The sequence below is a fragment of the Acomys russatus genome, chromosome 8, assembly GCF_903995435.1.
Source record: "Acomys russatus chromosome 8, mAcoRus1.1, whole genome shotgun sequence".
Taxonomy (NCBI): domain Eukaryota; kingdom Metazoa; phylum Chordata; class Mammalia; order Rodentia; family Muridae; genus Acomys; species Acomys russatus.
This window is the reverse complement of record NC_067144.1, coordinates 20,669,097-20,790,992: the sequence shown is the minus strand read 5'-3', so window position 1 is coordinate 20,790,992 and position 121,896 is coordinate 20,669,097. Positions and strand designations below refer to the sequence as shown.

At 39.5% G+C, this 121,896-nt stretch overlaps 3 protein-coding genes across 3 annotated transcripts; 2 read left to right on the top strand and 1 right to left on the bottom strand.

The window, feature by feature from the left end:
* Positions 1-812: 812 nt before the first annotated feature.
* Positions 813-28,541, bottom strand: Iqcb1 (IQ motif containing B1). The gene is made up of 13 exons (XM_051149883.1): positions 28,434-28,541; positions 28,056-28,218; positions 25,354-25,483; positions 22,829-22,922; positions 21,878-21,977; positions 18,674-18,852; positions 17,471-17,580; positions 15,851-15,960; positions 11,116-11,258; positions 8,480-8,628; positions 5,182-5,313; positions 2,150-2,306; positions 813-1,387 (listed from the first exon to the last, which is right to left on the bottom strand). The coding sequence occupies exons 1-13, from the start codon at positions 28,531-28,533 to the stop codon at positions 1,158-1,160; spliced, it is 1,797 nt and encodes a 598-aa protein (XP_051005840.1). The 5' UTR covers positions 28,534-28,541; the 3' UTR covers positions 813-1,157.
* Positions 28,542-32,112: 3,571 nt separating this feature from the next.
* Positions 32,113-67,218, top strand: Eaf2 (ELL associated factor 2). Its single transcript, XM_051150547.1, has 6 exons — positions 32,113-32,287; positions 35,189-35,283; positions 52,928-53,064; positions 55,625-55,770; positions 63,954-64,211; positions 67,172-67,218. Exons 1-6 carry the CDS (start codon positions 32,182-32,184, stop codon positions 67,216-67,218), a joined length of 789 nt encoding a protein of 262 aa, XP_051006504.1. The 5' UTR covers positions 32,113-32,181.
* Positions 67,219-77,339: 10,121 nt separating this feature from the next.
* On the top strand, positions 77,340-110,048 carry Slc15a2 (solute carrier family 15 member 2). Its single transcript, XM_051149880.1, has 22 exons — positions 77,340-77,532; positions 79,713-79,800; positions 80,458-80,599; positions 87,244-87,336; positions 88,375-88,474; positions 90,772-90,862; positions 91,103-91,180; positions 96,216-96,298; positions 96,754-96,840; positions 97,011-97,100; positions 97,192-97,236; positions 98,557-98,589; positions 99,360-99,448; positions 100,974-101,055; positions 101,570-101,704; positions 102,433-102,597; positions 102,745-102,791; positions 104,573-104,683; positions 105,374-105,470; positions 108,692-108,838; positions 109,433-109,537; positions 109,840-110,048. The coding sequence occupies exons 1-22, from the start codon at positions 77,395-77,397 to the stop codon at positions 110,017-110,019; spliced, it is 2,226 nt and encodes a 741-aa protein (XP_051005837.1). The 5' UTR covers positions 77,340-77,394; the 3' UTR covers positions 110,020-110,048.
* Positions 110,049-121,896: the final 11,848 nt, after the last annotated feature.

Sequence of the window (121,896 nt, the reverse complement as noted above, 5' to 3'; positions counted from 1 at the left end):
TCACTCAGTTAGAAAAAGAAGTAGCCAATTGAGGCTATTTCGTTGAAAAGTAGTATTTGGGGGCTGGAGAGATGACTCGGCACTTAAGAATGCTGGCTCTTGCAGAGGACCTGTTGGGCTCCCAGTACCAATGTCTGGTGACTCACAGCTGCCTGTAACTCAAGCTCTGAAGCCTCGCTTCCTCAGAAAAATACAAAGCAAACAGTATTTGAGTACATTTTCCATTTCATTATTTCTAAAAGGCAATACACAGATTCAATGGCCAGGCATGGTGACACTGGAATCTCAGTACTGGAAAGAAAAAGCTGGTAGACCTCTGAGTTGTAGTGAATTCCAGGCCAGCTAGAGCTACACAGTAAGAACTTTTCTTTTAAAAATGCATTTTTTTTTTTTTTTAACTACAGTATAAGAACTATAACCGGCGTTTCCCTCTTTGTATCTTCTCCCATTTTTCAGATAATGAAATGTCCATTAACTGACCAGTTCTTTTTCTAGACTTTGTCATGGTCAAAAACATAAAGGTAGCTTCTGTGGTGGTTGTGGCAGTGCATGTCTTTAATCCCAGTGCTCTGGAGGCAGAGGCAGGCAGATCTCTTGAGTTCGAGGCCAGCCTGGTCTATAGAGGGAGTTCCAGGGCAGCCAGAGCTACACACAGAAACCCTGTCTCAAAAAACCTCAATATTATTACATATATATTATATACAAGTGCATATATTATTACATATGTACATATGTAATAAATACATATATGTCAATAGTAATAATAATGGAAATTCTGAAAAACAAATATAAAAATTGAAATAATCCTGACAAGTTTTTCGGAAACACAATATTTATTAAACTGACAACAGTAACAACAAAAAACAACCTTTAGTTAGAAAACAAATGAAAGAAGTTTCTTATTTCATGTCAACAACAGATTTTCACACTGAGTTCTGTCTCACAATAAAGGCCTATAGACCTGTTTGTGGCTAAAGACAGGGTATAGAGTAAGGGAGAAAAATGAGAGTGAGGTAGGCAATGTTCTGCTTTTTGCTTTCAAGTGTTGCATGAAGATCCTCTGGAAAGCCACTGGCATAGCCCTAGTCTTCCAGCATGCCAGGGACAAAACTAACAATTTCCTAAAATGTAAGATTGTCAGTTTTCATGGGAACTCTCTAGGGAGGTTTGATTCCACCAATAAATAAAGTTCCTAATTCTATACTAAGCTCATCCTTTGGAACATCAATCTCATCGCCTGGTTCTTCTCCAAGCTTCTTCCACCAGGGTGCTTGTATGTGCTTCAGAGTGGTGAGATGGGCCTGTTTGGCCTTGGCTGCCACAGGCTTAGATCTACTTAGAAAGTGCTCAGGTTCCTTTCCCTCTGCCTCCTTCAGACTTGGAGCCTCTGCAGAAAACAGAGAACAAATGGGTTAGGGATGGTACATGAGCAAGCAGCAACTTGGAAACAGTAGACCTGGAGTCAGGCTACAGGCAGGACAGGACAGGGTTCCGACTCTAAATGTGCTATCACTGCTTAACCACAAAGGTAGATGTCTAGTCAAAAGTTACCATTACTGTTGTAAGTCGTGTGTCTTGGCGCACACCTTTTATCCCAGCATTTGGGAGACAGAGGCAGGTGGATCTCCAAGTTTGAGGCTAGTCTGGTCTACAAATTAAGTTCAAGGACTGCCAGCCTGTCTCAAAAAACCAGTCCTCTCCTCACCCCAAAAATTGCAGTTGTGGCTGTCAGCAATAACCTCAACTCCTTGGCAACATCCAGGCTTAAAAGAAAACAATAAAAGACAATGAACTATGTTTGATAGCTTATAGACAGAAACTTTGGTGAAACCATGTCATTGAAAGTTATGTTTTGCAAGCGCATTTCACTCTAACTACTGTCATCATCTACTTCTAAAATATGAAAAAATTTAAAAAGGCTTTGGGCAGAATGTGGCTAGAAGGGTACAACATCTTTGAAGAGTTGAACTATTTGAACTGATAACAAACACAAACAGAAGCTACATAGTCTGTATCTTTGAAAACTGGGATGACTTAAAATATCCTGAGGAGTGGGATATTTGTGGCATTTCCTTCTAAAGATTTTGGATGCCATATGTCTTGCGTGGGGTTACTCCTTTTATGAAACAAAGATGAAAGCAGAGCATACTCATCAACTGTTCAATATTGGTGCTGATCTGAGCCATCAAAGCCTCTCTGTGCTGCTCGGCTCTGTCCTCTATGGCCCTTCCCATGAAATAGTGTTGAAGCCGTTCTTGTGCTTGTGCATGGAGCTCTCTGCTGGCCACATCTGACATCTGAGAGCCCTGAAAGCACAGGACAGGAAACTTGTCACTAGGACATATGTATCAAATATGCTTTACCTAACCACCGTAGTAGAGCAGTAGAACTCTTAGCAATCTCTCATTTTATCAATAGAATAGTAAAACTCTTATCTACCAGCATTCTAGTGCAAGTATTAAATTAAATATAGGTATAGTCATTCCTATAATCTCAACACAGGAGCAGAGGCAGGACAATTAGGAATTTAGAGCCAGTCTGGATTATATAGTGACACTTTGTCTCATAAAACCTAAAAGACAAATAAGCAAGCAAGCAAACAAACCCATTAACAGAAACAAAAAAGTAACCATCAAACCAACCAATCAGAATTTAAACAGTAATAGTGTCCTGTACCCTAACTTTATATAACTATGTAAGTTGGTAAGTTTCTTTTTAAAATTACTTTTTAGATTTTATTTTGTATGTGTGAGTTTTGCTTGCATGTATGAATATGCACCTTATGTGTATCTTGTGCTCTCAGAGGCTAGAAGAGGGTATCAGATCCTTTGGAACTGGAGTTACGGATAGTTATGAATCACCACGTTGGTGCTGGGAACTGAACGAGGAACCTCTGCAAGAGCAACAGGTGATCTAAAGCACGGAGCTCTCTCTCGAGGCCCCAGGTCTCTTTTTGGTATGCTTCCGCACATCATTCCACACATGATAAGTAATGAGACCCTGAGATTAGGAGACTACAATGAAAATTAAAAATGGTTTAGTAAAGTCACTAAAAGAGGAGAAAAGTCAACTGAAATTTTTGTTTGTGGCCTCATTTAAAATACCATTTTATTCCTTATCCCATCCCTACTCCAAATGCATCTATACCACAATGTCATAACTGGCTCTGGTTTCACAGAATGCAGGACAAAATTCAGCTAAAAGATCCTATCCTATAAAATACTCAGGGAATTTAAGGAAGTAAGATAGTGACTAATTAGGGTAAAAATGAAGTTATCTTATATCTGATAAAATTTCTGGCACCACAGCTTTCTCAAATATTGATATAGTCCTGTTCCTGCTGGTAAGTTACATTTCAGCCATAGATCTTATCAAAGTGTACTAGAATCTGGCCAAAGCAACACTTAAAAAAAAAAATAACAAACTAGGGTATTCATCACAATTACATTCATCCTTCCATATCTATATTTAGCTGAAAAATAAAAGTATTAGAAAATATTATATACATGCTAAATACACATAAACTTTTCCTAAACACAAACAAAAGTTAAACAGTCTTTCCCTTTAGGGAGTGTAAGTAACCTAAGAGGTAGTTTAGAGTATAGTCAAGGATGTGCAAAGATCATATGGAACAACTGCCATTTGGTAAATGGAACTTGGGCACCTGTGAATTTTGGTATACAGAGGTCCAACAACAGTTCCTAGAGCATCCTATAGGACTACTACAGCTCACAGGTTAGTTTTTTAAAGGAGAGGTCAAAACACTAAAAATAAAGAGATAAAACTGTATAATAAAAGGCAAAGTGAAATTCATAAAAATAAAGGGTTTTTGTTTTTTTGAGACAGGGTTTCTCTGTGTAACAAAGCTCTGGCTATCCTGGACTCAGTTGGTAACACCAGGCTGACCTTGAACTCACAGAGATTTGCTTTCCTCTGCCTCTTAAGTGCTGGGATGAAAGGCTTATGCCATCAAGCCTGGCTAAAAATAAAGATTTTTTGGTATGTATTGAAGGATATTGTGGAAGGGCAGTCCACAGAACAGAAAACAAACAAACAAACAAAAAACAGTTCCAAATAATTTATCAGATAAGGAATAGTATACAGAGAATTCATTCAGCTCATCAAGAAAAAAGCAACCTGATTTGAAAATGGGCAAACGTGTTGACTATGTTTCTGCAAATGGTAAATACATGGGAATGTACTGAAAATAATTGATCATAATACAATGTAAATCTAAAACACAATGAGATACAAGTCATATTTTAAGCTACATTTAAAACAAACAAACATAAGCTGAAGACAAAGCTCAGCCAGTAGAGTGCTTGCCTCACATGCAGAAATTCCCTGGCTTAATTTCCAACATGACATAAAACTTTAGAGTATAACAATGCATGCCTGTAATCTCAGCACTTGGGAGTTGAAGGCAGGAGGACTAGAAATTTAAGGTCATCCTCAATGCTGAGGAATGGTCTCTAGCCCAGCTTGGGCTTCACGAGCCCCTGTCTCATGTCAAAAAGGCAAACTAAGAAACACAGCCCCCTCCAAAACAAAACAAACAAAACAAAGACCAAGCAGAAAATAAAACCTTTGAATACTATTGTTGAAGTAATAAATATGCAGCACAGCTACAATGGAATGTTATCTAAAAATCATTATTTTTGTGGGACAGTGTCTCCAGAATATACACTGTACTCATACAAAGTCAGAAATATGGATGTTTTTGTTGGGGAAATGATGTTAGCAGCTTTACAATAATAAAATCAAAGGGGCAGGTCATCAAGTTTTACATTTTACTGTCTTGGAAGTTAATTAACAGACTAGTATTTATAAATTCTTATGCATGTGTTGAGCGTATGGAAGTAAGAATGAATGTTCATTGATTGACAGTTAATGCATATTATTAGAAGAGTCAAGACAACAAGATTTTATTGTACTATTATTTTAAAAAATATATACAAGTTTTGTTGACATAGCACAAGAAATAACAGATGTTTAAGTCAAGTTACCATTTACCACAAACTATACCTTTGGATCCTATAACGGTAAGAAGAGTTCAAGTCTACTAATTCTATGGAACTTGTATCCAAAGCAAATGTGAATATACATATGGGGCAGTCTTTGGTGGCAAACACCATGCAAGGGATTAATATACTGTGTATTTCAGCACAGAAACCCACGTACCGGATGTCTTTTGACATAGTCATCAACCTGTTGTTTCAGTTCAGCTCTGCGTGCATCAGTGAGTTCTTGGAGTCCGTGCCAAGAGGCAAATTGTTTCTTCTTCTTACGGCACTTTGCTAGGAATTTAAGGACCTGAGTGAGGAAAAGAGAAAACAGAGAGCTTTTGATTCTGGTCCCTTAATAGAACTATCTTTTTCTTGCAATCTCAGTCAGTAATCTCATTGTTGCATTAGGTAACTGAGTATGTATGAGGAAGGGAATGAGACTGTGACAAAGTAAAGAAATATAATGACTTTTAACTATACAGACCCACCCCTACTTCTAATAGAGCTATGTCCCAATAAATCCAATTTTTAAAAAATAATTTTTTTTTTAGTTTTTTTTTTTATGTGCATTGGTATATAGGTGTCAGATGCCTTGGAACTAGTTATAGACAGTTGTTAGCTGTCATATGGGTGCTAGGAATTTAACCCAGGTCCTTTGGAGGAGCAGACAGTGCTCTTAACCACTGAGCCATCTCTCTAGCCCCCCAATAAATCCATTTTAAGTTGAAAAACTAGTAAGTTACAAATATGCTTAATACCTCTACTATCATAATCTGGTTTCTACTAAGCATATATCACTTTCCTAGTGTGCTAGGGTAGGGGTAGCTATATATTCTTCTACTTTAATTATTTTTTTTTAAAGAATATACCCAAAGAAGTGGGCATGGTGGTGCATGCCTTTAATCCCAGTGCTCAGGAGGCAGAGGCAGGTGGATCACTGTGAGTTCGAGGCCAACCTAATCTACAAAGGGAGTCCAGGATAGCCAAGACTACAGAGAGAAACCCTGTCTCAAAAAACCAAACCAAAACACACACACACACACACACAAACCAAACAAAAAACAGAACAGAAAAAGAGAATATACCCAAATGTTATTATTACTGTTGTTTTTTGTTTGCAAGGCCTCACATAGGTTAGCCAAGCCAAGCCTTGAAGTGAGCACATAATTTTCATTAGAAATCATTTCTCTCAAAGATGTCCCTGTTTTAATTCAAGATTTTGTTTTTTGGGTTTTTTTTTTTGTTTTGTTTTTATTTAGTTCAAGATTTCTTAAGTTCCAATGCTGCTGCTGAGTTCTATGAATTCAATGTATTTCATAGAATTGTGAAATAAGTGTGTTTCTGTTACTGAATTGGATACTTATCAATGCTATAAATCCAACATTTATAACATTCAGTTTTAGAAATTTTTAAATTTAATTTCCTCTCCTCTGTATTTTCTGTTCTTGACTTCAAATGTTTATACATTTGATTTCCCAGACTGATATTTTCTTTTGTCCTATCTTCTAGTAGATTTTAACTTTTCCACCGAGGCCTACCCCTGCCCTTCTGTTATCCCTTTAAAATATCATGTTGACTTCGTTTCATGTAGTCTCTTATCTGAGAATCTTGTTTTCTAATTCCTGCAACATCTCTCTGTATATATTTTGTCCACCCCCTTCACCCCACCCATGTCAGGACTGAATCTGGATCTCACGTATGCTAGTCAGGCACTCTACTGTGAAGTACACACCTAAGTATTGCATTCTCTATTTCTATCAAGCAACTTTCCTCATGCTCAAAAAGGTATTTAGAAATTCTGAGCTGCTATATAGGACTCATCTACCGTGCATTTCAACATGAGGTTAATGAACAATGTTGTTTTGTTCGGACACTTCTCTATTAGTAAACTCTGACTTTCCTCATAGGCTATTCAGATTTCCTAAAGAAAATGCTTCCCTCAGTCCCAATGTGACTTGATGTGCTAGGGTGGGTTGGTGGGGCAGGCTCCCCTTTTTCTGAGAAGTAGGGATGGGGGAAGAAGTGGGGAAGGGGCTACGATTGGGATGTAAAGGGACTATAAATTAATAAAAAAGAAGCAAAAAGAAAATGCTTTCACTTTGCTATCTGCAGTTAGAAGCCTGAAAGCGGAGAAGAAAAGGGGTTGGGTATATGTTTTGAATATTAAAATATCACTTAATACTCATTTTTAGTATGGTATTTGACCCCTCAGAACAGAGACTCTTTCCCCTTCAGTCTTCTGTTTGGAGAATCTGTTATCCATCCTTCTCTCTTCCACACTTAGTACCACCCTGGACTTAAGATGTCCCAATGAGACCGTTTGTCTACTCCTCAACCAGAAAAATCTTAATATTTTTATCTTATCTTTCTTATTTACTTTATTATTTTATTATTCTCAGTCACTGTTTGTGACTTTTTAGAATGCCAATGGTTTGTTGTGCTTGTTCTTTTTATGTCTGCTTAGTAACAGATAAGCACATAACATTGTGAATTACACAGTATTCTATAATCACGCCACCATTCTTATTCTAGAGAGCAATCACTACTCTTTCTGAGCTACTGCTGCTGAAACATCTAAGAACATTTAAATAGAAAAGGCAGCTAAATTCAAATTTGGTTCTAACATTGCAACACTATCAAGAACTCTTAATTTGCCTATGAGTATAAAAATGTCTAATTATTGAAGTGCTTTTCGTGTTCCTTTATTTTGGCGTATGTCTTGCTATATAACTCAGGAAGGCCTGGAACTTGCTATGTAGTCTAGGTTGATCTTGAATAGAAGACCCTGATTCACTTTCTTGAGTGTATGGATTATACTTAAGAATACCATTCCACAATTCAAGCATTACACTGTTCTAATTATAGCTAGTCCTTTCCCTGTAACTTGATTTTAGAAGAACCAAATAAAATACATTTTTGTGTAGATAGAACTTTGCAATCTACAGACTTCAGAATCCTACATATCCTCTGATGTATATAATAGAACAAAAAAGCCAGAAGAAATATCCATTCCCATCAAGTCTGTTGAGAGCTGATACCAACATAAAAGGCTTAGTTCCCTATCCTTGAGAAACTTGCAGTCCAAATAATAGAGAAAAATAAACAATAAAAAGAATGCATAATGGCATACAAGATTCTAAGGCAGTGCTAAGGACTTAGTGTCTAAATCATCTTGAACAGAGGCAGTAGTTTGTTATTACTAAGTGTGTGTGTGTGTGTGTGTGTGTGTGTGTGTGTGTGTGTGTGTGTATTTTAAATTTATGCTGCTAGGGATTGAGCCTAGGGTCTTGTACATGCTAGAAAAGTAATCAATGAGCTATACTTCTAGCCCTATGTTCTTATTTTATAAAGGAAGAAAAATAAGCTCACAAATGCTGACTGGCTTGAACATGGATTTGTATTTGATAAATAGCAGTTAATTTTGAAGTCGTTTCCCTTCTTCTGTAGAGCTGTGTGTACTACAGGAGACTCACTGCTCTTTGAAGTGTGACAGCTGCTTTATACTCCATGAGGGATGGCCTCTGTTGGCGAAGCTTCTTCCTGTCCCTGTACCCTCTCCAATGTTTCTGGATGGTCAGTGCTGATTTCTCTTCCATTTCCCTATTGTACTTCTCCACTTGACCTAAAGAGATGACAGACATTATTAAAACATACTCACAGCTATGTTTTTTCCAGGTTCCAAAATTAGATCAACAGTAATAATAATGATTTTACAGTTTAATTTTTTCAATACTGTTCACTAATCTGCCCAACTCTTTCATTTTATAATAGTTCTAAGACTGTAGAAACTAAAGCTTTCCTAGAGGATGCAGTTTCTTTCCAAAAAGGACTCATAATATTTTTGTCCCAGAATAATGAGAATAGGAATGAAAGTCCAATACCAAAACAGTGTGACAAAAGAATCAGGAATTCATGTAGAAAATTAATTTGGTATGACCAGGGGAGAAGGACAAATTCTATTTATGGGCTTGTTCTTTAATCCACTCTGCTGTTTCCCAAGTTCTCTTTGATTGGTTATACAAATAACCTCCCCTTTTTTGTTGTTATTGTTTTTTTGAAGGTGGTCAGCATACACCTCATGGTTCACAGTAGTTAAATGAAAGAACAAAGCCGTAGGACATAGTACCAATGGTTAATACAAAGAGGGCTCTTAGAGAGTATTAAAAACCTAGCAGGATTCACTGGCTGACCTTATGTAGAGGGAAGACAAAGAGAAAGTAAGGATGCTGAATGGGATGATGAAAGGATTTCTGATGCCATTCCCTGAAATGAGGAGTCAATATGGAGGAACTATGAGAGCTGTGACTTTGGAAACACCTGTGGAAAGCAAAGAAAGGTAGCCAACCGGCAAACTGGTCACAGCAACAGCCACTCATGTGGCTACTAAGTAGATATAAATAAAGCAAAATTAAACATTCAAGTTTCCAAGTGCAGAAGCACATTTTGAATACTCAATGGCTACTTCTAGCTGTTGCTATGTATTGGCTGATGCAGACAGAACTTTTCTCTAGTAACATAAAATTGTTTTATTGGGCAGTGCTCCTTAGGAACTTAAGGAAGTAGGACAGAGAGAAAGTTAGGTATGATGAGAGTGCTACAAATTTTGCTGATAGCTGACATTGTAGTTATGGATGATACAGCGGGAAGATAATAACTGGGAAAGGACAAATTTTGGAAAATATAAAGTAAAAGAAAAGAGGGAACTAATGAAGGTTCTTGAGAGTAAGTAATAAAAAGGGAAGTAGGCGAATGATGAAGCCCTGTGAGTGGCTAGGCGTGTACCTCAGTGGCTGAGAGTACTTGCCTGGCATGCATGAGGTTCCAAGTTCAACCCTCAGCATGGCATAAAATCAGAAGTGGTGGCCTACACTGCAGCCTAAGCACTTGAGAGGTAGAAGCAGGAGGATGACATGGCAGTCTGGTCCACAGAGCAAGTTTCAGGACAGCCAGGACTAAACAGAGAAACCTTGTGTCAAAAAACAAAAGTATAGAATAATACAAATTATATTAAGAAACGTATTTATTTACATAGAAATATAAATTATTTTAAAATGTTAACATTTCAATAGTGATTTTTCACTGTATGGTATAATTATATCTAACTTTTAGCTACATATTGAAGTCATCCCGGGCTATATGAGATCCTCACAAAAACCAAAATAAAACAAAACAAAAAACAAAACTCTAGGGAGATAGGTAAGTTGATAAAGTGCTTACTATGCAAGCATGAGAACCAGAGCTTGGATTACTAGTACCAATGTAAAAATCTGAGCATGATGGCCCGTGGCTGTAACCCCAGTACTGGGGGAAGATAGAACATGTCTGAGGCAGGCAGGACTGGAGGTTTGCTAGCCAGCTAGCCTAGCCAATCACTGAGTCAGTGAGAGACCCTGTCTCAAAAACTAAGTGGAGAGGGATAGAGAAGATACCTGATATTAACCTTTGGCCATAAACACACATGTACCTACTGCATGTACACACAGATACACTACCACAGCATGTTCTTATTAATTCAGCTTCATCTGTCACAGTGATGAAAAGATGTCACAGACTTTATACTAAGGAATGAATGAAATTTAGATGACAGACTATAATCCTTTCAAGAATGTTTTATGTCATTGGCAACTATCTTTAATTATAAATGTTTATGTTTAACATATATATCTGGAAGTAAATAAAAAAATTAAAATTAATATGTATTGATTAGAAAAGCTAACTTAAAAAAAATAATTTATTTATTTTTATTTTATATGCATTGGTGTTTAGCCTGCATGTGTGTCTGTGTGAGGGTGTCAGCTCTTGGAGCTACCCAAAGTTGCGAGCTGCCATGTGGTTGCTGGGAATTGAACCCAGGTCCTCTGGAAGAGCAGACAGTGCTCTTAACCACTGAGCCATCTCTCCAGCCCCCAAAAAGCTAACTTTTAAGTACAGAGCTTTAGTATGATTTCTCTAGGAAAAAAGAGAGAAAGGCAAAACGTTCCAAATTAAAAAAAGAAAAAGAAAAAGAAAAAGAAAGGAAAACAAAAGAAAAAAATTATCAGGTAGCCAGAAAACTTGGTTTAAGATATGCTAACATTCTTACATTTGTAAAATTGATACTATTGCTCACCTGGATGAATTATTTCAAGCATACTCAAGCGTGACTCTCGGGAAAGCCTCATGGCTCTCTGTCTTTCAAGTTGCAATCTTAATCTGAGGTCTTCTTCTTCCTTCTGCCTACTTAGTTCCAACAATGTCTTTGCTCGTTTAGATCTGTGAAAGAAAGAGTAAGTTCCTTACAATTTTATAAACCATGGCCAGCAAGAAATGCATGAAATACTTGATCTCATGAGTAATCAAATAGTGACAAAAATGTTTGGAAGGTAATTTCTGGCATTTGTAGGGTATAATGAAAGACACAGTTCTTATGTATAAACTTCTCTAGAGATATCTGGAGAAATACATCAAAAGTCTGAAGAAATATTTTAAATACATATAAAAGGCTAAAAAATGCAGATCCACCAATTCCACTACTAATAATTTTCTTACTAAAGTAATCAAATATACAAAAACTTAGGTTCAAGGATTTTCTAACATAGTATTATAGTGGTAACAAGCTGAAAAGTATCCCATAATAATAGATCTAATAAATAAAACTATTTGAGTCATTTAACTGACAGAATTTCACTAATTTTGAAAATAGAAAACTTGCAAAACTATTTGGTGAAATGTACTGTTAGGTGAAAATAAAATCAATATATAGAATATGCCAGAGAGTGGTGGTGCATGCCTTTAATCCCAGCACTTGGGAGGCAGAGGCAAGTGGATCTCTTGAGTTCAAGGGCAGTCTGGTCCACAGAGCAAGTTTCAGGACAGCCAGGACTAAACAGAGAAACCTTGTCTCAAAAAACAAAACAAAATAGAATAATACAAATTATATTAAGAAATGTATTTATTTACATAGAAATATAAATTATTTTAAAATGTTAACATTTCAATAGTGATTTTTCACTGTATGGTATAATTATGTCTAACTTTTAACTTCTTGGTTTTTTTTATATTTTTCTTTTTCACTTTAAAGTTTTGGGGGGCCAGAGAGGTGGTTCCATAGTTAAGAGCACTAGCTGCTCTTCTGGAGTTCCCAGGTTGCATTCTAGAATCCACACAGTGATTCACAACTATCTGTAACTCCAGGCCCAGAAAATAGTATTCTGGTCCCTGAATGCACCAGGAATGCATGTGGTACACAGACATACATTCAGGGAAAACAATTATACATTTAAAAAATTAAAAATAAATGTTTATTTTTTCCATGTGTTCTGTCTGCATGTCTGTATGTGTAACACATGCAGGCCTGATGCTATGGCAGCCAGCTGGGGGTTCAGATCCCCTGGAACTGGAGTTAGACATGGTTATGAGCCACTGTATGAGTACTAAGTATTAAACTCAGGATCTCTACAAGAGTAGCAAATGCTCTTAGCCACTATTTTTTCCTTTTGTTAAATTTAACTTTTTATTACATTTATTCTCTCTCTCTCCCTCTCCCTCTGTGCATGCATTGTATTTGTGTGTACACAGCAGCCATGGAGCACGTGTGATCGAAGGGTAACCTGTAGGAGTCAGTTTTCTCCCCTAAAAGTCCTCAGGCTGAATGAGAGACATCCTCACCCCACTGAGCCATCTAATCGATCCCCAGGTTTAAGTATTTTTCAACTGTTGACTAAATATGCAGTATTTTATAACTGGCTATAACTTTTTCTATATTTAAAATGTTTTGTTTCATTATAATTTCATACTTTCTACTGTTATTTATCAAAGTGCTTAACTCATGTAACTCAGTCTTTGTTCTTTTCTATACATCAGTATGTAAAGCATCACAAAAATATATACAGTATATATACTCAAAAAAATTTAGGTACCCATAAAGGAAAAACAGAAAAATATGGAAAGAGAAGCAGCAGGATATACTAATTTTACTTAGATTAATTTGCAAGGCTCCCTCAATAGTATGTGCCCCTCCCCCCACCAGCAGCAACAACAAAATAAATACTTCAAAAAACAAAAAAGGAGTTTGAACCCAGAGGGGACTACATAGGGAGACCCTGTCTCAATAAAGCAAAGCAATACTACCCTCAAGTAAACAGCCTCCAAACCAAATGAGTCAGTTAGGATACCATAGAGATACTTACCTATCTGTGTTAACTGATGCACTCACAATGGTTAAGAAAGAGTGGCACCTAGATGTCTACCAATAGATGAAATGATAAAGAAAATGTGGTACATGTATAGACATAACAAAAACCAAATCTATGGCATTTGCATAATGAAGAGAAATGGAAATCAGTAAGTAAAGTAAGCCAGACTCAGACAAATATGCAGAAGCTGTATTAAATATTTTGCAGGTCCTTAATGAAACTAGGAAGAAAATTATGAGGGGAGAATGATACCTGAAGGAGGGGTAAAGAAAGAGTCTATCTAGGGCAGGGGAAGGAGTCAGCGTGAGGTGGAGGCAAGGAGTATGGTGAGGACAATGAAGGAGAGAGTGAATTAAAACAAAGTATAAGAGCATGTATGTGTGAAAATGCTCCAAGGAAACTCATTACTCTGCTAACCTAAAAACAAAAAATTTTTTAGGGCTGGAGAGAGAGGGCTCACTGGTTAAGAGCACTGTCTGCTCTCCCAAAGGACCTGGGTGCAATTCCCAGCACCCACACAGCAGCTCACATCTGTCTGTAGTTCCAGTTCCAGAGATTTTGACACCTTCATACCAATGCACATAGAATATAAATTATTAAAAATAATTTTAAATAAGATTATTAATTAGATTCTCTATATACATTTCTACATAGACAAACTCATAATCGTGAGGTACTTTTTTTTCAATGCAGTATTTAGACTGTATTCTAACTATGCATTCTAGCACTGAGCTGAACCCTAATCTAGAATTGTAAATGTTAAGGGCAGAAAATACATGTGTGTGTGTGTGTGTGTGTGTGTGTGTGTGTGTATCTCTTATTATTTTTAAGTGTTACATACTGAAACATTTATTTATTTATTTATTATGTATACAGTGCTCTGCCTGCATGTACACCTGCAGGCCAGAAGAGGGCACCATGTGGTTGCTGGGGATTGAACTCATGACCTCTGGAACAGCAGTCAGTGTTCTTAACTGCTTAGCCATCTCTCCAGCCCCCCTAAAACCTTTTAAATTATCTCAAATGTATTATTTCAACTTTATGAGGTACATAAACTTTAGTCATTCATTCTTTAATTTTTGCACTGCTGAGGAGTCAACCTAATGTCTGTGCAAGCTAGGCAAACGCTCCACCAAGTCCTCTTTTTAGTCTTAGAGACAGGGTCTCTGCTAAGTTGTCCAGTAGTTTTGGTAGTAGCCTTGAACTCACTCTGTAGTCCAGGCTGGATTGAAATATATGCTCCTCCTGCCTTAGTTTCCTAAGTAGCTGATATTACTAGCCTGTGATACAAAATTATCTCTATTTTCTAGATTTGAAATTTGAGGTTAAGAGTTTGATAACTTGCCGAAGGTCACTCAGCCAATAAGTTGCTGAAGTCAGATACAAACTCAAGCCTGTTAGTTTCTCTCTCTCCATATATGCATGTACACACGTACGTATGTACACACACACACACAATTCTGGGATACTTTCATATAATTACATATATACCACAACACACACATATATCTCCACCCCGTTAATATATATCTACTTGATGAATGTTTGAAAACTTAATACTTTTCTTTGCTAACACTACTCATGCTCAATAGTATTTATAACTTGACTTTAAATTTCTCTAGAAGAAAATGTTCATAGGATATCCACTAGGTAATGCAGCCACGGTGACTGGGTGACAGTGTAATATTTTCAGCACAGAGGTATTTTTAAATGTTTTTATAACAGAAATGCAGCTGCAGTTATTTAAAGATTGGTTTCAGTTTTTAGTTTACTTCTGTAATATGTCAGTTTCATTTTGGTGAGTTAAATTTGGTTTTAAGTAATGATAAATAAAAATAAAATCACCTCTGAGATGGTTCTACTTTATAATCAATGTTAAATATTTTTTAAATTTATGTTCACCATGGTTCATTCTGTAACCTTTAAGAATGTGGCCAGGTTAGTAGTCATATCAAAAAATGATCTATATCTTCAGTATTTCATCTTTCAGTACAACTGAAGAAAAGATCAGTAGTTGTGTCATAGCTAAAGGATCACAGCTACCCATGCCATGTTTACTCAAGAAAGCTTGGTTGACATCTTGAATCTTTATATATATACAAACATGATAATTACATATGAGCATTTATGAGAACTGTTGGTTTTGGTACTTTAATAATATAAATGTCATTGGTTCCCTCTTCAGGATTGGCCCACAAACCTGGACAGGAAGTGGACAGGACTGAGTATTGGATTCCATCAGATTTGTCTTATTATTTCCTTTGCTCTGAAAGGGTACCTGGTTACTTGGAACATTGGTACTCAGTAACCCTATGGAACAGGATAAAGACGGATAAAACAAAGCACATTAGGAAAGTAAGAAAACACACACACACAGAGAGAGAGAGAGAGAGAGAGAGAGAGAGAGAGAGAGAGAGAGAGAGAGAGAGAGAGAGAGAGAGAGAGAGAGGGAGAGAGAGGGAGAGATGGAGAGAGAGAGCGTGAGCAGTACCCCTTCCCCAACTACATTCAGCTGTTTTCTGGTAAATTCTCATATCACTCTGTCTCTTTTCTTTTTCTCCCTTTCCTTTTTTGGGGGGTGGGGTGAGGTGGGGTGGGGTAGGGAATACAGATTTACATGCAAAGCCAGATCATCATTTCAATCAACATTGGTTGGTTTGGGTTTTCTACCTGAAACTCCTCTGCAAAGCAATCACAGCAGATGGAAGCTTCTTTAATCTCTTTCTGGTCTGGAAACCTTTCCAATAGGCTTGAATCAAGCAAGCTGCTTTATGTAGTTTCTGAAATTATATACCAGAGATAATGTTGATACATCTCTAGAAAAGATTTTTTTGAGAAGTTTATTTATTAAAATATCAGGCCAGGGAGACAGATGGGTAGCAGGCAACATGAAGTTCATCAGGCCCAGAATGCCCAAGTATTCTATTCCTCATTTCCCAGATAGGGTGTGTTAAACTCTGGTAATATTTAGAACATACTCAAGATAAGTCTAGTCAGCTCCAAATTTGCTCTCTGATCTCACTTCCTTCTCGGGGACTTCACAGTTCTGCCTAATCTTTCATAATCTATTTTGAGTTCATGTCTTTTGTTTCACTGGTTTTGGTTTTTTGAAACTCAATCTTGTTAGGTAGCCCATACTGACCTAAAATTATGATCCTTCTGCTCTAGTCTCTGAAGCACTGGGATTAAAGATGTGTGCCTTCATACCCAGGGAGCTGACTTATTAATGTTTTTATTTAGTACTTTTTTAAGATTTATTTTTATTAGTTTTAATTATGTGTGTATGTGAGTATGTTTTTGTAGATACATGCATACCTGCAGAAGCCAGAGCCTTCAAATTCCCCTGGAACTATATGGAGGTACAGGTTATTTGTGAGCCATCACAGTTTTGACAACAGAACTCAAGTCCTTTGCAAGAACAGTACACACTCTTAACAGCTGAGCTACTGCTCCAGTCTATTTAGAATTAATCACCTTGGTTAAGTTTAATCTATATTAGCTATGTTGGCTATTTGTGGACAGTTATGTAAATCTGTTATGTAAATCCTGTAAGCTTTTAGGATGCTGTTTTGAGTTTGCTCACTACATGTATAATGTTGAATATGGTCCATGGAAGCAAAATTTTTTTCCTTTGCTCTTTTTTCCAAATTTCTCCCTTTATCCTCCACCTAAACTGGACTTCCTTTTGGTTTAAGATTTTAGGTACATAATAATCTAATTTTCTTTTACCCTAAAAATATCTTTAATTATTTTAGACTCGATTTTCCATATTTATTTTAAGGCCTCACCTGAAAAAATGCTAAGAGTGTGTCTCTTCCTACAGAAATAAGTTGCTTGGAGCCTCCATTTTGAGTACATGTTGAGGAAGTATGATAAAATAAAACTTGTCACATAACTTTTATTAATATAACTTTATGAAAAGAATATTATTTTGTATCAATGAATAAGAAAGCTTGCCACAGGTGGCCATATACACAGTTTGCTACAATGAGACGTATTTTTAATGAAAATGAAGTTTAAATAGCTTACAGATAAAGAGTTTTTTAAAAGGGTGATTTCATGAGACAGTCTGAAAAAAATTAGCCTACTTAAATCTATAAATAGATATAAAATGGAGACTGAAATTGTGTTTATGGGTAGACTGAATAAGCCAATGAAAATCTTAGATTTTCTATTGTCTGGGGATAACGTTTCACGTAAAGTGCTAAGAGAATGAAAGTGAAGCATAGTTAAGGAGAACAGAGGTTCAGTACAGTCACCAAATACCATAAAAATTATTTTTTATAATACCTGTTCTTCTACTTCCTGATGGATCTTAGGGGTTAAAAGATCAACGAGCTGTCTAAGTTCTCGACTAAATTCTGTCAGAGTTTCCTGTTTATTTAAGAGACCTCTAAGTCCTGAAATATAATAACAAAACAGAACAATTATTAATAAAGTAAGATTATGTTATTGAAGTATAAATGAAGCTAAAGTCTAGTTTAGAAATATATAAATATAACAAGATGATTAAGTATATGACTTTTCTTTTTCTCAAATACTTCTATATTGAAGTCTTCACAATCTTCCTCTGTTCTGAGAATTTTTAGGTCCCTCACTTGTGAGATCTGAGTGCAAAAGTATGTCTAAATAATCTATTCCTAAAAAGGGCAGTAAGCCAGAAAAAAGAGAATTTGTTTTCTTTTCAACACAAACACCTTAAACTGAGACATTTTTAAGAAGATAAATTATTATAAGCACTTAAGCACTATTAGTAAGAGAAAATTTTTATTAAACAGTTTTTATTACACCAACATCTATAATGTGGAGGTAAGTCAAGTGGTTTCTGAGCAAATATGGAAGTTCTAAAACACTAATACACAGTGTTTGGCATTTTAATTCCCAAATAATATAGAAGTCATAATATATCTTACATCAAACTCAAACACATTGACTAAAAAGTCACAAATCTTGAGAGTAAATGAACTCATTGTTAACTACCATTCTTGTGTGAGAGTATTTACTTAATTGAACACTTACTGATTCTAAGACTATTGTCCATACTTAATTTAATTTCATGTTTATATATTCATAAATTATATGTATGTATATTTATAAATTATACATATATATACATATTCTTTTGAGTAAATGCAGTAAAAAGATAAGGGATGAATTATTAACTGGTAATAATGCACAGTTCTATTTCATTTTCTAGAGAAAGTTCTGATAAGGTCACAGAACTTTGGTCATAATTTTATTATACTATTTGGAATATTCAATATAAAAATTGTTGTCAGAGAGGGAATAGACATTTATCATAACCAACTAACAAAATATGCATGCTATCTGTTGGTTGTATAGTGACATCTATTCTCAAATGGTGTATGTTTTAATAGGTCTGTCTATACAGTTTAGCTAGTAACTTTTCAAAATATAAGAAGTTTATCATTTATAAACTGTAAATACATTTGTCTTTGAGAATACCAAGAAAAGAAAATATGTATGCCCTACCTTTGTAGCAGGCACTTAGTCTCAGTACAATCAAAATTTCCTGATGGGATTCAGCCAGCCCTAGCAAGAGCTTTGTAGCAGTATTTCTTATGACTGGACTAGGAGTTGATAAAAGCTTGAAAAGAATTTCATCTAAAATAGAATGCAGGGTTTTTCCATCTACTTTGAGTAAATCACCACTAATAGGACAGAATAAAAAAGTATAATTACTAATTCATACACGGTTATTACAACAAATTTAGAACAAAAGATTTATAACGTAAGTGCCTGTGTGTGGCCTGATCCATGAAGATAGCCACTTTTTAAAGCACATAACTTGGTTCTAAGAATTTAGACTATAATATATTAAGCCAACTAATATTTCTGATTTCCCATTGTGGGCAGGGGATCATATCAGGTCCAGGAGAGAATACAAAGTAGATGAAGATCTCCTCTTTCCTCTCAGAGAAACTTGTTATTAAATTGAATATAAAAAACTGCAAGATTAAACTAGGGTTTCAGAAGCTTCAAGGTGACAAATCACATGATTGCAATTAAGATTCAACAATTAAATGACATACAAGACCATATACTTAATTTATAAAGAGCATTTTATTTCCTTTGACACTTTTTAAAACTATCACTTTGTTTTGTTTGGTCTTTTGTCTTTCTGGTCTCTTCCTTGTTTGTTCTGATGTTCATTTCTGTGTTTTAGTGGGGCTTTGTGTTTCTTTTCTGGTTTTTTGTTTTTTGTTTTTTTTTAGGAGAGAGAAAAACAACATAAAGTTTGGTGCATTAGGAGAGGTGGAGAAGATCTAAGAGGAACTGGGAGAGCAGAAAAAAAACTTGATCAAGGCAGGCAGGTGGTGGTGGTGCATGACTTTAATGATAGCTCTTGGGAAGAAGCAAGTGAATCTCTGAGTTTGAGGACAACCTAGTCTACACACTGAGTTTCAAAACAGCCAGATTACACAGAGAAACCCTGTCTTGAGAAAGGAAATAAAAAAATCAAAATTTATGTTAGGTTTGAAACCTGAGACAAATGGCTAGGTGCCTACTTAACAATATCAAAGCAGATGGCTGCCTGCTAGGTTTTCCCTGATCCCTCAGTAGCTACCTGTTACAGGGCTCTCCTGGCTGGCATACCCTGCCCCCTACCCTAAACTCCAGCCCAGAGGGCTGGGCGGCCCTTCTTTATAAAATCCAACTGTTTTGTTACCTAACCTTTTTGTCTACTCTTTGGGCCTTCTAGCTGCTGCACCTGGTTCCCCTCTCTCCTTTACAGCTGTGGGTCAGGTTCACTCTAAATTATCTCAGATGTCTTTGCCTAAGACTATGCTCTCCCAGCGTTATCTATAATAAACTTTCTCCTCCACCACACCTAGGAGCAGTCGTGTTCCTTTACTTTCTATTTCTTTTTTTTCATTCAGTACTATATGAAAAAATTTGAAAAACATGTTAAAACACAGAACTTGTCTATATCCTCTAACTTGCTGAGTTTATGAGCATAAAGTAGTTCATATTATTCCTTTGTGACTTTGAAATGACAGTAAATGATGTTACTCCTCTAAATTTTTATATTAGTTGCTAGCGATTCTATCTTCTTTCCTGATCACTTCTGCTGTAGGTTCATTTCACTCACTTTCTTAGATTCTGCGTATGGTCTCACTTCTGTTGTTGTTTTCATTGATTTTATTGATATCCATGATTACTGCTTTCACATTTACTTTGTTTTGCTTTGTTTTTGTGTTTTGAGACAGGGTTTCTCTGTGTAGCCTTGCCTGTCCTGGACTTGCTCTGTAGACGAGGCTGCCCTCAAACTCACAGCAATCCACTTGCCTCTGCCTCCCAAGTGCTGAGATTACAGGTGTGTGCCACCACGCCTGGCTCACGTTTATTATTTTCTTTATCTTAGAGTTAACTTTCTCTTCTTTTCCTAGTTTACTTAAAGCAGAACTGCTGTCATGATTTGAGATTTTTTTCCCCAATATAGATATTAGTAATATAAATTTTCTCCTATTGTTTGAATTAAGATGTGCCTCAGAAATTCTCATTTGTTATTTTTACGTGTTTATTTAAACATAATTTCTTCCTTTTCTTTCAATTTCTGTCTTCTAAGTTACCTTAGGTATGTATTATTTATTGAATTTTGGAACTTTTCAAGTCTTCTCATTTTTACTCACTGTTCATTATCACTCATTTCTAACCTGATTCCATTTATAGCACAACTTTTTGTTACTTAAATCCTTTTAAATTTATTGAGAGTTGTTTAAAGGCTCTGGATATACCTTTAAAAATTTCTCTTGTGTTAAAAGAAATGAGCAGCTTATATATATATATATATATATATATATATATATGTATGAGCTGATTGCTACTCTACTGCATTTAAAAAAAAAAAAAAAAGAACCCTTTGCAAATCTCTGATGCAGCTTTTTTCTAGTATTACTTTTCCAAGATGCATCTTCACTCAGTTTGGATTAGAAGCAACTTTTTCTTTTTCTTTTTTTTTTTTTTTTTTGAGACAGGGTTTCTCTGTGTAGCCCTGGCTGTCCTGGCCTCACTTTGCAGACCAGGCTGCCTCAAACTCACAGCAATCTACTTGCCTCTGCCTCCCAAGTGCTGGGATTAAAGGCGTGTGCCACCACGCCCAGGTAGAAGCAACTTTTAATACTTGTAGATAACCTTAACATGGCAAATTAATATATAAAAATATAGCCATGTCTGTCTCAATAATCAATTGTTACTCACTGAAGATAAGATTTATAGCTGAATGACATTGTGAATACTATGAGAAACACAGTAATTGTGGCACAAGATAGCTGATTTTAAAAAACCATACTCAAGTGAAATAATAAATGATTTCAGTAAGTATATTTTGTCTTGACCTCAAGAATTACCTATTACTTCTTTTATGCCACTTTTAGCACATACTATGATATTTAGTTTGCTGCTTATTAAGTACGTAAGTGAACATTTTTTACTGTGATTCTAATTATCTTTAGGTGTCACAACAGTTCTCTTTCTAAGCATGAGATTTTTCTAGAGATCTGAGATAACAATTTGATAATGAATTTCTAATCTTTTGCTGTATTTTATAATAATTTTTCCTAAAAGTCAATCATAATAGAACAAATTCATGTACATATTATATGTAGCAGATTTTTGACAAATCTTAATAAAGTTAGTAAGGCTTCTGATTAAAAATTGTATAAATTAAGTCACCTGTTGATCTGTAGCATATTCTGTAGCAGAGTTATGATTGTAGTTCCTATCTGAACATTGTCAGTTTGCAGTAAGTGTAAGAAATGATCACTCTGCAGTACTAAAAGAACAGAAAGAAAAAGAAATGTTAAAGATTCTATAATAACCTGAGATTATTCATGAGAGGTTACAAAACAGATGCTACTCTTTTATGACTTCTTCATCTATTAGCTGGAATACTTTCACATACAGAAAATTTTCATTGATGTATATTGCAGTGTAAAAGCTAGATTTAGATTAATTTTACAGTTTAAAAACAATGCATTCTCTAGCTGGCTCCAACAGTAACATTTGGTGTGTTTAAGTTTACTGCAGTTATTTTTGTTATTGTAACTCAACTTTTCACATCCAAAGAATGTGCTTTTTAAACTCTATGACTCTTTATATGCATGAATTATTTTGAAAGGAAAAAAGTAGAATTAAAGACTCAAGTGTCACTACCTAGAAAAAAACAGTGGTGTTACATTTATTACATGATGTGAAAATTTTCAAGAGTAAGAATTATGCCAATATTATCATGAAGGATTACGTTTTTAGTCTTATGAAAACATAAAATTAATATATATTTATAATTTTCAACGTACAACAAAATAGCCAATAAAATAACTTGGAAGCTTAGTAAGATTTTTATAATAGGCTGTTCTTACCTAAATAACCAGATTATGAGTGTATTTACTCTGTACATGGCGATTTTCTAGAAAGTTAAAGCTAAAGTTAAACTTATAAAACTAATTATATTTTAAAAATTACTTTCCTAAACTGTTCAAAATTATTAGTCAATAACTCAGATTTCCTAAATAGAAAAGTTAAAGAGAAAGTTATATTTTGGCAAAAGTTCCTTTAATTTGGCACTTATATATAGCCAACACTGTATGATTATTGGTTATATTAAACAGGTTTTTTTCCTCTTACCATTCTGTATGAGTTGAATATGACCTCCCAATAGCCAGAAGAGAGAATCAGTCACAATTTGGAAAAAATGTAGTAATTTATCTTTCTCTTCACCCTTAAAATAAACAACAAACCCAATTTACTTTTCTATAATTTACTTTCTATAAGAAAATAAACAAGAAAAGCTCTCCCTCATAGTAGTCGGCACACTTGACTTCCAAATTCAATCGCTACATATAAAGTACCTAAAATTCTATGTTTTGTTTCTTCATTTGTAAAACCTGTGGTAAATACTCTACTATTTATAGTAATTATTCAGCAAAACAAAACAAAGTAAGTATCCTAAGAATTATAGATAGATACACTAAAACTTCTTACTGCCTGATGTGCATCAAAATGACTTGTGGAACTTTTAAACTACCCCACTACACATATCCAAATATATAGTCTTAATTCCAAAACTGAAGTCTGGACATCTGTATTTTCACAAAGTTAGGTGAATGACTTCATTATACAGGCTGAGTTGGAAAACCCTGGCAATATGAAAATGTAAGCATGTAAGGCATTATTAATAGAACTTTTCAGTTCCAGTTTCAAGTCTAAGACTTTATGAGAGCAGAGAGCATGCCATTTACTCCTTATAATAACTTACTGTCTACAATTCTGATGTACAGTAAATGTGCCATTGAATAAATAAATAGTGTGTTGTGCTGAATCTATAAATATGAAAAGGTAATAGCTTCACCACAGGAAACAAAACAGAGTCCATTGACTATGTCTGTCATTTACTGACCATATAACTTCCATGTAAAGTTGTATAAACCTATCCAGATCCCGAATGTTTCTACTGCAGCACAGAACTGATAACAGTAAAACAAACAAACTAAGCACTAACTTAACTAGTCTTCCTATATAAGCACCACACATAAAAGCATGTCATATTAGACTGTAATTCCATTTAGTCAATGAACTTCCTTTTCTAATTCTATCAAAACATACAATGAAAAGGGAATCATAATTCTTGTTGCCAATCTCAAAGGAAGATGCAGTATTCTAGATGTCCAAACTTTACTTGAAAAGCCTGTTAGATAATATCAACCATTAATTTATAACTCCTGACACAGATTAACAAAACTTTCCCTTAAGTCATTTCCAAGTCCTTGAATAGTGTTTTTCTCTTCTGATACAGATGGACATAAAAAATTAGCATATACCTTGGGCCAGAACATCTAATATATGTCCTACCATGTTACATACTAACCACATACTATCAAATTCTTAAAATTTGCTTGAGAGCTCCTAAGTGGGCTGACGTCCCTCAAAATTCCAGATATAGAATATATGGCCACTGAGTTAAATCCTCTGCCAACAGTATTTCTTATATTTGAACTTGCATATTGCCCATATTGTCAAATTTCTCATATTTTATTCTTTTTGTTTTTAATATGTATGAATGTTTTTTCATGCATGTATGTATGTGTACTACATCTAAGCACTGCCTAAGGAGGACAGAGAAGGGCATCATATTCTCTGGATCTCAAGTAACAGAAGGTTGTGCACTACCATGCAGGTGCTAGGAATCCAAGCCAGGTCCTCTGGAATAACAGCCAGTTCTCTTAACCACTAAGTGATCTCTCTATCTCCTTAATTACTTTTGTAAGTTTTTACTTAGTGTTTTTTAAATAAAAATATATTAGTCTTCAATTTTCCATAAGAAATAGCTAAGATCTTATTTTTCTTAACCTGACAATTGTTTACGTACAAGGCAATATCTATTCTTCATAAAACTCAAAGGTCTAAAATGGAACTTAATATAAATGTGGTGACTATTAACTTTTTACTGCTTGCTCTGCAGCAGAATGATTTGTGGGGCAATGGCATCAACCTAGGAACCTTGACATTAATTTCACTTCTTTTAAATATGTGTCCAACAATGTAACTACTGCATATGAATATTGTTGAGCTACCACACAGGGTTCTATAATTTTTGTGACACTTTAAATATTAAAATACATATGTTAATGCCTTAACCCCAATGTTATATTTGTAGAAGCATTAAATCATAAAAACAGTGCCCTCTTTTTTTTTTTCAAGACAGGGTTTCTCTGTGTAGCCTTGGCTATCCTGGACTCGCTTTGTAGACCAGGCTTCTCCAACTCACAGCGCTCTACCTGCCTCTGACTCCTGAGTGCTGGGATTAAAGGCGTGTGCCACTATGCCCAGCTCATACAGTATTCTTTAGCTAGCATATACAAATTTTCTTATGTTGTTATTAAGTTCTTGGTTATAATTTTAAGATAAAGATATTTAAATTCACTTCTTTACTTGTATGTTCAGCCAGACACAGCATATTTGAAAACTTACAAGGGACAACTTAGGAAGGGGTAGCATGGTGAACATCCTTATAACCCCAGTACTCAGGAGGCTAAGGGAAAGGACTGAGACTCTGAGACCTGCAAAGCTATGCAGTGAAGCTGGCCTGGGTTATATAGTAAAACCTTGTTTCAGGAAAAATTTTGGCTATACCACACTAAATAAACACATGCCTTAGCTGCATTGATGAAACATGTTTGCAATCGTCTCCCCAAGACAAGAAAAATTTCCACAGCTGATGGAAGTAATTCCTTGTAAAACTCCTCTCCATCTTCTCCTGGCTCTAAGCCCACACAGCAATGGCTGAAATAAAAGTACAAGCTTGTGTTAATAATAAGTATCAATTGAATACTCACACTTCCACAGGCATTGTGCCTTAACGAGAATCTTAAGTGTCAATCATTCTTTTGTTGACAAGCCAATTAAAAACTTGGTGGAAATTTTCAACTTTTCAGAGAATTAAACTGTAATATGGACCTTGCTCGCATTTAGTTCTGGGGTTCACTTATCCTTAAAACAAATATGATAGCTCTTCAAGAAATAAAAGATATGCCTAGGTGATGGTGAATGCCTTTAATCACAGCACCCTGGAAAGCAGATACAGGAAGATCTCTGTGAGTTCAAGGCTAGCCTAGTTTACAAAGTCAAGTTTATACAGTGAGACCCTGTCTCAAAACAAACAAGCGAACAAACAAACAAAAACAAAAACAAAACAATGAAAAAAAAAAGGGGTGGGTGAGAGGAAGGGGGAAAGAAAGAAAGAACATGAAAGACACTTGGTTTATAATAAAGAAAAATGAGAAAAGTTTTCAGTGACTTGGCTACAATCACCCTAAATCCAAAGAATACTTTTAAGTGTTTATAATTTATGTTAATTTCTATTTTAGAAATCTAATAGCTAAAAAAATATCTAGGGTGAGGTTAATCCTCAAGGAACAAAGATAAAAACAAACGAACACTCTAGTTTCATACCAATTCTTTCCAACAGACCGTTTTCTTAAGATCCACAAATTATCTGCCTGTCTATTCCCTACATCAGAAGGGAAAACAGTAAGAGCATTATCCTACCTGTAGTAGGAACATTTTATAATACACAGTAAGAAGAAAAAGTCCTTTACGGAAATATATCTTCTTTAAATACTAATTGAATATATTCAGAAATATCAATAATAAAAGTACTAATATAGTAGGGCTTATACCAAAAAGAACCTTCAACCCAAAAGTAGGTGGTAGTATGGTAAGTAAGCACGACTGTTTAAGTCTTTACAACAAAATGTGCACACATTGGAAAACAATGACAATTACAGGTTGGCCATGCTAAAAACCTAATTGGCTAATGCTTGCTATCAAGATTTTACTTTCTCTTTATTTCTATTTGTTTGTTTGTTTGAGACAGAGTTTCTTTGTGTAGTCTTGGCTGCCCTGGACTCGCTTTGTAGACGAGGCTGGTCTTGAACTCACAGAGATCCACCTGCCTCTTGCCTCCCTGAGTGCTGGGATTCAGGCGTGCACCACCACCACCTGGCTCTTGTTCTTAATTACTCAGCATATCCATGTCACAGGCAGCATTAATAAAAGAAATTATATTCAACCAATACTGTCATGAGCTAGCACATCTGATCAAAACAAAAATATAAGCACTTATTTACTATGTTCAATCAATATTGAAAAAATATTAAATATTGAAAACTAAAGTATAAAAGAGTATTGCATAAATTAGTTTGCTTTTTCTGTAACTACATACTTTGAACTAGGCCTTTACGTAATAACAAAGAAGAATTCAGCAGTTTAAAAAGTTAGCATAGTTGGGCACAGTGGTGTACACCTGTCATCCCAGCACTCCGAGAGTCAGAGGCAAGCAGAACTCTGTGAGTTCGAGGCCAGCCTGGTCTATACACCAAGTCCAGGACAGTCAATGCTACACAGAGAAACCCTGTCTCAAAAAAAACAAAACCAAACTAAACAAAAATATCAAAAAAGAAAGAAACAAACAAACAAACAAACAAACAAACAAAAAAAAAAAAAACAGGAAAAAAAGTTAGAATCTAAGCCAGAATAGTGTAGATATGAAAAATATCTCCCCTGTGAGGATAGTTCATTTAAAATCAAATGGGATGGGGCTGGAGAGATGACTCAGTAGTTAAGAGCACTTGATGCTCTTACAAAGTACCAGACCTCAAATTTCAGCACCCATGCGCTCTTCTGGCCTGTGTGTGGGGGTATTATACTCACGTGCACATACCCACACACAGACACCAACATATACACACAATTAAAAAATACTAAATTTCTTAAAATCAAATGAGAGTGGAAAGAAGATTAACTCAGGCACTGAGAACACTTTATTGTTTAGCTCATTTAAAAAAAAAATCATTTTGTTCTTTCAATTTTTAACATGCCAGTAGAAAAGTAAATGCTACTTCTAAATTTCATCAATAGGATCTGGGCTACCTAGTATACTGTTTAAATAGCTATATCACTACAAATTGAAATGAAGATTCTATACTTGTTCTTTCATAGTACTTTGCTATATCTTCTCATTTTTGGCTCCTAATTCATTGTGTTTGTATCAAGGATCACTGCTACTCAATCTCTACTGTTAGTTTTTCAAGTACAGAGTTATAATTTATTCATTTCTTCAAATATTTCTGAGTCAATAAAGAATACATTAGACAATTAGGATGCAAGTGTGAAACAAAGACATGATCATCTTGGAAAGAAATCTTAATTACAACTGGAGTTACAAACAATAGCATGCGGTGTGAAAGAAAAATATAACCAAAATTACCATAGGAGGCTCCAATTCTTTTAGAATGACAAATAAAAAAAGAATTATTGAAAATTAGAACAAACTATCCTATTTGCTTCATTTTACCTTAGTATCTGTGTAAGCTGGGAAATTGTATTCCAACCACCCTGGATTCGAGAGCAATCTTGACTGAGGACCAATAGACAATACTGAATGAGGTCATAACAGTATATATCTTGTTTGATTTTCTTCAACTCTGAGCCTCCCAAAGGGGTGTTGTTTATTATTTCTAAGGAAAAAGAAAATAAGATATAGTTATTTTTTGCTCAAAACATCTAAGAGATACTTGTTTTTCTATGTTATGATCCTTAAAAATATGGAAAAAAGGAAAATGCTATTCCACAGTGTTCGAACTTCTCTAAACAAATTACACCACTAACACTGTATCATGATAGAACCAGTAGTTACTTAATGTCTTTTCTAGCTACAAAAGTATTTTCTTACCTTTTAACTTCAACAAGATAACAGGGACATTTTGTTCAGGACTTTTCGCTACTTCAGCAGCTAAAGACAAAATCCTTGGGTCTGTACCTGTTGGCTTCATTTTTTTCTACCACCTATGTTTAAACATTAAAAAATAAATAAATAAAAAAGAAAAGAAAAAGAAAAGGGTCAAATGTACTAAGAATCAGAAATTGTACTAGCTTTATAGTTTCTCTCTACACAATTCTAGGATAAAATTCATAGAGGAGAAACAGACTGTACAAGAGTTGATATGGAAGGATTAATAAGGCTATTTCCTCAAAGGTCATCTTACAAAGTTGGCCCTTGTTAGCATCTAGAATGTGGACTTGAAAAGGACTTTTATTGTTCTCTTATGAACCTGGATCACTATGCCTAAACTGTTATGAGAAGAATGGTTGTGGCAAACATCTCCTTTCCGTTTAGAGTCCAAGAATTATGATATATGCTTTGTCTGCCTTTCAATACTTAATGAAATATCTGAGGCCAAGTATTTACAAAGAGTTTATTTGGCTCACAGTGTTGGAAGTTCCAGGGCCTTATGTCAGGGCACTGGCTTAGCTCTGGTGAGAGCTATCTTGGCTTTGTCATATGACAGATGGTATCAAGAGCATGACCAGAAGATATCACATAGCACAAGATACCCAAGGAAGACTGAGAAGGTAGGCTGACTATTTTCGCAACGGCTCTCTTAAAGACTATCAAAACTCTTACAAAAACTATCAATTCTTTTGAGGGTGGTGACCCCACTGATGTAATTGTTACCCACCACGCCTCACCTCTTCAAGGTTCCACCAGCTTTTATCATTGCCATAAAGGACCAATCTTTCAACACAAACCAGTAAAAATTCTGATCACTGAGTGTCTTCTCTAGTAGAAGACATGTCACAGATGTGGTCACAACTATTCTGCCTGAAAAATCATGTTGTGTCCTATAATTCCACTGGGAGAGGATGCTGGAAGACTGTGCCTGGTTTCCTCTATGTGATCTTTCACTTTGATGACTTTGTTTACATATCGTCACTATAAATTATAGCTATAAATAAGACTATATATATATATTTTTTTTTTTTTTTTGAGTCCTGTGAGCCTTTTCTCTAATTATTGAATCTGGAGATGGTTTGGGAAGCCCTAATATACTAGGCCTCAGAAATGTTATGCAATTATAATAAAATTAAAAATTATTTGTAGTGAATCAATTCTAAAATTTAAAAAGTCCATACCTCAATTTTCTTACCAAAACTTTTTTATATTAAGTCCTAAATTATTTGAAGCCCAATAGTATCATTTAATATAAAACATTTTTGCTTAATAAGGAATAACATAGTATTTATTATGAGCTAAGAACTGTGCTACATGGGTCTTAATACATTATTTTATCAGGACTATAAAGTAGTGCCCATAATCATCTCCAATGTGCTGTTAAGAAAAATAAAACTTAACCTGATGTGGTTGCGCACACCCTTAGTCCCAGCCGTCGAGAAAGGAGAGGCAGGTAGATTTCTGTGAATTTAAGGCCAGCCTGATCTACAAAGAGAATTCCAGGACAGCCAGGGCGGTTACACAGAGAAACCCTGTCTCATAAAAAACAAAAAGAAAAAAAGAAAGAAAGGAAGGAAGGAAAAAGAAAAAGAAAGAAAGCAAAAATGAAAACTTAACTGGTCACAGTGGCACATGCTTTTTAATCCCAGCACTTGGGAGGCAAAGGCAGGTGGATCATATTGAATTCCAAGACACTTAACGATGAGACCCTCTTGAGTAAAATATAAAGCATTAATAGACAAATTCACTAAAGCAATTTTAAAGGAAGCCCAATAAAATTCCTAGCCCATCGAAGATGCAAAACTTTCCTATAGAATGCATGTTAAGTATCTTACTCTTTCTAGTGTCTACATTATTCTATCCGTTCTTTGTAAGAGCGCATCAGAATATATTTAAGCATTCCCTTTACGGGAGGTCATTCAGGTTGCAAATTCTTTTATCCATTATGGCAATAAAAATCAACGTCCAAGTACATATGCACTCATTTGGCCCACAGAACAAATCCCCTTTGACCTTAGGCAGAATACACGACTTGACCGGCGCGTCTCTAAAGCAATGCTTACATCTGTGAACAAAGTAGCCATTCCTAGTACACAGAATTCAAAATTTAGAAGGCAGTCACCCAATTGTACGTCTTAAAAAATAAAAGCAGCTGAGCCCTAAAAAAATCAGTCAGAGCGCTGTCTACTATGAATTGCTCTACTCGCTTGCATGCATTAACTCACTCGTTTAACCGTCTCAACAATTCTAAGCGATGAGTATTATTTTTTTTACATAGCTCTTATCATTATTTCCCCAATTCTAATGATAAACACATGTGTTGGATTTGCTTACACAGAAACCACACTGATAGAATGAAGCTGCCCAGGAGGATCCTGGCTCCAGAACCTTCGTGCATAAACATCATGTAAAATAGTCTCCACGCACCCTTAAAGGGTAGAAGGGGAACCTAATCACCCAGCCACCTGGAAAAAATAAATTAACAAATCTGCTTAAGGATGGGGGGGGGCTGGGGGGGGCTGGGGGGGTCACACAATTGGCCTGAAAAAAAAAAAAATGACGCGCTGGAGCAACTCACGGCATTCTTTTTCTGGATTCTCTTGTAACACAATGAATGGTCTCCCCCACTTGATAATGATCTTGTGAAGTGTCAAGAGGAAGGAAAAGGGAAAGAGAAGGCCAATTCCCGATCAGTTACTGCTCTTACCCTGCTGCTTGCCTGATCCCTGAGGTATCAAGGGTCCCAGGCCGCGTGCGCGCGCCCTTCACTGCCTCCAGGGAGCACTGCGATGGAAACAAATGCCAGAAACCTAAAGCAGTCAGTTACCCCGAACCCTAACCTCCGGCCCGCGCCCCGCGCCCCAGGCCCTAGCCCGGGCGGGAAAGGCTGTGGGAGTTAAAGGTTTGGTTTTTTGTTGGTTTGTTGGTTTGTTTGTTTGTTTTTTTAAACGCCCCTCAAAGGTAACAGCGTCGCTCCCAGAGGCTTCCAGAAGGGTCACGGCACCTGAGGGGGGAGGGGGGCGCGACTGGGGTTCCAGAACAGGCCCCGGGGCTACTAGGCCTCAGGAAGCCACAGGCCTGGGCCCGGCCGTGGCCGCTCCTCAGGCGTCCGTTTCCACACCAAACCTGAGGGGCCAGGCGCGGGGGAGGCCCGCGCTCCGGTCAGCAGGTCCCGCCAGCCTGTCCCCCCCCCCCAGGTTTAGAAGCCCGGCGTTCCAGCTTCCCCGCCCCCCACCTCTCACCCTCCCCACCCCCCCATCCCTCACCCCCCCCCACGGCCTTCACCCATGCCCAGTCGCCCTCTCAGGTGTGTTACCTCATCTCCGCCCGGCGTTCGTCCACCTCAGCGTCCGACCCGCACAGCACACCGAAGCGCGGCAGCCGCGGCGTTCGCCTGAGCTGTGTGGGTTGCGACGCGGGAATAGGGGCTAAGGGGGCGGGGGGGAGGGGGAGGGGAAAGGGGCCAGGGGCGGGGCGGGGCTCCAGGCGAGGGGCGGGGCATCTGTCTTCAGACAGCCAATCAGGACTCGGGGCGCTCCAAGGGGCGGCCAGGAGCCCTCCGGACAAGAACCCAGGCTTGCCCCACAGGGGAGCTCCTGTCCCCGCGGGTCAGTCGGTGCAGCTGCTTCTGAAGGCGCCTGCGGCGGCGGAGGCTGAAGGCGAAGTGTCTGCCGGGCAGAGGACGAGGATGAATGGGCCAGCCGGACTCGCGTACCTGGACCGCCGCGAGCGGGTTCTCAAATTAGGCGAAAGTTTCGAGAAGCAGCCACGCTGTGCTTTCCACACCGTGCGCTGTGAGTGCGGGCTGTCCGGGGTACCCGGGCTCCTTCCTGGGATGGGAGGGGGTGGTATGGAGACAGACTCCCCGGGATTCTGTCATTCTGTCCCCGAGGCCCTTCGCTCCCCGGGAGACCCGGTGGGTGGCACCGCGATGTACTACCCTGCTCCTAGCCTTGCGCAGGCACCTGGCAGGTCCAGCAGGTCGTTGGAGAACCCTGAGAGTATTTAAGAGAGACTGGCAGACAGGAGCGGAAGTTTTGTGGAGAGGATCTGCAGGAGTGGCTGTGGAGACTAGCGTGACAAGTGGATGATGCAGAAATGGAAAGGTGACAGATGGGGCAAAGGACCGAATGCAGGGCAAAAGTGATGCTTAGTGGCCGCAGGGATGTTTCTTCCCTGGTTTCACTTGTCCTGCTCTTGCCCATGAGGGTTCTCCTTTAGTTTGTTCGTGGGAAGAGACTGTCAGCTAGCTCAATGGTTTGTTATCGCTTCTGGATCTCGGACTTCATGGTCAGCTAAGTAATTATTGATTATCAAATTTTGAAGTGTTGTTTTTTCCCCTCGTAATTACTTTAAAATTTTACCTTCCAAAGACTTCTACCCTTTGGTTTTCTTTTTGTTCTCTAGAGTTTATTTTAATAAGTTATCTTTAATATTGTTGGAAAAGAGGCTATGATGAGCCTTTTCATTTTAGTAATTGAGTGATATGCCAGTACGAAAAATATAGCTTAATTTTGTATGTAAAACTTCTTTTGCATAATAGGCCTCAGAATTCTAGAGCATAAAGGAAGCATCACTGAGTCGTGACCTCTTTGTGTATGTGCATATGTGTGTGAGTGTGTGTTTATGTAATAAATTGTAAAGTATGAATTGTAGATTTTTTTCACATCCTTTCTCCAGCCCAGCTCTTTTTTTTTTTTTTACTGTTTCATTGTTCTACGTTCCTCAATTAATCTGTCCTTTTTCTTACATTCTAAAAACACTCAGTTAAAACTCAATCATCAAAGTTTAAGTTGTAGACAATCTAGTTACAATAACTTAGAGTAAATGCAGGAAGAAGCAATGGCTTTAACCTTCCGGTGATATATTTAAAGTTTATTTTAAAAGGTTTTATTAAGCAAAAACAGCATATTTTGGTGGAATAAATGGGAGATAGTTACTAACAGAAGAACTCCAATGGTGTCCCTTGTTTATTTTGCCCTGGATTACCATCTAGAGTTTTCTACAACGAAACAGTGAGTGCTGTGCAAGCCCTGTGTACTCTCTCTCTCTCTCTCTCTCTCTCTCTCTCTCTCTCTCTCTCTCTCTCTCTCTCTCTCTCCTAAAAGCAAGATACTGTTCTTATCTGATCTCTGGATGCCCTTTTCCCATGGAGCATGTGTTTCTCCTCTTCCTTCTCAGCTATGCAGTAGTATTTTGTTTTTTAAGCTACAAAGTTTAAGATTACCAAGAAGTTATATAGATATAGATATCTTTTGGGAATGTTTACATGTATATGTGTGGGCCTGAGTGTATATACTTACATTATGCAGATGCCCTCAGAGGCCACAAGGCAGCTTAAAGTCTTCTGTAGGAGCAGTTATCAGTGACCTGATGTTGGTGTTGAGAATGACCCAAGTTCTATGCAAGAACAGCAAGGGCTCCTAACTGCTGAGCTTAACTGCTCACCCATCTCTCCAGTTCCTCAGTTGCATATTTTTTTATGACAGGCATATACATTCTCGCAGATACAAATCCAAAATTAAATGAATGAAATACAGCTTTTGAAAAGTGCCTTGCAGGCATTTCAAAGACTTTTATTTATAGTTTCTTTGATTAATTGATTGATAAATTATAGTGTTAGAAATCAAACTCGGGGCCCTTCACATACTAGGCAAGTGCTCTTTCACTGAACTACACCCCCAGATTTACAAAAGTTCTTAAAATGTTAAAAGCATATTATCCAAGTCAGAGTCAAATCCAGCCACAAGAATGACAATAAGCAAGAATATGCAAAAGGCAACGATAGTTTCAAGCGCAGAGTAAGCAAACTTAGAGTCCACACTTAGTCCTGCAGGAGGTATTACAAATGTTTTCAGCCCTTTTCCCCCTTTCTTTATTGATTTAAGTATAATATCAAACAATCTTTTTAGGTTTATTTAAACAAAACCTGTCATTATCCTTGAAAACAGGTTCGCCGGGTGGTAGTGGCACATGCCTTTAATGCCAGCACTTGGGAGACAGAGGCGGGTGGATCTCCTTGAGTTCAAGGCCAGCCTGGACTAGAGAGAACAGGTTCATTTCCAGTGGGACCCTCAGTCTTAATAACTCAGTGAGGAACAGAACTATACAATAGAGAACTGGCCATTTATACAGAGCAGATGAACCCAATTTATAACCAATGCTCAAACCGCTGCTATTTGAAAGAAAGTATTATTTCGTCTCATATACAGGGTACGTTTATACTAATGTTTCACATAAGCCTGGCTGTGAACCCTCGATCTTCACCAAATGTATATACAATGTGATTCTGAGAGCATTCTCTGAGCTTTCAGGCATGGTCTTCATATATGAGAATAGTAATATCTGTGTTTTAGACTCTTTTCTTGATGGGCTGTGGTAGCATTAAAATCCTGGCACAGTATTTAGAACATGGTAAAGAATAAATAATAGTCACCACTAGTTTTTATGAGTCATAGTCATAGATTATGACTCAGGGTCTGGTTCCCAGTACCCATGTGGCAGCTTACAACTATCTCTACCTCCAAACCAGAGGATCCACTGGCCCCCTTAGGCTCCTGCACACAGGTGCACATACACACACAGAAGGAAAACATTCACATACACGAAACAATCCTCTCGTAGTTGTTTCTGTCAGTCACAAGTAATACAGTGTTCTATCTTACAAAAACAGTGGTATTTGTATCTATTTTTAGATGACTTCAAACCTGCTTCTATTGATACTTCTTGTGAAGGAGATCTTGAGGTTGGCAAAGGTGAACAGGTGACAATAACTCTACCAAATATAGAAGTAAGTGGTTCTATATGTTAAGATGAAGAGATCTATTTTTACAGGGTTTCCACTAAATTTCAATTGGAAAGTTTGTACAATTCATATACTGATGATTGGCTAAAGTGATGAATGAACATAAAAAGCAAAATCAACGCATTTCAACCGCTTTTGGCTGAAATAATTTTTAAAATATTTTAATTCATGTAATAGTCTCAATGAATATCAAAGCAAATGAGTTGAAAGTGATAGCAGGGGTAATATTTATAAAACTCCTAATTATAAGTCAGATTCTATACTCTGAACTAGAGATGGTAATGCTTCTTGCCTCATAGTCCTAACTTGTCACTGTAGATGTGTGTGTAAACAAATAGGTAATGTTTAAGTTAGAACATATATAAGATTCAGTGTACACACTTAAATAGAGCAAAATACTCTGCCCAGTGAACTCTTGAAAGGCTTCATAAAACAATCAGCAACCGAGCTGAGGTTTTAAAATACTAGTGATAGGTAGACAGGAAGTACAATTCTCTAGCCACGCAGCATTATGTAAAAGGCTCTAATGCTGAAGAGAATGAGTCTATGAAGTAAGTGACTTGTGTACAGCAAATCAAAGCATAGTGACAATGGAGTAAAAGGACTAGAAACTGAAACGAGACTGGGATCAAATTGCAAAGAAGATTTTATGTTAAAATTTAAAATTTGTACATCATCCTATTGATACTTGTACTAATTTTAAACAGAGAAGAACATGGGTAGTTTTATGGTTGGTGTGAGAGGGATCCTGGAAGTACGTACATTGAACATCTTTTATGCAAAACTCTTGGAACAATAAGTAATTTTGGAATATTTGCAAATATATAATGATATATTTTTGTAGATAGGACCTAAATCTAAAGTACAAAATTTGTTTATCTTCTTATACACTTAGCGTAAAAATAATTTCTGCAATACTAATTTATAACTTTCTACATGCAATGATATTGTGGTATAGACTTTTCCACTTGAGGTGTCACATTTGAGCTGAAACAACTTGCATTTTGGGACATTTCAGATTTTGGAATTTTTGAATTAGGAACACCAGACTAGGGACTAGGCTGAAGCTGGTAGGTTCTGGATCCCTTAGCCAAGCATTTTCCCTGTTTTAAAGATTTTTCAAATGTGTTCAAGTAATGCAGCCAATGCTACTTGCATAAAATACAAGTTTTCTTTGTTCAGTTTTTGGGTTAGAAATTTTGTATTATTTAGGGTTTTTTTTTTCTTTAATAACTGATTTCATCTGTTATAGTGAAAACAACTTCATAATTTTGCGTTATTTTTTTTTTAAACTGGACTTTTTGAGAGATCTTGCCTTTAATTTTATAATGGAATAGTGTGGGTTGGCCAGTCATCATCTTACACAGATCTGTGAATTGGTTTGTCATGGTTAGAGCCACAGCGAGTTTTACCTTCTAGTCTGCTGCCTTTTTCTTACTTTTATAACTCAGTACCGCTTACTGAGAGCCCACAACTCTATCAGACGGAGTCTGCTGCTTCTGGAGCTGTTCTTAGGCTTCTTAAGCACATGTATGGCAGCCCTTACTGAATATTTCTCATTAGTTTCCCTGGGAACTGAAGAAAATGAAAAATCAATTCACTATGACATTAAGTTAAGATACATTAGCTTTTGAAATCCAGCAGTGTCAAGCCTTATTCACTTTATGGTGTTTATTAAGGAACAACCTGAATGAGCCATTCAATTTTATTTTCATTTTCCTATGCTTTTTTTAAAAATGTGTTTTTAGTAGAAAGAATTATACTTTCCATCCTCCCTTTCCTGCCTCCAGCCCCTCCCAGCTGCCTTCTCTCAATCCCCTCTCCTGTCTTCCCTATCCCCAGCCACTCAAAGGAAAAGAAGCCATTTCATTTTAAAAGTGACTGAAAAGCATAAAGATGGGAGTGGGAACTGCTGTCCTGCTGTTTCTGCCTGCAGAAGTACCAGCCAGTGATAACTGGCTTGCCGCGGAACTCCAGCTGGCCTCCTCTTTGCCATACAGGATGCTGGGTTTGCAGATCACCACCCTCCTACCCTCGTCCCTTACATTGCTTCTCTCTGGGGATTCCTCTAAGTACAGACAAACACTATTTTGTCCATGCTTATCCTGCTTGGGGAAGACTTGTGACCCTCCACACCTGATTATGACTTCAACAGGAAGCCAAAATTTTAAGCTAACGACTGTTGGACTAGGCCAAGTTTTCAAACCTAAGGCTTATAAATGTCTGGAATGTAAAACAACAGTGGAACGAAGTAAGCACCACCCTCCAGTCTGCTAGAGATGCCTCCACGGGCATCGCTACCTAACACAAACATAATTAAAAAATAAAAAAAAAATTTAAAGCAAGAATAATTTCAGATTCTGATGGGTTTTTTGATAAGGTAGATTTTTAAATCCCTTCCTGTTTTTTTTTTTTATACTACCAAATAGAATATACAAATAAAAATGAAGACTGTAAGCCAGCTATATACTGTGCATTTATAAGGTTCATAAGCATTTTTAAAAAGAACAAATTATAATGATGGCAAACGTTGGATGAGGCATAGATGGTCTCATACACTGTGCTTAGTGGTTTTTATATATTACCCACTTAATTTTAATCCCTACAACAAATACAAGGAGTTTGCTCCTATTTTATGGAGAAGGAAACTGAGGCTTAAAGGGAGTAAATAATTTACAGAAAAGTATAAAGCTAATTGGTGACAGTCAGGACTACTCCTGTGGGGTGTGTGGCTCACCATATGATCCAATAGCATTGGCTCAAGGACTTTAATGTTCACGGTCTGGAAAAAGCAGGTATTACTATTCCAGTTTTAACTAGGAGGAAGGGGCCCAGAGAAGGGGCATTTTCTCTCCTATAAGTAGCTGACAGAACAGGCCCTCTGAATTCTAAAACCTATTGCTTGACCCTGTCATTCATTATTCTGTCCCAGGGAATCATATCTGCTCACTCCCGTTTGCAGTAAAGTGACCTTGCAAGCAGTTGTGATGGCCATTGCTTGCTCCAAAAACTGTCTGACACTTTCTATATCTGACCTTGCTGGGGTAGCTCAGGCAGGTGGTGGTGGGGAGCTGTTAGCCTGTTGGGATCTGCTCTTCTCCTGTGGGACATGCTTCCAGCTCTCAGTGAGTCTCCCTCCAAGTAGAAAGGAGGGGCTAGGAGGACATAGATGAGTCTGGATATCGAAGAGGCCCCCTGAGCTCTTTCCTGTCCAGCCAGTTTCAGACAGTTTTATTTAAGGGCAGTGCACATAGAGTCTGTACAAATACAGATATCACTAATGTCAAACAGAATAACAAACAAATTGTTCCTTCCGATACGGTGTAGAAGATGAAGTTGAACTACAAATAACATTTAAGAAAAGATTTAACAAAGGAAAAGAGAGATGTCCCTGAGTCCAACCTAGTTTTCTCTGTGTATAAGACCAATAATAACTTATAACCAACTCCTGATGCAAATAAGCATCTGTAAACCAAGAAAGAAAACAGAAACCTACCCAAATCCCTTAGAGGAAATGAGATGTTCTCTTAAGCCTTCTTCAGACTGATTTAGGGCAAATAATACCTTTGAAGGCCCCACCCCCCAAATTGGGGAAAATGGTTAAGTAAGCCAGGGATAGCATTGGTGGTCCATTTTCTAAGTGTTGTGAAATTCCAGGCTTACTAGGAGTCCTTTCTTCTGTAGGTAAGGAGATAGGAGCTGAACAGAAAGAAAGGGGGATATAGAAATGTAGAGGGAGCATAGAACAAAAGGTAGATTATTAAATCTACTCCTCAACTCAAGGCTTTAATTGGTATTCACAAATAAGGTTATTTTTAATTCATTAGTATTGAATTTTGTATATTGATACAAATCATGGTCATGTCAGATACTAGTCTAATTTTATCACAAGAATATATATCCTAGGTCTAATAGATATGATTCTATAGATACATAAGGTAAAATAGTTAAATAAGATCTTCAAAAACCTCAGAGAACTACAGAATATGACATTTAAAGATGTTTTTATTATTCTAAAGATTCTTTGACAAGAAGACAAGTTAACTCCTGACAACACCCAGCCTGCCCCAAAGAAGATGATGAACATCAAAGCACCTCCTTATGGAGTTGGCTTCAAATATGGCAAACCAGCCCAGTGGGCAAAATGTCCTCATTTCTGCTACAGACAGAATTCTGCCTAAAAATAGGCAAGCTTAGATGCAGGCAGAATTGATGGCAGAACTTTGCCAAGACAGGGTAAGCAAGTCCTCAATAGTTCCTGCCTTGCAAATATGTCTGTCAGATATATTGGGGTAGAAAGCGAAAGATGATGCCCCATCGTTATAGAGAGTGTTGGGTGACTGTTCAGGCAGTTAACTGTCTCAGCCATTTTTTTTTTTTTTTTTTTTTTTTTTTCATTTTGGAAGCTGCCAGCCTGCGCTTCCAATTCATTCAGGCATTTAAGTTTTATTTCTTCTTAAGTCTCTGATGGGGCTGAAGACCAGATAGTTTAGTCTTACAGTTAAGCTTAGTTGGTGAGGGGTGAAGATGTTTCTAGATGATTTAAATTAATAGAGATGAGATAGGATAGATCTTGAGCTTCATTTAGAAATTTAGACCCAACAAGACAGGAAAGATGCTTACTTCAAGTCTGCCAAATACAAATAGCCAAATCACTATGAATGTAACGTTTATATAATTCTTGATTGTCTCAATGGTTCTTCCTGCTATATGTAGCTTATTTTATTCATGTGTAATAATATAAATGTATACATTAAAAAGAAACATAATTTTAAAATTACCAACATGTAAATTAATTCCAAATTAAAACCAGATAAAAATTAATTCAAACTGAAAAAAGCATTTAATTTAATTTTAAAAAATTTATTGGTATTAGTGTATAGTGTATAGCTGTGTGTGTGTGTGTATATATACACACACACACACACACTTAAATGTAGGTGTTTTGGAGACCAATGGGAAAGTATTGGATCACTTGGAGCTGAAATTATAGGCAGTTGTGAAGCACCCAACAAAGGAGATAGGCACTAGACTTAGGTCTTCTGCAAGAGCGGTATGTGCTCGTAACTGAGGAGCCATCTCTTCAACCCCATAAGTAAACAGTTTCGAGGGCAGAATTGAGATCCTGTATAGAAGGTATCACATACAAAACCAGGACTACCAGCTCTTCTCTCTAGCTTTGCTAAGAAAGGGGAATCTGAATTTGTCTCTTTCTGGAAGGGGAAGAAGAAATTCCTCAGTGAGCGCTGCTGCCTTCTAGGGTGGGTGTGCTGTTCCTGAGACAGGGATAACTTGAGCATGGGATGCGACTCAATGTTTGGGAAACGTCTGCACAGATAAGTGAACATGTGAGACTTGGAGTAATGGCTGTGTGTCTGATGTGGCAGAGCAGCTGAGGGACCAGACATCAAACAGCCTAAGGATGGTAACCATAGATACCAGCAAAGCAGAGATGCTCACTTAAGCAACTAGGTGAAGGGGCATATAGAGAACAGAAGGATAAGTGAGATTTTATTTCTTCTAATCCAGATTTCTTCTTATTCCAAGAAATAGTGCCTCAAATAAGAGATACCAAGTTACAATGCTTGCTCTTAAGTCCCCATCTTGATGAAAGGGGAGAGTACTCTGGATCCAAAACAGCAGCTAATTCTACTTAGCCCTGCTTTATTGTTTGTATGTAACCATGGGTATATGCTTCATATAAATACAGATTGTTCAATTATAAGTAATCTTTGCCCAACATATCACAATATTATAAAATTATCTCTCTCTCTCTCCCTCTCTCATATATATATATATGAAAAAAATTCATTATTATCTCAGATCATTTGAGCATTCTTAAAAATGGGCTTTGCTATCCTCATTCCAAATCTTTGTTCATCACTGTGACACAGGCTGATGGAATAAGACACGGGAGTTAGGATCAGGATTCCAGCAATAAAACCCTTGCTCTGTTCTGTGTGACTGTGGGCAGAGATATCTTCCCTCACAATGCAGCAGACTAAGCGTCTCAAGGGGCTCTGGTAAAGCATGCATAAGCCATTAAAAACAACAACAACAACAAAAAAGGCCTTTGTAAAGATGGAGTCAGATAATGGAGCTGACCCATAGGTCATGTTAGAGAACTGGAACTTTGTCTTCTGTATCATAGGGAATCACAGCAGTGTATGTAGAGAGGGAATTGAAGTTATTTTCTTGGCTCCTCCCAAAGTTTCCTTTCCCATCTGAATCTACCTAGTTTCTAGTGCTTTAGTCTCCTGTCCGCTGTTCCGCACCTACTAGTTTTTAGAAGTAGAACAACAAGGAAGCTGTTGACAAGTAGCTACAGATACCTCAGAGGTGGTGGACCTGAGGAGGCAGTTAGGTTGGCCTGGAGAGATAAACACTTGACTATTTGTTCCTTTTGCATAACAAGTCATATCTCCATTTCAAAGAGGTTAAGAGTCGTGGATCTGGAATCAGACTTTCTGTGTTTTAATCCCCCTCTGACACTCACTAACAGTGCACAAACTATCAAGCCTTTTGTGCCTCATTTTTCCTCATGTAAAGATAGCAATTGTCTCTTAAGGCTGTTATAAAGATGAAATGAGTTACTACGAGCAAAGTGCATAGGACAGAGCATAGTCCACAGCTACATAAGAACGTTAGGCTTATGGCCATTTTTAAAAACTGTTTTTGCTGTTGTTTCCATATTGGCTCAGGGTGGCTTAGAAGACACTGCGAGCAGCCATGGCTGTGTGGCTTGGAGGGTGAAAGGTGCGTGCTATGTAAGCCTGGCAACCTGATTCAAGCCTTGGAACCCACAAAAAGGAAGGAGAGAAAAGACACAACAAAGTTGTCCTCTCACCACAGATTGCCATGGCATATTTTCTCTCTCTCCCTCCTTCCCTCCCTCTCTCTCCCTCCCTCTCTCTCTCTCTCTCTCTCTCTCTCTCTCTCTCTCTCTCTCTCACTCTCTGGCTTTCACTCTCACTCTCTCTTGCTCTCTCTGGCTCTCCTGCTCTCTCTCTCCTCTCTTCTTTTTCCTCTTTCTCTTCTCCACTCTCATTTCTCTCTCCTCTCTCTCCTCTTTTTCTTCTCATCTGTCTTCCTTCTCTTCTCTCTTTTCTCTCCTTTCTCTTTCCTCTTTCTCATCTCTCCTCTCTCTTTTCTCTCTCCTCTCTGTCCACCCCCCACACTAATTAAAAAAAAAAAAGACACTAGAGGAGACTGTCAGAGGAGTTTCTTGCCAGGCAACAGCTGGCACTACCACCGATGGTGAAGCTTGTGCTCAGACACTCCTCACTTCCATCTTTGTTCTCGTCTTTTCTGTGTTTTTTATGTCCATCCCCACAGTTTTTAAGGCCTCATATGGTACCTTCTGAGGCACGACACCTTTCCCAGTGTCAGTTCTGTGTAGTTCAGGCTCTGTATTTCAGCTGTTATAGAAAGTGACGGCGCAGGCTCTTGTCCTCAACTGAGCCTGTGTCTGAGATTGGCCTTGGACTGCTCCTGTCCTCAGTCTGTTTTCTGTTGCTAATAATACAGCATCACAGCCTAGACATGTGATGAATGAAATGTGTTTGTTTGGCTTACCATCTAGAACTGGGATTGCGTAGGTAAATCTATGCATGTTTTTTGTGGAACTGCTTTCTGTATAGTTACAATCGTTACATTTTACAATCTGTTCCTAGGGCTAATTATGTTAAGCATGTCTTCATGTGCTTATTGGCTAATTGTATTTCTTCTTTTGACAAATGGCTATGTGAATCTATTGCTCATTTTTAGTTGATTTATTGGGATTATTTTGACTATTGAGTTTTTGGCATTCTTTCCTTATCAGTCACGAGTGCTGCAGTTATTGTCTCCTGTTCCACACATTATCTCTCTCTCTCCATCGATCATTTCAGTTATGCAGAATGCCTTTAGATTAAGAAATCCCATTTATCTATTTGGTTTTTGTTTTATGTGCTTTGGGAATTTTGCCCAAATGTGTCTTAGCCAGTACAATATCCAGAAACATTCTCCCTATGTTTCCTTCAAGGCATTTTATAATTTTAAGTCTTACACTTAAGTCTTCAGTCCATTTTGAGGTGATTTCTGTAACCCGGGAGAGGTTGGCATCTAGTTTTATTGTCCTGCCCATGTAGAGCTAATCTTTTAAGTAGCATTTCCTTAAGCTATTTTGTAATGCATATTTTTAGTAACTTTGGTTAAAAAAAAAAAAAAAAAAAAAAAGGGAGAGGGGACTCTAATGTGTAGCCTTATTTATTTTAATAATACATTTTTTCTAGCATACAAGTAGGCTTATTTCTAAACTGTCTTATTCCAATAGTTTATGTATTTTATTTATGCCACTGCTATGCTGCTTTGACTAGTTCAGCTTTTAGCATTTTAAAAACTCAAATTTGTAGTGCCCTGTGTTTTATTAAAAATTATTGACTATTCTGGGATATTTTTAGTTCTCTACAAATTTCAGTTGTAGGATGGATACCATTTATGTTTTGAGAGGAATTGCACTAAATCTATAAATCACGTTGGGTAGTATAGCCATTTTAATAATGTCAGTTTCTCTAACCTCTGGAAGTGGAGTTATAGATGGTCATGAGTCACCATGTGGGTGCTGGGAACCAAACATAGGCCCTCTGAGAAAGCAACAAGTGCTGTCAATCACAGATTAAAGTAATGCTAGTTTTTTATCCTGACCCTTTGAGTAGTGTGGGAATTTTAATAATATTAATTTTTAAAATCTATGGGTACAGGGTATCTCTGCTTTCTGTATACTGCCCAATATCTTATTTTATCAATGTTTCATACTTTTAGCCCATCACCTGTCTGTTTTCTTTCTTTCTTTCTTTCTTTCTTTCTTTCTTTCTTTCTTTCTTTCTTTCTTTTTCAAGACAGGGTTTCTCTGTGCATCCTTGGCTGTCCTGGACTCACTTTGTAGCCCAGGCTGGCCTTGAACTCACAGTGATGCCCTTGCCTCTGCCTCCCAAGTGCTAGGATTAAAGGCATGTGCCACCACCGCCTGGCCATTTCTGGGACTTTGAGTTATAAGTACACATGGATCCATGACAGTTGGTGCCGTTTGTACTGTGCGGATGTCATCAAGGCACTAAAGCATCTGTTACCTGTTTCACTTCCTAATTTGACACCCCTCATCTACCTCCAGAAATTGTCAGCAGGTTTTCCCTCAGCCCGTGTTCATTCCCACCATTTCAACACTAGGTGGTGCCCACGTCCAGATTTTCCAGGAAGCAGGCTGTTGGTGAGTTGTCCTACTTCAATAAGAGAGGGCAAGGTAAGCCCAGATTATACTACATACATCGTGGTGCTCGGTTCAGAGAGAAATCCAAGAGTACGAGGAAAGACTTATCTGTTCCAACAAATATGTCCCTCGGTCCAGGGTGGGCCTGATGCCCCACACACTGTAGACTGAGGTCAGATGGAAGATTCTGCCTAACTAGATACTCACTGTGGATAGACTGAACCTAGGTCTCTGTGTCATGCCTGTGAATACCAATACCACGCTGTCAGCTCTTAGCCCATGCTTCACCAGCACAATACCATGGCCTATGCTGCTATGAGCCGCTTACTGCAAGTGGACTTGTAATGCAGTGACCTCAGCTGCTGTTGGCTGAAAGCGAAGTCACGCAGAATGGGACTGCATGCTTTCCCTTGGAACTGTGGCTATTCACAGATAGGCCTGGAGATGGCACTATTAGTATCTGCCTACTATCAAGTGTCACCAGCACTGACAAGAAAAAAAATCTTATGCTTGTCGTTATGTCCTATTCCTGCTGAGAAAAGACATACAATATGCTTTGCAGCCTGAGGTTGGGGTAGTGTTGGGGAAGGTAGGCTGTGGACACATGAGTCACACAGCTACAAGGACCTGTGCAGCCTTAAGGAGTGGTGGTGGAGCAGATTATGCAGATCAAAACACAAGTCTATCCCACCAGCACACAGATCTCAATCACATACGAGGTTTGATAGTCTTGTCTATGAGCCTTGTGATAGCAATAATATGTGTGCTGACTGAAGGTCGAGAAGAAGGTCGAAGGTCGAGAAGGTGGGAGAAACAGTCTGTTAGCTATGAAGGCTATTGTTTATCTGGGTTGCAGTTGTAGGATACTGCACCCTAGGAGGAGATGAATGTACCCCAAGTTCACACCATGCCCAACAACCGATTGTTTGAGCCCAGAATGGATGCATTCAAAACCCTTTGAGCCTACAACACAGGTCTAGATGCTAGACGCAATCTAGAGTTTCTGTGAGTTCGAGGCCTTCAGTTTTTACTGGGTCTCAATGTGGTGAGTCTGGCACTGTGCTACAAGACAACGCCTTTGTTTTGTTTTGTATCATTTTTTAATTTAAATAATCTATTCAGATTACATCTCAATTGTTGTCTCCCCTCACTTGTATCTTCCCGTTCCCCCCTCCCTCCCTCTTTCATTTTATTCCCCTCCCCTAGGCCTGTGACAGAAGGGGAGCTCCTCTCCCGTCATATGATCATGGCCTATCAGGTCTCATCTGGGTAGCCTGTTTCCACTTCCTCTGAGTGCCACCAGGCCTCCCCACCAAATGGTCAAATAGGGGGCACCAGAGTTCATGCCAGAGGTAGTCCTCACTCTCCACACATCTGTGGAGAATGCGCTGTCCATTGACTAGATCTGAATATAAGGAGTCTAGGTTTACTGCATGCATTGTCCTTGGTTGGTACAGTATTTTGTGTATGCCCCCCTGGGCCCAGATCTGCCAGCTTTGATGGTCTTCCTGTAGGGTTTCAGGACCCACTGGGTCCTTCTATTTCCCCATTCTCTCATACCTCTCTCACATGGAGTCCCAATAGTAAGTCCCAGCATCTGTCCCAATCCCCTGCTGAGGGAAGACTCTCAGAGGACATCCATGTTTGGCTAGTATCCAATTATAAGTGAGTGTATACCATGTGTATCTTTCTGGGTCTGGGTTAATTCACTCAGGATGATCGTTTCTAGTTCCATCCATTTGCCTAAAATTTTTAAGATTTTCTTGTTTTTAATAGCTGAGCAGTATTCCATAGTGTAAAATGTTGTTTATCCATTCTTCGACAGAGGGACATCTAGGTTGTTTCCAGATTCTGGCTATCATGAATAAAGCTGCTATAAACATAGTTGAACAAATGTCTTTGTTGTATGGTGGAGCATCTTTCGGGTATATTCCAAGGAGTGGTCTTGAGGGAGCCCTATTCCTGGTTTTCTGAGATAACACCAGATTGATTTCTAAAGTGGTTGTACAAGTTTGCACTCCCACCAGCAATGAAGGAGTGTTCCCCTTTCTCCACATCCTTGCCAGCATGTGCTGTCACTTGAGTTTTTGATCTTAGCCATTCTGATGGGTGTAAGATGGAATCTCAGAGTCGTTTTGATTTGCATTTCTCTGATGACTAAGGACATTGAGCATTTCTTTAAGTGTTTCTCAGCCATTTGATATTCCTCTGTTGAGAATTCTCTGTTTAGATCTGAACTCCATTTCTTAATTGGGTTATTTAGTTTGGTGGTGTTTAATTTCTTGAATTCTTCATGTATTTTGGATATTAGCCCTTTGTCAGATGTAGGGTTGGTGAAGATCTTTTCCCAGTCTGTAGGCTGTCACTGACGAAGACTTTGTTTATCTTTTGTTTCTGCACCCCAATGGGTAGAGTTCTGCTTTCTGTCAGCTGACCACGGAAGAGATGTTAGGGAAGCAATCAGCCACCTGACCTAGCACAGTCCCAGCTATTAGCCATGTAGTGGGGATCATGAGGCTTTGCCCAACACTGTGGCTCACTACAATGGGGCTGATGCTGGCTTATAAGTCTGAGGACTGGACTGAATTCTCTCTCCTTCCCAAAGCTGGATGTGTAGGGTTACTTACACTCGGGGTGCAGGTGGTTCTGGTAATTCTTCTCTTCTTGCATGCTTCAGTATGCCCTTTTGTTTTGTCTACCTAAAACAGGTAGGGTGACCTCTAACCTTGTTTCTTTAGCTCTTTGGAAGATAGTTTGGTATATAAGTAGCTATTCAGCCAGGCGTGGTGGCGCTTGAATCCCAGCACTCGGGGGGCAGAGGCAGGTGGATCACTGTGAGTTTGAGGCCAGCCTGGTCTACAAAGTGAGTCTAGAATAGCCAAGGCTACACAGAGAAACCCTGTCTTGAGAAAAAAGTAGCTATTCAGTTTGGTGTGTCTGCAGGGAGAGATGACCAGAAGATCTTATTATCCATCATCTTGATCCTCCTAGGGTTGAGCCCGGGGCCTAGCAAATGGTAGGACAGGCACTCTATCACTGGGCTGTATTCCTAGCCTGCCTTATTTATCCTTTTGTGTTTCTTCTTAATATTGCTAAGCATCTGTTACTTTAAAAATTTATCATTATTTTGTGTTTACTTCCCTTTCCTGTTATTCATAATCAAACCTGTAGTTCTATGCTATCTATGAAAACTGCAGTCCTCCAACTCTTATGAAATGACATAAGAAGGGTGTTGAGGATATGGTGACGTCCTTGACGGACCCTTCCATTCTTCTGTCCACAGCCCTTCTCTGCCACCTGTTTTGTCAATGTAGCATTTCATCGCAAAATATCTTTAAATGAAGAGGTTTTAGCTTTTACACTTATACATTTATATAGCCTATTCCTACCTATTTAAAAATTAATTATATATAAATGACCAAATTCCTTTGCTCAGTACTTCTATGGCTTCATTCCCTTATACTGAGGTTTTGATCTGATTTGTTTGTTCATGTGTAAGAGTCTCTGTTAGGCTTTTTCTTCTTTAAAGAAGCTATGCACCCAATTATTTCATATTTTCTCTTGCAGTATGTCTTTTGGCTGACCACTTTAAGTCAATTTTTATGCTGTGCCACAAATGCCTGTGACAATCAATCTGCAAAGGGAAAGGTTTATTTTAATTTATGGTTTCATTTACCTCTTTTAGTCATAGCAAACAAACAAACAAACAAAAAAAAAAAAAAAAAGAAAGAAAGAAAAAAAAAAAAAAAAAAAAAAAAAAAAAAAAAAAAAAAAAAACCAAACCAAATTTATCTCCTAGCCAGGAAAAAGACCAGAATGCTCAAATCTCCTTCTACACTATCCTCCAGTGACTGAAAACCCTCCGTAAGGCTCCTGTCCTCCCAATGGCACCAAGCTAGGGACCAAACCTTAGATACATAGTTGTTCAGGAACATTTCAGATCCAACTGTAGCATTCTACCCCAGCCTCCAAGGCTCACATCTATCTCTCCATGCTAAATATCTTTAGTGCACATCTAAGAGTCCCCAGAGGATTGAGTGTTCAAAACTCAAAGTCCATAGTCTTCCCTATGACACAATACAAATTCAGCTGTGAGGTCCTACAAAAATAAATAAAGTTACGTGTTTCCATTGGTACAAAGTAAACGAACATTCCTCTTCTAAAAGGAAGAACAGGAAAACATCCAGAAGAAATGAGATTAAAAACTCAAAAGATATTCCCTAAATTCTCAGTTTTTATGCTCTGCAACCGTGGTAGGATGCTGGCTCCCAAGGGCTTGGGCAGCTCTATCCCCTGTAGCTCTGATGGTTGCAGCCCACTCATATGGCCACATTTCTGGGCTCTACACACTAATTGCAGTTTCCCTTGGTGGTTGGCTCACATTTCTGGCATTCTTCCTTTCTGGGTCTCCTGGGTAGCTTCAGCTTTACTCTCACATCTTTGTGTTTCATCTTGTTAGGGGCTGCTTGCAGAGACCCAGACTCTGCCATGACACTACCTGTTTCTCCAGACTTGCCTCTGAAATCTCAGTGGAATGATCCTATAACTTTTGTGTTCTGTATGCAAACAAAACCTACATTATACAGAGGAGGCCACTGAGGTGCCCATGGCCTCTGAACTCCTTACCACTGTAAGCCGTCCTAAGTGAGCAAGGTGCCTGGGAAATCTTTGTCAAATGACTATGCCCTGGAAAGCCTTTGAAACCAATTTGTGTTCATTACATCTTTGACATCTTAATAGCTGTGATCTCATAAGTTTCACAGATGCCCTCAAGGTGACTTTCTTTTCTCCCAGGTGCAAAGCATTTAACTTCTTTTTAGTAATACTGATCTTTTTAGCAACTGCCCTTTATTGGTGCACCTTTTCTAGCTAAACTCCAGGTTTTCCAAATTCTTACATACCATTCCTTTTTGTGTGTGTGTTCTCACTATAAATGCGGTTAAAAGCAGCCAGTAACACCCATGTTGTAATCTAGGCACTTTGCTGCCTTGAACTTTCCTCCACTAATAAGTTTTAAGTTTAGCCTCCTGAAAATTCTCAGGGAATAGACAAAAAGATTGAAGGCATGTATTTATCATGATGACAAGGACGGCCTCTAGTCCAGTTCCCAACACAATCCTTTTTTTATATTAACCCTCATTAACAGCATCTTTACTGTCCCGTATTTATGTTGGCATTACCATATTGCCAACTGTAGTCACAGCAATGACCCCTATTCTTGGTATCTGTTTTTTAGGTTAGTCAGCTTTCCATTAATGTAAGAAGCCCCTAAAATAATCAGCTTATAAAGAGAAAAGGGAAATTTGTTGTCATGATTTGAGAGGTTTCTGTTCATGATCAAGTTGATCTATTGCACATCATAGTGGGATTGCACTGGCAGAAAAAAAGCTACTACATTTTACGTTTCCAGCATTTCCTGATAGCACGTCTCCAGTGGATGAGCAGACTTTAACTCATAGGTCTTTGGCAGATATCCAAGAGTCAAACTATCTCACATACAACCAGCTGTGCATCATTGTGCTTGAGAGTGTTGGAGAAGAGATGACGACATATGAAGGGCCCATGTATATGTTTATAGAATAAGACTCTTGTGTATATAACGTTTTTTTGTACATAAAGTTTTTAAGTGTATAAAGATTTTAAATCATAGGAGCAATATGCTTTGATTTGCCTATCAGCATAATAAGTAACAAAATTGGAAAGAGGGTAGAGAGAGTGATGACAATAATCTAGGTGAAATGTTGATGAAGTTTTCAAGATGAGTAATAGTGAACTGGAGAGGTAGGAAGTGTTCAATGGTTATTTTGAAGCAAGGATAATTCATGTACTTACACGTTACTTGGTACTTTAAGGACATGAGCAGGCATTAAACGTTAAAGGTTAGGAATGGTGGAGCTGGAGAGATGGCTCAGCAATTATGAGCTGCTAGGTTTAATTCCTAGCACCCCACATGCTATTGTCAGGTGCTGTCTACAACTCCAGTTCTAGGGCATCTGATGCTCTCTTCTAACCTCTGTGGGCACTGGGCACGCACGTGGTGCACAGACATGCATGCAGGCAAAAAAATCCACACACATAAAATAAAATAAAATTTGGAAAGAATGTTTTAAAGATAGAAATGGTATCAGTTTGATGGGGGAAGAAAGTTTATAAACCGCCTTAAATTGTAGAGTCTATGAGAACTTGAGAGCTGTGGCCAGACTTTGTTCATGTTGTTCTTTTTCAACATTCACTGTAGTTTGTAAAGCTTTAGTACTGGGACAATTTAAAGAAGGAACAATTCCGTTCTTACGCTTTAAGATCAGAGCACAGTAATACATTGTTACTTTAGAATATATTCTATTTTAAGAAGAAATATACATCTCTAAGAGAATAGATTGTACAAATCCATTGTCAACTTGTAGCTTGGCATTCATAGGTTTCTATTTTAGGGTGGTTTACTCACTTGTTTTTAGCAGAGCCTGAAAACCAACTTCCCAGATGAGTGGACCTAGTATTGTTTGTTAGTTTGTTGTTGGTTTGTTTTTCAGAACCACACTCCTGGCTCTCCAGCTCAGCAGGGCCCTAGATGAGGGTTCCGCCCCTCGCATTCTGACCCGGGCCAGCTAGATTTCCAGTCACGTGCTGCTCCTTCTTCATTGCAGTCGCTATGTTAGCTTCAGGGAAGGCTAATAAAGTTGCTTCGTCCTTTCTTTCTCTTTTGTCATTTCCAGGCCACACCCGCTTCCTATCTGTGGCATTCTCAATCACCACCTTTATCTCTCCCTGCTTTCAGTAGACATCTGCTAGACTACTAATAACCATTAACACATTTAACACAATGTGCCCTCAGCTTTCCTTAGGTCACTCTTTTCTAACCGAATTGTTCTATTGTGCTTGATAAAAGTTAGTATAAACTCACTTTAAAACTCGAGTGTACTTATATAAAATTTGAAAACAGGTGAACTATGTTTAGGAATTATATATGTGAAGCTAAGAGAATGATAACGTAAAAATGTCTTCGTGTTTGGAGGTGGCAGTGACAAAAATAAGGGAACTTGTGGAATAGTATCAATGCGCTGGGTTTTTTAAGTGTGTGTATGTGTGTGTGTGTGTGTGTGTGTGTGTGTGTGTGTGCGCGCACACTAGTGTTGAGGGCAGAGGTCATCTTCACGTTTCATTTCCTAGGAGCCATTCACCTTGCTTTTTGAGGCTCACAGATTAGGTGAGGCTAGCTGGCCAGCAAAATCCAGAGACAAGCCTATCTCTTCTTCAGTGCTAAGATTGTGAGGACACAGCACCATACGCTCTCTTTTATGAGGGAGGGAGGGATTGAACTCGGGTCCTCCTGCTTGTGTGGCAAGCATTTACCAAGTGAGCTGTCTCTGTCTCTCTAACTTTTTGTTAAGAATGACATCACTGAAAACTTAGAGGTTACCACTTTCTTCTGGTCTATTTTAAAGAAAAATCCTAAAGTTAAACTCATTTCTTGAATCTGTGTCCATGCATTGCTAAGAACGAACTTTTAAATTTTTAATTAAGTATATGTCGTTATCACATGAGAGAATAATAAGATTTGGTCCTTGTTGACATTATTGATCATCTTGGAATGGTAATATGATTCAAGATTTGTTTCCTTGTCTGTAAATATATTTTAGATTAGATTAGATTGACTCGCAGTTGCCTAATGGAAATAGGACCAATCTTACTGTTTCAGGGTAATTACTTTTCCTTTCTTCAGCAATAGCAGATTTGAGATCTCAACTCTGTGTGTGTGTGTGTGTGTGTGTGTGTGTGTGTGTGTTGTGTATGTGTGTGTTTGTACCTAAAGGTTCATACATGCTAGGCAAGTGCTGTAGCACTGAACTAAATCCCCAAGCCTCTTTTTTAGCTGTTTTTTGTTTGTTTGTTTGTTTTTGTTTTGTTTTTCCTGAGACAGGGTCTCTCTGTGTTAGGCTTGGCTGTCCTGGACTCGCTTTGTAGACCAGGCTGGCCTTGAACTCACATCTATCTGCCTGCCTCTGCCTCCCGAGTGCTGGGATTAAAGGCGTGCGCCACCACTGCCCAGCTCTCTTTTAGTTTTTATCTTGAGATTAAAATGTCCCATTAAGTTACTTTACCTGAGTTTGAAGTCATCTGTAATCCAGACAAGCTTGGAACCCTCGTGACTCTGCCTCCTGAGCAGCTAGAAACAGAAGCCGAGTCTGGCTTAATCTCAGGTTTTTTTAAAAACCACCTCTATATTTGTACTTTTATTTTTAAGACACACTTTTTGGTTTCATGGTAGTAAGTTTAAATTGTTTATAAGTGATTGATAAATAACACAGATTAAAAAACAGTACAAGACGAACTCAATGAATTACTATGACAAATTTCAAGTAACAAGGATAACTTTTTAAACAGGGTTCAACTCCACCAGTCACAGTTTTCAAAGGTTCCAAGAGACCTTACTTAAAAGAATGCATTTTGATCATTAACCATGATACTGGGGAATGTCGCCTAGAGAAACTCAGCAGCAACATCACTGTGAAAAAAACAAGGTAGGTGGTGCACTGAAATAAATCATTCTAGCAACACATACATTTCTAAGGAAAATGAATTAATGGACTAAGTCAAAGTATAGTATAAGATGTGTTATAAAAAGTTGGTTAATTGGGGGTTGCAAAAATGGCTCAGCTGTAAAGAGTGCTTGCCATGCGAGCCTGAGGACTGGAGTTCAAATCCCAGTACCGGTGTAATGAGCCAGACATCCTGTACATGCCTGTAACCTCGGCACTGTAGCCATTTAAAGCAGGAGGATCATGGCTTGTTGGCCTCCAGTCTTAAGAAATGCAAGCTCCAGGTTCAAGGAGAGACCCTGCCTGGGAAGATTAGGTGGAGAGTGGTAGCGCGGCACACTCAATGCCACCCTGATGCACACGTTATGTGTACATACGCTACACTCACATACATGTGCGCATACATACACAAACAGATACAGGAAATAAGATGAAAAAACCTTAATTTCTTTGTCTTTTTTTCTAAGTTTAAATTTGGTAATGATTCTTAGTGAAATGATCTTACCACACTGCCTTGTGATGTACGCGTAAGTATACCTTTTATACTGTTGTAGAAATTTTCATAGAATTGGACTGAACAGGCCCATTATCTACTATCTGGAAGAATTTTATCTTTAATAGTAAAAATGTATTCAGCAATTAGAATATGGAAACACTAGAAAAAAGGAAGTTTTCTATATGAATACTAATCTTAAGACTTCTACATTTTATACATTTTAATTATACTGACAGATCACTTAATTTAAAAATCAGTAAGAAAATATAGCCACCCTAAATCCATTTGGGGTCTAGTTGGTACATTTTAAACCAGATAATATGGGAGCAGTTGGTCTAGACGCTAAACAAACAGTATAGATAAAAATTACTGTGAGAATTAAAGGAAAGGGTCATGATTGATTAAAAAAAAACTTTAGAAAATTGTGTTTAAAATGTTATTTCTAGTGCTGGAGACATGGCTCAGCAGGTGAGAGCACCTGTTCCTCTTGCAAAGGACCCGGGTTCAATTCCCAGCACCTACATGGCAGTTCACAACCAGCTGTAACTTCAGCTTCCAGGGATCCAAAGCCCTCTTCTGACCTCCGCAAGTACCAAGCCCTCATGTACTGCACATACATAAACACAGGCAAAACACACACAAAGCAAAACAAACAAATCTAATAATAAATCTTTCAAAAAGAAAGAAAAAATTTACTCCAATGGAAGTTAAAGTTCTAAGAATTACCTTAAATGTGTGTTTAAAATAAAAGTGCCTATAATGAAAAAAGCTAGGAAGGGAATTAAAGAATGAGCTTTAGAAAAGCACATTATTCTTGTATGAAATGTCTTTTTTGGGGGGCGGCTTTTTGAGACAGGGTCTCTCTGTCTAGCCTTGGCTTGCTTTGTAGACCAGGCTGGCCTCAAACTCACAGTGATCCACCTGCCTCTGCCTCCCGAGTGCTGGGATTAAAGGCATGCGCCGCCAAGCCCGGCTCGAAATGTCGTTCTTTTGTGCAACTAATACACACTAACAAAAAAATGTGCCTTAAAAAGTAGTCGTTCCCAAATCCAACCTCAGCTGAGAGACGAAACCCCAGAACCTCTGTTTGTTAACATCCCTGCTGCCCCAGCTCCCTTAACTGACCACAAAGGCTAGGAGACTCTATAGAGCAGGTGTGAACTCAGGGGCACAGCGGACTCTTTCAGGGCTGGTGAACGAGGCTTGTTCAGACACAGCAGGCATTTGTCTCTGCGCCCATGCAGAAGAATTGGAACACGGGGGATGATGTTGGTAGTGGATTAGAGTTTAGGTCGTGAAGGTAGTCGGGGTTAATGCCTTGAGTATTAACTAAGAAATTAGGGCATTTCCTTGCTGCTGGTGGTTACATATTAAGATCTTTCAAACCAGGGGCTGGCATGGTTACAGTATGGTCTGAGTCATTAGTCTAGAAAAGAAACGGAATAAAAAGAAACAATGTGGAAAATGAGAAACATGCGTAAACCAAGATTTTTGGGAGTGTAAATGGATGAGAGAAAATGAGTGGCTAAGTCTTTGGGACAGAAGAACTGACAGGATTTGATCACAGGAATTAGGAAAGGCAGGCCTCAAGCATAATTTTGAAGTGTACACTTCATTAAAACGAGGGAAAACAGTATGTAGATCTCCTTTGTTAATGTGCCGGTTTTAAAATTCTGAACGGGAAACGTGGAAGTGATTTAGTTTTAATAGAAATGGTAATTTTCTACTTATATTTTTCTCTTTATTTTAGTTACTTATAAATGTATTACCTGCTCAGTTAGAACAGTAATTTTTTTTTTTTTTTTTTTTTTTGGTTTTGCCATTGTTCCATTGCGTGCCTCATTGGACCGGTGTGTGTATACCATACATATAGAAGGAACTCAATAAATAGTTGTTAAGTGAATTAACATTTTAATTCTTAAATGCCATTTAAGGGCATTTGAGAGGGCTCTAAAGAACAAGTAATAAAGTTTAGTAACTATTAGTAAGTTGAATTTGTGACATTGGTATCTTACCTGCTTTGATGTTTGATATTCTTAATTGTAGAGTTGAGGGAAGTAGTAAAATTCAGTACAGACTAGAACAACAGCAGCAACAAAAGTGGATTCCACCCAGGACTTCCAATCTTGCACCACATTCTCTGTCAGAAGACAAGATGTCTCCAACATCACTAATGGATGATATTGAAAGAGGTAAAATCTAATTGTATACAATATCAATTTACAGGAGGTAGGCAATTTTAAGTAAAGGTTTTAATTTCCACTAACAGTGGGACTCACCGTAGGTCTTAGTGAGAACATAATATATGTTATGATTATATACTTTCTGGGATAATGATGTGACAAATTAGCATATTTATGTAAGTATATCAATGTAAGATAATTTTTTATTATCATTTAGAAGCAAAAAGTGTTTCACATTCAGTTCTTAATAGCATCTTCCCGTGACTTTATTGTTTACAGTCAGTTGTAGACACCTAAGGCACCACCAGGTCAGCAGAAGCAGGAGGCAGTTCCTTTCTGTTGCGGGGTCCTGTTGAGCAGGAAGGCATTTCTGGGGAGATGTAGAATATTCAAAAGGAAGACGCTTCAATCCCCACTTTTTCTAGCTACACTTAGGATTTTGATATTATAGGAATTTAAGAGCAACAAGACCCTAGTCATCAAAGTGAGTCACTTGCTTCTATACTTTGCCATTGTAATGTGTATGTAGCTCAAAACTCAATAACTTTTTAGAGCCAGTGAAGTACTTAATCCCTAATAAATTCGCCTATACTCTCTGTACAAGGAGTAAGTAAGCTGCCAACTCCAAACTCTTGTTAAGAGAGATCTCAAATTTTATTTTATCTTATATTATGATTATTTCCAAAATAGATAGGAATCATGGTATCATTCTACATATGTATGAAATTAGAAAATGAAGGGATTAAAGGAAAAAATTTAAGCAAATTTTCTAGTTATTCAAATTAAAATGGAATTTAGTGCTGTGCTTGCTGGCTAGCAAAATAAAAGTAAAGATATAAGTTACATATTCTGTATTATCTTAATATATAGTGGATATATTAGGCAATTTATTGTGTAAAACAATTCTAGAAAGCAATACACTACATGGTGTTCTTAATAGATGTGTAAGGAGAAGGTCCTTCATGTAGCACTTCTGTGGCAGACTGTAATTAAAGTTTGCTTTGAAGTTGTGAAGTTGTGAAGAATCAGTTAACATGAACCAAGAATAGTTTTCTTGCTCTAAATTTGTGTGTCAAAGAACATTATCTCCCTGGAGATGCTTATATAGCATGTTCCTTAGACTATATTCTATCAGATGTTTTATTGACCCTACAGTACTACTAACTTCTTTTTTTTTAAGGATTAGTTTAAAAATTATGTGTATGCGGCTATGTTCTCATGTGTGCAGGTGCCCATAGATGCCACAAGGGGGCATCAGATCCCTTGAAGCTGGAGTTACAGGTGGTTGTGAACCATCTGCCATGGGTGCTGGGAATTAAACTTGAGTCCTCTCAAAGAGGATGCTCTTAACTGCTGGGCCGTCTTTCCAGCCCCGTTTCTGATTACTCTTTGATTGGTGAGTGATCTTTTCCAATTTATATCCATTAGTTGTATTAGAAATTTTGCACATCGGTTTTTACATTCACATCTTTGGGTTATCTGTAATTTGAGTTTAAGAAATTCGATAGAGCCTAAAATTCTCCTCTTCCACTCAGAGACACAAGCAAAAAAGCAATAATGCCACACAGGGGCTTGCAGTCTTAAACTATTCCTCTGTGTTTGAGTTGAGACAGTTTTTCCCCATCAGGAACTGTGTGGACAGAAGGCATGTGCATGTGACATCACACTATGACAAATGCTCATCCCCCCTCCATCTCCCAGATGCCTCCCTGCCTCTCAGCCTCGAGGCTGAGTGACACTGCAAGGGGCATCTATCATAACAGGTGCCGCATTGGGAAACATTTCTCACTTCCCTCCCCCTTAGTGGGAACACACACACACACACACACACACACACACACACACACACACATACACACACACACACACACACACACACTCAACCCTGGAAGCAACCTTTATTATATTAGGCCACACACTTCCTTTTCCCAGGAACGGGGCCTTCAGTGCTAGTAAAGCTCCTTTGTCAAGTTCACCAGTGGGAACTCTACTTGTTGGAGATTTACCAAGAAAACCAAAACAGACCTACAAAAGGTCTGGAATCAGAGTGTCATTTGAACCACAGTTCACAAAAGCAGGCAAGCATCTGTATGCTAAACCCAAGCCATGACTGCCTGCCAGTCTAAAAGATTTAAATCAGTTGTCCCTAGAATACACACCAAAATGAAGATATACTAAGAAGTTGCCTATTATACAGCAAATCAGGAACCCCATGACTTGAATGAGAAAAGTCTGCATTAACTCCCAGAGAAATTAGATGTTAAAATTATCTGATGATGATCTTAAAATAACTTTCACAAAATGATTTAATTATAAATTCTCTTGAAGCAACTGAAAAAGAATTAAGGAAATAAATAGAAAATTCAAACAAGGATCAAATGGAAATTATAAAACTGACAAACAAAACAACAGCACAAACCCACTTGGGTAGGCCCGCTTACTAGAGAGAGAGTAGACTGACAGAATCCACTTGATCTAAAACAGAAAGTGTACTGAAACAAGTGAACAGAACCCCAAGGATTTGTGGCAGAGACACAATATTTGTGGCAACTGAACTCTCAGAGGACAAAGAAAAGGGGACTGAAAAATAATTGGAAGAAATAATGCCGGATAATGTTCCAAGGCTGATTAAATACAAGAACCCATAGATTCAAAATGAGCAAATCTCAAGTAGGATAAACCAGCAGGGTGTCTACCTATCTCTGTCTCTCTTTTACACACACATGCACACACACACGCACAAGTGCACACACACATACCACTAAACACAATGAAAGAATGCATGTTTTTAAGAGTCCATTGAGTGAGTATTCAACAATGTAAAATATGTCCTATGCTATAAGAAAAATCTTACTTAAAATCATAAAGACTCTATACTCTGACCGTAATACAATGACACTAAAAGTCAATAGCAGACAACAATAAACAAATCTCTAAACTCTTGGGATTTACATACTTTTAAATGATCCATGAGTTAAAGAAAAGAATAAAAGAAAATTAGAAATGCAAGGAACAGCAAATAATAAATGGCACAGGTAGTCCTAAGTCACTGAATGCAGAAAGTGAACACAGCAAGCCAAAACAAACAAACAAACAAACAAACAAACAAAAAAAAAAAAACCAAAAAAACCCCCACAACAACAGCAAATACATAGGCTGCGGCTAAAGCAATGCCACTGGGGGTGGGTGGAGAATGTCTGCACCTCTAAATGTTTGCATTAGAAGAGGAGAAAGATGGCATAATAATCGAAGTTCCAATGCCCAGGAAATAAAACAATAAGCCTATAGCAAACAATAAGAAACAAATAATAAAAAGAAGTGAAATTAATAATGGTAGAGAGTATCAGTGGTGCAAAAAGTTCATCAATACATAGACACTATTGATAAACCTCCATTAAGAAAGCAAAATGAAGAGCCGGGCGTGGTGGCACACACCTTTAATCCCAGCACTCGGGAGGCAGAGGCAAGTGGATCTCTGTGAGTTTGAGGCCAGCCTGGTCTACAAAGTGAGTCCAGGACAGGCAAAGCTACCCAGAGAAACCCTGTCTCGAAAAACAAACAAACAAACAAACAAACAAAAAAAAACCACAAAACAAAACAAAACTAAAAACCAAAATGAGAAGACATGAGTCATTAATATTGGGATTATAATGAACACTTCTATAATCAGTACAGTAATGTATTTACTCTGTATCTAGTAGCCATTAAAAGGATATAGAAGAGTATTACAACTATATCAGGGAAGAAGGCAAAGAGTGTAAGAGCCAAACTGGAGGAGAGAGCGTCATTGTGCTCAGTGATATAGTGACTGATGAGTTGCTCATCTTCAAATGGGTAGCTTCACACGCAAGCCCATGTAAGTGACTCTGCTTAAACCTAGTGGATCACAAAGCAAAAACCAAAACCAAAGACTTTAAAGTGGGATCGGACTTTGTGGCAAGAAAGGGGCAGTATGCTGGGAGTGGGAAGTATGTAAAAGTGGCTGAAGGGACAAATGTGACCATAATGTACTATATACCTGTATAAAAGTGTCAAAGAGGAAATCAATTTTACTAAGAGGCATTGCCTAGTATCATGTGCCCTAGGAAACGGTATCGTGTTCCTAGCCCCTTCCTCTTCCTGTCTTCAGTTTCTGCCCATGTGTGCTTCTCTACGTGTCCCCTGTCATTTCCACCTGGCACCTCCATCACACACATAACAGCAATGGGTCTGCCTGATTGTGGGCTGAAACCTATGATGCTGAGAGACGAAGTCAACTTTATCATTTTATAAATTGAAGCCTGAAATATTTGATACAGTAATGGAAAGGTGACCAACATAGGAGGGAACACTGGTATACTCATTTTTTTGAGGCTAAAATTATGGTAATACCAAAGCTGGATAAATATGTGTAACAAAAATAAAACTATAAACTGGTATCTTTCCTAAGCTTAAATGAAAAATTCAAAGAAATATTAACAAATCCAACATTATACAAAAAAGAATTGTACAATGTGACTAAGACAGAATTTCTTTTCTTACGCTGCATTTGCCCACATAGACGAGGGAGCAAGAGACATGAAGCAAAAGGAAAAGGTCTATTTTTAAATGAACTTCAGAAATAAATGTCATGAAGAAAATAAAACTAGTAATGGAGGCTTGAAAAAAAGAAATCCTTAGAGAAGGTTACATTTCAGCCAATAAGAGAAGGAGCAAGCCTTTCAGAGACTTCGCGGTACTCCAAAGGGCATTGTAGCCTAGCTACACAGATTTGAAGGAAATAGTCACAATGCATATGTACACACACACACACACACACACACACACACACACACACACACACGTCAAAGGACTCACAGCTAAAGATAGTATAAAGTATGTTTACAAATCAGTGAGGAAAAGACAACCAAATACAAGAAAGATTTTTGAGCAGATGCTTAACAATAGAAAATATTCAACTGGCCAATGAATATATGAATATTGCTTAGATCATTGTTTATTTGAAAAAAACCCTAAAATTAAAGGAGATCACTTTGAAAGCTGACAAGTTTTAATGAAAATAAGCCAATTCTTTTCTACACAAGAAAAATGAATCCATATGTCACAAAAAGACTTACAGTAAGCTTTACAGAACAGCCGTATTTATTATCTCAAACGTGTTACCACTGAAAATGGAAAATAACCTGATTATCTACAAATAGAAAGTTGATAACCAATGCATGTAGTATTTATATAATAGATATCATAACAGTTGAGCAGAATGGGCTACAGAGTCATTTCATAACACGAGTGAACATAAAAACATGATGTTGAGAAGAGGCATGCAAAAACAGCACATGCGAGAGACAGCATTTATATGAAGTTCAATAACAGACAAAAAACTTTGGCTGATGGAAGTCAAAGTGGTGGGTGCTAACGGGAGGAAAAGCATAATAGAACAAAACAAATGGGGATGGGTCTCGCTCAGTGGCAGATACACAGAATCCACTGTGCTCAAATGCGTCTATCTGCACATTTATTGCCATAATGAACTGTGTATTAAACACAAAACAAGCAAAAAGACCTGGCTAATGTCTATGCCAAGCTAAGTAAAGAGCGAGTGCAAGGAACTCAGGGTGGAAGTGGAAAGTCTAGAGAGAGTGCGGAGTCAGCTGGGTGGTATCAGCTGCCTTGACATGGACCTGCCCCTGCAAGATGCTATGTGACAGTGTGTTGACTCAGTGTTTTATAGTGTCTCAGGCTGAAACCTCGCTCAACTATTTGACGTTTTTATAGAATGCTACAAAAATAAAGACCTGGAAATAAGCTGACTTAGTTCTACCCCTAAATATTGGTCCTTTGGTTTCTCTGCTTCAAATCACTTATTTGAAGAATGAGGTTGGTCTTCCCACCATAAATTCTGTGTGTCTTAAAAAGGACTTTAAGAACACTAAAGAAGACACCAACATTATCATCCTTTTTGTCCATAAAAATATTCACAACCAAACTTTTGATGGAAATTGGCGTTTCAAAACCATTAGAATATTTTAAACCCCCTTTAAAGAAACAAGGCAGAAATCCAAGTAAGGAAGCTTCGTCAAAACTTTCTCTAGAAGTCAGGCATGGTGGCGCACACCTTTAATCCCAGCACTCGGGAGACAGAGGCAGGCAGATCTCTGTGAGTTTGAGGCCAGCCTGATTTACAAAGAGAGTCCAAGACATCCAGGACTCTGCGTAACAGAAAAACTCTGTCTTGAAAAACAAAACCCAAAAAACCAAACCCAACAAAAACAACCTTTCTCTAGAACAGCTAGGGAAAGAATGAAGTTTTTGGTATGAGTGACATTGCCTTGTGCATATTAAGGGAAGAAGAAAAAAAAAAAACCCAACAATTTCTATAAAAACACACTTTATATTTTTATACTTTTAAACATTTTATTATTCATTATACATTTGGTATACATACAGAGTTAGATTTAGACATTGCTTGTGCCCTTTTCTTTTTCTTTTTTAGCATATTATTGTGTCGATGAGTATATTGCCTACACGTGTAACTGAACCCCACACATGCAATATCGATGGGAGCCAGCAGAGGGCATCAGATCCGCTGGGACCGGAGTTACAGATGGTTTTGAACCACCATGTGGATGCTGGGGATCAAACTCTGTGCTCTAGGAGATCAGCTAGTGCTCTTAACCGCTGAGCTTTCCCCCCTTTTTGAAGAAAGGTCTCACTGGTTAGCTCAAGCTGGCCTTTGAACTTGGTATCCTCCAGCCTCAGCCTCCTGAATTATTACAAATTATGATGCCCACCCAACTGGTTACCTATGCTTTTATTCTCACAATCTCATTATTAAAACACAGCTTGGTGCTATAGGTTTTTTTAATTGAAAATTTGACATTATAATTTAATTGAAACTTTTCTCCCTTTCTTTTCCTACTTCCAAACCCTCCTATATACCCTTTCCTGTTCTCCTTCAAATCCATGGCTTCCATTTTCACTGCTTCCTGTTGAATGCACATATGTACATGTAAGTACATATATATCCTGAAATATAACCTGTTTAGTCTATATATTTGTGTGTGTGTGTGTCTGTCTGTCTGTCTGTGTGTTTCTGTATGTTTTCAGGGCTGACCATTTGGCAATGGACAGCCAATTGGTTTACCCTTCCTTAGGGAAGGCCATTTTTCTCATTCTCAGCTTTCCCCGGTTGCCTATAGTTCTTTGTGTAGAGTTGAGGCTTCATGGACTTTTCCCTGTACAGTTTGGCATGCTCATGTGTGCCCTCCCTGTTTAGCTAACATTCAGGCAGTAGACTCCACAACTATAGATCCTGTTGTTACTAGGAGACACAATCTCACAGAAAACTCCCTCATCTTTTTGTTCTTAGTGTCTTTCTGTCCCTTCATCCCCAATGTTTCCTGAGCCTTACTACAGGGTTGTTTTGTAGATGTATCTATTGGGACTGGGCTCCGGAATTCTGCATTTTGATTGGTTGTGGTTTTTGCTGTGATCTCTGTCTCTTGCAAAGAGAAGTTTCCTGGATGAGGGGTAAAGACTGCATTTTTCAGGGGGTGTAAGGACACATGTTTATAGGTGATTGTTATTAAGGGTTATGTTGGGTTTTAGTAAATTAGTGGTTGTAGAGTCTCCTCCAACAGCCATGACATCACTAGCACTGGGGAGTGAGTTAACTTTCCACTACCAGCTGTAGTCTCTCTCTGGCTGTGTGGATCTTAAGTCCAATTAGAGAGCTGCTGGTTACCACCAGGGTATAGGTACCACTACTGCTCTCTTACTGTTATTATGCCAAGCTAGTTATAGATGTGACTCATATGCACAATGCCCGAATGAAGCCATTGATTGCCTCTTTCCATCGGAAGCATGCATGTCACCTTGCGGTACCATGAAAAAAGCTAGTCCTCAGGGAGAAGGAATTCCAGTTAGTTCTAAATAAGGGGTCTCTGGGTCCTGTTTCTGAAGTGCATGGTGTCTTCAGCAATAGGGGCCTACCTCCCACCTCTGGAGTTAACCAAGGGCAGCAGCAAGAGGCTGTGGGTTTTGTGAGTTTCTTGGACAGTGTACTACAGGAATTTTAAAAATAAATGCCTCAGATGCTGTAATATATGTTTTAGTTTTATTTATTACTTACCAATGTCTTATTACAAGGTAGCACATTTGTATGCTACTGTGTTTCTTCATGTTATTTATTTGACCTCTTTTTCTATTTTCAGAACTGAAGGCAGAAGCTAGTCTAATGGACCAGATGAGCAGTTGTGATAGTTCATCAGATTCCAAAAGTTCTTCATCTTCAAGTAGTGAGGATAGCTCTAGTGATTCCGAAGATGATGACCAGTCGTCTCCTTCGGATCCAGGGAACTGTAGCTCAGAGTGTCCTGGCATGTCTGCTGGGCCACAGTACAGGCCTTCAGATACGGATGCTACTCGTAACAGGTTTCATGACAACAGTGCCCTTGTGATGAGTACTTTACGTAAGTATACACAACCAGAAGTAACTAAAACAGGACTCACACATTTAGACACACATATTGGTGTGACTAAAATGTAGCCAAAGAAGAGTCTTACTTTTTGTATTCTATAACCATTATCTATCTTTCTCCTTTGCAAGTTTAAAAATCAACTCTATCACTAGAGTTGGGGTTCTCAAGAGTTTATTTATGGGTCCTTTTTCTTGTTTTTCTACCCTCTTTCCTTAGATAACCTCTTCAGGCTTCTGTTACAGTCAGTACTTATATGTAGATAATGTTCAAATGCACATCTCTATGCAGACCTCTGAGTCCTGGGCAGATAGATGTAGCTTCATCTCCTGGTAAAGGCGCCTCAAATATACATTGTTCCAAAACCGACCCTTTATTTTTTGGCTCGTTGCATTTTCACCAAGTGGACAGCAGCATTTGTCTCATTACATAAACCAGAAGCCTGATTGTATTCTAGGGTTGAATCAATATTTCACCAAGTCCTTCTGACTTTTACCTCCTAAATAATTTTTCAAACCCATCTACTTCTTTTCACCTCTACTCTACCGCTGTAGTTTGGCTCATTTCCTGGATTCCCCCAACCGCCACTACCAGGTCTTCCTCCACTTCCCGTTCCCCCTTTCTCTTAGCTCCTGTGTCCACTTGATGTTGCCAGTACATGTCTGTACACCACTGTAGGTCCATCCCCGGAAGCAAGGGCAATCTTCCAGGGGCTGCAGCTCTGAAGATAGCTGAGTTTTCCTTCCCTAGAGACCATCAACTGCCAATAGTTCTTCATCTCAGGCTGGGGCTTTGTGAGGCCCCACCTCACACAGTCGTGTTGATTTCTTGACTGATTTGATGTCATGGAAGTCTTATGTATGCCGTCCAGGCCGTTTTGATCCACTATGTATATTATTAGCCATATTGATCTTTTAGTGACTCAAATATAATTAATCTCCTTTCTTGCTTTAAACTTTTCAAAGTTTGTAATTTCTTTTACAGTAGAGGGTAGAACTTAACATAATTATATTGTTTTATTTATTATTTGTTTACTTATTGTTTGCTTATGCATAGTGTGCACATGCATGCATACATCCGTGTGCACGTACATTTGGAGGTCAGAGGTGAACCTCAGGTGTCTCCCTCTATTATTTTCCACTATACTTTTTTAAAGGACAGTTTCTGTCGCTTTATCTGCAAGTCACTGATTTATCGAGACTAGCTAGCCTGTGAACTCCAGGGATCCAGCATTGGGGCCACAGACTACAGACATGTCCAAAGGATCTGTTCCCATCTTCTGGCCTCCCAGGTCTTGCACAAATGTGGTGCACAGATATGCATGCAGATAGATGTCCAACACACATAAAATAAAATTAAATAATTTTAAAAAAGCAGAATCAATTAGTTTTGTGGGGTTTTTTTGTTTGTTTGTTTTTGTGAAAAGAATTAAAGCATAAACATTAAAAAATGTTTTGGTAAGGGTATTGGTTTTGAGTTTAAGAGGATGCAGTGTTAAGCAGCGTAGATCCCTTCAAGAGAGGTTAGCTTACAAGTGCTTGGAATGGAGGCTGGGGAATAGCCCAGTCAGGAAAGCGCTCACCATGCAAGTGTCAAGACCCGGATTCATGCAAAAAGCTGGTGTGGGGCGGGGCAGGAGGAGGCACATGCCTGGAATCCTGCTGCTGGGGAGGCAGAGACTAGCAGATCCAGCCAGTCTAGTTTAACTGCACATTCCAGTGCCTGACCAACAACAACAACTAAGGCTGCGTTCTGGCTTCCACGTCCAAGCGCACACACGCGCGCGCACACACACACACACACACACACACACGCACGCACATGCACATGCACATGAACACAAATAAAGTTGCTTGGTGTGATGCAGGGAAGTGGTGTTTTCTGTTGGAAGCTAGCCAGTGTACGGTGAGGCCAATGGAAAGGTTAGCTGTGTGGATGCTCTTCAGTTAGTGAAAGGAAGCTGGGGGGGGGGGGAGGGCAGCAATTTACATTCTTCCTGCTGCTTTAGAAGCCGTCCTTTGTTACCCATTGGCGGGACCTACCTTATCTCCAGGAGATAGCAATCTTCAAATGTGGTTGTGAAACCTGCTGCTGGTGAATGGGGCTATAGACTAGGTTTAGGGAACCATAAAATCCTGTAAGAGTATTATAAAGGCAGAAAAAGAGAGAAATTCCTTCTCAAAGTAGGCAAACAATTCTGAAACAAGAAAAAAAATTGTGGTGCTAAGATAGATGAAGACATAACTTTTTTTTTTTTTTTTTTTGGAAACAAGGTCTCATTATGTGGCTCTGCCTGGTTTGGAACTCACTTCGTAGACCAGGCTAGCCAGGTATAATAAAATAAAGGAAAACAGAAATAAAACAGAATCCAATAAATTGTAAATAAGAATCAAGTAGGTCAACAGAAGATTGTTTGCATAGCACACACAAAGGCCCGGAGTTTGAGCTCCAGCACTTAAAAAACTGGCCATTAGTGGCATGGCTTAGTGGGTAAAGGTGCTTGGCGTCTAAATTCCTAACTTGAGTTCAGTTCCTAAAATTCACATGGTAGATAGAAGGAGAGAATTGACACCCACAAACTGTCCTCTGGCTTCCACATGCGTGCATGCATGCACCCACAAGTAAATAAATGTGTAAAAACAAAAACCAAAAACATAAAATTGGGAAGGACTGGTAATAGAAATGTTGTGAAAAAGATCAATAAATAGGCAAGATGGATATGGGTGAGAAATGAGTGGTGAGATGGTTTTTACTTTCTAGGCAGTATTGATTGGTTTACCAGGTATGTGGCTGAATTATATTATAAGCAATCATATTGTCAATTACAAAGTGCTAGACTAGCAATCATTTTTGACATGACATTTGCACATTTATTTTTGACAGGCTAAGTGATTAAATCAAATATTAGCAGTTCAAAATTTTAATTACTACGTTTTTGTTCTTTTTTATTTTAGGAAGTGATTTGCAGCTCAGTGAATCAGAAAGTGACAGCGATGACTAAAACTATATCAAGTTATAAATAAAACATTTGTAAGATGTGTGATAATCTGTTTTATATGAAGAATACATTATCCTATGGCTATGGAAATCATGCAACTTTTGCTGAAAAAATTAAATTTGATTCAGAATTTTCAACTATGTATTGGTATTCTCAATGTCTTATATTTATTTACTCATTACAAAACTATCATCACATTTGGTAGATGAGAAGACAGACTCGGAAATTAGGGAATTGCCACAGGTATTGTTAACGAATGACCTGCAGACCGAGTGTCCCAGAGTTGGAGTCCAGCGCTCTATTCTGTACTTTGTTGTCCCAAATTGTAAAATGCTAAGACAACTAATTTTTAGTAAGGGTTTGTGGCTGTTGTTATAATTGTGCCTTTTCTATCTTATGTTCCTTAAACTATGACCAAATATACTCCAATTTTTGCCAAACTTACACTTTAATTTGTCTTTTATAACACTATGCTTTTAAGAGAAGACTTTGAGGGTTTAGTATTTATATTTATAATACTTCTGAATTTGAAGGAAATATAAATATTTGGTCATAGCTGAAATCTACTGAATAGCAGATTCTTTATTAATTTTTCAAAGCAGTTTTAGGTTCACAGGAAAATTGATAAAGAAGTTGGGGGATTCCTTTTCCTCTCTGACCCTCCTGCCACCCCATGCCAAAGGGGTATAAACTTGTTAAAACTGATGACCGTCCATTGATACATCACCACCACCAAAGTCCATAGTTTATAACAGCGTTCATACTTGATGTTTCACACTCCATAGATTAGTCACAAATGTGTACAGTCACAGCATGTATCCATCATCACAGTAAGCATAGAATAGTTTCATTGCCTTAAGAGTCTTCTGCGCACTGCCTATCCTCCAGGCTGGCTGTGAATATGCCTCAGTTCTCCTGGGCCATGCCCCAAGTGCTGAGGTAAGACCTGAGTTACTGTCACTTCTGGCCTGACACCATATTACACATACTGTTTCCACGTTTTTAACCTTTTCTTGAGTATCCCATTGCTGGAATCACACAGCATATTGGCCTTTTCAGATCAGACTTCTTCCATGGCTCAGTAGTCCACTTCTTTTCTTTTCTTTTCTTTCTTTCTTTTTCTTTCTTTTTTTTTTTTTTTTGAGACAGGGGTTCTTTGTGTAATAGCTCTGGCTATCCTGGACTTGCTTTGTAGGCCAGGTCAAATTTGCACTTTAATTTATATAAAACTGAAATTAAATAATTATTCTAATACCTGTTTTGTTATCTCTTATAACACTTTGCTTTCAAGAGAAGAATTTAAGTATTAAGGATTTGGTATTTATATTTATAAGACCTTTGAATGTAAAGGAAATACAAATATTTTGTAATTGCTGAAATAGAGGCTGGCCTCAAAACTCACAGACATCTGCCTGCCTTTGCCTCTGGAGTACTGGGACTAAAGAAGTGCACTACCATAGCTGGCTGCTTATTTCTTTTTAATGCTGAATGTTATTCTATATCCACAAGTACCATAGTTCATTGATTCACCTATTCAACAACACCTTGGATGCTTCAAAGTTTGGCATTATGAAAAAAATTGAACATCATCTATTCCCACTGGTATTACTTTAACTGTAACTTATGGCTAGTGCTAAGTTCTGGCTTTACTTTCTCCTGCTTCCTCTTCTATCTAGTTTCCCCTCCATTAATTCATTTTCATTTTCTGTTTCACTCATCAATGCATAGCTGAAAACTATCATAACGTTAATCAACTAAAACAAAGTCATACATTCAATGTAGCTAGTAAAAACACTCCTACCACGTTATTAAAGTAATTCAGAATATAAAGTTTTTACTCAGAGTTGTTATGCTGGAATTTCTTTTATTACTGTTAACTATAAGAAATGAGCACACAGTAGATAAATGGGAAGGCTGGCTCCCAGGCTTTATTTTCTCTAATAAAACCAGCTCATCTTGTTTCCTTATTTTATTTTCCTTGTAAATGAAATATTCTTAAGACTGCCTGGGAATGGCATGTTTTGAGACAGTCTCAGTATATAACCTAGGTTGTCCTCCAATTCACTCTGAAGCCCAGGCTGGCTTCAAACTAATGATCCTCCTGCCTCAGCCTTCCACATCATGGATTAGGAGTGCATCGCTACATCTAGCTTAAACACCATTTAATTTAATTTATGTTTTATTCTTTAAATATATTACACCCCAACTGCGGCTTCCCCTCCCTCCACTCCTTCCATCACCCCCACTTACCTGTCCCTCAGATCTACTCATACTCCATTTCCCTTCAAAATAAGGTGAGGTAGGACTACCAGGGATATTAATCAAACAATGCCATAACAAATAAACCCTTATATCAAGACTGGTCAGGGTGACCCAGTAGGAGGAAAAGGGTCTCAAGCACAGGCAAAAGAGTCAGAGACACCCTTACTCATACTGTTGGGGTTTCCACCAGAGCATCAAGATACATAACCGTAAAATATGCAGAGGACCTAGCTCAGACACATACAGGGTCTGTGATTGTTGACTCTGTTTCTTAGCAATTAAACTTTATTATAAAACCCAACTAGCTTATACAAGAAGGAAAAAGGTTAAAGGGACAAAAGAGTGAACCTTCCGGTAGCCGGTCCACGGGACAGGTCCTTAGGTGTCTCTCTGGCCTGCGTGCTGGTCCAGCTGGTCCGCTGCCCCTGCACACTCTCCCTGCAGCCGACTTTGTTTTTCTCTCTTCCCCAACTCCTTGAGTCACGTGGGAAGGACCGGCTCCTTCTCCCGGTGAGGGTCCATTAGAAAGACAATAGTCCAGGTGGGGTTCCCAGGTCTGCTTCCTGAATTCTAGACCCAGGATGGCTCCACTCAGTCTGTCATAAGGTATTCATGGGGTGCCCCAAGGGTAAAGCCTGCCAAGACTGCTCCCACCTGTGACAAGGCTTTTTCTTTCCCACATGTGATTATCAGGTCAGATGGTGAGCCCTATGAGTCCTGCTTAGTTGATTCTGTAGGTCATGCTTTTATGGTGCTTTTGACCCCTCTGGTTCCTAGAATCCCTCCCCTCTTCTGTGGGCTACCCCTGGCATCACCTAGCGTTAAACACCATTTTAATGGATTCATTTTTATTTTGTATACTCTTCAAGGGGAGGAGATAAGGTTAGGGGTTCACCCTGTACTCTCACACTATCAAAATCAACTCAAAACAGCTCCCCAAGCCAAAACCTTGTGATCCCAAAATATGCAGTGGATTTCTCTCCAACAAGCAAACAATTCCACAGCCGACACCATTGTATGTCTAATCCAATTCTGTTATAATACTCCCTGCCTGGGGATCACATCAGACCACACAGTATGAGGATCCCAGTCCCCAATGCTGCTCCCTCTCACTTCAGAGGTCAATCCCAAGCACTACATTGTTTTACTTGTGTTTAAGACCAACTGGAAGGAAATAAAGATCACTCTAATCCCTCCTCTTGTTCAGTTAACTTGCTTCACTGGTTCACATCTCATAAACATATTGTCATGAAGGGCAATGTGAAGAGGTAATAGGCCAAGGTATGGGGAAGAGGTGTGGAGCATCTACACCCTCTCTAAGCACACAAAGTTCAGCAATCTGGATGCTCTCCAAATCACGTCCTTTTGGATTCCATGGAAACTTCATTGCGTAGGCATGACTGCAGTAGACTGGATGAAGAGCCCTACGGAGGCTTGTCTGTTCAGATTCTTCAGTAGTTCTTCCCCATGGGCCTGGAACAAGTTCTTCTGGAATTAAAAGGCTCTAATGACCTACTGTTGCATAAAGAAGATCAGACTGTCTTTTTATGGCCTGCCCTAAGAACAATAGGATAAGATTAGGTTATCTTTTTAGTCTCTGTGGTCTGCCTTGTAGGAGTGAAATTCTGCTTTCTCTGGTCTGCGGTGGGGAGAAAAACAAGCAGGTGGGAGGGCAGGAGAAGGAGAGATGGAGGGAGGAAAGTGGGGGAGAAAGGATGAGAGACTGCTTTCTAAGGCTTGCTTTGGAGGTTGAGAATATTCTGACATTATTCTGTGACATAAAAGACTTGTTGGAAAGTAAGAATTACAGGAGTGATGAGCCAAGAGCCATAGTAGTGTATCACAGCACCGCAGACACTTTAAAGAGTGTCTGGAAAACAGTGTGTGCACTTCAGGTGCCCTACACTCACAGATCCATCATGAGAGGCTCCTTAACGTCAAATCACAACCTCGGCCCCATCTGACACTCAGGTAACATCTCCTGCCTCAGTTCTACTTCTTAAATCTCATGTAAGTTGAAGCCTGGATCCTTACAGAGAAGGCGATTCTGGGAAGCAGTTTCTAGTTTAAACTAAGTTGAAAATTGCCAACGCTAAAGCTGGAACCACTCAAGTGTCCATTAACATGAGAAAAACCTTTGACCCCAGGCAACCAATGACTGGCCCAGCTTGAGTCCCATGCCATGAGAGAGTGAGCTCACAGCTGACACGATTAATATCCTGCTGTGCTTTCAGAGAAGAGGCTAGCATACCTGAGTGGCTTCGTCCAAGAGCTGATGAAAACAGATGCAGAGACCCACAGGCAAATAAGTGGACCTTGGGGAGTCTTGTGGAAGAAGAGGAGGAAGAGTGAAAGAGCCAGAAAGGTTAAGGACACCAATAGATAACCTACAAAATCAACTAACCCTCCCCTCTTCTGTGGGCTACGCCTGGCTTCACCTAGTGTTAAACACCATTTTAATGGATTCATTTTTATTTTGTATACCCTTCAAGGGGAGGGGAATAAGGCTATGTGTTCACCCTGTACTCTCACCCTATCAAAATCAGGCTCACAGAGACTGAACTGCCAATCAGAGAGCATCCATGGGATGGTCCTAGGCCCCCACACATATGTAACAGATATACAGCTTGGTCCTCATATGGGACCTCTAACCACGAGACCAAGGGCTGTCTCTGACTCTGTCGCCTGCCTTTGGATCCCTTTCCCTTAGCTGGACAGCCTTGTCTAGCCTCAATAGAAGAAGATGTGTCCAGTCTGACTTGATATGCCAAGGAGGGTTGATATCCACGGGACGTTTTCCCCCTCTCTAAGAAGAAAGGGAGGGAGAGGAGGTGAGGTGAGAGGGAGGGACAAGAAGGAGAGGAGGGAGGGGAAGTTTCAATCAGATGTAAAGTAAATTAATTAGTTAATGAGGGAAAATGGCTAAATAAAGTGATGTATTTGTATAGTAAATCTGACCAAACAGAAAAGAAGTCTTGTGTTGGGCAACAACAGCATAGATGAATCTCACCAATGTAATACTCAATAGCAAGAATAAGACACTGAGAATGCAAACAGTTCTGTTTACATGAAACTCAGTCCAAGCAAATAAAATCCAGGATGATGAAAGAATAGTGATTACTCTGGTAGAGGAGAATTTGCCTGGGAGGCAAAAGGCAAGCAATGGGTATTATTCTTTGAAGGACTTCCAGCAATGAAGTGCTTGAGAGTATTTTTTAAACTTGCCTGTGTAGTAGCTGAGTGAATTTCACGTGTGTAAAAATAAATGGAATTGTATGTTTATGATTTGTGTGCTTTGTTGTCTGTTATATTTAATTGTAAAAGTCCATGAACAAAACCAATAGAAAAGACGTTTGCAAGACAAAAGATGACAATGTCAATATCAACAATATTGAAATATATCTTATAGATTTGCAAAGGTTAAAAAGTCAAAGAAAATGATAGATAATTCAAAAAATGCAAAATTATTTATTTTGTCTCATCAGTTTCCCTTTTATATATTATCTTACAAATAAATTTAACTCATATTCTCATAGCGGAACTGTATTTGCATCCATATAATTGATAACTGTTCACAGATTTATTGACTACTTGAGTGACTCCTGTTTTTTTCCCTTTGAACATTTTTTATTTACTTATTCATCTCTAATTGATTTTTGGAGTTGCTTAGGTAGTATGGGTGCTGGTTCCAGCCAGCATATTTCAACCAGTACCTGGATATGGGGTGTGAGGATAAGGAAATAAAAAAGATATAGGAAAAGATAGAGAAGATATTGCATAAGAGACAAGAAAAAAAAAAAGACAAGTATTCAGAAAGGCTAACAGTAAATACTGTAGCCCAGAGTTTATTTCTCACAGAGCTTTTATACAGTATTCATCCATGTGAACCAGAAGATTCTTGGAACAGAAACAAAAGCTACCAATTACTTTAGTTATCTATAGGCTTAGACTTCTTTCATCTCAAGGCTAAAGAAGTACATCAAGCTCACATCCACACCTGGAAATAATAAATAACTTTCTTATCTAAGATGTTAGCCAGCACAAGTATCTTGTCAGGTCCTCAAGGCTGTGTGAGAGTTTGCAAGCCAAGGTCATCAGCTCTCAGGCTTGCTTCTGTTATGCAGTTCAAAGAAACAGCTCCTGACATATGGGCATATCTTTTGGATACATAGATACACTGTAAACATTTTCTCCCATTAGAATGTACTTTTTCATTCTTAGTGGTATCTTTTAGCAAATAGGGTTATTTCTAATATTAAGTATGTCATCTTTCTCTTCCTTTTAATATTTAAATCCTCCACCTATGAAGAGTTGATTGGGTTTTTGGTGTAAGGATAAAAATACTGTTCTCCATAAGCACATCCAAATGGTATGTTTATTGAAAGCCCTGACTCCCCCTCCCCCTCTGCAGTATTCCCTTTGTTGAAGACAGAGGATATGTAGATCTTTCTCTGGATTCTGTTCTGCCCCATTGACTGTCTTTTCTATCTTTGTGGCACTTACGGTCTAATTACTTCATAACAGGTGTTGATTGGGCAGTTCAAATCCACACTTGTCCTTTGAAATTGACTTTGCTATTCTTGGCCTTTTGGATTTTCATCTGAATTGTAAGAATCAAATAGTCTTTTCTTTCTTTCTTTTTTTTTTTTTTTAAACATTCCTAAATCCTACTGGGATCTTGTGCTACAGACACAAGGGACTATTGACATTTGTATAATATAAGCCTTCCAAATCATGACTATACCATGCCTCCACATATTCAAGTCTTTGTTTTCCTCTTTCTTTCACTAACATTTGATAGCTTCAGGGTTGAGTTCTTCAGCATTTTTCATTTCATATTTTTATGTTATTAGGATTGGTTCTGATATTTAAATACAATTTTGTGTCTGGGCTTGTTTTTGTATTTTGGACATTAATAAACACATGTTTACTTCTAATTTTATATTTGTTTCTTTTCACTGACTACTCATTTTAGATCTCATTTCTACAAGTAACTTAAAACTCTACTCTCTGCTGTCATATCACCGAGTCCACAAATATCCTTTATTTTTGTCACCGCTGTTTGATTCTGATATTCAGGCTACCAAGAAGAGACTTGATACTCTATGAGCATATACAGGGGGAGGAGGTCCCCCTCAGTCACAGTCATAGGGGAGGGGAATAAGGGGAAAATGGAAGGGAGGGAGGAATGGGAGGGTACAACGGATGGGCTCACAATTGAGATGTAATATGAATAAATTAATAAAATATATTATAAAAAAGATTATGATATTCAGATTCATCTATTTCTATTGCCTTTTGTGTATCTGAAGAGTTTATATTCATTCTTATGTCAAAGAAGTTTTCTCTTAGGTGCCTCTTAGGACTTTATCCTTCCATTTGAGGCCAACAATAGAGTAGAGCAAAGACCTTAATATGATATTTCACTAAATAATTCTTAACATCAGAGAAGCTGAATTTACCTAATGAAAAGCTCAAACTTAAGCCTTTCCTTCGGTAAACTCCTTATATCTCTGACAGTATTTGATTCTTTGAATAGTTGCTGCTATTTTATTGCCACAATCAAGAGACAAATTACAGGGTTGGGGGTATGCCTTAGTTGGTAGAGTGCTGGCTTAGAATTCACAAAGCCCTGACCTGAGCTCTCCAGCACTACATAAATGGGGAGTGGTGGTTCATTCCTGGAATCCGGGCACTCAGCGTGCTGGAGGTAGAAGCAGGAGGATCAGAGACATTCAAGGTCACCCTTGGGTAAATAGGGAGGTTGGTAAGACCCTGTCTCACATGAAGACAAAACTCATAGAGATTTGTTTGACGACCACAGTTCATGTTCCGGAGTTTGGTGATCAGAGAATCCCTGAGCATGAGTGAGTCAGCGCACTGCATACAGGTCTCATTGTATTTGTTCTTCCAAATAAATGCTGTCTAGAAGCACAAGGTGGGGGAAGGGAAGCCAGGGACAGAATATGGTCTAGAAGGCACTCGTGCCTCTGCTCGTTAACTTGACCAGAAACTCCTGGCTATTTTAGATCCAGTATTCAACCAAGGTAGGTCAGGAAAGGCAATATTTCCTAAAAGAATAACTACAGATTAATCATTACTCTTCCAGGAAGAAGTGAAGCTGGACTAGTCTGTGGGTAAAGGTTGGTGGGAGAGAAGAAAACAGGTGAAGAGTATGAGAGAAGTTGGGAAAACATTGTCAAAGTCCAAGTTAAAGTTTAGGGAGAAAAGGTAAGGTGTAAGAATTTTGCAAGAAATAGAGCCATAGATTCATATTCTCTCTCTCTCTCTCTCTCTTTCTCTCTCTCTCTCTCTCTCAATTTTTAGTGAACATAGAAAATAATGCATTTCTTTATAAAAAAAAAAAAGTCACATATGCATTTGACTTTGCTCCCACTTGCCCTCCCTGCATTGTCCTCCATTTTCCTGCCCAGCCGCTCTCAGTCTTCTCTTTTGTATCCTCACACGCACTGACTCCTTTTGGTATTGCTTGACTTGGCGGTTCAGTCCTCATTGTGGAGCCTTAAGGGTTAGGGAATTTCTTTATAGCCTTTGGCAATGCTTTCACCTGTACTTTTGACTTGTAGCTGGATGGGCCCCACATTCTTTTGTGCTTCTCTAACCTCTTTGAATTTACAAAAGTAACGCAAGAAGGGGAGTAAGAAAAGACAACTCAAGGAGACTATGTTCAGAGCACCTGATGAGCATGTGTGGAAATAGCATAGTGAAAGCCAACGCTTCTGTATAATTAATATACGCTACTAACTTACCAAATATATATATTAAATTCAATACAGAGTGTAATGTGTCTATTGTCACCATCTGTATTCTAGCTGCTCTTCTAACAGGGACTAAGCATAGTGGTCTAGAGTCAGAATAAAATGTATCCACTGGAAGTTATGAAATTGTAATGTTTACAGTAATACCTAGAGAGCAACTGGCTAATAATTTTTATGCCAATTAAATTTTATTTCTCAGCAAATGAATGGGTTGATTTTTGGAGGAAGAAGTTGAAGACACAAGAAGTGGCTGTAGTAAAGGGCATCACCAACATTTTTTCTTCCCTGTCATTTTCTTTAGCCCCACATGTTTTACTTACAGGGTTTTCTAGCTGGATGTCATGATGCTGAAGACCCAAGCCAGTATCATTCTTGTTCTCAAAGACAGTGTGGCGATGGCTTTCCCTCTTCTTGGCTCTCCTGACATTCTTCCCTTTCCGTAGCTGTGGCTTTCACACCTGCATGGCCTGCTTGTCACTGCTGAGCGCTATCTCTGTTTTTCCCACCTCTTGCTGCATAGCGAAATTCTAGATCTGCCACTTTACTGGCCCTGTGATTCTTGGAACAATAATTTCTGTGGAATGAAGATAACAGTAGACTTTATGATTAAATACATTTTATAGGTTCTATACGCACACATAAAATACACACATAAGTCTTCTACAGTAACTTGGCAGATATTATTAATCTGAAGTCAGCCTTCTGTTTTTAAACTGTTTAATCATTAGAGATCAGATTCAGGACCTTCAAGGCATACTGCTCTACCTGTGAGCTACATGCCTAATCAAGATGTTGCATTCTTGAGTACTATCTAGTACCTTCACAAAGATATTTCTCTTAAACAGATAACCCTAATCAATTCTCTAGCACTGTTCCTTTTGACCTCGTGACTTGTGACAGACTGTTTTTATTTCCCCATGCCGTACCTTTTGCACAATCATTCTTCGGCATTGGAGGGCTGACCCTCTCTGTTCCTATAGCTTGCAGCTCTGCTCTGCGGCAGGCAGCTACTGAAACTGACACCCACAGGGTTAAACCTAGTTGCTGTAGCCACCCCTCCTCCTGCCGCCACCCCCACCCCCCCAGTCCCCCTTTTCACTGTAGGCTGGCAGCAGTCCTAACTGCCTACTGAAGCCAAATGCTTGAGGAGAGAGAAAGCAAGGAGCCAGCCATGAATCCTTTCCAGAAAAATGAGTCCAAAGAAACTCTTTTTTCACCTGTCTCTACTGAAGAGGTGCTGTCTAAACCTCCAAGTCTTCCAGAGAAGTCATTGCCGGTGAGTCTCCGAGTTCGGTTTGTGTCTGACAGCAACAGCGTCCTTAGTAGTCTTTTGAAGTTCCTCCCTGGCTGTTGGAACTTTGTGCTGACCTGTGTTAGAGGAGAAAAACTACTCTCTCGTGGAATTAGAATTTACCTGAAAATTAATTCTAGTTTCTTCTGTTTCGGGAAGGAAACGACAGGATGGGTAAGCCAGAATTTTTTTTTTCCAGTTGGGCCCCCAGAGTTTTGCTCTATTTCATTGCATATTCCCTTGGGAGAGGAAAAAAAAATCACTCTGAATGTCCAGGCAAACTTGGCGAGCGTTCCCGTCAGGAGAACTGTGTGTGATTGTTCTTTCCTTACCAATACGAAATCTCAGCCTTTAGTTGCCCTTGTATGCAGCACCTCCTTTTTTTTTTTTTTTTTTTTTTTCCGGACACCAACAGAACCTTTAGAATAGACCCACTCTCTGTTACTAAGTGTCCCTACTTTAAAGTGGGAGGCCAGATAGAGGGACAGAAAATTTCTTGCATCGTGTACTCATTAAAGCACTTCTGAATTTATCACCCCATCCAATCCTCATATCATCATGAAAATCCTCTCAGTAGAAAGGCTACTGTAATAATAGCCAGTATTTTCTGAGTTCTTACTGTCAACCACGAAGTTAGTATGATTCTTTGTTTGTTTGTTTGTTTGGTTTTGGTTTTTGTTTTTTTTTTTGAATAACAGAATTGAAAAACAGAGACAGGGTAGTGGTATAGCTTAAGTACAGTTTGGATGTTAATCCAATTAGTGATAGTGTACACAGCTAATGTTAAATAAATTCCATGCTACCTAGTTCTTAAGCTGGGAGCTGTAAGATAATAACTTCAATTCATTGCATCTTTCAAGTAAGTTATTATCACGCAGAAACACATATGGAGACAGATGGTTTATTCATATCTACATGGGTAAAAGATAGTCTACATTTATTATATATTATATATATTATATAATCATATTATGTCTTGTTAAGGGTGGTTAAAAAGAAAAGCACATGCCTATGAAGTAAGAGGCACTATAAATCTCATGTTAATGTTTGAATGTCTCAAGAGACAGATTACCTCTGTGCCCAGTCCATGTTACTGGAGGTAATGTAGTGGAAAGAGATTTAAACTAAAACATGCTATTCTTTACTTTAAATCAGGCATGAGATAGCACAGTTACTCTAATGTACAGGCTACAAGTGTAAACCTTGTTTCTGGAGCAGTGGTTGAGCAATTGAGAGCACTTGCTGTTCTTCCAAAGGACTGGAGTTTGGCTCTTAGCTCCCATGTCAGACAGCTCACAACAACCTGCAACTCCGGCTCCAGGAACCCCACCATCCTTTTCTGGCTTCCGCAGGCACCCCCACACAGGCAGCTTACACGCTCACTTACACAAACACATATGCATATAAATCCAGATAAAATAAAAGAAGAAATAGTATGGAAGATTAGTAGTGGGAAAGGTGGACACTTAAGTTGACAGGAGTTCAGAATTCCCTTCCCGGAGTTAAGGTGGTCAGTCAGCTTATCTTTAGGAGTGCCTGGCATCCAATTTGAGCACTATGCCTGGATCCAGCTGCCTATGAAAAAGAAGCCATCACGCCGTCAAGATTCCCCCGGAATGGTGACCATGGCGGATGGGAAGAGTCAGTCTAGCGGAACTGAGCGGGATACTGAAATCTGGCTCTGACTGGCCAGATATCAGGCGCTCCAAAGGCCATCTTCTCATTTTATCCTTAGGGATGATGATGATCGTCCTCTTGCCGAGAGCCATAGATTTTTATTGAGATACCGTGGGGAGATGATGCAAGTCCCGCTCAGGCAATGTTAAGTGGAGGACAAAGCAAGATTTGGACTGTCTACTGCCACATTAGTAATACAGGCATGACTGGTATGACAGTATACATTTTATGAAGAGACCATTGCCTCATGGTAACAAACAATGACGGTTTAAGGATGGGTTTAGCCATGCGTGGCGTGGTTCACCTGCAGCCTGAGCTCTTTGGGAGCCTGAGGCAGGAAGATCATAAAATGGGAGTCAGCCTGGGTGGTGTGATGAGACCCTCTTCACAAACATATATTTGAAGATATCATCTTCAGTTGTACAGTAACCAAGTAGTTTAAGTGGGAAAGGGGCTCATTCCTCAACCTTTGCCTTTTTGTTAATTAGAAAATCTGCGGCTCCAGCTACCCACTCAGCATCGCCTTCATCGTGGTGAACGAATTCTGTGAGCGCTTCTCCTATTATGGCATGAAAGGTAATTCTTTGTCCCAGAGTCTTCGCTGCCCATGTTTATAGCAGCCTGGTCCCTTTGCATGCACTTTGTCCGTTCTTTCTGCCTTGGTATAAACTGATCCTTTCTTCTGGCCATGGTCATAAATGCCTATTCATTTTTACATTAAATATTTAATTTATATAATTTATGTTCTATAAATATTTTGTGTTAATTTATTACATAATTAATTTAACTATATTTAAATGTTATATTAAATAAAAATTTTATTGACTAGCTCATGCTGGTTAAGATTTTTTTTTAAAAAAGGTCCTCAGAACCAATTAATGCACAACCAATAAAAACAATATAGCTCCGTCCCATTGAGTTATGTTATTGCTGGGAAGGAAGGGAGAAAGGGGAATTGGAAGGACCATGCTAACTTCTCACGGTCTAAAACAATGCCATGGATGCACAAAGGTTGAAGAGATGAGCATTGTATTTGTGTATCCAGCACGCCTCATTTACTTCCATAATTCCCATGGGCCCTGCTTTCACTGCCTGGGAGTCATCGCTCAGTTATCTCAGTAAGAGGGCCAGGATCACCTGTAAAGCTCACACATCAAATACATTCCTCTGACAATCGTTTTATTGCATCAACCTTATTTTGTCTCCCACTTGCTTTCTTCTGTTTCATCTCAGCTGTGCTGACCCTGTATTTCCTGTATTTCCTGCACTGGAGTGAAGACACTTCCACATCTGTATACCATGCCTTCAGCAGCCTCTGCTATTTCACGCCCATCTTGGGGGCAGCCATCGCTGACTCATGGCTGGGAAAATTCAAGTAAGAACAACGGCAGGTCACAGGCTGTCCAGAAATTTACCTACAACCCCTAATCATTTGTCTTCTAGGAAAAAAATTACTCATGGCTATGACAAATATGTTACTCTCCAAGATTGATGACAAAGAAAATCTACTTCTGCGCATGCTCACCCCACAATGTTTTCACATCCTTTTAGTGAAAAGTTCCCTCTTGAAATCTAATTATAGTCTTCTACTCTGTAGCTTAAGACCAAATTTTACTTTATCTTAGTGAGGGTAAAGATTGTTACACACTGGCATATTTTTATTTTTTTTAATTTAAAATTTTTATTAATTAATTCATATTACATCTCAATAGTTATCCCATCCCTTGTATCCTCCCATTCCTCCCTCCCTCCTGCTTTCCCCCTACTCCCCTCCCCTATGACTGTGACTGAAGGGGACTTCCTCCCCCTTTATACCTCACTGGCAGATTTATATTTGTAAAGCTTTGCTTTGGTTATTTGGTACTCTCTCTACATCATCTCCAGACTCTGTCACCCCACTTCCTTCCATGTCTTATTGCTCTTTCTCTTTGGAGATTTTAAAATCATCTTTGTTTACCTTCTCCGCCTTCCTGTGGTTTCCTTCTTTAGAATCTAATAAAGATTTGCACAAGTTAAAATAATAATCAATTTGCTTCAGTTCTTCTGTTCCTAAAAATTGAAGCATCAGACATGGTAAGGTGTTATAATTGGCCTCTATAACTTTGCCCTCCTGAGCTAAAGATAAGCCTTTGATAACCATTGTCTAGAAATGCTCTATGGATTTGCCCTCCATAGATTTGTCTGAATTAACATGTCTCAAAATGTACCTTAAAAAAAACTTGACCGTATATGATATAATGAATTATATGGGAAAATAAAGCTTTTGTGGTAAAATTAGTTTAGAAACAAACTCTGTTTCGGAAACATTACAAAATGTTTCCTTACTGTGTAACTTCTTTTAGTCTCTGATAAGTTAATATGTATCGTGGAAGTTAAGTTTGCATTGTTTACTGTAGCAGTTTGACCAGGTGGTATTGTGTTTGTTGACCTAGTGTTTAAAAGAATTTGTCTTTGTTTCACATCTGTTGCTATGACAAATACCCTAACAAAAAAGTGACATAGGGAAGAAGAGGTTCATTTGGCTTCCAATTCTAAGTTATTGTCCTTCATCATTTTGGCAAAGGCAAAGCAAGAAACCAAGTGGCCAATCACTCCACTCCTCCAGCCAGGAGCAATGAGAGAGAGTTACCTCAACCACACTTGTTTCCTCTCAGCTAGCTTTTCCACTAATATGTTCAGGACCCTTGCCTAAGGATGGACACTTCATAGAGTGGGTTGTGTCTTTCTGCATCAGTTAAGAGTCAAGACTCCACCCTCACCCCTAGACAGGGCTAAAGGTCAACTAGATAGATATAGATAACCCATCATTAAGATGCTTTTCCCAGGGGATTCTAGGATTGTCTAGTTTTGACAGTTAAAACTAAACAAGCACAAGATTCTGTTAACACTGATTTATACCTTAATTTGGTATAGTATGCATGCATACATATAGTCATAATATGTGAATATATAAATACGGTCTCTTCAGAGAGGCAAGGTAGGCAAGTGGCTATATTTGTTAGTTATGTAGTAGTAATCATTGAATTCATTCAGATATGGATCAGAATTACACAAGGAATGGAAAATACAATTTATGGTCTAGTCATTCCATTATAGAATAAAGGCTGACACCGCAGTTGTATTTTTAAAACAACTTCCTTTGAATTTGAAGAAGTACAATTTCAGGATTTGGTGAACAACAGCTTCCTAAATATTCTGGAGGAAATTTAATACTCTCTACTTACACTTTTTTAAATTAATTACAATTTATTCACATCACATCCTGATTGTTATCTGCCCGCACTTATCTTCCCATTCCCGCCGTTCCTCACCTTCTGCCCTGTTCCCCTCCCCTAGACATCTCATGGGGAGGCCTTGCTACCCCACTGTCTGTCTCATCAGGATAGCCTGCACTCCCTTCCTCTGTGTGCCGGCCCACAAGACCATCTTGTCTAGGGACAATGATCAAATCTTGGGCACCAGAGTGCCTGTCAGAGGTTCATCAGAAGTCCCACTCGCTGCTTCCCCTACGTGGAGAGTCAACTGTCCTTCAGCTGCATCTGAACAGGGGGTATTCGTCCTCTGTATGCATTGTCCTTGGTTGGTGCATCAGTTTGCACAGGATCCCCTGTGTCGAGATCTGCAGGCCTTGATGGTCTCCCAATGGACTGCTTGCTTCCTTCTGGACCTTCCATCCCCCTCCCCCACTCTTCCCTACCAGTCTCAGCACTCCGCCCAGAGTCCAGCTTCAAGTCCCAGTATCTGCCAATTTGCCACTATTTTGGGCTAATATCCACTTATAAGTGAGTATATACATGTGTGTCTTTCTGGGTCTAGGTTACCTCACTCAGGATGATTGTTTCTAGTTTTATCCATTTCCTTGCAAATTTCAAGATTTCCTTGTTTTTAATAGCTGAATAGTATTACATTGTATCACAGTTTCCTTATCCATTCTTCCATTGAGGGACATCTAGGTTGTTTCTAGATTCTAGTTATTATGAATAATGCTGCTAAGGACATAGTTGAGCAAATGTCCTTGTTGTATGGTGGTCTACTTGTACTCTCAGCTCAATTTTACTTGATTTTTTAAAAACTTATTTTTATTGAAGTGTAATTTTACATAAATTTCACAAACCCAAAAGCCTTGCGTGTTCAATCTGAATTTTTACAGAGGCGTCACCTCTACCTAAACTACTGTCTCTAGCTTTCAAATTCTCCTTCAGTGCTAAGGTCTTTCCCAGTACTGGAACAGGTACAAGTCTCTAGTATCTTCAAATAAGCAAGCAAAAATCTCGAATTCTTTTTTTTCTCCAACAACCACTCCCACGATTTTTAAGAAAGCATCTATATGTTAGCCATTTTTCTTTCTCTTTATCATCATTTCTTATGACAGAGTAATATAGTTCAGTGTAAAAGAATAGAATTTAATTCAATCTGATCCAAATTTAAATGTTTGTTGAACATCCCTTATTTGTCCAAATAATCATGAGCATAAAGAGATTAATTATGTGTGTGTGTGTGTGTGTGTGTGTGTGTGTGTGTTTTCACAGTGTTAGAGTTCAAATAGCTTTAATTAAATAAAACTGAGGTCATTTCAATAGGAGATGGTATAAATCACTTTTTTTCCCCTACTGAAATTTCTTAGGATACTGATGATGACCTCTATTGACAAATTACAGTATCCATTTTTAGATTCTCACTTACTCTGAACTTACTACCTCTAGTAATTCAGCCTGTTTATCATCCCCAAATCCTTGAAATTTCCTTGCCTTCTCCAACACTGTAGTCCTTCATTATCTCTGGGTTGTTTCTGGTTGTGAGCCTAGCCTTTAGTGGGTGAGCCATCTCTCCAGCCCTTCTGGGTTGTTTCTAATCTACCCCCACATTTGTTTTTTATTTACTTAGCTCCTTCCTAAATGTCAGATTTCTTCCAAGTGATGACTCTCAGTTTTTCCTTTCTCCAGACTGACCAGCCCTTAGCAAGTCTGGAGGTATGTATCTCAGCTACATGCAGATCACTACTCAAAGTACTGGGACCTTGAGTTCAAATCCCAGTACACACTTATAATAGCATATTTCTGTTCAACCTGGCCGTCCTTTTCCCCAGCTTCCTTAGGTCCCCACATTGAATCGATTAGGTGATTCTATGAGTCCTAGGTGTTCAGTAGCTCACACTCACCCCTTCAATACTTACTCCAACTGCTACCAGTTGCCACCACTTTATTTCTATAATCATTGTCTATAAACTGGAAGATGGAATGAGACACCTAAAATGTTTTCACTGCTGTCTTTTTCTATAACTGAGCCTATGCACTATTGTCTAAAACATAATTAAGCCTGAAAATAGGTGTGGACAGGAATGAAGATGATTTTATTTGCTTTGGGCCTGGATTTTATTTTTTAAAACAACATATTTTAGGGAATGACTTGATGGCTCCTTCAGAAAGAAGGTGATTAAAAGTTGGATAATTTTTCCCTTGTGGACATAAGTATGTGTTTGTGGACATACATGTGAGAGCCCTCATACACATACAGAGTGATGGCGTCAATCTGGTGTTTAACTTGGTATTCCTGCCACCATACTTTATCCCTGATTTTAAAAGTATGTGTGTGAGTGAGTGTGTGTGTGTGTGTGTGTGTGTGTGCGTGTGTATGTGTGTGTATGTATGTATGTGGGTACTTTGCCTGAATGTACATCTGCACATCCAAAGACAGCTGTGAGCTGCCACGCGCGTGCTGGGAATTGAACTCAGGACCTTTGGAAGAACAGTGAGTGCTCATAACCACTGAGCCATCTCTCCAGCCCTTTTTTTCCTGATTTTTAAAAAATGAAAGTGTCTCCTCTTTCATTTTTTAAAACCTGAAGTGGTAGCCTTGCTTCAGTGGAAGAAAAGACTTCTTTATATCTTCAAACTTGTCCCCTTCCCTTATCTCTGTCTCAGACTCTCTATTTCTGTTTAATGCTTTTGCTAACTCTCCCCACCGTGTGTGTGTGTGTGTGTGTGTGTGTGTGTGTGTACTTTTCCCCCCATGCTATCTTGGAGATAGAAGACTCACAACATTAAGAAGATTGTTGTGACACGCAAGAAATACTACTAAAAGCTGTTCTCTGCTTACTGTCCCAGAACCCAAACTATGTAAGAGGAAATGAGTACCCAGAATCCCCAACTCTTGTCTAAAGAAATCTTAAAGATTTAGTTTTATTATTTTTATGTGTAAGGTCTGTATGTCTGTGTGAGAGCATGCCACATGTATGTGAGTGCCTGAAGAGGCACTGAATGGGTCTCAGATACTTTGGAGCAGGAATTACAGGCATAAAACACTTTAAAATGATAAAAAAGCAAACTATACAATGAAGGTGTGTTATGGCATTAACATTCCATTTATATATAGATGATATACATTCTACTTATGGTAATCCCCATAAGGCATATGCGGTATTGTACCATGCCAGTGTGTAGATGTCTACAAATGTTCTTTTGTTTGTTTGTTTTTAATTTTTAATTTTTATTTTTTATTAATTTATTCATATTACATCTCGATTGTTAGCCCTTCCCCTGTTTCCTCCCATTCTTCCCTCCCTCCCATTTCTCTCCTTCTCCCCTCCCCTATGTCTGTGACTGAGGGAGACCTCCTCCCCCTATATATGATCTCAGAATATCAAGTCTCTTCTTGGTAACTAGCTATCCTTCCTCTGAGTGCCACCAGGTCTCCCCATCCGGGGGACATTGTCAGAAAAGGGGCACCAGAGTTCGTGTGAGAGTCAGATCTCACTCTCCACTCAACGGTGGAGAGTATCATGTTCGTCAGCTAGGTCTTGGTAGGGGTTCGAAGCTTACTGCCTATATTCTCCTTGGCTGGTGCCTTAGTTTGAGGAGGACCCCAGGATCCAGATCTGCCTGTCATAAAGTTCTTCTTGTAGGTTTCCAGGACCCTGTGGGTCCTACTATTTCCTCTTTCTTCCATGCTACTCTTGCCTAAAGTCTCAATCGGATATCCTCTCCTCTGACCCACTTTCTTGGTAAGTAAAGATTTTCATGGTACGTATCCCTTGGACTAGTGTTTTGATATAAGTGAGTATATACCGTTTGTCTCTTTTTGCTTCTGGGTGAACTCACTCATTATGATAATTTCTAGATCAATCCATTTGTCCACAAATTTTGGGAATTCGTCGTTTTTAATAGCTGAGTAGTATTCCATCGTGTAAATATACCACAGTTTCTTAGTCCATTCTTCTACTGAGGGACACTTAGGGTGTTTCCATGTTCTGGCTATTATGTATAGAGCAGCTATGAACATGGTTGAGCATATGTCCCTGTTGTGTGGTAGGGCACTACAAATGTTCTTACTGGGATTCCTTAGTTGGCTATTTATTTGCTATTCAAGTCCACCAGGAAAAAAACTAATTTTTACCAATTGCATGACTTTTAAAAAACTTACCAAGCAGCTCAAGTCCTTTGTACTTCCCTATTTTGGGTAAAGTATCTATGTGGAAACTGTCACAGAGTTTATAGTTAGCCCAAGTGTCCAAATTACCAAGATTGAACCTAAAACTCCTTTGCCTGTCAGCACATCTCAGTGCATTTGTATCAACGCTCACCTCGCTCCCTAGAGCTAAGAGACATTGCTTGAGGCAAACAGCAGGTGGCCTCATCCTGTTCTACTGACCTCACTAATTGAAAACATCACCGTGCTTGCTACAAACCCACCTAGTTACTGTCAGGCCTCTATGTAGGGCTGCTCTGAGGATGCAGAGCAGAGCAGAGTGTAGATCTGAAGAAAAGCCTGTGACCTCTGAGGAAATTGCTGCAGGCTGAGGAACCACACGCCTTTGCCCTCCTCTTTTCACTGCATTCACCATTGTTTCCATCTATGTCTCCTAGTTCATTCTTTCCTCCTCCACTCCAGGCTCTTCCCCCTCCCACTCTCCCTCCTCCTCCTGCTCCTCCTCCTCTGTTTACTGAGAGCAGTGGGAACTCTGACTATTACTCAAGTCTGAATAATACAGACTTGAATTAACTGATTTCACTATCTTCACAGGACAATCATCTATCTCTCCCTGGTGTACGTTCTTGGCCATGTATTCAAGTCTTTGGGTGCCATACCAATCCTGGGAGGAAAAACACTACATACGTGAGTAAAATCGTGAAACCAGCTGAGCCGCTTTCCTTACATTAGGCAGGTATATGTCCCAGGCAGTCACTACAGGTATATTTCTATTTTATATCAGAGGTTCTCCTTTATTTATTTCTTTTTTTTGTTCTCCTGTATTTCTTAATGTATAATTTTATTGCCAAACTTATTAAAATAAAAAACTTTATGAGCTATTGAACCCTTACCCTACATTATCAGGTCTCTCTTTTCTTTTTATTAAGTAAACATTGAAAACAGGTGCCTAATTAGTATCCTTTTCATAAAAAGTCATTTGCTTAAAAATAAGAAAAACCTTTATCCCTTCTGTTTTCCTTCACTAACTCATCTATGTCTGTACACTATCATAAACTTTAAAAGTATTTACTGATATTACAAAAGTCATATTTAGTGCTTGGGGTATTTATGTGTAGTTCTATATGTTCTCATTTTACTGTCTCTCTTTGCTTCACATGTTGATGGCCATAGAACATAGTATTTGATAAATGTTAATATATAATCAATTTAACACACACACATATATACACTCTGAGTCATATTTTTATTTGATTTGAAAATCAATAAACACAAATACCTTATTACTATTTCATAAAACTTATTGATTCTGTCTCCATTTATTATGATAAATTTCAATCGTTTACTTTGTAGTTAGAGAGGGTACGCAAGACTAGAGTCCATAAGATCTTTTGATTGAACTGCTAAAATAATATTAAAACCTAGTGTGCTAGCTTCCAAGTCCCTGCAGTGTCTTCTTCCATTTCATGCACACAAAGGACAAATGGAGCTACCACGCCGAGTTTCCCAGGCAACACAATCTCTAGCAGAGGTTTGAGTGTGAAGATGATAAGTTCTCATGATTAGTTCCGGGATTGAAGGCAAGTAGAGGGAACCCATGAGGTAGAGGTGCAAAGAAGATGTTGTCTTTTTTTTTTTTCTTCCCCTCCTATGTATCCTTATAGCCCATTTCTGCAGCCGCTTTGGTATCAACATGGTTATAGCATCCTTACCTCTCCATTTCAGAATCTTATCACTGCTTGGCCTGAGTCTAATAGCTCTGGGGACAGGAGGTATCAAACCGTGTGTGGCAGCTTTTGGCGGAGACCAGTTTGAAGAAAAACATGTAAGAAGAGTCTTGCTGTTTCCGTTTTCCAAGAGTGTGTAGCCAGCATGAAATGGGGAGCCTGCCAAATAGCCATTTGCTAGATTGGAGTAATTCACTGATCAGATCCTGTCTGCGGAGTTGGGTTCTGCCCTGGCTGCTGGACATCAGCAGAGAGAAAACTAAAGCTCCTTTAAAGGAAAGTACCCAGGGTGGGAGGTAACCATGCCATGTGATGGATGACTGAAGAAAATAAAGACATAGGGACTGGATAAGATAAGCAGCAAGGGAGCTTAGATGTGGCTCAGTTGGTAGAGTGTGTGAGCAGCATCCACAAAACCCTGGACCCGTTCCCCAGCAGAGTCTAAACTGAGTATGGTGGCCCATATACCTGTAACCCCAGCATTCAGAAGGGTAGGCCGAAGGTCAGAAGTTCAAGGTCATCCTCAGCTACATGTCTATTTCCAAGCCAGCCCAGGATACAGCAAGATGCTGACTCAAGAACAAAATACAAATGAACAAACAAAACCCAAAGAGAAAATTATCTGTAGCTGTTCATAAATATTGGGGGATGACCATGGTTAAATCTGAGCCCAAGAAGTGAAAGCTATAGGAAGCCAGGTGCTTGCTTCATGAAAGGAAAAACTTTACAGAGGATTGGAAAGTGGTCGAACTTTCACTTGAGGTCCCTAAGAGTTAATGCGGGAGTGCTTTAGGAATGGGAAGCATAGTGCAGAGATGACTTTGTGAAGGGGAGAATTATCAGTTGGAATGAAGCAGAACTCCGTTTTATAGACAGATTTGCCCAGATGGTCTCTTCCTAACACTTTCCATTGTTGATAGAAGCTGTGGGGGATATATGACCAAAGTGAAAATGAGCCTATTCGAGGAAGCTATGGCAAATGCACAAGGGAACAATCTATTTTTGAACTAACAAACACTTGTAAATTCTTCACTTTTGACACTGTATGTATGTATGTATTTGTGTGTGTGTATGTATGTATGTATGTATGTATGCATGCATGTATGTAGTCTTCTTCATGAATCTATTCTTTCTCCCGTAGCTGTTTATTCTGGTTGTTTTCTCTTTTCCTCTCCCCTCCCTAATCTTTATGCGTCCTCCACTTTCCCTGCTCAGTTTTCTCTCTTACACAAGGTCTGTTATCTCCATCTTTATTTTTTCTCTTTGTATCTTATCTTCCTATGCTTTTCTTGCCTTGCAGACCACTTGGCCCATCTGGAACACTTTGTCCTGGGATCTATGGATTCTAATTACTTGCTGACAATGGAGAAATAACAAACCTTTTGCAGATGACCTTCTATATACAATAAACCACACAAGTTAGAAGGGCAAGAACATGTAAATGGGAACAAGAAGAGGGAGCAAAGCACATCACAAAAATGCAGCATAGGGCAGGGCTGATTGTTCTAGAGAGCCAGGAAGAGCTAAAGCCAGAAAGAAGTACATACACTCTGTGTACTGAGTCACCCGTGAAAAGCTTTATTTGAAAGTTGTATTTAGTAGCTGGCCCACAGACGTATTTCAATTAATAGAGAAAACTCACCCCCAAGCTTCTGCAAGTCACTTCTCAGCCAACTGATGTCTTTTCACACTCTCAGGAACATCTTTTTGAGACTCTTGCTATATTTTTCTCATAGAACAATGATAGCTTACTACACTGTTGTACCATACATTTCACAAAATATATTCACTAACTCAAGGAGTCACTTGATTAATTAACACAGTCAACAAACATTTGTTGAGTATCTAATATATTTTAGCATTTGTTCTAGGTAGTAGGCATTACAGAATAAACTTTCTGCCCTGAAGGAACTCACAACACACTGAATAAAATAGATATTTAATATAAGCAAAGTAAAAGTATGATAAATATCTATAGGACATAAGAACGGTATTGAGGACAAAAGTGAGATCGATCACTTTTGCCCAGGTCCTTTTTTGTTTGTTTGTTTTTATATTTCCAGACAGGGTTTCTCTGTGTAGCCTTGGCTGTCCTGGACTCGCTTTGTAGACCAAGCTGGCCTCGAACTCACAGAGATTCCCCTGCCTCTGTCACTCTAGTGCTGGGATTAAAGGTGTGTGCCACCACTGCCTGGCTTTTGCCCAGGTCTTGAAAGGTTTATAATGGAGTTTAGAAGGTGAGCAAAAGCTTGTCTCGGGTCAGCCAACTACTGTATTCAAGAGCTAATGAGATGGTCACATACCATGGAAGTGCTATCAGAACCTGTTGCTTTTTATGTCTTCATGCGAATTTAAACATGGAGTATCTATGTTTCTCTGATCTGTCTCATTCCAGGCAGATGCTCGGACTAGATACTTCTCAGTCTTCTACCTCTCCATCAATGCAGGAAGCTTGATTTCTACGTTCATCACACCCATGCTGAGAGGTTAGGACTCTTTCAATGGGCCGTTCACAGCTTCAGGTGGTCCAGCTTCTCCTTCTATATGGCCTTGTAAATATATGAGAGGGCATTTTAGCTTCGATTGGTCTGGCTTAAAATAAGGGTAATGGGTAGATGATGGGAAGAAAAGAGGATAGCTATGTCTACACCAAGAGCTTGACCCTACAGAGTAAAATACTACAGATCTATGACTCATAATTGCTCTTCCCTTCCTGTTTTCTTCAGGAGATGTGAAGTGTTTTGGGGAAGACTGCTATGCACTTGCTTTTGGAATTCCAGGGCTGCTCATGGTACTAGCTCTTGGTGAGTATAGTGGAAAATGGAAACTAACAGCTGTTGATCCCTGACACGTGGAAGGTATCATGTAGGCACGCTATATGAATCATTTTTTACACTAGCCCTATTAGACAAGTATTATTGTAGTGATTTCCTCTTGATTTTCTATGTATCAGTGTATGTTGGTTGCCACACATGTGCTTAGAGGCCAGAAGAGGGCATCAGATCCTCTGGAACTGGAGCTACAGACAATTGTAAGCAACCATGTGGGTACTAGGAATCTACCCCAGGTGCCCTGAAGGAGCAACAAGTACTCTTAACTTCTGAGCTACCTTTCCAGTCCCACAGACTTTTTTTTTTTTTAAAGTGCTAGAGTCACACAGTTAATACATTTCAAAGGAGCTTTTCAAAACCCAATCTTTGGAGTACATGTAGGACTGTCAGAAGTTTGAGCACCTACAAATTTTTAATATATCAGGTGATTTTTCTTCTGCCTGCCTCTGCTTCCTGAGTGCTGGGATTAAAGGGGAGCCCCACCATGGCCTGGCATTGTTAAGTGATTCTTGTGTGTAGTCAGGATTGAAACTCATTGCTTATTGCTGAAATATGCAAAGAAAGAAAGAAGAGAATCAGCCTCTGTCTCAAACTAGCTTATGTCATCTGAGACTCATTTTTCTGCTAAGCACATACTACCTTTGATTGCTTGGGCATTTTAAAGCAGCTTCCAGGTTTAGCTTTTTTTTTTTTTTTTTTTTTCATCTGCTCTGCAAAGCTCCCAAGGAATTTTCCCTTGAACAAAGAGAATTAAAGAGGAGTTGGATAAGTAGTTAGGAAGTAATGCAACTTAGAGCAAGTGGCATTCTTTTTAGCATTGAGAACCTTGTCCTGGAAAAAATGGGGGATATATGGGCCTGTTAGTTTAGACAAGTCCCCTAAGGGGAGGCTTGGGTGTAATTGTTTCTAGTCATTGACCTGGAAACCTGTTCGCACTCTGAGCCTTTGGGTGACACCCCTCTGGCCCGTATCCAGTCCAAACACATAAAGAGCTCAACAGAGGGAAAGGATCCAGGGACTCAATGTTTGGTTTATTTTCTCCAGAGAGTCTGAAAGGAATACAGTGCCCAATTCCAAAAATTGGGAGAGCCATGATCAAATACTCTCTGCTTCCTTCTTCCTCCAACGCCAAATGTCTTCACAAACACTTTCTTGTGTTTTCCATTTTATTAGCATCATGGAAGCTTCTCGGTATCACTGCCCAGTGATAATATTTAGACATTAAAGCAATTGTGGAGCTCAAAAAGACTCTGGAACTAAAATGTTTTCTGTTAAAATAGGCGACAGTTGTCATTGTTAGTCAGGTGGTGGATTTCATGGTAATAATATTCACTGTGACAGGTTTTGTGCTAGGTATTGGAACCTTATTGGTGATTTAGGCAGTTATAAAGTTCATCTCAAGAAATTTATATAAGTACTGGAAGAGTAATCCAGACAAATAAATTGGGATTTACCATATAGTACAGTCAATGTCACAATGAGGGAGGCATAGAGAAAGCTATTGTGTTCTTAGAAGGGCTTTCTGATGGATGTTCTGGAGGTTGTAAGGGTTTGCCTACAGAGAAGACTTCTGGGATAAGACAAGACCTCAAGAATGCATAGCAGTTCATCTAAAAAGGGACCATAAGGAAAAAAGATATGGTTGGTGTCTTTAGAGGAGAGATATCATAGCTGTTCAAAGGCTATATTATATTCAGGTAATCTGGAGGGAGGGAGAAAGGAGAGAGGAGAGAGAGAGAGAGAGAGAGAGAGAGAGAGAGAGAGAGAGAGAGAGAGAGAGAGAGAGAGAGAGAGGAAAACTGCCAGAAACAAAATAAATTTAGGCCACAAAAGAATTAAAACTTCATTGTGAAGACAGTAAAGAATCAGCAAAAGGGTTTTGAGCAGAGAAATGATGGTTGGATTTTTAGTTTTTGTAGTGTTTTGTTCTTCAGTGGTTTGCACGATGAAGAAGTTGGGTTGAAGGTGAGGCAGGGCTACTATTGAACTTGGTTACTTTATTAGACTCCTTTACATTTTGCACTTGAGGTGAGTGCCTCAGCTCACCTAGTCTTGGTCCCTGTTGAATCAGCAAGCCTCGGTATAACTGGATCTGTGAAATGAGGGAAGAAATAAGACACTGTTGGATACAGGGTTCTGACTCAGCCACGAGCTAGGTCACAGCATCGCTAACTGAGATAGTGAGCATGAACAGGGCTAGGGCAGTGTCCGTGGATTTGGTCGGGACAAGTGGCACTGTAGGCACTCTCAGCATATCTAAGGGCATCACCAAATAGTTACTTGGAAACACTGTTTTAGGGCCCAGATACAGGGGTTTTAGATACAGATCTGAGTTTGTAAGGTGTAGCAAGCAATTAATCCTTGAAAATAGAAAACTATGAGGAAATAAAAGTGAGGTCAAAAAGAAGACCTCGGCTCAAATTCTAGAGGCACAACAGCATTTAAAGGACAGGCAATAAAGAAAAGTCTTTAAATACAGCTTAGAGACTCCAAACGTAGTGACATGTTTGTCATCTTAGCACTCTGGAGGAAGAGGCAGGAGGAAGAGGATTGTAAGTTAGACTCTAGCCTAGGCTACATGGTGAGTTCCAGAGTGGGCTCTAAAGAGACACCCTGCCTCAAAGATGAAAGGAGGGAGAAAGAAAGAAAGAAAGAAAGAAAGAAAGAAAGAAAGAAAGATAGTGGAGAGAGAGGGAGGGAAGGAAGGAGGGCTAGCTCATTGCCAATTACTTGACAAATAAAAAGGCAACTAAGAAATCAAGATGTAGGTTATAATATATAGAATGAGATGAAGAATAGGAATGGTATAGACTAGGGGTTGGGGGATGGGGACAAGAAAGTATGGATAGTGGTTAGAGTATAGGGTGCTTAAGAAACAATAGTGAAACATAGGGTAAGGGGGCGTGGTCAAATATGAGGCACCAGAGTTTGTGTGAAACTAAGTCCCCACTCTCCACTCAACTGTGGAGAATGTCCTGTCCATTGGCTAGATCTGGGTCAGGGTTCAGTGTTTACTGCACATATAGTCCTTGGCTGGTGCCATAGTTTGAGCAGGACCACTGGGCCTAGAACTTCCCATCATAATGTTCTTCTTGTAGGTTTCTAGGACCCTCTAGATCTTTCTGTTTCCCCATTCTCCCATGCTTCTCTCACCTAAAGTCCCAATAGGATGTTCTCCCCACTGTCCCACTTTCCTGATAAGTGAAGACTTTCATGGGACATGTCCCTTGGGCTAGTGTCCAGATATAAGTGAGTATATATCATGTAAGTCTTTCTGCTTCTGGGTTAACTCACTCATTATGATCATTTCTAGCTCAATCCATTTGTCCACAAAATTTGGGAATTCCTTGTTTTAGTAGCGGAGTAGTATTCCATAGTGTATATGTACCACAGTTTCTTTATCCATTCTTCTACTGAGGGACACTTAGGCTGTTTCCATGTTCTGGCTATTATGAATAAGGCCACTATAAACATGGCTAAGCATATGTCCCTGTTGTGTGCTAGTGCTTCTTCTGGGTATGTTCCAAGAGGGGGAGACCTGGTGGCACTCAGAGGAAGGATAGCAGCCTACCAAGAAGAGACTTGATACCCTATGAGCATATACAGGGGGAGGAAGTCCCCCTCAGTCACAGTCATAGGGGAGGGGAGTAGGGGGAAAGCAGGAGAGAGGGAGGAATGGGAGGATACAAGGGATGGGATAACTATTGAGATGTAATATGAATGAATGAATTAAAAAGTGAAAAAAAAAAAAAGAAACAGGGTAAGAAATCATAGGCTAAGTGAGCTTTCTAGAGGGGAGGGGCCATGTATTTTCCACCTACTGTCCTACTTGAAGCAACTTGTCATGGTACAGCCACAGTCAAGAGCAGGGGACAATGAGCTAGTAGATGCCTGCAAGTGCTCAGGTACATTTAGTCCATGACCCGGGCCAGGAAATGTTGCAGTCTATGTAGGGTGGGTCTTTCCACATCAATTAACCCGATTAAGCTAATCCTTTACAGACACTCTCGGAGGATCCTGCCCAGGTGACTCTAGGTTTTGTCAAGTTGACAACACTATCCATCACAAACGCTGAGAACACAGGTTTTTGTTTTGTTTTGCTTTGTTTTGTTTAAATTCAGAGGCCTCGTGTCAAAATGCTATTTATGGCAATTTCTACCTGCAGAATCTTGTACATGGTGCTTCATTTCTCTAGTATTTAATTTACTTATGTTTAAAATGGAAATAGTAGCATATATACATATGTATATTTTAAGACCAAATTAGTTGAGATTATATAAAATGATTGATAATTTACTCATAAGAATAATCCTTCAACAGATGATAGGATGATGATGAATTTAGGAAGATTTTTCCTGGTAAGAGTCTTGGTTTTTTAGGAAGACCATGGGACAAAAAAAAAAAAAAAAAAAAAAAAATTGATGTCAGACAAAAGAAGGAGCTGCCAGCCAGGCGTGATGGCGCATGCCTTTGATCCCAGCACTCGGGAGGCAGAGGCAGGCGGGTCGCTGTGAGTTCGAAGCCAACCTGATCTACAAAGTGAGCCCAGGATGGCCAAGGCCACACAGAGAACGCCTGTCTTGGTGGGGGGAGGGGCGGGAGGGGGGGGGGAGGAGGGCGGGAAGGAACTGCCTAGAAAATGAGAATCAAATTGATGGACATTTCAATGTCTGAGGTAGAAATTGCTCTAGATAGAGTAAGAGAGGTGGAGTGGTCATGTGAAAGAGAGGACAGCTGAGCGAACCATCCAAGAAAGAAAAATTAGTCAAAGTTGGTGTCATATCAGATATGGAGATGGACCAAAAAAAAAAAAGGGAGGGGGGGAGAGGACCAAAGATGACTGATATCCCTCGAAGGTCTTAGTGATTATCTCTCCACAAGTGACCACTATCTTCTCTTGGTGACTGTGAAGTTAGGGAGTGAAAGTCAGTTCCCTGCAGGTTTTCATGAGAACACACTGACTATTCTAAATGAGAGACTGAGACCGTTGTCTGTGTATCGGCTGCAGTTGTGTTTGCAATGGGAAGCAAGATGTACCGAAAACCCCCTCCCGAAGGGAACATAGTGGCTCAAGTTATCAAATGCATATGGGTAAGTTCACGAATGGCCTGCCTCCTTGCCTTTTTAAGTAAAAGAAAGAAAGAAAGAAAGAAAGAAAGAAAGAAAGAAAGAAAGAAAGAAAGAAAAAGACAGACTCTGTACTGAAAGTGCACTTCTCCACACACAGGTGTGTGTTTTTCTCAGCCATCTTCCTTCTACGTGGCTACCCTTTGGCAAACTGAGTTCGATTGATTCCCTCCTTGCCTCTACTTGACAATTAAGTTCTAAGAAATAGTCACTTTTTCAATAGGCAAAAATCTCCTGAATACAGTTATACACGATGCTATTGGAAAATAAGGAAAGATAAAAATTAAACCTTGGATACTGGAATTCAGTATTTGATAAAATTCTAAGTACGTGCTTGAGAGATGAGATAACGAATTAGGAAAACCGGGGCAGCGGGTGCTTTCTTTTTTGTCTGTTTCTGATTCTGGTCTCTGCCCTAGTTTGCTGTCTGCAACCGCTTCAGGAACCATTCTGGGGACGTTCCGCAGCGACAGCACTGGCTAGACTGGGCAGCTGAAAAATACCCCGTAAGTAAAGACTCCGGGAAGACTTCGCAATTCCATGAAACCTTTCCAATTCCTTTCTTTCTGGCGTATTTGACCTCTTCTTTCACTGTTTTTGACCATTTCTACTCTAAGTAAGAAAGGCACGTTTGGAGCTTGAGGCAATTCTGCCTGCTCTTTCTCCCTCCCCACAGAAGCACCTCATTACGGATGTGAAGGCACTGACCCGGGTACTGTTCCTCTATATCCCACTGCCCATGTTCTGGGCTCTTTTGGACCAACAGGTACTAGTGTTTTCTGAAGGATATGCCTTCCCTCATCCTCTTTTGAACGGTAGGATCAAGTACGTCTGTCCACATGGTCTGTCTACTCTAGGGCTCGCGGTGGACCCTGCAAGCCAACAAAATGAATGGGAATTTGGTGAGTTGAAAACACTCCCAAAGAGGTCTGTTAAGTTCTTCATCATACATAATTTATTTGTAATTCCCTTAATTTGTACATGCCTAATTTTAATTTATTTCTTCATATATCATTAGCTTATTTGTGACTAAAAAAAAAAAACATAACTGACTTGAGATCATTAGAGATATGCATTAAGCCCCCAAACACTGAATAGGTAAAGATAACCGAAGTCAGGCTAGCAATATAAACCATAGTCTTGTCTTTAGAATTCAGGAGGGGAAGGGTGGGAAATGGCCAGATGCTCCCCCCTCCCCCCCCCCCCCCCACCCTGCCACACCCCATCCCGGAGATGTGCTGAAAGGACAGCAGATGAAGCAAGTCAAGCCTGGTTGGTGATTTTCATGCATTTAAGCCTGTCTTAGGACATACCAAGAAAAAGCCTGAGTGGTGCTTCTACACGACTGGTCCTGTGCCTTAGGCAGGATCAAGCCGGGGACCCGTGGGACCTGTGAGAAAATTAATAAAATGTCTGATTTATGCCTTTGGGAAGAGGAGAAAGTTGTAACATTGTTTTCTCTTTTCCCAGTGCTCAATCTTTAGTCCACTCCACCCTTTGGTCCAGTCTCCATTCCTGATTGTCCCATCTCTAAATTGTCATATTGATCATTTTGAAGGAGACAGGGAGGGGTGACACGAGGAGCCTCCAAAATATAGTTTTACCTCTCCCTTCCTCTAGCTGTCCAGGAGTTACCACTGGCAGTTTGCTTGTTGATTCCCTGGAGAGCAAATTTGGAACATAGCGTATTGGGGACAACTTGACGCCGCCCACAATACCTCTTCCTTTGATATTACCACTTCTATGTCGATGCAACTCTATCTCTCTCAAGCAAAATATAGTTCTTCCTGAATAGGAAAATATGTTATCCTAATTGCTCTAAAAGACAATACTCCTGAGCATTACCACAAATGAACAATATTCTTACAAACTGGCGAATGGATTGCGCTCAAGCTAGTGTATATGTACAAAACAAATTAATTTCACATTTAAACTTCAGCCTTACTGCCTCTCCCTCAGTCTCCGTTATGCATACCCACAGTGATTGCAAACCCCAAGCATTTTGGAGAATGGACACTTAACCCATACACAGGAAGCAATCTTCTCCCTGGAGTCCAGCTGTCTTTAGCAAATAGTCAGAATTCACCCCAAGTGTCTTCTCTGCCCAAAGATCATGAACCAGACGTTTGATGAATTGTTTTTATATGCTTCTTCTCTACTGCCAAGATGGGCTCTCCTTGTCTTCTGCAACTATCTAACTGTAGCTAATTATAATGTTTCAGGGATTTTTTGTGCTTCAGCCGGATCAGATGCAGGTAGGAGACTTCCCTGGAGACATAGATATGTGCACTGTTTCCTCGTCTGTACCTCTACCTGCAGCATTCAGGTTAACAGCCACCATCTGATGCTCCTCTCTGTGTGCTGAGGAGGTCCAAATAGAGAGATGAAAACAGTTCCTTTGAGCCATACTCTACTCTCTCACATCCTTAGTTAAAGATGTAGTTCTGCCCAACTCCAGAGAGACTGAGTGTGAGCCCACAGGTAATGTGTGAGCACTGGATTTTCTCTTTATGTCAAGGTAGCATAGTCAGGATATTGTCAAGGAAAGTGCAAACCCAAGGCTAGGTCTGTAGCTCAGTGATGTAGCACTTGTCTGACGTGCAGGATGTCCTAGGTTTGATCCCCAGAACTACCAAGACAAACAAAAAGAAAGTATAAGCTTTTTTTATGTGAGCAGCAAAGTCAGACTCTCTGTCCACAGATGGCGATTTTCAGGATAATTGTTTTAGCCTCTTATTTTTCCCTCTAGGCTGTGAAACTAAAGACAAGAGACAATGGGAAAGAATGATTCTTAATTTGACTGACAGACAAAACAGGCTCAGAAAACCTGTCTCCTTGGTATATTTGTAGGTTAAAATGTTTTACAAGGGAAGTGAGTCTCGGGCATAAAGAGATTGAGAAATGTAAACTCTTTGACCTACTAAGGTGAAAGTGAGTAGATATGAGAGGGTGGCATGCAAACAGGTGAGAGCATGATCAGGACAGAGGGACGCTTGTGCTGATCCTTGTTACCATGGTGTTGTAGGTACTGAATCCCTTCCTGGTTCTTATCTTCATCCCGTTGTTTGACCTTATCATTTATCGGCTGATCTCCAAGTGTGGAATCCACTTCTCGTAAGTGCTCACTAGGACACGGATCATGCATATGGACTCAATGTTTGCTCAGCTTTGTGAGGATTCAAAGCTGGGGCGCTTCTACTTAATGGTTATTTATTTTGATTTATCATATTATTTTCTATTTTTCCATGTTTGACAAACTCTTACTAATGTGGAAAAGTGGACACTAGGTCTAACTGGTGAAGGTCAAAGCCAAGGTTACAGACTTGAGTGTATGGTGTAGGAGTAAGTCTAGGCGAGTATGTGGTACGGGATTTCTAAAACTGGGCTGCTTTGCCCTTGAATGCTGCCTCTCCAAAGAAGTCCACTTATTTACTTATTTTGTGTGTGTTGGGGGAGGGGGTAATGCATGTGCCACGACAAATGTGTAGCGGTCAGAGGAAAACCTGTGGTAACTGGTTCTCTCCCTCTGCCATGTGGGTTCTGGGGATTGAACTCAGGCTACCAGCCTTCACAGCATTACACCCTGAGCCAGCCTCCTGGACCAAGTCCTAAGGTTTTGATGACAACTAATTCTTTTAAGTCTGTTGTTTCCATGAAACTAAGAAAGGACTTTGTAGGACTGGGTACAGCGTCATTTTTAGTTAGTATGCCCTGGAGCCTGCCCCATGCTGAGTAGAAAGTATCACTTGTAAAGTTTGATGAGGAACAGTTCAAGCCTCCTCCCATCTCTGATTTCACAGCAATCTAGCTGTGACAGTAAAGTTACAAGCCCTTTACCACACACAAACACCCTTGTCAGTTATTTATGGCGTAGGAACTAGGGAGTCTAGGACCAAGGCCCATGAAAATGTAAATCAGGCACAGATCTTTTTTTTTTTTTCCAGGATGTTCACTGGTTAGTAAGGGAGCTAGAACATAGACAAAGAAAACCATTACATGGTAAATACCTTAGGAAATACCCACAGTAAAGACCCTAGAAGGGAAGGTGGAAATGCCATAGAAGATAGAGGAGAGAGCCCTTCTTCATGCTCAGACCAACAAAGACTTCTAAAGCTGGGTGTGGTGGCACACACCTTTAATCCCAGCACTTGGGAGGCAGAGGCTGGCAGATGGCTGTGAGTTCAAGGCCAGCCTGGTCTACAAAGTAAGTCCAGGACAGCCAAGGCTACACAGAGAAACCCTGCCTCAAAAAACAAAAAACAAGAAGAAGAAGAAGAAGAAGAAGAAGAAGAAGAAGAAGAAGAAGAAGAAGAAGAAGAAGAAGAAGAAGCTGAAGAATGACAGCAGCTGATGTTTATTAAATAACAAACCTGGCTATATTGCTGTTACCTTTAATAATCTGGTGTAATGGCTAAAGTCATTATAGTCATAAGTAAAGGCAAGAAAGGTGGTATATTACAGAGAAGAGTTGTCAAATGTGACTTGAGTAAAAGACTGTTTGAAGGAGAGTTCTAGAAAATACTTTCAAAAGTAATTGGAATTAACTAAGAAAATCTTTAAAGAAAGGCCAAGGAGTCTGGACTTTATACCTCTGGATTAGGGGAGGGGGATAATAATGATCTCTTCTTTCCCTCCACAGATCACTTAGGAAGATGGCTGTTGGTATGATCCTAGCATGCCTGGCATTTGCAGTTGCAGCACTTGTAGAGATAAAAATAAATGTGAGTTCAATAAATGTTAAGCTTCCAATCTTCTCCATCCACTTTTCCTACGTGCTCAGTTGTGACTCCTTGGGACTCACTGCAGTATCCGTTTCACAGGACGGACACAGGACGTCACATATCTAAGTGAATACAGCAACAGTGCTACGAGGCCCACTTTCCCCCTGAGTGATTCAGAGTTTGTTTTTAGGAAATTCCACAACACAAATACCCAAGACACCTAGGGAACAAAGGTTTCTATAGTGCCTTTGTAGCTACACAAGTAATTCTTCTGGCTGTCGAACAGCCACTCTTGGTTAATGAGCTATAAGACCACGACTGGAGGAATGTGTTTGGTACCTACCATTGGCGCTTGCTTCATATAAATGGGAGATTCCTCACTTTAAAAACAAAACAAAACAAAACAAAAGCTGACTTCTCAGATTTCTAAGCCACATGTTCTTCAGAGGGATAAACTTGTGTTGTCTTGGCTAGCAGGGAGAAGGTATCTGCTCTTGTTCTATCTGTCTTTCAGGGAATGACCCATCCCCAGCCAGCTTCCCAGGAGATTTTCCTACGGGTCTTGAACTTGGCAGATGGTGAGATAAAGATGACGGTGCTAGGAAGTAGAAAGAAGTTTCTCTTGGTGGACTCCATCAGCTCTTTTCAGGTGAGGTGTGAACCTAGACGAATAGGAAAAGTGTGTGCTATAGCAGCCATTCTGTCATTTTCTTATGTCCTTAAATAATCTCTGATCACATTATATTAGTGATTGCATAAGATTCTACCTCATAAGTACAGTTTATTTAAACATTTTCTTACAGACAATCACAATTGCCTTTGTTGTTGTTCTAGCTTTTGTGGCAATACTGAGGATTGAACCCAGGGCATCAGGCATAGGGTGCGCGTGCTCTACCACTTAGCTACAGTTCTATCACTGCAAGTTTTTTTCTTAATTTTTATTTATTTTTATGTGTGTGGATGTTTTGCCTGCATGTATACATACATGTATACACATACCAGGTATGTGCCTGGTGCCGGCAGAGTCCAGAAGAGGACATCAGATCGCCCAGAAGTGCAGTTATGAATGTTTGCGAGCCACCATGTGGGTGCTGAGAATTGAACCAAAGTCCTCTGGAAAATCCACCAGTGTTCTTAACCACTAAGCCAATCTCTTCAGCCCCGCTGCATTTATTATTATGCATAATGTTATAATGACCATCCCTGTCCATCCTTATGTATGCCTCCATGTCTTGTGCTAGCATACTAGAAATGAAATAGCTAATTTAGAGAGAGAAAAATAAATGGTGTCTGATGAGGTCACACATCCCAAAGCTATGGACCTGTAATGTCTGCCCTGGCATAGAAAGTGAACATCACAGGCTCTTCATCCTACAGAACACAACGCGCTACTCCAAAGTGCACCTGGAGACAAGAAGCGAAGATTTGCATTTTTATCTCAATTATTACAACTTGTCTGTCCATAATGAGCACTCTGTGGAGGAGAAGAGCTGCTATCAGCTGGTTGTTCATGAGGACGGGGGCAGCATCTCCAGTATGCTGGTAAGTTAGGCAACTGCTCAAGGTCCGTTTTGAAGGAAGATGACCGGCTCATCAGAAGCCACCGAGGATCTGCCAGAAAACGGAAACGTTCTGCCAACAGGTTTCCATTTGTCAGCTCCTACTGATTTTTGCTTTTCTCTGTTGCAGGTGAAGGATACAGGAATCAAACCAGCCAATGGGATGACAGCCCTCAGGTTTGGGTGTCGGGGACGTCAGATGAAGGGGCCTCATGTTTCACTTGTTCTGAGCAAGGGTTTTTTCCTTCTTAGAAAGTCAAGGGCACTGGTGTCTGTGGCATTTTCTAGGACAGGGAAAGGCAAATGTGGCAGCAAGCTCCCTCCTGTAGGACTGGCAGATATCCCTGAGTCAGCAGATAGCCTCTGTTCTCTACCTAACACTACCTAAGGGTTTCTACCTAATGTACCCGTTTATCTTACTCTCGGGAAATAACTGCAAATGTCTGTGTTTGTCAGGTAAACACTTAAAAGGGAGCCAATATCCCTACCTTCATTATTGGTAGTTAGATCCCTCTCCTATAAAATAGAGGGTTCTATTATACATTGACAGACATAGCAAAAGAGTTGGGTTTTTTGTTTGTTTGTTTGTTTGTGAGGGGGTTTCAAAACAGGGTTTCTCTGTGTAGCCTTGGCTGTCCTGGAACTCACTCTTGTAGACCAGGCTGGCCTTGAACTTGGAGATCAGCCAGCCTCTCCCTCCCAAGTGCTAAGGTTAAAGGTGTGTGCCACCACTGCCCCGCTAAGAGTTGGTTTTTAATCCTCTTGTCAGATGGCATGGGAAAGATAGACAGGTCACAGGAAAGATAGACCTGCTCACTATGGCTGGAATTGGATGTGAGAAAGAGAAATTATGGCAGAGCAGGTAGTCATTGTTAAGGTAGATGAGAACCTGTGAAGAAAAGTCTCCGTTCACTGAAAAGTAAAACGCATGTAACAACTTGCCCTGAAATGCTTCAGAAAAGACAAGCCACACCAATGGGCAGCAGGGATAGATCATCCTGCATAAATAAGGAAGGCCTAGGGACCAACTTTTACATCACTAGAAAGAACTGCCTTGTTTATCTCTAGAGCAAGGCCAAGATTAAAATTATTAAAAACAGAAATGAACCAAAAACCCCATTCTGAGGGAAGGCTTGTGGTCATAATACTAGAAAGAGGATTCTGGAAGGGCCCAAGGTTTCTGACGACTGAAATGTAGTGACAAATACCTTCTGTTGGCTGGGCCTCTAAGCTTTGCATGAGTCAAACTAGATTTCTTTGATAAGAAGATAGCCGGTGTATATAAAGTGTTATATCTTTATATGTAATTATATTTATATTGCTTCTCTTAAATCACCTAAGGGTGAGTTATTCCACCCTTGGGATGGAAAAAAAAATGCCTGTGGAAGCATCAAGGTTGGTTAAAGGCTGTCTGCACAAGCATGAAGACCCAAAGTCAAGGCAGAGAACCCAAGTGAAAGACTGAGCTTGGTGGCATGAACTTTGAACCCCAGCTCTCCATGACAGACACAGTCTCAGACAGCAAGCTGGATGGCCGTCCTGAGAAATAACATACATGGTTGACTTCAGGCCTCCACTCAAACATGTGCACACACATGTACATCTGTACGCATAACCATATAATGTGTAGAGACGCACGTGTGCAGTAAAGAAAGAAAGAAGTTAGGCATTTCTTAAGTTGATTAGAAAAGAAAGTGAGATTGCCACGTGTGACTGTAGGCATCTACCTGGCCATCTAGTGAGTATATGTCAGTCATATTCTAGAAAAATAAAGCCTGTTTTTCCTAGAGTAAGTTAAGGCTAGCGATAACCTCTTACATTCAAGTTTATTTGTTTGTCTGTTTGTTCCTGTCCCAGACACTATTTTAGACACCTAGAATATAGTTATGAGCAATACAGTATTGGGTGTTCTTATTTGGATATGTTTGTCTGATTATAAATAATTTGTCTACCTTCAGGTTTATTAACACTTTGCATAAAGACATCAACATCTCCTTGGATACAGATGCTCCCCTCAGTGTGGGCAAAGACTATGGAGTATCTGCATACCAAACCTTGCCAAGAGGAAAGTAAGAGGCATGCCCGTGTGGACATTTTATTTTTATCTTTGTATTTAGATGACAGACCTGGGCATATCTGTGCTGATTTGTGATCTAGGAAGATCTCTGCTTCTTTCTAATTCTAGCCTCTTTATCTCAGGCTCTTCTCATTTCTACGCCAGTCAGCTGAGATTATGATAGTGGTGATGAGCACATTATGTAGTTATTATAGCCTGCCTCTGTGAGGGTCACAAAGTTTATTATTGATTTTGGCTCCTGCTCTTTGGTGCCTGTCATTGGTGCCTCATTACACAGAATTCCCCTCTTGGGTTTCTATTCTGTTAAGTCATAAGATTTACATGAGGAAAGTTCATGGGCTTGAAATGTATAGAGGTTGATGTGTACAGTCTTTCTTCAGGGTTAGATTTTTTATGTACTTAGAAAATAATAAGAAGTGCACCTCCAAGGCAGAAACACACCATGAAAGCAACTCAGCCCTGGAAGTGTCTCCCTTCAAAGACAAGTGTCTTCATTACTTTCCTCATTAGAATGGAGATCTCTCTCTCTCTCTCTCTCTCTCTCTCTCTCTCTCTCTCTCTCTCTCTCTCTCTCTCTCTCTCTCTCTCTCTCTCTCTCTCTCTCTCTCTCTCTCTCTCCTGGAGATAGAAGAGTATTTCTAAGTGGTGCTGTTTACTCTAGCCAAATCTCATCTTGTTACAGGTATCCTGCAGTGCACTGTGAGACAGAAGACAAAGGCTTTTCTCTCGATTTAGGTCAGCTAGACTTTGGCACAACGTATTTGTTTGTGATCACTAATGTAAGTAGCTGACAGCCCCCTCCCTTCCCTCTGTGTGCTTGTCTGCTGCCTTTCTCTCTGTCTATGTCTCCACAAGTGCGTGCACGCACACACACACAAACACACACACACGCACATACACACATATATGCACATGCATTTTCGTCTATGGTTGGATGTCTCCATTGCTTGTAAGTCTATTGAAGAAACATCATGGTGAAAGGACATGATGGATAAAAGGTGCCAGGAATGCCATGGTGACCAGGAAGCAGAGAGGACAGTAAAGAAAGGGGTCAGGAAGAAGACATACCCTGCAAGGATATGCCCTCATTGATTTACTTTTCTCCACACCTATGGAAGACCTCCCTTACCAGTTTCTACCACACCTAATTGTCCATTCAGAATTTAAATGCATCAGTCAGTCAATTTATTGATTAGGTCAAAGCCCCTCATGATCTAATTACTTCCTCAAAGGACCGCCTCTCAATATTATTTTTATTCAATATTTTTACATAAGGACCTTTTGTTAAAGGATCATATTCTACTTTTTCATACACAAGAGACATATAATTCAAATGACCTCCAGCCTTCTCAATATGATTTATTGAAAAGACTGTACACTAAATTGTCATGATCCTCTCGTTGAAAATCAGTTGACCATAAAAAGATGTCTTATTTGTATATTCTCAACTCTGTCCTATTGATTTACGTGTTCACAGTGTGTTAATTTCACATTGTTTTTGTTTCCTGTTGATTTGTAATCTACTTTGACTCTAAAGAGTGTCAATTTCCACATACTCTTCTTTTTTCGTTTACAAGCTTGGTTTGGATGTTGGTTGGTGGTTGGGGAATGTAGCCCAGTGTTACAGTACGTGCCTAGCATGTGCAAGACTGTGGGTTCCATCCCTAGACTAAAAAGAAAAAGAAAGAGTTGATTATTCTGTATGTGATGAACTCTGCACAGAGTCAGGGTTAACTAGGAATTTAACTGAGATTTCAATGGAGATTGTACTGACTCGAGATCATTTGAGGGGCCATTTGCTATCTGAATAATGCTCAGCCTTTTGTTCAGTGAATAACGCCTCTCCATTCCGTTAGGTATCTATTCTTCCAACAATGTTTTTGTAGTGTTCAGAGTATACTGTTAACATTTACTTTACCACATGTATCCCCAGTTATTTTTATTATTTCTTAGTTTCATTTTCCTATTGCTCATTTTAAGTCATAAAATACAACTAATTTTGTTGCTAATCTGTGTATATTATTATGAACGTTATAGAGCAAATTTGTTAGACCTAATACAACGTTAGTAGAGCCTTTAAGCTTACTATATACAAGATCATGTCATCGGCAAATATAGACAGCTTTGCTTTCTCTTCAGTCAAAATGCCCATTATTTCTTTTTCCTGCCCAGTTGCTCTGGCATAGTGTTGGACAGAAGTGGTGAGACCAGACATCTTTTGGGGGATGGGCATCCAGCCTTTTCACTAAGAAAGTTACCTGTGGAGTTTTAAGTAGATGCCTTTTACCAAATTGAGGACATCTCTGTCCATCGCTAGTTTTTCAGGTTTTGTCTGTATATTTCCTTGCTTGTCTATTTTACCTCACTTACATGGACTGGATTTTTTATATTCTTTTTATGAATTAATTTAGAAGACAATGTGATTTTTGCCCTTTGTGCCATTGATATGATTTATAACATTAATTGATTTTTCAAATAATAAACCAATTAGGCCTATTACACAAGGACAGAGTTGAGAATATACAAATAAGACATCATTTTATGGTCAACTGATTTTCAATGAGAGGATCATGACAATTTAGTGTACAGTCTTTTCAATAAATCATATTGAGAAGGCTGGAGGTCATTTGAATTATATGTCTCTTGTGTATGTAGAGCTGCTATGACAAACTAACATTAGCTAAGGGTCTTACAAAACAGAAGTTTAGGGTTTTGTGTATATATAGGCTGACTCATTCTGAGAGTTGAAGAAGAACCTTTTCCATGCCTCTCCTATATAACAATCCATATATATGAATGATTGCCATTCGTCTCAACACAGTTGAGATGTTGAAAATACTGTACACTAAACTGTCGTGATGCTTCTGTTGAAAATCAATTGGCCATAAAATGAGGTCTAAAATTCTAGTAGTTTGTTGTTTCTTGGGGTATAGTATAATCATCTCATTGCCTACCTGTATCTTCATAGAGCACTTTGTATGCGTTTCCGTCTATATTTCCCTTAAAGTCCACCTTAGTGGCCCGTTTTACTTGACTAATTACCTCTATAAGCATCCTGTTTCCAAATAAGCTCCCATTCTCAAATACTGGGTATTATAACTTTAACACTTGAGTTTTCAGAGACACAACTTGGAAAAGTTATATTTCTTGTATTAAGTCAAGTATTTGCTCGCTCTGTCTCTCTAGATGTTTCTGAATCCCAGTGTCTATTAGGCATCTAAATTAGAAGTCGTAGATCAAAGGTTGTGGAGACCAGTTCCTTCCATGGTCCTATCTTGCTTGGATTATATGTTGTTGACATAAGTAATAAAATAACCAGTGGCTGGTATTTAGAATTCTATAGATTTTACCTAAGGGTTTGTGTTATTTACTTTGTAATAATGTCAGAAGATCCTATGACAGATATCGCCATGTCATGTGGCTGGCTCTGCCCTTTGATGGTTCAACTCAGCAAAGTCCTTGTTTCCACTCAGTATGTTTCATTTAGTTAATTATCTGCCTTAGAGCATCTGATATCTGACTTTTCAGAGGCTCTTGCCATAGTCTGCTCTTATGCTGAGAATACACACATGCACGTGAACATGCACATACATGGACACATACCACATACACATGCGCAACACACACACAGAGTGTGGAGGGAGGGAGGGAGGAAGGAATCCCTAGATATTATGTGCATTCTCAAATAAAGAAAACCAAGATTATTTAATTCACTATTTTGAACCTTATGTGCTTTTGACTTAGGGCCAAAGACATTTGGACATTAAAGACTTTTCAGTCTCAAGGACTTTTACTGTAGCTGACTGAAATCAGGGAAATGAATGTAGTATTACAAAGAGAGAATTCAAAACACCGGGATTGTATAGAGACGTTTGATCTCTTGGAGGCATCAGAGACATCAAACTAAAAGAGAGGATCTGGCACAGGTCCTAGAATGCTAGAGGTTGGTGTAATTTGCTCAAGACTACTGAGAAGTCCTCTTCTTGTTTCTCCCACTAAGATCACCAATCAGGGTGTTCAGGCTTGGAAGATAGAAGACACCCCAGACAAGAAGCTATCCATTTTGTGGCAGCTACCACAGTACATCCTGGTTACAGCAGCAGAGGTCATGTTCTCTGTCACAGGGCTTGAGTTCTCTTATTCTCAGGTAAGATTTTACAAGCAGAAATGGTGACACCACTTAGAATTCTTGTGCTTCCTTAAATGGGTGTGTCATCCTAAGACCTCCCCATCCTCCGTTCATGAGTTTCTTGCATATGACCCTAAAGAGTCATCTTGATTTCCAAGATCATGACAATGCAGCATAAGAGTCTATGTTTTGGGGGGGAGGGTCTGGGAGCGGGTCAGGGAAGATGAAGACCAAAGGCTAAAGAGTTAGGTTACTATGTTTAAATACTGGCTGCATGGCCGACTGTATAACATAAACAAGTCAATTATCTCTTCAATTCCATTTTATTTTATTTTCTTTATGCTCTTTTTACATTTTTCAGAGGACCATAGTAACCCAGCTTATCTCTTAAAGGTGGTGGTAGCAATTATATGATACAATAAATTGAAACGTTCAATCAATATATCCACCTTCCTCTTACTGTTATTCCAATCTCATGAATCAGTGCACCAGCTGAACTTAGTGGGGAAGGTGGACAGTGGAAGGTGTTTGTGGGCGCTGTCTCATGGCCGTGCTCATGGCGCAGGAAGGTAGAATGGGGAATTTGAATGCTTACAACGATGTCCTTTCCAGGCACCATCCAGCATGAAATCTGTGCTCCAGGCAGCCTGGCTGTTGACAGTTGCCGTTGGAAATGTCATTGTGCTTGTTGTGGCGCAGTTCAGTGGCCTGGTCCAGGTATGGATCTGATTGTGTCTACATAGTTTTCCCTGCTCCCTTTCCCCAGCTCCTGGCCTGCAGATCCTCCATCAGTGATATGAGGCCTACATGACAGACTTTGCCAGGGAATAGACATACATATGTGGCAACAATGACCTCCATGGTCCTGTGGGAGGAGAGGCCAGTGGACCTAGCATTCTGCCAAGAAGAGTGCCTCAAGGGATGGTTCCTCAGCCACCTCCCCATCCCTCCATGCCTGGATCCCCGCTTTTTTAAAGGTTTCTCCATAGCCTTCTCTTCCCGTTTCTTTCTCCCTGCAGTGGGCCGAATTTGTTTTGTTTTCCTGCCTCCTGCTGGTGGTCTGCCTGATCTTCTCCATCATGAGCTACTACTATGTGCCTCTAGAGTCAGACAATCTTCATGAGCCAGCAAAGAAGCAGCAGGTCCCTCACACTCAGGCCAATATGATCAACCTGGAGACCAGGAATACAAGGCTCTGACAACTCTCTCGCTGGACTGATAGCCAATTCCTGCCTTTGGTTTCAGCCATCACTTATCTTCAAACTTACTTCACCCTCCACCCCAACTCTTATCAGGTTAGAAGAAGGATGTCCTCTATTTTTTCTACCACAATAGAGGCAATTCTAGAACTAGGTTTTAGGGCATATCTTGTTTTGTTTTGTTTTGTTTTGTTTCAAGACAGAGTTTCTCTGTGTAGCCTTGGCTGTCTTGGACTCGCTTTGTAGACCAGGCTGGCCTCGAACTCACACAGATCCGCCTGCCTCTGCTGGGATGAAAGGTGAGCACCACCACCAGGGCATATCTTTAAACAAGGGTCCAAGATTCTGTGTCTTCCAGGCTATCAATAAACTCAGTAAACATTAGGCAAAGGCTCTCAAAGTGGCCCAAGATCTCCAAATGCCCATGAAAATACAAACGTGTAAAAGAGATAAATCTCTGAAGGTATACAGAGATTGGGAGATTCCTTTACTGGGTATTTAGAACTGATAACTCTACTTGTTGATGTGTTGGTTTAGGGGCAAAAAATGCAGAATAATAGAGAAATGGCATTTCAGGTTCTTTATCAGTAGCTCTTCATAAATAATGCTATTTGTGAAGATGGCAAAAAAAAAAAAAAATGGTATGTAAGGTATGGTCTAATCCAGAGGCTAGCTTGTCACTAGCAAGTTTAATATGATTTTCAACAGCAGGCTACAGAATGACATTCTACCAAGAGATGGAAGGCACATCTTTCTGATTACCCTATCATTTTGCATCCTTATCCAAATACCCATTTCTCAGTACCGACAGACCCTGAAAGCCACCATTAAAGACAGTAAGCACAGTCCTGGGGACCGGGGAAGACATATAAACTGTTCCCTCTCCTTCATTGCACATTCCTCTGAAGAGCTCTGCTGTGTCTGCCCTGAGCTGCGCTCACTCGTTTGTCTGTGAACATCTGCCCGAGATGCTAACTATAGCTGCAACCCGGCCCTTCCAGTGTTGCTGCAACAGCTCTATCTTAATTCCTCACCTTATTTTGCTTATTACAGCAAGTCTTCAATAACAAAATGTTTTTTTCCAATCCAACTTCCTTTAATTTTTTTTTTAATACTTAGCTTCTTTGTCATGTATTTTTATCCTTTCCACAATTTCTGTTTACATCTCTCCCTTTCGTCTTAGAAATTTCCTGTTTATCGAAAAGGGATAATACTCATGCTGCACCCCCCCCCCCCATTGAAGCTCTAAATTGTGCTAGTCAACAAATGGGCAAGGGCCTGCAGGAGCAACCTAGCAAAACCTGCGGGAGTGGGCGGAGCATGCGCAGTTTGTTTGTGTGTGTGAACTGAGAGCTGAGAGACATTATCTCACACGCAATGTGGATCAGGGGACAAGCTTGGGACTATCAGGACTGTGCCGTGTGTCGCTAGGAGAAAAAAAAATATCATGAAAGACCTCATTCCCATCCTTTTTACTACGTTGCTCCCATCTGCAGCCATGTTGGATCGCACGTTGCTAATAACGCACTGTATTCTTAAGAGAACTCACTCCAGTGCCTCAAGCTTTAAACACTTTAGTTTTAATGACTAAGATTGCAGAGGTATAAAAGAGGTTGCAACGGCACCCGGTTTCCCCAGCTATCTTGATGTGAACCTGTCCAGACTCCTTCAGAAGACGTTCATTTTTAAGAAGCTTTAACTCAAACCATTTTATGAATTTTGTTTTAAGAGTTGTTAGCACTGATCTGTGAATAAACGCTTTTATGTACAAGTGAATTTGGGAAGTGGGATATAGTATTATTCTCTTTTAAAATATTATGTCTGTGTGAGAAAATCTGAGACGTACCTGAATTATCTTAACATGCGGTAGTTTCTTCAGAACCCTGCTTTCAGAAGAACCCTTGTGCTGGCTAATGGCCGCATGCACAGAGCCTCCTGCTGTCTCACTGCAGACATAGGTCAGGGGTAGAACATTGCTGAGCGGGCACAGGGTCCTGGATGCAATCTCCAGAGCCGCAGTCAAACAGACAAACCAAAGTCCTTCTCACCACACTGCTTCTGTCTTACATCACCAACGAGGGTAAGCGCAGCTTTCTCTTTGGGGTCTTAGAGGTATTTGGGAGATCGCTCCTGCAGGACGGACTCCACTAAGTGAAACATTCTCAATTCTTGTACCAGTTCCTTACAAAGCACAACTCTGTCTTTTCACCATGATGGCTTCGTTCTTCTTAAAAAAAAAAAAAAAAAAAAAAAAAAAAAAAAAAGCCTTTATCTTAAATATAGCAATTAAGATTAAGCCATGTGCTGTCTAGAACCAAATACAGCATCCCAGAAGTCGTCTGACTGGCAAGGTTAGCACCATCCTCTAAACAAAACATTTTTTTATTAAACTAGGTAAGGTAATAGTTGATGTTTTTCAAAACTGTCATCACTGTGTGAGATTACTACAAAGCTTTTTAAAAGGATGCTGTAATTCATATTTTGAGTTCTACTATGTGCCGCTCATTGAAATTAGCTGAGGGAGAAACAAAAAATTAACAATTCACTACATCTGTGCTCAAAGTTGCCTTTCGTATCCTGAGTGACAACTGGTAAGGTCTGTGTGAATACATCTTCAGGCAAGCCATGGTGTAATGGGACAGAGAAGCAATCACACTGTAAGAGTAGACTACAAGAGACAGAAGACTCGCTTAGAGGAGTCTAGGGACCAAGCCTTGCAGGGCCTTGAGACCATGGGGGCTGGGGAGATGGCCCAGTGCGCCAAGGGTTTGGTACAAACATGTGGACCCGGCTTTGGATTCCCGGTGCCTACATAAAATCTGGGCACAGCAGTGACACCAGTGTTAGAGGTGAGACGGGCAATACTCCAGCAGCTCACTCACTGGTCAGCCTTGTAGCCAAAACAGAGAGCTCCAGGTTCAGTGAGAGACTCTGTCTCAAAACTAAAGAGTGATAGAGGCAGACACCAATATCTTCTATATGTGTGAGCCCACGTACATACATTCCTTTATTGGTTTATTATCATTTGAATGTGTGTGTGTGTGTGTGCAGTGTGTGCTTGCTGGTGTGTGTATGTATGTGTACGTACAGTGTGTGCTTGCTGGTGTGTGTATGTGTGTGCAGTGTGTGCTTGCTGGTGTGTGTATGTGTGTGTGTAGTGTGTGCTTGCTGGTATGTGTGTGTGTGTGTGTGTGTACAGTGTGTGCTTGCTGGTGTGTGTATGTGTGTGCAGTGTGTGCTTGCTGGTGTGTGTATGTGTGTGCAGTGTGTGCTTGCTGGTGTGTGTATGTGTGTGCAGTGTGTGCTTGCTGGTGTGTGTATATGTGCGTGTGCCCCCATACACAGAGGCCAGAAAAGGGTGCTAGATGTCCTTTCCATCACTCTCCACTTTATTCCCTTGAGTCAGGGTCTCTCACTAAATCTGGAGCTAGGCTGTTTGTCAGTGAGCTCCAGCAAGGCTCTTCTGTCTCTCCCCACCCCACAGCACCAGGGTTACAGGCATATACATGTCTATGGCTAGGTTTTTACATGGGTCCTAGGGATTTGAACTCAGATCTTCATGCTTGCTCACCAAACCTGCTTTACCATTGAGACATCCCCCAAGGCCCCAGTTTCCTTCTGAGTAAAGCATAATACAACATCAAAGCCTTCAAAGCAGAACACTTGACATTTGCAACTCAAAATCAACTCAGCAGGTCACTAGTAGTTACAAAACTCTCTTTTAAATTATTATAAACAAATAAACAACAATAGCAAAAAAAAAAAAAAAAAAAAAAAAAAAAAAAAAAAAAAAAAAAAAAAAAGCATGTAAGCATAGAACATCAGGCCAGACTGGAACGGCAAATTACTGGATCTCAAGTGTTGGTCCCCGACTGCTTCATACTGGCTTCTTGGTGAGCTCTGTTGAGAGTGACTCTGACGCTTTGTACAAACTCAGCAGGAAAAACATATAACAAAAGGTCAGCAGAGGACAGGGAAGTGGAGAGTCCTGGTTATGCTCAACTCCCTACTTTTAACTTCTCACATCCTGTAGCCTCATCCACTCAGCTGCAAAAAGTACTTAGCATTTCCCCAAAACATTATGCAATGCTTCTTGCTACAAATCTCATTTTTTTTTTAAAAATAATTCCTTGCTTTCACTACACCACTCTTGCCTGAGCTTCCTCAGAGGAGACTCTTCATCTTCTTCCTGAAGCAGTCCAACCACCACTCACACCACTTTGGAGCACGTGTCAACATCTTTCGCTTTTATAAATGTCATGTGTGTAAACTATATGCTGTGTGCATTTCTGCTTCTCCAATTGGGCAATAAACTTGTTGAAGACAGCGACAAAAAGTTGTCACATTCAGTTTGGTAAGTTGACCAACAGATGAGTCGCAAACAGGAGAATTTCTCTTTGTTATAAAAAGCAAAGTGTGCCCAGCAGAACTTGTAAAGGTTTTCGGTCTTAGTAGTAACACCTGCCTTTCTATGCTTGTAAGAACTGACCTATGCTGAAGGCTCACCAAGAGCCCATGGCTGGATGGAGCTGGGGAATGAAGACCGCAGCTTCCTGTTCAGTTAGCACGTCATTAACCTGGACCCGGGGCTTCCACCAGCACAGTATCTGAATGTTCTAGAATATTCCAACCATCTTTCAAATTCCAGAGACAGCTCAAGTGTCTGTCCTCTTCAGACTACAGTGTGCCGAGTCTGTGTCACGGGACATTCTTAGGCGACACCAGCACTGTCAGCACTCCTCGTAGTGCAGATGTTGCAGAGAACAGCGCTGACAGTGACTTAGGTAAGGACTATCGGTCTGCAGAAGTGTTCTTATTGCTCTTGAAAACCCACATTGAACCAATCACATAAACTCATAGAGGCCATGAGTCACCGGCAGTCAACCCAGGCAGCCATTTGTTTTGTGAAACCCAAAGTAAAAGTGGCATCGTGAGACCAAAGCTCTTGCCTTACTTTTTTTGGTCTATATCTGTTTCCAATTATTTGTAATTACTGTTTAATTCTATATCTCTCCAAAGTGTGTCCCAAGATACTATGGGCACTGTGACAAATTCAAAGTACCAGGCACATTTTCAGTTTTCAAAGGCAGCAAAATTGCTTGGGCATTACATAAATATCTCAAGAGAGTTCACGGTCTCAACATTAAGTAAGGTTATAGTCCTGTCAGTGATTTGTCGTTACAGAACTGGTGCTTTGTTGCTTTCTATGATTAAAAAAAAAGCAAGGACCAAACAGAAATAAATAATTATGCAGAATAGGAACGAAGATGATGCTGTCTGGCCTGATGCCCTGATTCGAGAGTCACAAAATTTGCCCCACACTCAATGAATGCACATGCCCCACAGGAACTGGACGTTGTTACTTAAGAATGAAATGAAAATATTATTTTGCCTTTCAACTTACGTGTATTTTTCCCGCGTGGCTATCAAGCTGTCAGCAAATACTTACTCAACTGTTTGGACTTAGAAAACAGAGAATAGTTTAGTAATCCCTTTGGACTAGAGCATAAAAAATAGGCACTGATATATCAGAAGACACAAACAAAATTGGGAAATCTTAGTCTCATCAGTGATTATAAGTTTAGACAGACGCCCTAGAATGTTCAATACTGTAGACATTTGCTTTGGGGAAGTCCAATGTATTAAAAAGATGGAGGAGTGGGGAGCAACATGGAGAGAGGGAGGAGGGAGGAAGGAGGTGGGAGGTGGGAGGAAGGAGGAAGGAGGAGGGAGGAAGGAGGAAGGAGGAGGGAGGAAGGAGGAAGGAGGAGGGAGGAAGGAGGAAGGAGGAAGTGGGAAGAAGGAGGAAGGAGGAGGGAGGAAGGAGGAAGGAGGAAGGAGGAGGGGGGAAGGAGGAAGGAGGAAGTGGGAGAAAGGAGGAAGGAGGAAGGAGGAGGTGAGAGGAAGGAGGAGGGAGGAAGGAGGAGGGAGGAAGGAGGAGGGAGGAAGGAGGGAGAAGGAGGTGAGAGGAAGGAGGAAGGAGGAAGTGGGAGGAAGGAGGAGGGAGGAAGGAGGAGATGGGAGGAAGGAGGAACAGAAACAGTCTAAGTGACTACCTGAGCCCTTGCTGAGTTCTAGCACTTGTGCTAGACACTTTATCTCTGATAACAGTTCTTGCTGTGGCACATTCTGGATTTCTTCTGCTCTGATTAATAAACAGCCATTTTCCAAACCCCAAATGCTTCCTCACTACCCTGACAACGAGAGCCTTCTACGGCTAGGTAGTACCTGGGTATCCCCATAAAACATCAGTTTAATGAGCCAAGAGGGGCCCCAGTACCTGGCCCAGCCCAGCCTGGTGTTTGCTAGACTTGATTGGTGACTATCCTCCCTAGTGCAAAACACCTGTAGCCCACCCTTCTCCAGTCCTGTGTGTCTGTCTATTGTTTGGGCTGTGTGAGAGTGGTGTCTGTCTGTTGGATGTGTCTGTATATGTTAATGAAGTCTGGATCTTCCTAACAAAAGTCTCCTCTCTCTATTTACTGAACATCACAAGGGGAAGAAATTTTTTTTTTTAGCGGTTTTCATAAGGGATTAAGCCACTGGCTACAGATGATTCCTTCCAACTGACCCAGACAGCAAACATTATTGTTTATCAGCCAATATCCATAAATATTTGCTTCCCACCTTTATGATAGATTTTAGGAAGGTACTTTTAACATCTGTATTTGTTGCTTTCAGCAAATGGTACACATGCATTGTCCAGGGCATAGACAAGCACACAATGTAAGATTGCAGCTCTGCATTAGTTTAGGGTGCAAAAATTGACTGTGTGTAAATCCAAGGCAAGTAAAATTGGTTGTTGCAGGCCAAACAATTTGAATACACAGCAGGCCAGCTTCAGAGTGTGTTATTAACTTTGGGTATGAGGTCCAGCAAAAGTCCCAGTCTTTTAGAATGTAACATCGCATCACCATGATCTATAAGATACCAATCACAATAACTCTCAATACATACAAAACCCACCAAAAAACATACTGAGGGCCTGGTGAGCTGGTTCAGTGGTCAGAGCCTTGCTGCTCTTGCAGAGAATCTGGGTTCAGCTTTCAATACCTACATGGTAGCTTATGTCTCAGGGGATCCGCTGTCCCCTTCTGGCCTCCTTGGGAACCAGGCTTGTACATGATATGCATATAAGATGGAAGTAAATATAAATTAATATAATATATTTATATATAATATAAATAAATATTATATATATATATTTATGTGTAATATAAATATAAAAAAATAAATATTTTTTTAAAAATCTATTCAAAGAAATGCACTTGAAAGAGTATAGATATTTTGAAATGGAATTCTAAAACAGCCTGCAATAGTACTTTCAAAGTATTGAAAGTAAACCTTGTATTCTCCTTGAGTGCTATGGGTGGTATGGGTTTAATACCTCATATTAGAGTGTGTGTATATATATAAATGTGTGAAGAATCATCTTAAATTTGAATTCTATGCCAATGTATCAAAATTAAATTTATTTTGCATCTATATATAAAACTCTATACCAATGAATTAAAAATCACTTTGTGAGTAATAATTAAGGCCTTAAGTTGAGGAATTGATTCAATAATCTACTTCTTGTCATTTCATCCCTATATATTTCTATATTCCCCCTTCTTTCTTTTCAACCCCTATCTCCACACCTAAGAAAGGAAGAGAGACACACCCCTGAGTCCAAGCTTGTTTTCTCTCTGCATAAGAACAATAATAACTTACAACCAACTCCCAATGAAAATAAACATCTATAGCCCAAGAAAACAACCAAAAACCTATACAACCCCCTTAGGGAAAATGGGGTGTCACTCTCTTAAGGTTTCTTCCAGCTGATTTAGGATCAAAAACACCTTTGTAGGGACCCAAGTAAAATTGGGGGAAACAGTTAGATGAAATTGAATTTTGTCTAAAGAGACTTATGTATTTGAACCCTTCTCTCAGGAATCAATCTAATTTAGTATATAAATTAATTAAACGCCTAAGTTAGGGATATACTTATGTGATAAATTGCAGACTCTTGGCCTAACTTCACAAATCACAGTCATCCAATTGATCAGACCGTGTGCAAATAGAAAAATGCCAATTCTCTGTACCTCTGATCCTTTTTCTAACCATAAACACCACCTGCTCACACTATTGACCACGCTCCTCTGGGCTTCTCATTATGAGCCCTGCCCTGTTTGTGAATTGCTTCTTGCTCAATTAATCTCTAGGAAGTTCCGCTTGTCTAAACGCTTTCTTGAAACAATTGTTTGCTTTTACGCAACAACACGGATGTGGAAGGCAAACACGGCTCAGGTATGCATGCAGGATCCAAAGACATGTGTAGATCTCAGAGGCAACCTTGAATTCATGTTTACCTAGAACCCTCCTTGCTCAACAAAGCACAGCAACTTTTTAAAGAACCCAGAGAAAAGGACTTTGCTTCTCTGTGAGCAGCAGATTGTGGGAAGGCAAAGACACGACCGGGGAAAGCTAGTTAGGAGAGCTTGTTGTAAAGTTCTGGGGTGCTGCTGTCCAGGCTAAGGGTAGCCTAAGGTTGGCCATAGCAATCTTCCTTTCTTATTACAGGTAGGGGAGGTGGGGGAGATGGGGGAGGTGGGAGAAGTGGGGGAGATGAGGGAAGTGGGGGAGGCTTGATAAATTATCTTCTGCTTTGGGAAAATCAGAGGGACCAAGGAAAGTTCCTTGAAACTTTTGTTACCATTTGTTTATTTGGTTTCAGGGGATGAGGCAAGTATGCCATGGCATATAGGGGTCAGAGGACAACTTGCAAAATCCCCTTCTCCTCTATGCCTTGTGGGTTCTGGGGACCCAGCTCGGTTGTAAGAGCATTTCCCCACTGAGCTACCTCAATGACCCAGAAAGCCATTCTTGGGTGTGCTTTTTTTGTCAGGGGGACATTTAGCCCCAAATAATTATTATTTGCAAAATCTGGTCTATTACAGCCATCTTTTAAGATGTTTATTTTCAGAAAGTTTCACGTGTTAACAGCCACACTGGTAGATTGTCCTGTATTTATTGAGCCTGTCCTGAGAATACATCTCACCCTAGAAATGAGTAGCTTGTTCCTTCAAAAGTGTGTCTCTAGATAGTTCTAGTACACTGTTTCCTACTAAGAGACACTTTTCAGAATCCAGCACTAACACAAGGCTGAGCGGTGGTGGCTCCCATCTTTAATCTTAGCACTCAAGGGGTAGAGGCAAGTGGATTTCTGTGAGATTGAGGCCAGCCTGGTTTACAGAGTGAGTTCCAGAACAGCCAGAGCCGTATAATACAGAAACCTTGTCTCAAAAGCCATACACCCCCAAAACAACACACAACAAACAACAAAAAACAAGTACATAGTTGAAGCAATTATGAACTTGTTTCTGAGTTTAGAAGATAAATGATAGAGATTTTAAAATATGTTTATCAGGTCAAATGTGGATGACAGTTTCACTCTAATAGATATTCTTAGTTTGACGTGTCTCATAGTCCTATCAAAGGTGTCCCCATTTGCTTTTTGAGTAGCTTTCCCAGTAATGGGTACAAAAGTCTATATATTAATCTCTGTGGTGATTCATATAAAGTTCATTTTGTGTGATAAGGCCTTGGCTTCCAGGGATTCGGTGTAGGGTAAAAGGTCCAAGCCCACTTCCAGGTTTGAAAAGTCACCAAACAGCACCAATTCCTGAGCTTGCCTTGAAATCCCACCAATCCCCACGCTGGAAAACTCGGCCCCTCGAGAAACCCTATAAAAGCCTGCCTCCCGCTCACTTCCCTCTGCTCCTCACCTGAGCAGAGGCAGCCTCCCTGAGTCTTTGCTAATAAATCTCTTGTGTGAGGTTTGTTGTGTGGTGTGACTTGGTGGTAGTCCGAGGCTCCCGACTGCCAAGGTCCCTCTACCCTCGGAGTCGCCGTTCCTACATTGGAGAAACCTGTCTGTCAGAGCTGTAACACTTGCATTCGCTAAGTGGGAAAGTTTTAGTTTTTAATGGTTTCGCGTCAGAGGAGGAGGAATGGCAATGCTCGTTTGGAGAATTATAGTATATCAAGAGAAGACAGAATAATTCAAAGTTAATGCCCGCTCTGCTGGCACCTTCACTATGAACCTTCCTCAGCGGAGAGTCCCTCTCACCAAGTGTTGTCAAGTTCCGAGTAACCAAGAATAGGGACTGCAGAGGATTTGTGAGTTCAATACCCAGCAGTGCCCCCAAATATACAATCAAGCAAACAAATAAATAAAATATTAAAAAATAAACCTTAAAAATTCTAACAACAACAACAACACACGTTCTAAATTATGATGAGGATACAGAGGAACTATTGCTTTTTCAACTGCTGGTGGCAATGTAAAATGATGTAACTATACTTGAGGTGATGCAGTTATACTTTTAAAATAGTCTGGCAATTCGTGAAAACTAAATGTACGTGGCTGGGGATGCGGCTTGGTGGTAGAATGCTTGTGTAGCAAGTATAAAAACGTAGAACTTCTGTTTGATTCCTAGTGCAAGTGCACGCACATGCGTACACACACACACACACACACACACACACACACACACACACACGTAATCTATAAATATATATAATCCAACAGTTGTTCTTTAAGCATTCATCACAGAACAAGGAGAAGCTGTGCAGAAATGTTTTAAAATTATTTTTATTTAATTTATTTATTTTTAAAATATATTTTATTAATTTATTCATATTACATCTCAATAGTTATCCCATCCCTTGTATCCTCCCATTTCTCCCTCCCTCCTGCTTTCCCCCTACTCCCTTCCCCTACAACTGTGACTGAGGGGGACCTCCTCCCCCTGTATATGCTCATAGGGTATCAAGTCTCTTCTTGGTAGCCTGCTATCCTTCCTCTGAGTGCCACCAGGCCTCCCCATCCAGGGGACATGGTCAAATATGGGGCACCAGAGTTCATGTGAAAGTCAGACTCCACTTTCCACTCAACTGTGAAGAATGTCCTGTCCATTGGCTAGATCTGGGTAGGGGTTCAAAGTTTATTGCACATATTGTCCTTGGCTGGTGTCATAGTTTAAGCAGGAACCCTGGGCCCAGATCCGCCCATTATAATGTTCTTCTTGTAGGTTTCTAGGACCCTCTGGATCCTTCTATTTCCCCATTCTCCCATGCTTCTCTCACCTAGAGTCCCAACAGGATATCCTTCCCTCTGTCCCACTTTCCTGGTAAGTGAAGACTTTCATGGGACATGCCCCTTGGGCTAGTGTCTAGTTATAAGTGAGTATATACCATGTGAGTCTTTCTGCTTCTGGGTTAACTCACTCATTATGATCATTTCTAGCTCAATCCATTTGTCCACAAATTTCAGGAATTCCTTGTTTTTAATAGCCGAGTAATATTCCATAGTGTAAATGTACCACAGTTTCTTTATCCATTCTTCTACTGAGGGACACTTAGGCTGTTTCCATGTTCTGACTATTATGAATAAGGCTGCTATGAACACGGTTGAGCAAATGTTCTTGTTGTGTGCTGGAGCATCTTCTGGGTATATTCCAAGGAGTGGGATAGCTGGGTCTTGAGGAAGCCCTATTCCCATTTTTCTGAGATAGCACCAGATAGATTTCCAAAGTGGCTGTACTAGTTTGCATTCCCACCAGCAATGAAGGAGTGTTCCTCTCTCTCCACATCCTTGCCAGCATGTGGTGTCACTTGAATTTTTGATCTCAGCCATTCTGATGGGTGTAAGATGGAATCTCAGAGTTGTTTTCATTTGCATTTCCCTCATGACTAAGGAGGTTGAGCATTTCTTTAAGTGTTTTTCAGCCATTTGATATTCCTCTGTTGAAAATTCTCTGTTTAGTTTGGAGCCCCATTTCTCAATTGGGTTATTTGGTTTGGTGTTGTTTAATTTCTTGAGTTCTTTATATA

Excerpts from the sequence above, each read along its gene's own strand:
- Iqcb1 (XM_051149883.1), bottom strand. The coding sequence starts at position 28,533 with ATGAAGCCAACAGGTACAGACCCAAGGATTTTGTCTTTAGCTGCTGAA. Across the intron at positions 28,219-28,433 it reads TATCTTGTTGAAGTTAAAAG|AAATAATAAACAACACCCCT; the intron begins GTAAGAAAATAC and ends CTTTTTCCTTAG. Across the intron at positions 15,961-17,470 it reads ATCAGGAAGTAGAAGAACAG|AAACTACATAAAGCAGCTTG; the intron begins GTATTATAAAAA and ends ATATAATTTCAG.
- Eaf2 (XM_051150547.1), top strand. The coding sequence starts at position 32,182 with ATGAATGGGCCAGCCGGACTCGCGTACCTGGACCGCCGCGAGCGGGTT. Across the intron at positions 35,284-52,927 it reads TAACTCTACCAAATATAGAA|GGTTCAACTCCACCAGTCAC; the intron begins GTAAGTGGTTCT and ends CTTTTTAAACAG. Across the intron at positions 53,065-55,624 it reads ATCACTGTGAAAAAAACAAG|AGTTGAGGGAAGTAGTAAAA; the intron begins GTAGGTGGTGCA and ends TCTTAATTGTAG.
- Slc15a2 (XM_051149880.1), top strand. The coding sequence starts at position 77,395 with ATGCTTGAGGAGAGAGAAAGCAAGGAGCCAGCCATGAATCCTTTCCAG. Across the intron at positions 96,841-97,010 it reads GGGCAGCTGAAAAATACCCC|AAGCACCTCATTACGGATGT; the intron begins GTAAGTAAAGAC and ends CCCTCCCCACAG. Across the intron at positions 102,792-104,572 it reads AATGGGATGACAGCCCTCAG|GTTTATTAACACTTTGCATA; the intron begins GTTTGGGTGTCG and ends GTCTACCTTCAG.